Source organism: Mesoplodon mirus (genome assembly GCF_964341445.2).
Source record: "Mesoplodon mirus genome assembly, chromosome: 10".
In the NCBI taxonomy this organism is placed as follows: domain Eukaryota; kingdom Metazoa; phylum Chordata; class Mammalia; order Artiodactyla; family Ziphiidae; genus Mesoplodon; species Mesoplodon mirus.
In genome coordinates, this window is record NC_138986.1 from 16,316,266 (window position 1) to 16,460,444 (window position 144,179).

Consider the following 144,179-nt stretch of genomic DNA (forward strand, 5'->3'; position numbering starts at 1 on the left):
CCTAAGACTATAAAACTTCTAGTTTCATGTCTATAAAAACACATAGACATCTTTTTGACCTTTAAGACAAAGATTTCTTAGATACAAAAGCATGATCCATAAAAGAAAATATTGGTAAATTGGACTGCTCTTCGAAATATGCTATTAAGAGAATGAAAAGATAAGCCATAGACTGAGAGAAAACATTTGCAAAACATGTACCTGCTAAATAACTTGTGTCCAGACAATATAAAGAACTCTTGAAACTCAATAATAAAACAAACAGACCAATAAAAATACTGAATAAGACACTTCACCAAAGAAGATGTATAGATGGCTAATAAGCACATGAAAATATGCTCAACATAATTAGTCGTTAGGAAAATGCAAATTAAAACCACAATGGGATACCGCTACACACCTATTAGAATAACTAAAATCAAAAAGATAGACCATATCAAGTACTGGCAAGGAAGTGGAGGAACTGGAACTGCGTCACTGTTGGTGGAATGTACCATCAATAAAATGGTACAACCACTTTGGAAAACAGTTTGGAAGTTTTTTAAAAAGTTAAACACTCACCTGCCATGTGATCCAGCCGCTTCACTCCTAGGTATTTACCCCAGAGACATGAAAGTATATATCCATATGAAGACTTCCACATAAATTTTTTTTTTTTTTTTTTTTTTTTTTTTGCGGTACGCGGGCCTCTCACTGCTGTGGCCTCTCCCGTTGTGGAGTACAACCTCCGGACGCACAGCCTCAGCAGCCATGGCTCACAGGCCCAGCCGCTCCGCGGCATGTGGGATCTTCCCAGACCGGGGCACAAACCTGTGTCCCCTGTACTGGCAGGCGGACTCTCAACCACTGCACCACCAGGGAAGCCCCCACATAAATTTTTTTTTTTTTTTTTTTTGCGGTACACGAGCCTCTCACTGTTGTGGCCTCTCCCGTTGCGGAGCACAGGCTCCGGATGCGCAGGCCCAGCGGCCATGGCTCACGGGCCCAGCCGCTCCGCGGCATATGGGATCCTCCCAGACCGGGGCACGAACCCGTATCCCCTGCATCGGCAGGCGGACTCTCAACCACTGCGCCACCAGGGAGGACCCCCACATAAATTTTTATACCAGCTTTTATTTGTCATAGTCAAACACTGGAAACAACCTGAACGCCCAGTCACCAGGTGACTGAATAAACAATTTGTAGCATAACCATGTGATGGAATGCCACTAAGCAGGGGAAAGGAATGAACTCCTGGTATGTGCAACATGAAGGAATCTCAAATGAGCCTGTGACAGAAGCCCATCACACAAGAGTTCATAATGTATGATAGCATTTATGTAGAACTCTAGAAAATGTAATCTGATTTCTAGTGCCAGAAAGCAGATGCAACTTTACCTGGAGATAAGGGAGTGGGGAGGGGGAGAAGGGAGGGATTACCCAGGGGCACGAGGAGACTTGGGGGCCATGGATACATCATCATCTTGATTGCAGTGATGGTTTTGTGGGTGTATACCGATGTCAACATTCATCAATTGTACACTTTAAATATGCGCGGTTTGTAGTATGTTAATTATATTTTAGTAAAACTCTTTAGAAGAAAAACAAAAACTGCATAGAAACGTGTTCCCAAAAGAACTAATTCTGGAGGGTCTGATGTGGACCGGCTTTCACTGTGTCTTGTGAGTTGGTTCCCAGCCTCACCCCGTCGCCTCTCTGTCCCGCACGGAGTCCAGCAGGAGGGGCCCCTGCCCTGTGTGTCCCCACGGAATGAGGTGGGTCCATCTAAGGCTCAGGGGCACGTGGGGGGCGGTCTGTGGAGAGACCGCAGGGCTGCCGGGCCTTCCATGGAGCACAGGGCCCTGTCGTGGCTGTTCCCAGGGCCCACTCCTCCAGGTAGGTCCCCTTGTGGCTGGGCTGCTGGACCGCTCTCCTGACCCCCGTCCAGTCCCTGCTCCGCTGTCCAGGGCCTTTTTCTCTGGCCCTTCATGGACACCTTGGTGGGGGGCGGGGAAGTTCCTGAATGTGGCAGCCCTTCTCATTTCAGGCCCAGCACTGAAATGCCCTGGAGGAGATTTGGTGGAAAGACGAGGAACGTGGGGCACAGGCAGCTTCTTAAATAAGTGCTCCAGGAACAGCTGGAAAATGGGAGGAGCAGGGAAGGGAGACAGTGACAGCAGAAAAGGAGAAAGCACGAGAAAATACCAGCTTCCAGCTCTGGCCATTCGCCAGAGTACCAGTGCTAGTGTTCACTGGGCATTTCTCCTCACTTGATTTTACACCCACCCAGTTTTGTTTTAACATCCTTATTGGAGTGTAATTGCTTTACGATGCTGTGTTAGTTTCTGCTGTATAACAAAGTGAATCAGCTGTATGTATACATATATCCCCATATCCCCTCCCTCTTGCGTCTCCCTCCCACCCTCCCTATCCCGCCCCTCTAGGTGGACACAAAGCACCAAGCTGATCTCCCTGTACGATGCAGCTGCTTCCCACTAGCTATCTGTTTTACATTTGCCTACCCATTCTTTTAATCTCTTATTTTTTATTCTCATACTTTCTTTTTCATGGAAAGGCCTTTTATTTTAAATATAGCAGTGTGGATATGTCAATCCAGAACTCCCAATCTATACTATACCCTCTCCACCCCCAGCCGCTTCCCTCCTGGTAACTGCAAGTTCATTCTCTAAGTCTGAGTCTGTTTCTGTTTTGTAAATAAGGTCATTTGTATTGGATTTTTCTTTTTTCTTTTTTTTTTTCAGATTCTGCATATAAGAGATATCATATGATATTTGTCTTTCCCTGTCTGACTTACTTCGCTTAGTATGATAATCTCCAGGTCCATCCATGTTGCTGCAAGTGGCATTATTTCATTCTTTTTATGGCTGAGTAACATTCCATTGTATATATGTGCCACATCTTCTTTATCCATTTCTCTGTCAATGGACATTTATGTTGCTTCCATGTCTTGGCTATTGCAAATAGAGCTGCAATGAACATTGGGGTGCATGTATCCTTTTGAACAATGTTTTTCTCTGGATATATGCCAAGAGTGGAATTGCTGGATCATATGTTAGCTCTTTTCTTGGTTTTTTAAGGAACTTCCATACTGTTCTTCACAGTGGTTGTACCAATTTACATTCCCACCAACAGTGTAGGAGGGTTCCAGTTTCTCCACACCCTCTCTAGCATTTTCTGTTTGTGGATTTTTTTGATGGTGTCCATTCTGACTGGTGTGTGATGATATCTCATTGCAGCTTTGGTTTGCATTTCTCTAATAATTAGTGATGTTGAGCATCTTCTCATGTGCCTCTTGGCCATCTGTATGTCTTCTTTGGAGAAATGTTTGTTTAGGTCTTCTGCCCATTATTTGATTTTTTTTTTTGATACTGAGCTGCATGAGCTGTCTGTAAATTTTGGAGATTAATCCCTTGTCAGTCGCATCGTTTGCAAATATTTTCTCCCATTTTGTGGGTTGTCTTTTTGTTTTGCTTACAGTTTCCTTTGCTGTGCAAAAGCTTTTGAGTTTAATTAGGTCCCAGTGGTTTATTTTTGTTTGTTTGTTTATTTATTAATTTTTTTGCTGCATTGGGTCTTCATTGCTGCACAGGCTTTCTCTAGCTGTGGTGAGTGGGGGCTACTCTTTGTTGCGGTGCGTGGGCTTCTCATCGCGGTGGCTTCTCTTGTTGTGGAGCATGAACTCTAGGCGCCTGGACTTCAGTAGTTGTGGCACATGGGTTCAGTAGTTGTGGCTCGTGGGCTCTAGAGCACAGGCTCAGTAGTTGTGGCTCACGGGCTTAGTTGCTCCGCGGCATGTGGGATCTTCCTGGACCAGGGCTTGAACCCATGTCCCCTGCATTGGCAGGCGGACTCTTAACCACTGCGCCAACAGGGAAGCCCCATTATTTTTGTTTTTATTTTCATTACTCTGGGAGATGGATTGAAAAAGATCTTGCTGCGATTTATGTCAAAGAGTGTTCTGCCTATGTTTTCCTGTAAGAGTTTTATAGTATCCGGTCTTACATTTAGGTCTTTAATCCATTTGGAGTTTATTTTTGTGTCTGTACAGCTACCCATTTTTTTTTTTTGCGGTACGCGGGCCCCTCACTGTTGTGGCCTCTCCCGTTGCGGAGCACAGGCTCCGGACGCGCAGGCCCAGCGGCCATGGCTCACGGGCCCAGCTGCTCTGCAGCATGTGGGATCTTCCCGGACTGGGGCACGAACCCGTGTCCCCTGCATCGGCAGGCGGACTCTCAACCACTGCGCCACCAGGGAAGCCCCAGCTACCCATTTTTATCTAGCATTTTCCAAGCAGCAGTATCTGTGAGGTCCTGGGTTGATATGTTAGCTACACTTTTTCCAGTACACATGAAAGAGTTATGTAACTAAAGATATTTCTATAGAGATGGAAAGTAGATTAGTGGTTGCCTAGGGCTGGGGAACGGGGTACTGTTGGGAGAAGTAAGGGGATAATAACTAAAGGGTATGGGCTTTCTTTTTAGGATGATGAGAATGTTCTAAATTAGATCATGGTGTTGGTTGTACAACTCTGTGAATGTACTAAAAACCTTGAGTTGTATACTCTAAATGGGTGAATTGTATGGCCTGTGTGTTACACCTCATTAAAGCTGTTACAAAGTGAAAAGAAAAGGAAAAGAAAGAAAGCTGGTCTGAGTAACATCCCAAATCTTCCTGCATCTCTCAGTGGGGCAGGGACCACATGGAAGTATTTGGCTGTAAGAGATCCTGGGTCTCTTCTGCTTCTAACATCTCAGGGCTCCTGTTAAAGTTGCTTCTGCAAGGAACCGACTGCCCCATGCTTCCCAGATAAGCAAGTGGTGGCAGTGTGTCTGGGAGCTGAGACAGGCACAGCCTGGTCTCATCCAGGAGTGGGCACTTCGCTGGCAATGACCTGAGCCTGGCTGTGGACTGTGGGCAGGGCTTTGCCCCATCACAGTATCAAGGGCTGCACATCAAGCAGTGACTTGAAGCAGCCACCAAACATCCATCACTATTGCACCACCAAGAAAACATCTGGCGTCCAAAGTTGCAGCTGAGTCCCCTCTCAGAGTCGCTTGACCACGAGACCATTGGACACTTCTGTGGGTCCAGGGTTGACAAGGTATCTAAACCAAAGGAGACAAAGAACCTGGAACCACTTGAAACCCCTCAGGCAAGGCAGGGCTCCTAGGGTGATGTCATCCAGGTTGCCCAGGACTGCTTCAGTTTTAGCACTGAAAGCCCCACATCCCCAGGAAACACCTCAGTCCTGGGCAAACCAGACAGCTGGTCACCCCAGCTCCTCACAAATCCATGACCCCTGAGGCAAACTGCCAGGTCAAAAGACTCCAGACATGCTAGAAGAATTGGCTTTCACCTTCCTCTGCTCCGATAGCCACAACGACTGGAATGTGTCCTGGAGAAGGGAAAGAGGAGGGTTTTGGTACAAGCCTGGCAACCCGTTTTCCAGGAACAGAAAACAACAAGAAGCTGGACCGTAGGGAATCAGGCCCTCGGCCAAGGCACCTGTGGGGCAGTGGGCACTTGCCTCTCTCAGCTCCTACCCTCATCCTCCAGGGGATTAACTCTTACTGACTGTGATGGTTAATTTATGTATCAACTTGACTGGGCCACAGGGTGCCCAGCTGTTTGGTCAGTATTCCGGGTGTGTCTGTGAGGATGCTTCTGGATGAGAGTAACATTTGAATTGGAGACTGAGTAAAGCAGATTGCCCTCCCCAGTAAGGGTGGGCTTCATCTAATCAGGCAAAGGCCTAGAAAGAATGAAAAGGCTGACCCTCCCCGTAGTTCTTCCTGCTGGACAGCCTTCTGACTGAAACATTGGCTCTTCCTGGGTTTCAAGCTTACTGGCCTTTGGACAGGAACTACTCCCCTCAGGCCTTTGGACTCAGACAGGGACTAACTCATCAGCTCTTCTGTCTCCAGCTTGCCGACTCACCCTACAGATCTTGGGGCTTGTCCACCTCCGTAATCGTGGGAGCTGATTCTGTATAATAAACCTCTCTCTCTTTCTCTCCCTTTCTCTCTCTCCTACTGGTCCTATTTCTCTGGAGAACCTTTATTATACATGAATTTAGCTCTCTCCCTGCACTAATTACTTAACCTTCAAATGAAGATGTAATTTTGAAAGGCTCAGGCTGGTGATGATTTCAATGTCAAAGCAAATAAGCAGTCAGTTCTGTTTGTGGCCTGTTACTGTGCAGACTTGGAGGATTTATAAGTGGCTGTGGAAGGAGAAAGGCTGGCGCATCTGAGTGTATTGTCTGGGGGAACACACGTCACCGGTCCTCCGTGTAGCGCTAGAAATACTAGTGTCATTGAGTTACTTCTGTTCTTGGTCACATGTACATTCTCAGACATTTCAAGACATCCAGTGTCTGTGGGGAGTTGGTAACATGAGCGCCAAGGTCTTGTCTGGCCCTGACACCCCATGATTTTTGAAAGCTACTTCCTCCCCATTTATGTAGCATCACTAACCAGCTTGCTTTGAAATGGATAAAAGTACATGTCCCTACCCCATGCAGTCTTTCCTACGCAACTACAGAAACATTTCTTCCCCTCAAAGCTCACTTCGCATGTGGGTTTGAGACATTATTTTCAAAGGGCTCCAGACGCTGCCTTGGTGTTGTCGAGGATGCCGGAAGAAAGCTTCTTCAGGACTTAGGACTTGGCTCAGCTCCTGGAAGGAGAGGAAAAGCACCATTGAAATTCTCCGAATTAGTTTAGGTCTTCTGGGGTGTGTTCATCTGCTTCGACTGAGAAGGGAGCTGACCAACTGTAATCCACTCCACTACGGAATCCTTCGTTCTGTTTTACTTAGCTGCCGAAAGAACAGGCCTCCAAATACAGCTGGTAGCGTTGGCCTGTTGCTACCCAGTCCTTCAGACCCAAGAGCTCAGGTAAGTACCTTCTCTGACCATTAGGTGTCCCTGTTGCACACAACTTGTATTGACCTGGACTCCAGGCGCTTGACAGTGCTCCAGCTTTAACCATCTAGCAGTGCCCGGCCTGAGGCCAGTCAGTAACCAGTAAACAGTGGACAGTGTTTACAGAATATAGGTAAAACTCACTACACGTGTGCTCTGGCAGTTACAGCTCCTTGTTAGTGGAAGATGTAAGATCTGTGGGTACCACGAACATCAGGAAAGGCAAATAAAATATATTTTTACATTGTATTTTTAAATTCATCGTAAACTAGTTTGAATATACAGAAAATGGCAGAGACTACTATGAGAAACAGTTGAACTGTAACATCTACCATGTTTGTTTCAGTGTTTGTTTTAAAGAAATGAAACACTGCTGATACAGTGGAATCTCCATTGCTGGCTCTCCAGAGACAATACTATCTTGAATTTGGTGTTTTTCATTCCTGTGTATTTCTATGCCATCAACGTATTTCTATGTACTCATAAGGATTATATAGTATCCTTCTGCGTGTTTTCACTTTTTAGGTAAATGTTACCATCCGCACTATGTGTATTGTTTTGCACGTTGCTTTTACTACTTCAACCATCATTTTTCATTTTGGAGGTTTATTCATGTTGATATAAGTAGCTCTGGCTTATTTACTTGGACCACTTTATTGTATTCAAGTGAATCTCTACAGCAATCAATTTGTAAAATTATTGGCTGTTTTCAATGTTTTACTCATTGCAGATAAGGCTGCGATGACAATTTTAAAACAACTTTATTCGAGTATAACTTGCATACCATATAGTTTATCCACTTTAAGTATACAATTTAATGATTGTTAGTAAATTTACCAAGTTGTGCAACCATTTCCACAATCCAGGTTTCAAACATTTCACTATCATCCCAATAAGACCCCATGCCCATTTACCATTAATTTCCAGTCCCAGGCCAGCCAGGCAACTACTAACTACTTTCTGTGCAATGATTATTCTTACAGTCTCTTTGTGCTCATGTGCAAGACAGCTTCTCTCTCGAAGAGTGGAATTACAAAGGCCATGGGCATGTGTATTTCAATTCTCAACTGTGGCTTTATCGTGCCTTGTGTGGTTGAATCAATTTACACTCTTACTAGTGGTGTGTAGACTTTTTTTTTTAAATGAAACCATGTTTTTAAAAATAATTAATTAATTAATTTTTGGCTGCATTGGGTCTTCATTGCTGCACACAGGCTTTCTCTAGTTGCGGTGAGCAGGGGCTACTCTTCGTTGCAGTGCATGGGCTTCTCATTGCAGTGGCGTCTCTTGTTGCAGAGCACGGGCTCTAGGTGCACAGGCTTCAGTAGTTGCAGTGCGTGGGCTCAGTAGTTGTGGCTTGTGGGCTCTAGAGCGTAGGCTCAGCAGTTGTGGCGCATGGGCTCAGTTGCTCCGCGGCATGTGGGATCTTCCTGGACCAGGGCTTGAACATATGTCCCTTGAATTGGCAGGCAGAGTTTTAACCACTGCATCACCAGGGAAGCCCTAGACTTCTTCTTTGGCCATATTATTTTCTTTAATTTTGTTCCTTTCTTTGCCAATCTGATTTGTGTAGTTATTTTGTTGCTTTAATTTGCATTTTCCTAACGTCTATCTTTTGGTGTTTATTGGCTTTTTGCATTTCCTCTTCTGTACATTGCCTATTCATATTCTTTGCTCATCTTCTAAAGTACTGTCTTTTCCTATTGATGTGTAGCAGTCTCGTATATATACTGGATAATTATTCTTTTTCAGTTACATGCTTTGGAAATATCTTCTTCCAATCTGTGGCTTATTTCAACTCTAGGAACTTCTATCGGACAAAAGTTGTAAATTTTTATGTAGTCAAATTTATCAACATTTCCACATCTTATAAGAAATATTTCCCTACCCCGAGGTCACCAAAATATCTTTCTACATTTTCTTCTAAAATTAAAAAAAATTTACATTTCACTTTAGGTCTTTAATCCACCTATAATTGGTTTTTTGTATGTGGTGAGGAATTTTTTTCTCCATGTGGATGTCCTTTTCCTCTATTAAACCACATTCCACGTCAAGTTTCTGTTTCTGGGCTCTCTATTCTGTTTGTCTGCGCCTGTGTCTGTACACACCATCTCCATCAGTACAACTTTAGAACAAGCCTTGACATTTGGAATATTACTAAGCTCTACAAGGGCAGGGATCAGTGACCTTTTTGTTAACTGTCATATTCCCAGCATCTAAAGCTATAGCACATAGTAGGTGTTCAATAAGTATTTGTTGAATGAATAAATGGTAGGGCAAGTCTCTTTTCTCATTTGTCCTTTTTTCTTCAGGAGTGTCTTAGCTATCTCTGGTCCTTAATTGTTCTGGATAAATGTTAAGATCAGGTTGTCAAGTCCCACAAAAATCCTTACTGGAAATTTTATTAGGATTGCTTTGAATTTATAGATTTATAGATTAGTTCATGGAGAATTGACATCTTTATAATACTGAATCTTTCCATTTAGGAACATGGCATATATCTAGATTGTCTTTTATTTCCTTTAGTAATAATTTGCAATTTTCTCTGCAAAGGTGTGGGTGCATATGTTATTGAAATTATTCCTGGACACTTTGTAGTCTTTATTATTATTATAAATGAATTCTTTTTTCTTTCCACTTTCCCATAGTCTCTTCTTGGTGTATTTATTTTGTATGAATAAATCTTGAATTCCCCGAATACTTTGTTTGCATCTACTGAGATGATTCAATTTTCCCCTTTAATCTGTTAATGTGCATTTCTTTGATAATTTACTAATGTTGAACCACCTTTGCATATGGGAAAAGCCCGTTAGTTTTCTCCATTAGTGCAGACCAGTAGAAGTTTCTGCAGTGATGGGAATGTTCCGCTCTGAGAGAGTTCTTACTGCCCATGTGTGGCTACTGAGCATTTGAAATGTGGCTAGTGTGACTGAGGAAGTGAACTTTAAATTTGGCTTAATTTGCTTAATTTAATTGTAAATTTAAATAGCCACACGTGGCTCATGGCTGCTGTCCTACACAAAGTCCAGCTGCGTGCCTGGTGCTGACCAACCTGTGATGCTGCTCGGGGTTTATCTCGCGTGTTCTATTCCCTTGAATGTGCTCTTCGGGAAATGCGATAGACTATTGCTTTTCCTGGGGAAATATAAAAAGGCAGCTGAATCCAAACCACGATGCGGTGAAAAGTCACATGACAGCCGGAGCAGCCACCACCGCAGGTTCTTCTGTTTCGTGCTCCTTCTCATAAGCAGGGGGATTGTGCCCCACCTCACTTTACCAGACAATGCAGACATCCACACGTTGAGTGCAACTCCTTAACACCAACTCTTCTTGGGAAAATAATGTGTATGTGTATTCCACTGTTAAGGAGATACATATTCATTAGAGAAGACACAGGAGATACAGAAAAATGACGAGGAAAAAGAATCAAATCAACCACGTAACATTTTGGTGTATTTCCTTCTCATATGCTTTTAATATATAAGCTTTTGTTGCTGTTGTTTGTTTGCAGATGCACAGTTGAGATCATTCTCCAGATATAATTTAAAATCCTGTTTTTTTTCCTATAATATTATAACATGAACATTTCTTCCTCTTATTATAAAACTTTGTAAACACCATCTGTTAGAACTACATATTTTTTGCAGTGGAGGGACTATAATTTACTTCATTTATTGCATGTTATTTATTCCTCTCTTTTGCTATTACGAATATAAATATCTTTGGCATAAAGCTCTTTCACCTTTCCAGAATTTACACCAAGTAGAATTACTGGGCACAAGCAAAGTAACACATAGTTTAAGGTCTCTGATGCCTATTGCCCAACGGCTATCCAAAAAGGGGTGCATATCTACCCCCCCATCAGTAATGCAGGGGACCCTGCAGTTAATTACCTCCCCCTTCTCCTGCTCTACCTGACCGTGATGGGCAGGAGTACTGGTCAGACTGTCCTCTTCTCACTCGACATCCCTTCTGTTGGCAGTCTTACTCCGGGCTTGATCCTCACTGACAAGTAGCTGCCTTTCCAGCCTAGAACACACCTTGGGCTTCAACCGCCCCCTGACAGCTCTATTTGGATGACTCACTGGTGCCTGGGACTCAGCGCACTCACATCTGATGTCGTGACTCTCCCCTCAGATCCCCTTTATCTGTGTTCCCTGCTCAGCCAGCTGCTCCCCCTGCACACCCGCCTCTTTCCATGCTCTCCACTGTCTACCTGGCTGCCCCTGCCAGAAGCTGGGGGACATCCTTGACCAACTTCCTTCTCCACTTTATACTATCAAATAGCCAGTCCATTCTGCATCCTACCTGCCCTTTCTTCACCTCCACTGTGGTTGTTTCTGTGAATTCTCTCCTGGATGACTTGAATCATTCCCCCCTCCCCAACTTTCCTAATAAAGAACTTTCAACATATAAAATGTTATGTTGGGGGCTTCCCTGGTGACGCAGTGGTTGAGAGTCTGCCTGCCAATGCAGGGGACACGGGTTCGAGCCCTGGTCTGGGAGGATCCCACAGGCCGCAGAGCGGCTAGGCCTGTGAGCCACAACTGCTGAGCCTGCGCGTCTGGAGCCCGTGCTCCGCAACGAGAGGCCACAATAGTGAGAGGCCCGCGTACCGCGATGATGAAGAGTGGCCCCCGCTTGCCACAACTAGAGAAAGCCCTCGCACAGAAACGAAGACCCAACACAGCCAAAATAAATAATTAATTAATAAATTCCTACCCCCAACATCTTCAAAAAAAAAAAAAAAAGTTATGTTGGGACTTCCCTGGTGGCGCAGTGGTTGAGAATCCGCCTGCCAATGCAGGGGACATGGGCTCAAGACCTGGTCTGGCAAGATCCCACATGCTGTGGAGCTACTGAGCCCACACTCCACAACTGCTGAAGCATGGGCTTAGAGCCCATGTTCCACAACAAGAGAAGCCCACGCTGGCTGCAACTAGAGAAAGCTGGCGTGCAGCAACGAAGAGCCAACGCAGCCAAAAATAAATGAAAAAAAGAAAAGTTATGTTATACAACTATGCAACCTACTGCTCAGACTTAATAAATGCTAACATTAGCCATTAAATGCATCCCATTTTTAAAAGAATGAGAATACGAGATATAGTTGAAACTCTCTTTATGGCTCTAAATCCTGTCACCCATCTTCTCTCCCCAGGGGTAACCAGTGTTCTACAGCTGGTGGCCTCCCTTCTATTTTTATACTTCCAACATCCATATAAGTGTGCAAATACAGGGTATGATGCATTTAAAGTGTTATATAAGTGATACCAAATGCCACATAATCCTTCTGCCTGCAACTTGGTTTTTTCACTTAAATTTGTATTTTGAGATGTAGCTCTGTTAGCATGTGTGGCTCCAGTTCATTCTAATTGCTGTATAGATTCCATGGTATGAACTTACACATCTGTTCCCGTATTGGTGGACATTAAGTTACCGCCCCCTGCCCTTTTTGCATGACAAACCACGTTTTAATAAATGTTCTTACACTCACCTTCTCTCACATGCCGATGGTGTCCACAGGTGTCCCTACAAGTAGAACTGCTGACTGAACACATCTGCAACCTCATTAGATTCTGCTAAATTGTCCTCTTGCAGGGTTTGAGGGCTTGTTTTCCCACATTCTCACCAAAAAGGTACTGACAGCTTTTCCACTGCTGCCGACTTGATGGGTGTGAATCACATTTCACTGCGGTTTTGATGTGCACTTTCCTGTTTACAAGTGAGGCTTAGTGTCACTCCCCTTGTTCATTTCCTCTTCTGTGAGTTGCCTGCTCATGACCTTTACCCCCACAGTAGCCTCCTGCCCTCTCCAGTCTATTCCCTGCACTTGCTGCCAGAGCAAGCTTCTAGAAAAGGCAGCCCTGACCAGGCATCCACTCTGTTTAACAACCCCCTGCTTCTCAAAGCCCAAGACTCATAAGGTGGCCTCAGACCTGCACCACCCACTGCGGCCTCCGTTCCGGCCATGCCCCTTCATCTCTCTGGACACCAGCTGCCTGGACTTTTCTTAGTCCCTCAGATGTGCCAGGCTCTTTCCTGCCTCAGGGCGTCTGAGGCACAGTTTTCTCCACTCGTGGCCGACCTCCTCTCCCACCTCCTGAAACTCTCAAAGCCCAGAAGAGTGTAGGGCTTCAGGGTCCCTTTAGGGAAGCCCTGGGAGCCTGATCAACGTGCTCCCAGCAGCCTCTTGGCTCCCGGGTCCTTGCACATCTTCTTGGGTCCCGGGACGCCAGTGGTCTCATTGGTGTGAAGACAAGATGCTGGATGCACAGGTGCTAGATCTTTCCACTCTCCCTTCCCTCATTCAACTCCTGCCACGTCTGCCCCATCTCCTCAAGCCCCTGTTGGATAAAAACGGGTAAGACTTGGGAGGATAAGATACAGTTTCTATATATATCAAGGCTGCAAGCTATCATGAGATTTAAAAACGCATATAGGGAATTCCCTCGCGGTCCAGTAATTAGGACTCTGAACTTTTCACTGCTGAGGGCCCGGGTTTGATCCCTGGTTGGGGAACTAAGATCCCACAAGCCATGAGGCGGGGCCAAAAAAAAAAAGAAAAGAAAAGAAAAATGCATACAGTGACGAACGCTTGCACCAGAGCTGTCTGAGGCCCCCACTACCGTATGTGGTTAAACATCTCCGGACTCCCTTCCGTCTAACGAAGGCCTTTCTCAGAGTGTAATTAAATCTCATGGGCGCTTGAGCCTTCACAAGAGAAAAAACCCAAAGCGTGGTACTGCATTATTAATACTGGACCAAGAGAGCCTGAGAAAGTGTGGCTTTGCTGACCTGCTCAGGTCTCCCCGCCGACCAGGTTTACTGAGATATTATAACATTGTGTAAGTTTAAGGTGCACAAGGTGATGATTCGATCCGTGAGTGTATTGCGAAGTGTTGACCACAACAGGGTTAATTAACACCCCCATCATCTCACCTAGTTACTTTGTGTGTGTGTGTGTGTGTGTGTGTGTGTGTGTGTGTGTGTGTGTGTGTGTGGTGAGAACATTTAAGATCTTCTCTTCTGGCAACTTTCAGGTATATAACACAGTACTGTAAGCTTCAGTCACCATGCTGTGCATAGAGCCCCAGAACGCATTCGTCCTATTAGCTGGAAGTCTGTGCCCTTCGGCCGACATCTCCCCATTTCCCACCTGCGCGGCTGGGCAACCACATTCTACCGTTTCTGAGTTCGGCTTTTTCAGATTCCACCCGTAAGTGAGATTGTCTGGCCCTTGTCTTTCTCTGACGTCCCGCAGTCGGCCGGCTCCTTTGGGAATGGCCTTGCTCCCCGCTGGCCGGGAGGAGGTCCCGTCGGGGAGCCGTGGGACCTTCCCTGGGAGCTGTCATCCTCGGCGCTCACGGTGGGGGGAGGGGCGTTTGCTGTGACAGCCGCGGGGACGCAGCCCTCCGAGCTCTCTCTGCGGGCTGACGGCTGGGCTGCGGGACAGACCCAGCTTTTCTCTCTGGATCCCCCGCTGCGTCTGTGCTGAGGCCACTTTTCCCACGAGCTGCCCCAGCTAATGACACAGGGTGGGGCACAGGGCAGGAGCGCCCGCTCAGAGCCCTTCCTGAGGGATCTGAGCTCCTTGGTGGACAGATTCCTTCAAGCGCTCCCTTGGCCTGGTCCGGCTGCCTTAGAGTCACCTGCAGCCTGAGCCCCCCACATTCCGCACTCCACCCTCCTTCCTACTCTCTCTCTGTCTCTCTCTCTGTCTCACACACACACACACACACACACACACACACACACACAGGGTGAGGTCTGCGTCGCTCCTTTCTCCTTTACCCTGGTGTTTCCCCCAGCGCAGCTCACACATCTAACCCATCTTGGTATCCACTTCAGTGGGAAGCTGAAGCAACAGAAGTGGTGCCAGGAGGGGTGCCAGGAAACGAGCTGGGGTTGAGGACTGGCTGGCTCACCGCCCAGGGCGAGGAGGGCACCGTGCTGAGTGGTATGTGGGCCCCTGACACCCCGTGGCAGCCCCGTCACGAAAGATTTCATCAGTGGTGATCCAGGAAAAAGGTCCCGGTGGTGGAAATTATCCTTCCAAGGTGAAGATGGGAAAACAATGTCTACAGGAGTGGAGTTTTGGTAACTGCTAAGCTGCCTTAAGGCCCTGCAGAGGAATAATAAATACTTATTACTATTATTATGCCCTTAATGAGCAGTTAAAGGCTGGGTGTGAGGCCTCTTGGTAAAGAGGCTTTTATCTCCTGCAGTAGAAGAACTGACACAGCTGAAGAGTGGATTGAGGACCTGATAGGCTCAGAACTTCAGAGATGTTTAAATGCTCCGTCAAGGCAGGTCTGTCAGGCTGCTAAGGTCTTTGCCTTGGCTGGGAAAACATGACCCATGAGCACGTGATGGGGGCATCTGGATGGATGCCTCTGAGGATGTTGGCTCTGCAGACCTCCTCAGAGCTTGTGGAAGTGGCCCCTCCCCAGTAAGATGGCCCTTCCCTGTGCTGGAAAGACACTACGGAGGCCACAGTCCTGCAGGGCGGCAGGAGTCCCCTCAGGAGCTGCCCTCACCTCCTCTCCTGGCCGCCAGGCTGACAACTAGGGTTCAATTCCAGCATAATTTGGCCGTGCGTAGACTGTTCCTGATCAGGGAGGAAAATGATTATATTCCAAAGGTGTTGGGAGAATCAGCAAGCATGTGTGGGCAGGAGCCAGGGGAGTCCGTCTGGGATTGGATTTTGAGGGGCCTCATCAAAGAGGCTAGAACATAAGATTGGATAAGCAAGAATGCATCGATTTGGGGCACTTTATCAGACGTGGGGTTTAACACCCTGGCAAGGCCTCCAGAGGAGGGGCAGACTGCTGCTGAGGTGGCCGTTAGAAGCCGGAAGTGTGGCAGCCAACACCGAGTGAGGTGAAAAGGCCTGAGTTGCCCTAACAGATGGTGAAGGAAGGAACAGAGACGGAGGGGAATGGCCACACCGGAAACCTTATCCTATGTGAGGCCAAAGACCCACAGAGAGGTTCCAGACAGGGCCATCAGGAGCACATGGGGGAGAGGGACCCAGCATCACCAGGAAGTTCAGCAGTGGCTTTCTGCTGCAGCCCAGGGTTGATGGTAAAAGGGATGGCACAGAGCAGGGCTCGTTGATATCCATTTCCCACCCCCATGAAGTAGGAAAGACTGCGTGGCAATGCTTAGCTACCAGGAACTGGAGGCTACAATGATTTTACAGCAAGACGGGAGGGGGCTTGACCAGCAAGAATCATGGGGATGGTCATTAGAGCACGGTGACCCTTGAGGCCAAGTAGATGGGGAGCCAACAGGGGCACTGCTTAACACCTACAGCCAGAGAAAGGCAAGACTGGAGAGCGGAAAGCCAAGGGGACTTACCCAAATAAAATCATGATCCTCTCCTCAGTTCCTGGACCAGAGTCTATTTTCAGGACTGGAACCCATTAACTGCTGAGTGGCCACGTCCTTAGGAAGAAGGACTGTGTAACACCGTGGCAAGTGCGTACTGTGATGATCCCCCAGCCTCTCCCTGGAGGGACCTGTGGCCAGTTACTCAGGTGACTGCATACAGGAAGGACACTACCCAGGCATTTGGAGGCTATGGCAAATGCATTCTCTTCTATTCCAATTAGAAAAGAAGACGAGAAACAGTGCATTCACGTTGACTGGACAACAAATTCATTTACAGTTTTGCCTCAGGGCTATGTTAACTCTCCTGTCTTCTGTCATGATCTAGTCCAAAGAGAGCCAGACTGCCTGAACCACCCATGGAACGTCACACTGCCCCATCAGCCACACTGATGCTATGCTGATCAGATAGGAGAGCAAGAGGCGACAGGAAGCAGAGGCCTTGGTAAGACATACGCTCACTAGAGGTGGGAGATAAACCCTATGAAGATTTAGGGACCAACCACTTCAGGGACGTTTTCAGAGGTCCAGTGGTCAGGGGCGTGCCCAGATGTCTCCTTCAGAATAAGAGACAAATGACTGTATCTTGCATTGTCCATCACAGAGAAGAAAACTTAGTGTCTGATGGGCCTCTTTGGCTTCTGGTAGCAACACATTCCACACCTCCAGCCCATGTACCCAGTGACAAAGCTGAAAGTCTGTCAGCTTTGCATGGGTTTGGGGGCAGGGAACAGTTTTGTAGCCGGCCCAGGCTGCTTGGCCCATAATATCCATCAGACCCTATGGTGTTGAAGGTGTCAGTGGTGAAAGAAGATGCAGGGTAGAGCTTATGGAGACCCCTCGAGTGGGAGAATCACAGCACAGACCCTCGAAATTTGGAACAAGGCCATGCTATCCAGTTCTTTTGGGAAATAGTTCCTGGTATGTTACTGGGCCTTGATCATGGGGTGCCAAGTGACCATGCAGGGCTGTCCTTTATGGGTCCTATCATATGACTCAGCAAGTCATAAAGTTGAATGGACCCACTATCAGTCCATTGTAAGATGGAAATGGTCCATCCAGAATCAAGCCTAAGCAGGGCCAGATGGCACAGGTGGGCTACATGAGCAGGTAGCCGGAACCCACATCACCACCGGTGTCATTTCCCCAGCTCACACTTATGGCCTTAAGGGGGATCCTATATGAGCAGGAGGAAAAAAACCAACCTTGGTTAATGGATGGGTGCATCAGTATGTGGGTACAAGCTGCAAATGTATGGTGGCTGCATTACAGCTACACCCAGGGGTGCCTTGAAAGACAGTGGAGAGGGAAAATCTTCCCAAGAAGTGGAACTGTGAGCTGTGGCCTCCCACTTTAAGTGGAAGGAGAAACGGCCTAAGGTGAGACTATACATCACCCTGGGCAGTGGCCAATGCCTGGATGTCTGATCAGGGGCTTGAAATAAAAAGGATTGGAAGATGGGAGACAAGGAGGTCGGGGTTAGACCATGTGATGGACATACGGGGCAGGGCATGAAATGAGAAGTTATCATACATTATGTCCATCAGAAAGCATCACTACGGAAAAGGCACTGAACAACCAAGTAGACAAAATGACTTAGCCGGTTGACATCGGTCAAACTTTGTTACTGACCCCCTGGAACTGGCACGATGGGTGCACGAATGGAGCGGCCATGGTGACAATGAGGGAGGCTACGTATTAATACCTAACATGGACCCTAAGTCCACTCTCTCTGCTTCAGGCCCCTGAAGGCCAGTGCTGAGCCCCTGATATGGTAGTCTTCCTCAAAGGACAACCGCCAACCTCTTGGGAGCACGTCAGCTGCACTTGGCCCCTCCTGTTCTGTTCACTTCTTCCTCATCAGAGTAGATACCTATGCTTGGTGTGGGTTTGCCTTTCCTGCCCACAGAGCTTCAGCCAGCACCACTATCTGGGGGCCTCCTGAATGCCGTATCCATGGGCACAGAATCCCACACAGCACGCTGTAAGGCTGGGGGATGACCTTCACAGTGAACGAGGTGCAGGGGCGTGTCCTCGATCGTGAGACCTGTTGGTCACGTCGCATACTGCAGCAGCCAGGAACGCTGGCCTCGTGGAGCACTGAAGTGGCTAACAGCCCAGCTGCAGCCCCAGCTTAGCAGTAACGTTCGGAAAAGGAGAGGTGCCACCGTTCGGAGAGCAGCTCGGGCATGGAGTCAGAAATCTCTACTGTGGGACTGTGACCCCAGTAAGAGTCCATGGGGCTAGGAAACAAGTGGTGGAACAGAAGTGGTTCTGCTTACCATGACCGCCGGTGACCGCCTGGGGGGCTGTGTGCTTCTCCTTCCCAGCTTTGGGCCCTGCAGGGTTGCAGGTCCCAGCCCAGGGAGGGGGTGCATCCTCGCCAGAGTGCACGGCAAGTCCCACTGGGCTACAGGTACTGCTGTGGCACCTTCGCCCTTGTGTCCAGGGCCCAGCACGTGAGGGGTCACGAGCACAATCGTGGGGGCTGGGGGCAGTGGGGGGGCCGGGTGACCGCTGTGGTCACCTCCTGCTTCCTGCCTCAGCGTGGCTCTTCGTAGACCCTGGCAGCCCCTGGGCTGTGCAGCCTGTGGTTGCCGGGCCTCCGAGCCCTCAGGCCAGGAGGCTTGGGTTACACCAGAGACACCCCAAAGACCTGCTGAGGGCAAGGCTGAGGGTGAGAGGAACTGGGAACTGGTAGTGGACGAGGGAGGGGGTGAGTCTCCATTGTGGCCCCCAGATCCACTGCAGAGACAGGAGTGGGAGTGTGCCCACCAGCCTCCCTCCTTAGCAAGAGGCCCACGGAAACTGTGAAGAGGCCCACGTGAAGAGGTAAAGTAGGTCTGTGAGGCATGTGGCTGAACCGTGACAGTCGTGAATGTGAGCTGCCCGGACGTCCCGCTGCGACCGAGGCCCCAGCCGCTGTCCTAGCAGATCCGTCGCCGCTTCTGTGCTGAGGCATTTTCCAGCCACTGACGGAGCCCAGGGGGTACCAGGACCTGAAGGCATGGGCGCTTCTGGCAGGCCACCACTGCTCAGGGCTCCCCACCGCCCCGGCTGGAACTTCCTTAGATCTGTGCTGAGGCCCAAGTCTGTGTGCCCAGTCCTTCCTCCCCGTTCCCAGGGCTTCCCAGGGCTTCCCAGGGCTCAGGCCACGCTGCGCTCTGCCGTCCTCCCCACCCCCATCTCTTGCATCTCTAATCTCGCCTCGCCTCGGGTCGGCTTCTTGGAGGGTGTGAACTCACAGAGAGGCTCTTTAAAAAAACTTTTTTAGAAAATTAATTAATTAATTAATTAATTTTTGGCTGCGTTGGGTCTTCGTTGCTGCACGCGGGTTTTCTCTAGTTGTGGCGAGCGGGGGCTTCTCTGTTGCGGAGCACGGACTCTAGGTGCGCAGTCTCAGTAGTTGTGGCTCATGGGCTCCGTGGTTGTGGCTTGCGGGCTCTAGAGCGTAGGCTCAGTAGTTGCGGCACACGGGCTCAGTTGCTCCGTGGCATGTGGGATCTTCCTGGACCAGGGCCCGAACCCGTGTCTCCTTCACTGGCAGGCGGATTCGTAACCACTGCGCCGCCAGGGAAGTCCCATAGAGAGGCTTTTTGGATTTAAAAGCTCTACTGCTGGGACATTTCTCAAGGGGTTAAGGGTCTCCAAAGAAGTTTAAAAATGTTTAGAACAAAAGGCAGCCTTTAAAACAAAATCAGCTATGAAAATGCAGCATATTGTTCTCATTTTTTTTATTTGCTCCAGATTGCTGAAGGAATCAGTGTGGATTGGGAATAGCGTGAAGCCTGGCACTGAGGGGCCGCCGGAGTAAAAGTCCCTCTTGGGGTAGAAGTCCCTCTTGGGGGCTCTCCTGTCTCCCCCGGCTCTGTTGCTGTTTCTCTTGATGAGCCGTGAACTAAACTTGCGCCCTCTTTGTGGCAGCTGCTGTGTTTTTCCTATGAATGATTTGTGAAGAGGGGTAGGGATGGGACTTACTCCAGGATAAATGCCCTAACCCAGCCAACACAGGTGGTGGGTAAAGGCCCACTGTGGGAAGGACTTTGTTCTCGGGCAGTAGAGGTGACGGCTTCACGTGGCTTTTCAAACAGCCCCTTCTGAGATGGAGTTGGAGGTGACAGCATCGAGGTCCTGGCTGCTGGCTGCTCTGCTCGCGTCCAGACCCCTCCGTGGAGTCTTTGCTTCCTCTGCTTGGTATCCGTTTCCTAGGATCAGCCTCACAGGTGCTCTTGAAGGCTGCTACCACGTTTGTGCTGTCTTTTGGAATTAATCAAAACTTTAATCCTCTGCTCAAAAGGTTTCCTTTGAACTATGGAAATATCAACCCCATCAGAAAATATTTCTGAAGGGAAAACTGAAAACAGCTTAAACTCCTCTCTCTAAAGTTTTTTCCGAGTGAGCAATGTTTTAAACTTAAAAACGTTCCCGTGTAATGATGCCTCTGTGTGTATTCGTGTTTTTCTTCTGCTTGACTTCCATTCTGTTTACTCAGCAGTTAGGAGCCGTGCCACACAGGGCTCAGCTGATGGAAGACGTCCTCATGATGTGCTTGGAAAGCAAGAAAGGGGAGCCCGAGGGGAGAAGCCACACGTGTGCTGCGTCCTCCCCAGCACGGCGGTTAAGGGGGAAAGGCATCATCTTTCTGAGATACCCTCCACTCTCCCTCCCTTATTAAAGAAAACATTTAAAGACGTGAGAAACGAACGAAAAACGATGTGAGATTTAGGAATCCATCCAACTTAAAATCAGCTGCTGCTGCGCAGACCGCACATGAAGAGACAAACGAGCGTAGGGTCAGAGCGACACTTTCCAGCCTTTCGGGAGCAGTGACCCCAGAGCTGTTCACTTGCCCGTTTTCCTCTCCACCCGCCTCAACAATATGACAACCAAGACCCGCTCTGAAGAGACTAACAGCTAATTTTTGGAGCATTTTGCAACACGTCTTGACAAGTGAGGTTCTCCATTGTATCGCAGAAGCAGAAGCCAGGAAAGTATCACAGTTTATCGTTCTTCAGTACAAGAAATGGTTGCTCTCATTTAGAAATGTATTCTCGGGACTTCCCTGGTGTCCAGTGGTTAAGACTCCTTGCTTCCCCTGCAGGAGGCGTGGGTTCGATCCCTCCTTGGGGAACTAAGATCCCGCATGCCCTGAAGCTCAGCCAGAACAAAACAAAACAGAAAACCCCCCAAACCCCCCAAAACTACTAGAAATGTATTCTCTTGAATTTGAGCACATGCTACTAATGGGAGAACCTGAAACCAAAATATGACAAGACCACTCTCAAAGCAACTGGGCAACATACAGAGAAGGCATGTGAGAGGCAGTCCAGGGCTGTGAGAGATCCCGGGGGACAGGTGGGCACAGTGGTAACTGTAACGCCGAGTCTGCGTCCCCAGAACCCCCAGAAGAGTGCTTGGCACATAGGACTGCATTTTTTGAATGAATGAAAAAGAAATGACATTTCTAAATCAAGGTTTAACTCTGGAAAGCAGAAGCATCTGATAGTTGTTCGGGATTTGTCAGCATAAAATGTTACATGGTGAGTGTAACCAGAGATGTTAATTTTATATACAAGAGAATTACTAGAATTAAACAAATAGTTTAAGAAAAAGGCAGTCAGAACTGGGAAAGTTAAACACGGGTCGCTCCCTGAAGAACATCTGTTTGTACTGCAGAATTCAAGCTGCCAGAAGGCCAGAGGCTGTGTCCTTGGGATGCTGAGGCTGTGTTCCTTTATGGAACATCCAGTGGTGGCTGCATGGGAGTGAGGACCGCCAGGACAAGGCAGCTCTTCCCTCCCTCACAAAGAATGATCCTTTGGAAGGACCTGAGGACTCAAAGTCCTAGGACAGCACTGATCTTGGTGCACATGTGGCAGAGTTCACCCGGCCGCTTTCACAGCGTCCTCACGGTCACTGACCTCATGCTGAGCTCCCAGAACAGATGACAACATGAAGCTTCTCAGCACAGGTTGACCTCATCTTGCTTAGCATTAATTCAGGCAATAGTTTGAGAACAAAACTGACCAGGTATACTGATTACCTGATAGACAGTGGTGATAGCTTTCAGAGGAATTCATATATACCCTACTACTATGTACCTGTAAGTAAGATACAAGTTAGTGACAGTATAGATAATTGAAATTCTCACATAGGGTGATGTCTGTGAGTCTTTAACTTCAGATGTGACAAGGTTCCACCTTATAGCTGATAATTACTAAGAGGGCACCTAGCTGGCAACTTGTTTTGTGTTTCTGCTTTTCCCCTTATTTGTCTTTCTCATGGGTGTTTGTTCATCAGCTTTCCCCCCAAGGTATTAAAACCGATGTTTCCTCCCCTAAAGTTTCCTTTAAGATAAATGTATTAATTTATTTTAATATGTACTGTTTTAATACAATAAAGTACACTCACACAAATTGTGTAATTTTTATACAAAAATCCCCATTTTTAAATGAGTTTTGACAAATGGATACACCCATGTAACTTTGCCACAATCAAGATGTAAACACATCCATCACCCCAAAGGTTCCCTTGTGCCCTTTTCAGTGAATTCTATCCCACTGCTCTGTTTTCTGTCACTGTAGATTAGCTTTGCTGTTTCTGTAATTTCACAATAATGAAATCATACAGAATGTACTCCCCTGTCTGGCTTCTTTCACTTAGCATAATGCATGTGAGATTCGTCTATGTTGTTGTATCAGTATTTGTTCCTTTTTAATCCTGAGTAGTGCTCCAACGTATATATAGATCACATCTGTTTATCCCTTCACCTATTGATGGGCATGTGGGTTGTTTGCAGCTTTTGGCTATAATGAGTAAACTTGCTATGTGGACTTCTGTTTTCATTTCCTTGGGCAAGTTACCCCAAAACCTTCCATGGCTCATTATTGCCTATTAAATTAAGCACACTCTCAATCATCCTCCACAGAATGGCCCAAATTACCTTTCCTGTCTTTTCTTCCCAACCTGTACTCACCTTTCAGCCAAGCGAGGTTCCCTGCAGATCTCTGCACAGCCCCTGTAGCTTCTAGACTCCACTGGGGCTCACACTGTTTCCCGCACCTGGAATGTCTTCCCACCTCTGTCAGATTCCCGCCTACCATGAGTCCCATTTGAAATGCCTCCCTTTCATAAGTTGTCTCTGACTCAACCATTAGAAGTCATCTCTCCCATCACTGGACTTTGTACCCCTCTGTACAGCACTTGCCTTATAATTATAGTCGATTCTTGTTATTTATGGTAGTTGTGTTCTACGAAGTCTCCACAAGCACTGTATTAGTGAATACTAAACTCCTACTCCCAGGGGAATACAGGGTTATGTTCCCATGAGCCTCTGGTCACAACGTTTTCATCAACCAAGTAATACATGACCTTGTTTCTATGTGTGTTTCATAGGTGCTCTTGACTCATTGACTCTGACCTCCCTGGCAGCACCATGACTCATGCCTGAACGAGGCTTACCTGACACACCGTCTCTTCTGCTTAGGCACATCCTGGGCTTCCTGAACTCGGGAACACTAGACAGCACTTCAGCACTATGCTTGGGGGTCATCGTAAACAGCAAAATCACCAATAAAAAGCACAAAAATGCAAAAACTATGGCACTAAATAGACCATAAAAAAGGACAGGTGTTTATAGTAGGAGAGCTGAAACAAAAAGGCAGGGTCCTCACCTTGTCTGTCTGACCTGAGTCTGAGTGTCAGGAAACTCAAAATTTTCATCGGTCTGTGCATGTCCATGAATGACTATAGTGAGTAGACAAATTCACAAATTCTATGGAATTCCAAGAATAACGAGGATTGACTGTACTGATCCCCCTTTTGTAAGCTCTAGGGCAGTGACTGTATCTGCCATGTCATCTAACACAATGCTTGGCCTATGGGAGGAATGTGATATTGAGAAGCATTTGGGGGAAAATGATAGAAAAATAAAGTTACACTAGGTCACCAAATTTATCAGGTAACTTAAAATTTGTTATGCACCTCAATGTGCCAGGCCCACATGGGGAGCAGGTACACAGTGGTGAACAAGAGACCCTGTCCTCACTCGTGGGAGTAAGAACAGGAAGCCTAGCAGAAGGAGTAGCAAAACTTGAAATGTAAAATTTCTCCTCAGATGGAAAGAAGATTCCAGAGACTGAGAGCTGATCACTTACTATAGCTACCTTGGAATAAATAGCAATAAAAATCCATCTGCAAGCCCCTCAGGAGAGCCTGAAGGGAGCTCACTGTAGTGGTTAAAAGCATGACTGGAGTCAGACTGCTCGGTTTTTAATTTTGGTCCTATTAGCTGTGTGACCTTGGGAGAGTTATTTAACCTCTCTGCTTCACTTCTTCTTTTGTAAATGGGAACACCATACCCTCTACCTCTTTGGGTTGTTATGGGGATCGCATGAGTTAATATTTGTAAAGCATTTGGAACAGTGCCTCACGTAGTAAAAAGCAGGTGTTAATCATATTTTGAAAATTACACAGTGCCCAATTCATCTGCCGAAGAAGCAAACCTTGTCAGATCGACGTGATTACCTTTTAAAGAGAAACAGGGAAGTGGAATATGAGGTAGATAATCTCCTGGGCGTCTCATTGTCAAGCCGGGAAAGGTGGTCTTGGGCTCTCAGGTGAACTGTGTAGTCTGAGGACGTGCAGAGTAGAGACGTTCCAAGATGTTATCAGGACTGAGTCACGGTTGGTCCTGAAGCTAAGAATCGCCACCCCATTCTGCTCGTCTCCTGGTGAGTCACATACAAACCTACTGAGAAAATGCTCAGTACGTAGAAAAGGATTAACTTTGGATGGATGGTTAACACTGAAAGAGAAATTAAAGTTTAAATACTCTAAAACATTAGGAAAAAAAAGGTTCTATAAAAACAGCATAACGAATTCCCTGGCAGTCAAGTGGTTAGGACTCCATGCTTTCACTGCAGTGGCCTGGGTTCAATTCTTGGTTGGGGCACGTGGCACAGCCAAAAAAACAAAACAAAAAACCAAACAAAAAAACCGCAACAGCATAAAGTCAGTAGCCATGAAGTAAAAGCACTGATGGATTAAGAAAACAAAACGTAACAAAAGCAAAAACCGGAGTGAGTAACTGGGTAGCACAATTCTAAGGCCAACTGAGTCCATGAAATCACCCTGAAGAGCATAGGCAGAGAGCTGTGTGACAAACGCCACAGGAGCAAACCTCCCACATGCCCCAAATGTGTAGCCAAAAGCACAGGACATACAAGTGCCAGAAAACAAGCATTAAGCCCATTTTCTTTCTTATTTTAGTCAATTAATTATTAATTAATTAATTAATTAAGTTTTGGCTGTGTTGGGTCTTCGTTGCTGTGTGCGGGCTTCCTCTAGTTGTGGCAAGCAGGGATTGCTCTTCATTGTGGTGCACGGGCTTCTCATTGCAGTGGTTTTTCTTGTCACGGAGCACAGGCTCTAGGAGCGTGGGCTTCAGTAGTTGTGCCACGCGGGCTCAGTAGTTGTGGCTCATGGGCTGTAGGGCGCAGGCTTAGTAGTTGTGGTGCAAGCCTTAGTTGCTCCGTGGCATGTGGGATCTTCCCGGACCAAGACTCGAACCCGTGTCCCCTGTATTGGCAGGCGGATTCTTAACCACTGCACCACCAGGGAAGCCCTAAGCCCATTTTCTGAACGAATAAAGATGCCAAAGGTTCTATGTCCAATTATAATTCATAAAGTGTGGTAGAGGAAGCTGGGGCCTTAGGAAAGGAAAACAGAGTGTATGAGGAAAGACGGAAGGTCGTTATTCTGTCTAGAGGAGAAAGCTGAAGGGTTACTGAATTGTATTCTTTGAGAACGGAAGGGCATTTTTTCCCTCTGTATCCTTGTAGAAACCTGAGAAAATAGAACCCAATGACTCAATATAGTAACAAAATCCTTTTACTTGTGGACTCATGACTATGTAAAAATGCCATGAAAAACGAAAGCTTCATACAACTCAAGGTCTCAAGATTTCTGCACCGTAGCGAACATAGATGTCAGAGCACATGTGATCAGAGGAAAAAAATGCCAGTTGGCTGAAGGTTTTCAGCGAGTCCTGCTTATTCTTTACTTCATTTGTCTTGGAACGTGGAGGCCATTTGTTTCGTGTAATGTGAAGTCAGTGCCTTTAACTATGGTGCGTTAATGGTTGTGAATGGTAGAAAAGGATAAAATTGTGGTTGATAAAGAAATACAGTGACAAGTTTAAAAAACTTTGCTGTATGTTTTTACCATTCAATAGTAATGCAGTTATGCTCTGGGATACTGAACCTGGCGCTTCAGTGAAAGGGTTTGTGAAATAATTTATTAAAACCCCAAAAGATAGTCATTATGACTTCAAGCCAATTCGTGTAATAAAATGTTCCCTTGTTTCATGGTGCCCATCACACAGGCAGTGTCTTGGTTATACGTGCCTGAGTCACAAATATACACCTAGTCCCTTCTCTCTGCTATTGTTCCTTACGTCGGAAGCCCGTCTTTCTACCCGCTTCTTGGGAAAGGGGAGGAGTTATTTCACATTTCACTTTCTTCTTTCTTTTCTCTAGACCAGTTTCCTCAGGAAAAATATTCTCTCATGTCCTTCTCTGCTTCAACTGTGAATTTTTAAAAAACTGATCCTTGTTATGTTTAAGAACAAGCCACGCAAACATCTTTATTGAAGAAAAAGGCAAAATTCAAGCTCTAAAGTGAAATCAGATGTAACAGAATCAGGAGACTCAATTTCAAATGCCAAATTTCTGAATTTTCCAGAATATCCACAAAGGTCTCTAATTCTCCACCCTCTTCCAGAAATGCACATAAGAGATTTGAAACATTTTCACTTAATTTCGTTGTTAATTTACTTACCCCAATAGTACTGCACCCTATTTCAGTATTTCAAATGCAAAGCATTCCAGTTAATCAGCGATCTGGCCTGGGAACCTCTCACTTATGATATTGGTCCTATGAGAAATACATATCAAGTTCAAAATGGCTGTTCCCACTAATTAACTTGGAATTAAATGTTAGAAATTAACTTGGTCGTCAAGAATCATTACCACCATCAACAATTATTGACTTTTTGCTGTACATAAGGGTATTTACTGTGAGGACACAAAGGGGGTGTGTAACAATACCTGCCCTGTCAGGATGTAAATGGAGAGGTCAAAGTAGCAATGAATGACCAGTGGGCAGAAAATATAGCAAGTGCCACGAGAAGGTGCAGTTTGGAAAGTTCTCACAACCTTGACCCTTGACCTGATGCTTGAAAGGTTAAACTTAAGTAGAGACAGGGGAAATGGGATGGACAAAAGTACATTGGGGTGATGTGGGGCGGTGCAAGATCTCTTCAGGGAAGCGATTAGGCCAATTTAGCTGGAAGAGTATTCTGCTGGAAAGTAACAAACCATCCTGAAAAGACGACAGAATTGTACAAGTTAAGCCCAGTCAGCAATGGGGAAACAGTAGAGGTTTCTGAAGAGAGCACGGAGATGATGTTCTCTCTTTAACCTAGCTGCAGATGCAAGGTAAGAGGAAGAAGCCAGAAGCAGAACCAATTAGATCACAGTGCGAAAGGCACTGAGCCTACTAGGAACTAATGGGTGGTTTCACAGGTGGGAGGGAGCTTTTTTCTTTCTTCTTTTTTTTGCGGTACGCGGGCCTCTCACTGTCGTGGTCTCTCCCATTGCGGAGCACAGGCTCCGGACGCGCAGGCTCAGCGGCCACGGCTCACGGGCCCAGCCGCTCCGCGGCATGTGGGATCTTCCCGGACCGGGGTCGGAACCTGTGTCACCTGCATCGGCAGGCGGACTCTCAACCACTGCGCCACCAGGGAAGCCCTCTTTTTTTAAAAAAATTTATTTATTTACTTATTTTTGGCTGCTTTTGGGTCTTCGTTGCTGCACGCGGGCTTTTCTCTGGTTGCGACGAGCAGGGGCTACTCTTCGTTGTAGTGTGCAGGCTTCTCATTGTCGTGGCTTCTCTTGTTGTGGAGCACGGGCTCTAGGTGCGGAGGCTTCAGTAGCTGTGGCACGCGGGCTTCAGTAGTTGTGGCTCGCTGGCTCTAGAGCACAGGCTCAGTAGTTGTGGCACACGGGCTTAGTTGTTCCGTGGCATGTGGGATCTTCCCGGACCAGGGCTCGAACCCGTGTCTCCTGCATTGGCAGGCGGATTCTTAACCACTGCGCCACCAGGGAAGCCCAGCTTTTTTCTTTTTAAACTCTCTGGGAAGCATTGCCACGTTGAAGATACCACAGTATTTATTCACTATGCTCTGAGGATCAATAAGCATTTTTGGAATGTAGACTGGTAAGTTGTAATGGTTCTACTATGTAAGTCGTCCCTTGGTATTCACGGGGGATTGGTTCCAGGACCGCCCCCAAGATATTCAAAATCCAAGGATGTTCAAGTACCTTATATAAAAAGGTGTAGTATTTATTATGCTTTAAATGATCTCTAGACTACTTATAATACCTAATACAATGTAAATAGCTGGTGGTGCACAGCAAATTCATATTTTGCTTTTTGGAAGTTTTTGGAACTTTTTTCCCCAAGTATTTTTTTCCCAACATTTATTTATTTATTTGGCTGCGTTGGGTCTTAGTTGCAGCACACAGGATCTTCCTTGTGGCATGCGGGATCTTTCATTGCTGTGCGTGGGCTCATTGCGGTGCGTGGGTTTCTCTCTAGTTGTGGCACACGGGCTCCAGAGTGCGTGGGCTCAGTAGTTGCAGCGTGTGGGCCTAGTTGCCCTGCAGCATGTGGGATCTTAGTTCCCAGATCAGGGATCGAACTGTGGCTTTGGAAGGAGGATTCTTAACCACTGGACCACCAGGGAAGTCCCTTCCTGAGTACTTTTGATCTGCGGTTGCTTAAATCCGAAGATGTAGAACCTGCAGATATGGAGGGCTGAATGCAGTTGGGGTCAGAGGAAAGATGTATTTCTGCCCTCAGAAGCGGGGGCGGGGGGGAAAGAAAGAGGTAAAAGAAGTGTATCTGTAAAGAGAGGCTAGAATGAAGTGGACCTTGGGTCAATTTTAGGCTTAAAACAAATATGCAGATGTGCAAACACTGGACTAAGTCCTTTGAAGAAAGTGTTTATTTTCCTAGAGAAATAATTTGCTATTCTCCGTCATAAAACGTACATTCTTTAGAGAGCTGGACATGCAAGAGAAATATAAACACACTTGATCTCTAGGTCAGCTTTGTAACCTTTGCAAAGCAATCAACCTTTTGACTTTAAAAGAGGGAAAGAATTATTACAGTGACTGAAATACCAAATTCTGATCGACTGAGATGTCCCTAGACCAATTCAGAGTAATAAATAGTAAACTTACCATTCTGTTCATTAATACTGTTGAGAAAAATGCCTCAAAACCCATTCATACAGAAACATAACCCAGTTTTAGGATAATCTGGTTCCTAGAGAGAAAAGAGGCTGGCTCAGATAGTTTCACATTAAGCCCCTCAACACCTCTGTGAGGAGGTTTTAACATTAATATAATTATCTTCCTTTAACAAGGCAAGGAAAGAAAAGCAAAGGACTATCCCAGGGTTACAGAGTAAATCTAGGGAGATGCCCGAATTGGATCCCAACTGTCCTAAGATTTGAGGGGTTTATCTGGGGAATAAGGTGGCACAGTATTAAAAGTGCAACTGCTTTCATAACCTTCTTAAATAACTAGGTAAATTAATGAACTATTGTACTGTAACATGGCAATTCTATTTTTGAACTTGTAATACAGGAAGAAATTTATAGTTGCAAAGACAATGCATTACCAAGCATTTTTAATGACTAACTACACTCCCTTAAAAAACAACAAGAACAACATCAAGAAACACCAAACAGCCTACTACATATCGAGGGGGGGAAATCCAACTTAACAAATATAAAGCTACAAAATTGTACTTTCTTTAGAGGAAGTCTTTTCTCTCAGTTGCCTAATTATATTTTCAGATGGAAACAATAAAAATTAAAAGGCAGGAGTCATTTCATCTTCAAGTGAAATGGATACAATTATAGTTTCTAAAAACTAGAATCAAAAAAAAATATGTTCACTTGTCACGGAGAAATATAAGTATTTTGTAATATTATATAGGAAACTATGCTAATACCTGGCACACAGATATCAAATCTGGAATGGCGTTTGGTGCCATTTAATATTATTTTCTAAGGCAACACAGTCAACTTCAATTACTCAGACTGAGGATTATATCTTATACCATTTACTTAAACTTATCATTGTTCACTATAATTTCCCATCAACATTAAACCGGGATAGAGGAAACTGATGAAATGTCAGTTAACCTTGCTATTTACACATGCTTTGATTAAAATATAAGTTAAAAGTTAATAGCTAATATAGTTTTGAGCTATCATAGATATGAGTTTATGTACAATTTCAATTCTCCAATATAAAGTCAATTAATATGACACTGTAGTTTGGCCCTGCTTGTCATTTAAAAAAATGGAAACTTTAAAAGAAAAATAAATTTTTATATTTTTTCCACAAAAATTCTCAATACAACGTGCATCTTTGTATAACATACTAGTTATATAGTAGATACTGGCCAACATTTTGTTAAAAATAAAAGTTTCGGGGCTTCCCTGGTGGCACAGTGATTGTGAGTCCGCCTGCCGATGCAGGGGACATGGGTTCGTGCCCCAGTCTGGGAGGATCCCACATGCCGCAGAGCAGCTGGGCCCGTGAGCCATGGCCGCTGAGCCTGAGCGTCCGGAGCCTGTGCTCCGCAGCGGGAGAGGCCACAACAGTGAGAGGCCCGCGTACCACAGAAAACAAACAAAACAAAAGACATAGGAAAAAATAAAAAAAAATAAATAAAAGTTTTCCTGAGAAGTCCAGTTTCCATGAACCGCTAACTGCCCACCTCCCCTTTCAATATAAAGAATGTCAGCACCTGAGGATGATCAGCAATGAGAAACGAAGTCCATCTTTCCATCTGAGGCTCTTAGTACCTGTAATTCTATTTTAGTGCAATAATTCCTGAAGGTAAGTCTCCAGACCACCAACATATCCAGACCTCATATTCCCTAGCAAAGAATATTTATGTCCTCCTAGGTTTAAACCACCAGTCAAGGCAAGGCAGAGCTTTCTGTAAGTTATGTCGTAACAAGCTCAGCAAGGGCCACTCTGCTCTTGTCAAGCTCAGAAAAACGGAGTCATAATTTTTTGAAAACTCAATGTAAAGGTTCTCTTCAAGAGAAGCACCACCATCCTCAGTAATTACACATAATACGGGAGAGCAAATATTAACTCAATGACTCCTCAGGCTAAATGGCCCAAGAGATCACATTTTCAACAACGGGGTAAAGTTTAAAAACCCCCAAATAAAAGAAAAAGCTATAATAAACTCTGAGAAAAGCAATATTCATTTTTCTGCCTTAGCTTAAACATGATTGCTTTCTTTCATGAGTTAAAAAGAAGCCTGTGGAAATTGATACAAATAATCCAAGAAATGCAGTGGAATGCCATGATGTCATGAGAAGACTCTAGAGAATGAGTTTTCTCTGGTTTATATTAACTATCAAATGTTCTGCTGGGGCATAAATTATCTCCTGTCCCACAAACTTTAAAAACAAGTCACAAAATCCACATTAGAATATAAGTTTTTTAATTTTTATAAATAACTTATCTGTTACAAAGATAGTTTTTACCCAGCTAAATCACAAAACCATCAACTCAAGATATCCAAATTACGTTTTATTAATAAAACAAGTAAAAACTGATTTATCAATCTTCACATAGAACTGCAGATGAAGCTGAAAAACAAGGCCTATTTTTAAAACAAAACGCATCAAATGTAAGGGCTTTGAGTTTATTGTCTAATTAACTAGGATTGTCATAGTTCTTCCCATATACAAGATGCAAAGCCTGGAAGTTAAGGCTTTGACATTCATATAGAATCACCTGTAATAATCCTGTTTCTTTAAAAGTATTCATTGGCAAACATTGACAGTGGGTGACAGTCTACATTACCTCCTATCTTTTGCTACATTTCAGCACTTCCCTTAGCCCCATTCTAAGCACTGATATATAATTCCCTAATTGTTTTTTAAAAGGCACACTGTTCCTTCTTTTTCTTGATTTCATGTAGTTATATACATTCCTGATCATCTGAATATTTATTTTCCTTATAAAAATATATCATCAAAATAAAGAGATGCTTGAGGTTGCTTCAGTGTTCAAGTTTGCTTGTTTTTCTTTTTTCCAGCTCTTCTTCAGTTGTCCTCAATGCGACTAGCCTTGTTTTATAAATATACACGATACTGCCACCAAGTCAGGTTTAGAAGCGGAGGCCCCACAGCAAAGCCTTTAAACTTCTCTCCGGAGAAAGGGCTGGAGGTGCTGCTGCTGTTGCGGGGTTGAAACTGTACTTTCCCAATAGTAATCTCCTGTGAGAGTTCTGTGGGACACGAGGCGGATAAAGCAAGCTTAACCTCGTTGCTGTCAGTGGGTTCAAAATACCTTTTGTTTTAAGCTTCCCTGTGGAAGAGAAAACACTGTGTTGTGTTGTTACCCACCGCTGAAGTCAGTATAGAGTGTGACCTACAGACGTACGTCTCGTAATAGTTTCTGCAATTCGCTGTGCAGCATCTGTATGTCTTCACAGAACATCGGCACTCATGAGGGCAAAGTACAGAGTAAGTAGAGGAAAGTTATGTTGTGCATGGTTTCATTTCATTAATGCTTTTTTTATTTTAAGGCGTTGCTTCTCTCAGGTAAGGCTTAAAAAGGGACATGATCGTGCTTAATCACTAAAAGGAAAAAAGAAAATTAGTTAACAAAAGACTATTACGCTATACATATAGAAATACAAGAAAATAATAAGGAAGAAAAGAAATCACTTAAAGCAGACTCGAGAGATCTGTACAGTAGGAAAAGCTTTGGGATATTTCACTCCATGTTTGTACAGACAATGCATGCTGCTTTTCTTTTCATCTTTAGACCCTAGATGCTGGCTTCACAGAGTGGAGACGTTTTCAGGGAAGACAAAGACAAGGCCAAGAGTACCACAGATTTGTGAAGTTCTTCCCCTATCCATTGGCACTTTATGGCAGCAAACAGTTTTTAAATAGTTAAATCTTGTTCCTTTTCTTCATGTTTGTAGTGTTTCACCGAAAGCTTTAAAAAAAAAAAAAAGCCATTGTTCTATTCCTTCCTCCTGTCAAAATTCAGTAGTGACATGAGGGGAAAAGGTACTGGGAACACCTAGGTATTAATATATTGAGAATTATCCTTAACGGGCTACTGGTAACACTGTACATGGTTAGGCAGTGGGCAACCAAGTCTTTCAGCAGATTACCTTCATGTGATGAATTTCAACTGCCCATGACATTAGACTGAGGTATTATTAGCTCTGTGGGTTGACATTTAACATTAGCACAACACCATCTTGCCACACCTTCAATTTGACAAAATCCTATGTAGCAGTGAAACTTTTCCCCTGATGACAGACTAGTTTCTTGAACTTCAGATGTGGTTTTAGGGAAGATATAGTGCCTCTTGGCTCAGAAATGCCTTGGCATCTCACACTGTTCACAACGGATTAAGGCTGGATGGTTCAAAAAAGTACAGGCAGTACAATTCCACTGAGCCCCCTCATCATCTTCTGTGTCTTGAGTCTTTGGTGTTTTGATGGTGGACCTTTGATCTGTAAGGAAGCAAAAATCGCAAAGTCATAAATTATTGGCAACTTTAAACACTATTTGCACTGCACAGCATGAAACAGCTTGTTAAACAAGTGAAGCATCTAGCTGAAACCGACACACATGCTTGATCCTTACAACCTGTCTCTATCAGGCTGGCACTTCTCCGCTGGGGAACAGCAACATGTACATGACATAACCACCTCAATATCTCCTCAAAGGGGAAAAGAGCATCCTTTCCCCCAATTCATAGCAGGTGAAAAGGGAAATCAATTCATATGGTAACTAATAGCCAAGATTACCATAATGTCACCTAAGAGGGTGAAAAGGTGTCCAACTACAACGCAATACTGCTAATGCATTTATGTCTGATTAAAGCTTGAGTTTCATTTCTCACTGAAGTAGTATTTATATTTTTGTTTTCTACCAGGAATGGAAGTTTTTGTTAAATGTTCTCTACCTGAACAACGCAAATAAAATATACAGATGAACTAATTTCTAAAATCTTATTTATTTAACTAAATATCGACAATAGACCTTGGAGGAGTCAATCAGTATACAATTTTACCAGACTTTATTTCTCACTTTATTTAAAAATCATATTTATTATGGAACACTAGAAAGACTATTAGATTAAGAGTTGTGAGAATGGAGTTCTACTCCTGGCTCTGCTACTAACTCCGAATTTCTTTGCTCTGTGACCTTAGATAATAAATCATGTATCCTCTACATCTAATCTTTCTTACTTATACAATAAAGGCACTGCAGCTTTATGAAGCCACTGTTCTAGAATGTCTGCATTTACAGAGGTAACTGAAATATAAGGAATAATTATATTCCTCCATGGTTGTATCTACAATGAACTTACGTTTATGAAACGACTTTTTGGGGGGAGGGAGGTACCGTTATGATTTTAGACTAGTATCCCTACAAAGTACTGCGGGGACGTTTCCAGTAAAAGGAGCAGGCACTGCTGGATCCCTCCAGTCAAGGTTTGTAATTTGTAGTTTCCAAACTATGTTAAGACAAGGTATATTAATTTGAAAATTCTACCTGCTCCATGGAGTTGATAACTAAATGATACCTTTTCTGCTATTTTAAAAGACAAGCTATTGTATATAGTAGATGAAAATATCAAGTTTCTATAACAAATTTAAAATAATTAAGTAATGTTTGGTACTTTGTACCCCTTTAGCAGCACTTTACTGTTTGGCGTGAAACATTTATTGCAAAATTCCCCCTTTAAGCATTGGTCAGAATTTTTTAGGCATCACCACAGTTTCTGGCACATGCATGAGCAGCATGGAAGTACTATTTATACAGTAATTTTCTTTAAACCGGATAACTTTAAAACAAGTATCTATTTAAGGTTTACCTAAGTAAAAATATTTGAAAAATCAAGGGTCTGACAGTACTAATTAGTATCCCCTAAAACACATTAAAATAAATACAGTTAAAAAAAAGTTTGACTTTTACCATCTACAATTATTTCACACTCCATACTTGGGAAACATTTTATAGCATAACTGTTTTAATCTGGGGATAATCCAGTCTACTTACTAGAATTTTGGTCTCAGCGAGGCTAGAAAACATTCCTACCTGGCACATTTTCAGTAAAACCTTGTCTTTCCTTTTTGTTTCATGACAAAGGTTTTTTAGGGAGGCTGTTCAATCTATATTAACACTTCAATCTATTATGAAGTGCCAGAATCTTCTTCATTATTTATGTAATGTCTAAGGTATCAATAGAGGACCTAAATTTTTTTTAAAATGGAAAAGCCTCCAATGGTTTTCTGACATCTGCACAATCTCTTTTGGTACTTAGAATTATGACTCTTTTTTATGAGTGGTATTTGGAAACTAAGTAACCACCAGAATTGAAAAAAGAGGAAATTAGGTGGCACAGGATGACTTGTGATTGCCACACTTCATTTTAGCTGTTAAAAAACCCTGCATTGGGCTTCCCTGGTGGCACAGTGGTTGAGAGTCCACCTGCCGATGCAGGGGACACGGGTTCATGCCCCGGGCCGGGAAGATCCCACATGCCGCGGAGCGGCTGGGCCCGTGAGCCATGGCCGCTGAGCCTGCGCGTCCGGAGCCTGTGCTCCGCAACGGGAGAGGACACAACAGTGACAGGCCTGCGTGCCGCAAAACAAACAAACAAACAAACAAAAAAACCCCATAAAAAACCGTGCATTGTCTGTTGGTGGGAATGTAAACTGATACACCCACTATGGAGAACAGTATGGAGGTTCCTTAAAAAACTAAAAATAGAACTACCATACGACCCAGCAATCCCACTACTGGGCATATACCCTGAGAAAACCATAATTCAAAAAGAGTCATGGGATGGGGCTCTTTGGTGGTGCTAATGGCAGACTCTGGGAGGGCTCATGTCAAGGAGTACTTCCCAGAACTTCTGCTGCCAGTGTCCTTGTCCCCACAGTGAGCCACAGCCACCCCGAACTCTGCAGGAGACCCTCCAACACTAGCAGATAAAGAAACAGAGGCTAAAGATCTGTTAGCAGGAAAGCCAGCACTGGAACTCAGGACTTTTGACTGCAGAGACCACTCACACACTTCCATGTCTTCTGTCTCTCTCAAGGTCCAGCCCTGTCTTCCAGAGAGAGACCGGGTGCTGACAGGGTCTTGGTGCTCTGGCCGGATGTCAGGCCAGAGCCTCTGAGGTGGGAGAGCTGAGTTCAGGACACTGGACCACCAGAGGCCTCCCAGCCCCAGTGTAATATCAAACGGCGAAAGCTCTCCCAGAAATCACCATCTCAACACTAAGACCCAGCTCCACTCAGTGCTTCACCCAGCAAGCTACAGTGCTGGACACCCTATGCCAAACAACTAGCAAGACAGGAACACAACCCCACCCATTAGCAGAGAGACTGCCTAAAATCATAATAAGGTCACAGACACCCCAAAATACACCACCAGATGTGGTCCTGCCAAACAGAAAGACAAGATCCAGCCTCATCTGCCAGGAAGCCTACATAAACGACTGAACCAACCTGACCCACTGGGAGCGGACACCAAAAACAGTGGGAACTACGAACATGCAGCCTGTGAAACAGAGACCCCAAACACAGTAAGTTAAGCAAAATGAGAAGACAAAGAAATACACAGCAGATGAAGGAGCAAGGTAAAAACTCACCAGACCAAACAAATGAAGAGGAAATAGGCAGTCTCCCTGAAAAAGAATTCACAGTAATGATAGTAAAGATGATCCAAAATCTTGGAAATAGAATGGAGAAAATACAAGAAACGTTTAACGGGGACTTGGAAAAACTAAAGAGGAAACAAACAATGACGTATAACGCAATAAATGACATTTAAAATTCTCTAGAAGGAATCAATAGCAGAATAACTGAGACAGAAGAACGGATAAGTGACCTGGAAGATAAAATAGTGGAAATAACTACCGCAGAGCAGGATAAAGAAAAAAGAATGAAAAGAATTGAGGACAGTCTTAGAGACCTCTGAGACAACACTGGACACACCAACATTTGAATTATAGGGGTCCCAGAAGCAGAAGACAAAAAGAAGGGGAGTGAGAAAATATCTGAAGAGATTATAGTTGAAAACTTCCCTAATATGGGTAAGGAAATAGTCAATCAAGTCCAGGACGCACAGAGAATCCCATACAGGATAAATCCAAGGAAAAACACGCTAAGACACATATTAATCAAACTATCAAAAATTAAAAACAGGGCTTCCCTGGTGGCGCACTGGCTGAGGGTCCGCCTGCTGATTCAGGGGACATGGGTTCTTGCCCTGGTCCAGGAAGATCCCATGTGCTGCGGGGTGGCTGCGCCCGTGAGCCGTGGCTGCGCCCGTGAGCCATGGCTGCTGGGCCTGCGCGTCTGGAGCCTGTGCTCCGCAACGGGAGAGGCCACAACAGTGAGAGGCCTGCGTACCGCCAAAAAAAAAAAAAAAAAAGCAGCAGGGAAAAGTAACAATTAACACACAAGGGAATCCCCATAAGGTTAACAGCTGATCTTTCAGCAGAAACTCTGCAAGCCAGAAGGGAGTGGCAAGACATATTTAAACTGTTGAAAGGGGAAAACCTACAACCAAGATTACTCTACCCAGCAAGGATCTCACCCAGATTCCATGGAGAAATTAAAACCTTTAGAGAGATGCAAAAGCTAAGAGAATTCAGCACCACCAAACCAGCTCTACAACAAATGCTAAAGGAACTTCTCTAGGCAGGAAACACAAGAGAAGGAAAAGACTTACAATAACAAACCCAGAAGAATTAAGAAAATGGTAATAAGAACATACATATCGATAACTACCTTAAATGTAAATGGATTAAATGCTCCAACCAAAAGACACAGACTGGCTGAATGGATACAAAAACAAGACCTGTATATATGCTGTCTACAAGAGACCCACTTCAGACCTAAGGACACATACAGACTGAAAATTAGGGGATGGAAAAAGATATTCCATGCAAATGGAAATCAAAAGAAAGCTGGAGTAGCAATTCTCATATCAGACAAAATAGACTTTAAAATAAAGGCTATTACAAAAGACAAAGACGGAGACTACATAATGATCAAGGGATCAATCCAAGAAGAAGATATAACAATTGTAAATATTCATGCACCCAACATAAGAGCACCTTAATGCATAACGCAAATGCTAACAGCCACAAAAGGGGAAATCGACAGTAACACAATCATAGTCGGGGACTTTAACACCCCACTTTCACCAATGGACAGATCATCCAAAATGAAAATAAATAAGGAAACACAAGCTTTAAATGATACATTAAACAAGATGGACTTAATTGATATTTATAGGACATTCCATCCAAAACCAGAAGATTACACTTTCTTCTCAAGTGCTCATGGAACATTCTCCAGGATAGATCATATCTTGGGTCACAAATCAAGCCCTGGTGAACTTAAGAAAATTGAAATCGTATCAAGTATCTTTTCCGACCACAACACTATGAGACTAGATATCAATTACAGGAAAAAAATCTGTAAAAAATACAAACACATGGAGGCTAAACAATACACTACTAAATAACCGAGAGATCACTGAAGAAGTCAAAGAAGAAACCAAAAAATACCTAGGAACAAATGACAATGAAAACATGATGACCCAAAAACTATGGGATGCAGCAAAAGCAGTTCTAAGAGGGAAGTTTATCGCAATACAATGCTACTTCAGGAAACAAGAAACATCTCAAATAAACAACCTAACCTTACACCTAAAGCAATTAGAGAAAGAACAAAAAAACCCCCAAAGTTAGCAGAAGGAAAGAAATCATAAAGATCAGATCAGAAATAAATGAAAAAGAAATGAAGGAAACGATAGCAAAGATCAATAAAACTAAAAGCTGGTTCTTTGAGAAGATAAACAAAATTGATAAACCATTAGCCAGACTCATCAAGAAAAAAAGGGAGAGGACTCAAATCAACAGAATTAGAAATGAAAAAGGAGAAGTAACAGCTGACAATGCAGAAACACAAAGGATCATGAGAGATTACTACAAGCAACTCTATGCCAATAAAATGGACAACCTGGAAGAAATGGACAAATTCTTAGGAAAGCACAACCTTCCAAGACTGAACCAGGAAGAAACAGAAAATATAAACAGACCAATCACAGGCACTGAAATTGAGACTATGATTAAAAATCTTCCAACAAAAGCCCAGGACCAGATGGCTTCACAGGCGAATTCTATCAAACATTTAGAGAACACCTATCCTTCTCAAGCTCTTCCAAAATAGAGCAAAGGGAGGAACACTCCCAAACTCATTCCACAAGGCCACCATCACCTTGATACCAAAACCAGACAAGGATGTCACAAAGAAAGAAAACTACAGGCCAATATCACTGATGAACATAGATGCAAAAATCCTCAAAAAAAATACTGGCAAACAGAATCCAACAGCACATTAAAAGGATCATACACCATAATCAAGTGGGGTTTACCCCAGGAATGCAAGGATTCTTCAATATACACAAATCAATCAATGTGATAAACCATATTAACAAATTAAAGGAGAAAAACCATAGGATCATCTCAATAGATGCAGAAAATGCTTTCGACAAAATTCAACACCCATTTATGACAAAAACCCTCTAGAAAGTAGGCAGAGAGGGAACTTACCTCAACGTAATAAAGGCCATATATGACAAACCCACAGCTAACATCATTCTCAATGGTGAAAAACTGAAAACATTTCCACTAAGATCAGGAACAAGACAAGGTTTCCCACTCTCACCACTGTTATTCAACATAGTTTTGGAAGTTTTAGCCACAGCAATCAGCGACGAAAAAGAAATAAAAGGAATCCAAATCGGAAAAGAAGTAAAATTGTCATTGTTTGAAGATGACATGATACTATACCTAGAGAATCCTAAAGATGCTACCAGAAAAATACTAGCGCTAACCAATGAATTTGGTAAAGTAGCAGGATACAAAATTAATGCACAGAAATCTCTTGCATTTCTGTACACTAATGATGAAAAATCTGAAAGAGAAATTAAGGAAATACTCCCATTTACCACTGCAACGAAAAGAATAAAATACCTAGGAATAAACCTACCTAAGGAGACGAAAGACCTGTATGCAGAAATCTAAGACACTGAAGAAAGAAACTAAAGATGATACAAACAGATGGAGAGTTATACCTTGTTCTTGGACTGGAAGAATCAACACTGTGAAAATGACTATACTACCCAAAGCAGTCTACAGATTCAGTGCAATCCCTATCAAACTACATATGGCATTTTTCACAGAACTAGAACAAAAAATTTCAATCTGTATGAAAACAAAAAAGACCCCGAATAGCCAAAGCAATCTTGAGAAAGAAAAACGGAGCTGGAGGAATCAGGCTCCCAGACTTCAGACTATACTACAAAGCGACAGTAAACAAGAGAGTATGGTACTGGCACAAAAACAGAAATGTAGATCAATGGAACAGGATAGAAACCCCAGAGATAAACCCACACACCTATGGTCACCTTATCTTTGATAAAGGAGGCAAGGATATACAATGGATAAAAGACAGCCTCTTCAATAAGTGGTGCTGGGAAAACTGGACAGATACATGTAAAAGAATGAAATTAGAACACTCCCTAACACCATACATAAAAATAAACTCAAAATGGATTAAAGACCTAAATGTAAGGCCAGCCACTATCAAACTCTTAGAAGAAAACACAGGCAGAACAGTCCATGACATAAACCACAGCAAGATCCGTTTTGACCCACCTCCTAGAGAAATGGAAATAAAAACAAAAATAAACGAATGGGACCTAATGAAACTTAAAAGCATTTGCACAGCAAAGGAAAACATAAACAAGACGAAAAGACAACCCTCAGAATGGGAGAAAATATTTGCAAATGAAGCAACTGACAAGGATTAATCTCCAAAATACACAAGCAGTTCATGCAGCTCAATATCAAAAAAACAAACAACCCAATCCAAAAATGGGCAGAAGACCTAAATAGACATTTCTCCAAAGAAGATATACAGATCGCCAACAAACACATGAAAGGATGCTCAACATCACTAATCATTAGAGAAATGCAAATCAAAACTACAATGAGATATCATCTCACACCAGTCAGAATGGCCATCATCAAAAAATCTAGAAACAATAAATGCTGGAGAGGGTGTGGAAAAAAGGGAACACTCTTGCACTGCTGGTGGGAATGTGAATTGGTACAGCCGCTATGGAGAACGGTATGGAGCTTCCTCAAAAAACTAAAACTAGAACTACCATACAACCCAACCCAGCAATCCCACTACTGAGCATATACCCTGAGAAAACCGTAATTCAAAAAGAGTCATGTACCACAATGCTCACTGCAGCTCTATTTACAATAGCCAGGACATGGAAGCAACTTAAGGGTTCACTGACAGATGAATGGATAAAGAAGATGTGGCACATATATACAATGGAATGTTACTCAGCCATAAAAAGAAATGAAATTGAGTTATTTGTAGTGAGGTGGATGGACCTAGAGACTGTCATACAGAATGAAGTTAAGTCAGAAAGAGAAAAACAAATACCGTATGCTAACACATATATATGGAATCTAAAAAAAAAAAAGAAAAATGGTTATGAAGAACCTAGGGGCAGGACAGGAATAAAGACGTGCAGATGTAGAGAATGGACTTGAGGACACGGATAGGGGAAAGGGTAAGCTGGGGCAAAGTGAGAGAGTGGCATGGACACATATATACTACCAAATGTAAAATAGATAGCTAGTGGGAAGCAGTTGCACAGCACAGGGAGATCAGCTCGGTGCTTTGTGACCACCTAGAGGGGTGGGATAGGGAGGGTGGGAGGGAGACACAAGAGGGAGGAGATATGGGGATATATGTATATGTATAGCTGATTCACTTTGTTAAACAGCAGAAACTAACACACCATTGTAAAGCAATTATACTCCAATAAAGCTGTTAAAAAAAACAAAAAAACCCCCCTGCATTGCAAAGCAGAACTGATTTCAAGAACTAAGTAAACCTCTATAAGTGAAACTAGCAACTCCCTATTTTAGCTTTAAGGCAAAAATGACTAATTCTTTATTTCTCCAAAAGTAGCCAGTACACAGGCTTCTATCTTTTGTGCAAAGGTTTTTAAGTACTGGAGTTTTTCTTTTTCTTTTCTTACTTTTTCTCATGGGATAACGGTGAAATAAACCCTCAGGCACTTATCCTGCTTCTACAACTCTCAAGACGAATCTTATTTCATCTGTATTCCACCTCCCTCCTAACCTCAACACGTAAGTACTGGATTATGTTGAAACAAAACAGGATCTTTTTATATGAAAATTTTAGTGGTTTTTTTTGTGTGTGTGGTACGCGGGCCTCTCACTGTTGTGGCCTCTCCCGTTGTGGAGCACAGGCTCTGGACGTGCAGGCTCAGTGGCCATGGCTCACAGGCCCAGCCACTCCGCGGCATGTGGGATCTTCCCGGACCGGGGCATGAACCCGTGTCCCCTGCATCAGCAGGCGCACTCTCAACCACTGCGCCACCAGGGAAGCCCGAAAATTTTAGTTTTTGAAAGAGAGTAAAAAGATTGTATTAAGGCAACTCATTTAGAGTCTAAAATACCCACTTTGCTTATTTTAAGAAGCTAGGCTATACCACTGTTTTCTTTATTCCTTTATTCAATTAACATCCAAATAGCATCCAATGTTTGAACACTGGCTTCCCCATGTACTATGCCAAATAGCCTAATCTCACTTTTGCTCCTTTGTAATAAGAGTTCATTACGTTCCAGCTAACGATGTTTAAAAACATTTAAATTAAAAAATATGAAGATAAAGCTAGGCCTAATTAAATTATACTTGAACAAAAACGAGTGGACAGCACAGGATACTGAATGAGACTATGAACATTCTTGTAACAAACTAAAAAACTAGTAACATACTTGTTTCTTTCTTATTTCCATTTCTATATGTTTTTTAATGCCTGGAGTAAAAAAAAAACCACACAAATGTTCCAACATTTCTTAGTTTGGTGTCTATATAGTCTGTGAATATCAGTGATGTAAAAATGATAGTGGGTAATTATTTTAAAAAACCATTCGTCTGAAATTCAGAGTATTTTGATTACAGAGAACTATGCGTAAACTAAATAGGACAGAATACTCATGAAAAATAAACTTTCCTAAGGTGTCTTCCTTAACGTTTGTCTAAAATTTCAAATAATGCAAGTTTCCGCACCTGGTGATTTTTTTTTTTTTTATTGGCCAAGATTTGCTATTTTGGGAGTATATGATGAATCCTTAGGACATGCATATTACTTTTCAAGAGCTAAGTACATTAGATTTTTGCACCCTCCCCAATTCCCAGCATGTAAGTGAAAATAAATATCTTCTGAATGAATCCATCCAAGAATGCCAAAGTTTGAAGCACTTCTAGAGTGGAAGGTTTTCCAAAACCTTGCTTTTCAAAATGCAACAGTTCTCACACTTACTGGACACACTAACCTTTGGGTTTTGGTGGCACAGGACCTACAAATCCAATATTGTCATAAAAGTTATGAATAGCGCTGGGATTAAAATGTGGTCCTGAAATACATAAAAAGTAAGTATATCAATGCTTATAGCTCAAAAATATTAAAAAAATTGTTAAAAAAACAAATATTTTCTTTCTAAAAAATATCACATTATAAATAGAAGAAATACTTTTTGCACCTCTAATGTCAAATTACATGTCAGGATTTCAAAAACAGCTGAGATAGGTATAATATAGTACCCATAACAGAGGTCTAAGTGGTAAATTGGGGAAGAAGTCAAATTAATGCCAGTAAGACAGTAACAGAATTAGAACTAGACCCCTGTTCTATGTGACAAGATAACTTAAAATTTAACAATTTAAAATACAATTTTAACATGGTCTTAAGCAACTAAATAGCTTGGCTTCAAGTAAGTATAAAAACCTTGTACTAATGTAATACAGTGCTTCAGATTTTAAACAAAAGGAACAAGTTCAAGAATTATAGTTTCTAGACTGGCACTAACCTCCTTTTTCTCTCCAAAGTTAAATTATGGCATTTTCAATGAATGTTTCAAGATAAACAGCTTACTAAAATAAAACAAATCATCTTTCAGTTTAATGGATTTTGGCACATACTAAGAAGTATGATTAAGGGCTTCTTCCCTTTCCTGTCTTTTCCATTTTATATATTTCTATTATTTCTAAAGTTCAGAATTAGGTTTAAGTTATAAATATTCCTTTTAGTTGTCTATGGAACTGAACTGTAAACATTTTTTGTTCTACAATAAGCAGTTATTGCTTGTCAATAATAGCTCAAGTATAATAAACTATCATTGTCCTAAAAATATAAGCCGTATTTTTATTTTTGTCTCTATTTTAGCAATTAAGAAAGTACCATTAGGGTGGCGATGCCTTTTAAATTATGTTCTTAAAAGCATAATTCTTGAAAGGGAAAAAGGAAAAAGGTGTATGAGGTACGTACATTTTAATCTTAATAAATATTGTAACAGATTATACTAATGCATAACAGCAATACTTTTGACAATACAGCCAGACATACTAATCACTGTCTTCCCTTAACACATGACTAAAGGGGATTTGAAGGTTATACAATGGATCAAATTACTCCTCAACCAAATACATAACTTTGGGGGGGAGTGGAGAGTGAGCGAAAACAAAAATCCAAGTAGCACTATATGGCTCCAAGGTCAAATCTGAAACAGTAAGATTACAATTGATAAGTCTGGTTTTAGCCATGGGAAAAGAGTTGGTAAAAATGAATTTCAGCTGAGTATGCATTGAACTTTACCTCGGGCTTGAAAAAGATCAATTTCTTTGGTTAAGCAGTCAATGTCAATCTGGAGTTGTCTATTACAACTTCTCAATTGCTGCATTTCTTCGAGCTGAAAAATAATTCCATGTGAGAAGGATCTACATTGAACTCTTGTGTTATTAGCTAAGAAAGAGTGAAGTTTTGCAGGGGGAGGTAAGGACAGAGAAAGAAGTATGAATTAAGAGCATTTCTAGAAAACAAGATCAAGGTTTTATACTTATGACAGATTGCCTAGTCTCATGTTCAAGCATAGCAGCCACAACAGTTAGAGAAAGAAAGACTTACTGAAGGTATTTGGGATATGGAATTTGATCTTTTCAGACGCCTTCGAGTTAGATTATTTTCCATTTCATTGACCTCAGATTTTAGTTTATCCAGCTTTTTCTTTTGAATCTCAAGTTCTCTTTGAAGTCGTTCCATTCTGGCCTTCTGATGTACCAAAAGAGCTGCAATACATATTAGTAAATGTGAGGACCCACTCAGTTTAGTCAAGTAACCTTTAAACAGCCTTGGGGAAACAAAACAAATGACTACTTCTGTGACAAACAAGAGGCTGCCAAGAATCCCAAAGATAACAATAACACAAAATATTGTGAGTGAAACTAAAATTTCAAAAATTTTTACTTGAAAATTATTTTAATTATTTAAGCATACAAATGTCACTCATTTTTTTGGGGGGGAGGTTTTAGTATGGCCAATGACAGCATTTTTGCCTATAACCGCTCAAAAGGTCTAGTAGAGTCAATTAACCTACTTACTATTTAATTCAAATTTGACCCCTTGAAAGGATAAGCCCCTCTCCTCCAAAAAGTCTGACATGTTTGGACTATACATAAGGTATCCTAATATAGACATGTTATAGATATTTTAGACGGGAACATGAGTTAGGTTAAATCCACTTTGATGTATACAACAAATAAAACTGATTTCAATTCACATGAATGTTAACATTAAATTCCTCAAACTGAAAATTAAAAACAATACCATTCAGATGAATCAAACACATTTTCTTATATTGCAATTACATTTTGTGAGAATATTTTCCTAAGATTTCCTAAGGAAAGAAAATAAGCAATCAATCTTGTCACATGAATGAGGAATTGCTTGAGAAACCTTATTAAACCATAAAAATTGGTATATGTTCTTGCCATCTCTGGACAATGTGAGCTTCACTTCTTAGGACACTGGGCTGGTAGTGAAGATACCTGAATAGACTTCTATTAAAAGGCAGCTTGGGATGATTCTACCATGAGAAAACAGGCAGATGTGGGAAAATACAATAAATAACCTCTAAAAATGAAAAAGTCAAGTCGATTAAACAGATTAGATTAATGCTAAACAGTCATCATCAATCAAACTTAAATCTCCATGAATCTAAAAAATAAGGAAAAGGCTATAAACATTCAGGCCATTCAATCCGGCAGTGTATTCTAGAATCAGAATTAGGGTGTGAGGTGCGGGAGGCTACTTAGGCTCAAGTACTTTAAAATTAACTTTAAACAATACATAATTTTTACCAACAAAAATTTGACACTAATATAATCCACCGGTATTTCCTCTGTAATTCTTCTTTCTTACTTATTGGAAGAAAAGAATATTAGGGCATTATGTTTCAAGTTTTAAAAACCAAGGCTGATTCTTGCTACCCTGTCTCCCATTTTAATATATATTCTAAGAACACAGGGCAGTGTTTTTGGAGGTACACATGTTCCTGGTAGAAAACTCACTGTGTCTTTGTACATCCATACCTACCCCAAGCTTGTTTTGTCAGGCTTTTATTAATTTGGTTTATTTTATTTGAATTGCAGACTTGTATCCCTCTATTTCCAAAATATAAGAATTCTGCATTAGGGTTTATTTTATTCTCTTAAAAAAGATGAGGAGGGCCTCCCTGGTGGCGCAGTGGTTGAGAGTCCGCCTGCCGATGCAGGGGATACGGGTTCGTGCCCCGGTCTGGGAGGATCCCATATGCCGCGGAGCGGCTGGGCCCGTGAGCCATGGCCGCTGAGCCTGTGCGTCCGGAGCCTGTGCTCCGCAACGGGAGAGGCCACAACAGTGAGAGGCCCGCGTACAGCAAAAAAAAAAAAAAAAAAGATGAGGAGTGGGCTGTTAATTTTTGAGTGGGATAATAAGAGGAGAAAGACGGAGGCACGAGGTGGGAATGAAGGGCAAGGCAGAGGAGAACCAGGAGTACATAATACACTTGCCTTCATTTCTAAACCCTGACCACCTACCAACATGTCTCAAGTGGCATTAGACATTTGTTCAAATTAATGATTACTTAAAAGCAGTATTTCTTAAAAGTAATGGAGATTTTCTCCCTAAAAGTTTTTTCCTAAATATGTTAAAAAAAAAACTTAAAAAAAATACATTTATTTATCTATTTATTTATTTTTGGCTGCGCTGAGTCTTTGTTGCTGCACACAGGCTTTCTCTAGTTGCGGCGAGCGGGGGCTACTCTTCTAAAACACATTTACTTAGTGGTTCTAGTGATATGTGATAATTTATATTTGTGCTGAATTAGAAAATAAGATATACATTTGTCATATTATTTAATATTATATATGGAGAGGGGATAAGAACAGATTTTCTAAGAAACTGAAACCCAACCTATATCACACACTGAGTGGTCAAAATTCATACCACGAGGGCAGGGAGAGAACCTCAAAGTAAGGAGTTATAACAACTAAATACGAAGAATCAATTATATTAGAGAGGACTTCCATTTAAAGATGATTGAGCGTTGCATTTACATAATCTTCTGCCTCCTGAAACCCCATGAAAATGACAGAGGAATAAAACTAATAGACTCCAACAATGATAAAAAATAGGAAGAAGGCAATAAATGGACGAGAAATTTCAACAAGTTTCTGGAGAATGAAAGTAGATGAAGTGGCATAGGCTTATGAAGGAGAAAGCTACAGTCTCATAGACAAGTACTGTACTGCAAAGAGGCAGCTAACTTGCCTGCAGAAACCTAAAGAGGCTCCAAACTTTGGAGAATGAAGGTAACAACAGAAGGCAGAAGTGAGGAGTGGGCCAGAAAAGGGGGTTAATTGGATATCTCTTTATGGAACAGCTCATCTCTCCCCATCCTGTGGAAGGGCAGGTAGCTATATGCTTATTCTTAAGGCTCCTTCACACACACATTTCTCAAGCTGGTTCCCATACACAAAGAATGCTAGGTGGTGATAGTGGAGTGTTCTCTTGCAGCAGAAGGCTCTTCACTTATTCCTCACAAAGCGAAGTCTGCCAAGTGACAAGTCTCACTTTCTTACACAGGGCTTTTAGCCCTCATAGTCCTTTATTCTTAAATATGAAGCAATAGCCAAGGATCACCACACATTTGAGGAACATCTGACATGTGAAAGACCCAGATAAAGAGAAAGACTAAACCCACACTAAGTGAATATAATTGAGTAGGGAGATGAGAGAACTCAGCTTCTAATGAACATCATTAAGAGAGTTCAGACAATGAGCATCCATAAAACAGCAATCTGCTATGAAAAAGGAATCGGAGAACTAGCTCTTAGAAATTAAAAACATTACTGCTGAAATGAACATTTCATACATGGACTGAAAGAAAATTTAAGGAAATCTCAACTACAAAACAGAAGGACAAGGAGGTGGGATATACTGAGAATATGACAATGAGAAATAAATAGAAAATTGGTCCAGGACGTTAAATAGCTGATTTAAATAAGTTCTGGAAAGAGGCAATAAGAAACTGGAAATCAGGAGATTTCCTGGTCTGAAGGGAGACGCTAGCCTTCAAACTGAAGGGGTCCAATGAATGTAGAAAAATGGACGATTAAAAAAAAAAAAGACCTATACCTAGATACATTACTGTGGTCTATACAGAGTAGTTATACATAGAATATATGTGTGTGTGTGTATATATATATATACACACACAAGTATGTATACCTTGATAAAATTAAAATAATATCCAATTATATACAAGTAGTTAAACCATAATAAGGCACAGGTAAAGACTATGCTGCAGCTTCATTTGTAATATTTGCATTGTAATAATATTTTAATTATTCAGCCAAATCACATTAATTTTCCCTATTCTGGAACCCTAAATTATTTAAATAGTAATGGAACTGAAATTACTTTTTGTACTAGTTCAAAGGGCATTAAGTAAATTACTACCATGAGTGAAGTGTGAAGGAAGGAAACAAAGGGAATAAACTACGTCAAGAGCTTACATATTATTACTTTGTATTTATAAATCATTTCACACTAAAGGGGAATCTTTTTTTGTTAGATGAGTTCATTTCATTTTTCACTTGGAAAAATTCAGCATTTTAGATTTTTCATGATAAAGTACATTTCTCAATTAAATTGCAATCTCCTTGAGGGTAAACATTTTTGTATCATCTTGTATCTACTTTTAACCCTGAAAATTGTAGGCACTTGATAAATACCTATTAAATGTAAAATAACAACAATAATTTGACTTTAATGGATAGTAAAATGAAATAGAAATGTCCAGGAAATACTGTTAAAACAAAAATTGGACATTTATTTTAAAGTCTCCTTGAATGTGTACTTCTAATATGTTTTACTTAGCAAAATTTTAATAATTTTAAAATATGGCAAGACTTTTTTAGGTTGTTGACACTGCAGAAAGATGGCTCTTTTATATGCTAGTTCTACTAAGGAAATAAGGGTTATATTTAACATTTCAATCATACAGCGATTTCTTTAGTTTTCCAAACTTGACTATCTACCTTGTCCTTTTAAATAGACAGAAAAGGAGGAGGAATAACAGGTAGAGAAAAAATACTCAGTACGTTTTAAATCTTTCAGTCAAAATTAAATTTTAATGGATAAAGGTAACTTAGGCATGCAACGCCCCCTGGTGGTTGTTAAAATAACTGACAATTAGTTACTTAAAATACATACTAAGGCTCTTAAAACTGCTTCTATAGGCATACTAGATAGTTCACACAGTAATCTCCGAAAACGTAGTCTTTACCGAACTTTGGCCAGCTTTCAATAAACAATGGAGACAATTAGCTACTCAACTTTATTTGTAAATAGAAAAACTCACCTTAAGTTTCAGACAGTGTTAGCTTTACTAATTTTAGGCATTCTATAAGTGTAAATGACATCTAATTTCTCCAGAAGTTAAAAAAAAATAAGAGAATTGAATGGGCATATTAAAAAAAAGATGCCTTTGCCATTGGAAAACGTACCAGGCATTTATGGATACAAAGATTTTAGGCTTATTTAAAAAAAAAGAGAGAGAGTGAAGGAGATAAACTTTATCACTGGAAACATAAGACACTTATTTCTAGTGTCTTTAAAATTTTTGTCTGTCAGGGCAATTTTAAATGCCCAAGTGTGGTGCCATGTGGCCTAAGTCATTGTACCTAAAAAGGCACAATGTCACCTTCTACAATAAATCAAGATTTTTCTGGACTGTAACTGCTGACAGCAGGGATATTTAGATGTTTTATATACCACTATATAATTACAATCACTTATTTGGTGATTGAGTCACAAGATTCAGAGATGGCAATTACTCTTTAAAATAAAGCATGCTGATGTTTTAATCTATTTTGCCACTTTTAAGGACAGCTTGAAATCAGATCTTGCAACAGTGTTGCAACTGGGCCTGTAATCTGGGCAACACATATTATAACAAAACCATGAAAATAATGCTTAACCTCTGTAATTATTTTTAAGAAATTTAAATTATTTATATATTAGTATTAATAATAGATGAGTATGGGACCCCTGCTAGACAACTTTGTTGTCATTTATTTGCATATAATTAAGATGCTGCATGTACTCTTACAGCATTATGATACAGATACTGTCTAAAAGCTTTGTTTTCGAGAAAAAGAAAACTGGGGCCTACAGACACCTAAAGAGCCTCAAAGAAATACAACTGGATGAACCATAATAGGAACTGGGAATGTTTATAGCTTAGAAAGGTTTATACTTTAAAAGGGGATATGGTAGTTATTTCCAAGTTTTTGAAGGGATGCCACATGAAAGAGAAATAAGGCCAGTTCAACATGATTTCAAGGAGTATCACTGTAACTAAAGAGAAGATACACATGAGATTTCTGTTCTTTTCTCTCAAAATCTTGGAGTGGAGAAGGGCTTTCTAAACATAAACAGAAGCCAGAGGAAAAAAAGATTAAAAAGTTTGAATGTATAAAAATAAAAAAATTTATAAAACAACAAAAAAATTTATTGACCAAGTTAAAAGTAACAACATATTAGAAAAAACAGACTAGGCACAAAACAAGCAAGTTCACAAAATAAGAAATACAAATGGTTTAAAAATTAATACATGAAAAGATGCTCAACCTCACTCATATTCAAAGATGCAAATTTAAAAACACCAAAACAATGTATTTTTACCTATCAGACAGACAAAGATGTATTTTTTTCAATCACCTACATAGTGATGGGTGGGAGAAAGAAAGAGGAAAAGGACATTCTTATAAATATTACTAAAAATGGTCCCCATTTATAAATATGGGCGTATAAACTGGTAGAATCTCTTTAGAGAGAGTCTCAAAATTAAAATTGGCAACATGTACTGAGGCAGTCATCAGTGTCCTTCACCAAATATTTCTGCCTCTCTGCTTTCCAGGTATGTGGTAGAACTGTGCCTCTCCATTCTCTCTGAATTAGGGGTGGCTATGTGGACTTGTTTTTTCTAAAGAGTAACAAGTGTCGGAGCAGAAGCTTAAGGAATCAGAGCCGATTTGCTGTGTGTCCTTTGTCTTGCCTGAACAATCACGGAAGCACGGAGATGGAGCTTCCCTTAACCTGGGTACCTAAGTGAGGATGATGTAGAAGAGCCCACCAGCTAATCTATTTGGCAAGTGAACTAGAACTAAACCTTTGTTGTTTAAAGACACAGTTTCTTACAGCAGCATAACCAAGCCTAAATGATACATCTATCAAGATTAAAAATACACATATCCTTTGACACAGCAGTTTTCCACTCCTGGGAATCTCTTCTGCCAACATACTTGGGTGTGGGCAAAATTTGTATGCACAAAATTTTTACTGCAGCAGTTTGTAAAAACAAGACCCTAAGATCTGTCAAAAAAGGACTGATTAGAGATCATGGTACAAAATACTATGCAGTCATTCTTAAAAGAAGCAGATCTGCAATGCCTGACATGGAATACTCTCAAAGAGATAAAAACAAAAACACTGATAAAGACAGAGAGTAAAATACTATGTTTCATTTGTATAAAAAAAGGTATAAATATATATATGCTTCATATACAATTTCAATTTCTAGAAGAACACAAGATGAACTGTTTGTGACCAGCTACTGGTTGTCTCCGGGGAGGGGAACTTTCCATCATAAACCCTTTTTGGTCTGTTTGCATTTTTTAAAAAAATCAAGTATATTTAGAAAAATATTTTGGTGTAATCCCTATAGAATCCTAGCTGACTTCTTTGCCGAAGGTGACAAGCTGATTCTAAATTATATATGGAATAGCAGGAGACCTCAAAGAGCCAACCTAAAAAAAGAACAAAGTAGAACTTACCTGCCCCAATTTCAAAACTTACTACAAAGTAGCAATAATCAGTGTAGTAATGGCATAAGGATAGACATACAGATAATAAAAAAAACCCTGAAAGTCCAGAAATAAACCCATGTGTTTACGGTCAACTCATTTTCTACAAAGGTCCCAAGACCATTCAATGGGAAAAGAAGAGTCTTTTCAACAAATGGTGCTGGACTGCTATGTTTAAAAGAGAGAACCAACAAGGACCTACTGTACAGCACAGGGAACTCTGTTCAATATTCTGTAACAACCTAAACGGGAAAAGAATTTGAAAAAGAGTAGATACAAGTATACCTATAGCTGAGTCACTTCGCTGTGCACCTGAAACTAACACAACATTGTTAATCAATTCTACTCCAGTATAAAAAGAAAAAGAAAAGGCCACCTATGGTACAGGAGAGCACTTTGCAGCAACAACACAACAGCCTAAACGGTGATGGGACATCTGGACTGCCACATGCACAAGAATGAAACTGGACCCTTATCTCATACCATTACACAGAAATGAACTCAAAATAGATGAAAGACCAAAATTTAAGCTCTAAAACAATAAAACTCTCAGGAGAAAACACAGGGGTAAATCCTGATGACCCTGGATTCGGCAAATGATTCTTAGATATGACAGCAAAAATATAAATAATGAAAGGAAAAAGATAACTTGGACTTCAGCAAAATTAAAAACTTGTGCTTCAAGGACACTATCAAAGTGACAGGATAACTCACAGAATGGGAGAAAATAGTTGCAAATCATATAAGGGACTTATATCTAGAATATACAGAGAACTCATACAACTCAGTAATGAAAACAAATAACCCAATTAAAGAATAGGCAAAGGAAATAAACAGGCATTTCTCCAAAGAAAATATACAAATGGCCAGTAAGTACATGAAATGATCCTCGACATCATGAGCCATCAGAGAAATGTAAATCAAAACCACAATGAGACACCACTTTACAGCCACTAGGACGGCAAGAATCAAAGAAAAAAGCAACTGTGGTGAAGGACGTGGAGAAATCAAAACCCTCGCACATTGTTGGTGGGAATGCAAAATGGTGCAGCCACTGTGGAAAACAGTTCATTCCTCAAATGGCTAAACACAGAGCTACCACAGGACCCAACAATTCTACTCTTATGTGTATACCTACACATATGTGTATACATATGTCCACACAAAAACTTGTACACAGATGTTCACAGCAGCATTATTCACAATAGGCAAAAACTGGAAACAACCTAAATGTCCATTAACTGATGAATGAATAAACCAAATGTAGTATATCTATACAATGGCATAATGGGCCATAAAAAGGAATGAAGTCCTAACACATGTTACAAGGTGGATGAGCTTTTAAAACATTATGCTAAGTGAAAAAAAGCTAGTCACAAAAGACTGAATATTATGTAGTTCCTCTTAGATGAAGTGTCCAGAATATGTAAGTCTACAGCGACAGAAGGTAGATTAGTGACTACTGAGGGCTGAGGGTGGAGGTGATGGGATAGGAGGTGACAGATAAAGGGTATGGAGCTTCTTTCTGAAGTGATGAAAATGTTCTAATATTGGTTGTGGTGATGGTTACACACATGTGACTATACTAAAAATCACTGACCTGTACACTGTAAATGACTGATGAACTTTATCTCAATAAATGTTAAAATAATGACTAAGACTTTTTTAAAGTAAATTAAAAGAATGAAATATTCGTACATGCTAAAATAAAATGATCTTAAGATATGTTAAGCAAAAAATGTATATAATATATCCCCAAAGAGTATGTTTATGTTATATATACTGTAGAGTATGTATATATTATATAATGACACATATATGTATTTATGTATACCCATATACATATATTGCATTCCCATTTTAAAAAAGTGTGTGAGACAGAGAGAGAGAGAGAGAGAGAGAGAAATTATAAAGGGAAGGAGGATCAAGAACTGCTAATGGAGATTACCTCTGATAATTAAACGGTGGGATGGCTGGGGGAAGGGACAGGTCAGGGGTCAAAAGGAGACATTTTTATTGTATCTTCCCTTTTTTGGGTTAAATTTCGTTTACCATATGGATATGTTATTTTCATTAATACTTGTAAAAAATTCAGTTTAACATAGGAAATAACTTGCTAGTAGGCAGAACTTTTCAGAAATGGAATGTGCTGCCTTAGGAGGCAATTTGTCCCTCAGAAAGCACGCAGTACACAATGGGTTTATGCTTGACAGGGGTCCTGCAGGACCAACTGCTGGATGGTTAAGTGGACTGGATAACGTTTGTTGCAGAGTTCTAGATGAAACAAGTCTCTTCCAGCCTTGAGATTTATTCCAAATTAAAAAGGTAGGTAGTCTTAAGACCAGGAAGAACCTATGAGAAGTAGGCCAGATTCAAAAGGAAAAAAATTCTTTAAGTGGTTTGAAGTCAAGCTTAATTACTGAGTTAATTTAATGTGGTGACCTCAATGTCAACATAGTGAGTCAACGTTCGAAAAAAGGCATTTCCAATCAGCAGGTGAATCAAAGTGCAAATTTTAAAATTTAAATTAATTTCTAGTTCCTTTTGAAAAGAATATCTAGCCCCCTCAATTTTTGTCATGATTAGCATTTTTATTAAATCTCATTAAATAGAAAGGTGTTGTGATTTGGAGGGAAGTACTGCTGATAAAAATGACAAGGAATGAGAAAGTCCAAGAAGCTAATTTTGTCTCATACATTTTCTTATTTGTATTTCTATTTTAGGTTTAAAGTCATAGCTGCAGTTTGACAATGTAATGGGACCATAAATGTAACTGGAAAAAAAAGTATTAAAGTATCACTAAAAATGCTTATTACTTTAGCTAGATTAATGCCATAGGTGCTTTCTGTAGCGATAACGGAGAAGAAGAAATCATTTTTGGCAGCAATGTTAGTTTGGTAAGAGCCTCTGGCAACTGTAACAAAATACAGACCACAGGCCACTGCCCCCAACCCCCAACCATGAAAACTGGTTTGAATGAGTGGAGCATTTGTTCTCCACACCTACAGAAGTTTCCAGTGTTACAAAAAGCATACTTTTATGAACGGGGGGAGGACACCAGAAAGTCCCAGAAGACAGTGAATGATTAAGGACTAAAGTATAATTTACTTCCTTTATAGGGGGTGATGGTGATAGACTTGGTGCTGAGATGAGCAGGGTCACGAAAGAAGTTCCATTAACTGTCCTCTTTTTCCATTCTATAGCAGAGGGCATGTGAAACAACAGATCTTTAAAAAACAAATTCTCATTTTTGAAATTTTTATTGTAGTATATTTATATTTCAAATGTTAAATGATAAATAAATGAAAAATAATGTGTTTTGTTTACATTTATTTAGGCATGTTCTCGCCGCAATTTGAGAAAAATATTTTCCAATGATTCTAGTACTTGGCTTAACTTGCTTTTCTACTCTGAAACAGTATGATTCAGGAGCTTTAGAAAGATCAATTTCACTGCAGGAGGCAGGGATATTTCTTTTCTCTTTATTACCCACACCACACAAATTAGAGTTCAGAAAAGATCCTTACTTAAAGATCAGTACTATTCGGGTCACCTCATTTACTGCTGTGTAAACTGTGAAGCATTACACATGTATAAGTTAACATCGCGAGAGATGCATTTTGCTGGAAAGAACAGTCCTTTGATTTGACTAGAACCAAGTCAATGAAACACTAGATCAATCTTGGTCAACACCAGTTCCACACTAAACAGAAGGAAATGAGATAAGAGGTTGCAGAAGAGCACCCACCCCAGTACAGTGTGCACATGCAGATAACACAAGGGTACACAGCCATACGAATGTCAGAAAATTCCTTACGTATGTAGGTATGCTTAAAGAAAGTGATCACGGTTGTTAGAGCTGTCTGGAGGTTGTTCAGTGAAGAGAAATCATTTGAGTGGCCCATTCTGGGGAAACCTGGTTTTTTTGGGTAGGCTTTGAGCTCTCAAAACAGAGCCCTTATTCATTAGCAAAGTTTTTTCTACCTTCAGGTGTCTTTATAAGGTCTTCTGGGACTTCCCTGGCGGTCCAGTGGTTAAGAGCCTGCTTCCATGGCAGGGGGCGCGGGTTCGATCCCTGGTCGGGAAACTAAGATCCCGCATGCCACGCAGCGCGGCCAAAAATAAAAGAAAAAAATAAAAAGGTGCTTCCGACATCTACCAAGGGTATTACTTTATTGTTTCAAGTTCTTTCAAATTGTATCTATATATTATCTATATTGTGATTTCTTTTGTGATAGCTGCCTGTTTTTATTTATTTTTATTGAGTGATCTTCTAGCTCCATGCTTCTCAAACTGAGGCGAACACAGCCCCTACGGTGGTGCACCAGGGGTTATATGAAGGTACAAGATAAACCTGAAGCATCTTTCCAGAGGGTTTGTTTTGAAAATCTGGACAGACAGTGCCGTGGGCTCTGTTAACTGCCTACGCAAGAGTCCTGACGCCACTGCTTGTCCCTTGGCTGGTATTTAACCTATCCGTCCCTAAGTATTTTAAGCTGAAAACAGGACTACTCCTAGTGCCTATTTTATAGTTGGTTGTGAGAAATAAATGGGCTTTCAGAACAATGCCTAGCACATTATAAGCTTTCAGCAGGTATTAGCTGTTATATACCTTAATATTAGATTATTCATTTCCCTGTTGAGCAAATATAAGCAATGATGGAGAGACAGGAAATGCTGGGGGGTGGATTCAGATAGGGAGATCAGGGAGAGTCTCATTGAAAAGGTAGACTTCTGAGTAAAGACTTGAAGGGAGTGAGGGAGTTAACTGTGGAGTCAGGGAGAAGAGAACTTCAGACAGAGGGGATGGCAAGGACAGAGGCCGTAAGGTATGCCTTCTATGTTCAAAGAATAGTAGCATGAAGGCCAGCAGGGCTGGAACAGAGTGAGGGAGGCGGTAAGTAAAAGGAAAAGAGACGGGGGAGAGGCAGTGGATCGCTGAATGAACTAGGTAGTGATCATGTGCAGAGGAGTCATATGATCTGACTTTGGTTTTTAAAACTGTATCCCAGTGGATGCTGAGTTAAAAGAAGACCATAAGTAGGCAGGGGTGAAAGCAGGTAGGCTACGGGCTACGGCAATCGTTCTTCTAAGAGACGGCAGTAGCTCAGGCCAGAGTGGTGACAATGAACGGGGGTGGTAAGAAAAACGAGTTCTTGATATACTTTGAAGGTTAGAGTTGACACGATTTATCGTCAGATTCGATGTGAAACGTGAAAGAAGGACAGAGTCAGTGGTATTTCTGAAGTTTCTGGCCTGATTAAGCCGCCATTGATGGAGATAGGAAGAGTAAGTTCGGGGCAACGTCAGGAGTTGTTTCAGACATAGTAGACTTGGGATGCCTAGTGAACATTCAAATGGACATGTTAAGTAGGCAGTCAATCAAACTGCTTGAAATTCAGGAAATAAGTCCAGGTTAGAGCTACAAATTTGGGAGCTGTTAGCATAGAATAATATTGAAAGTTATGAGGCTGACTGAGATCATCTAGGGAATGGTAAGGACAGAAAAAGGATTGAACCTTGAGGCTTTGATCTCACTTCTTTGAACAAAGAAGTGGAAGAACCAAGAGGTGAAAGGTCAGAGAGATGAGGGAGAACCACCAAAGAATAAAGGGAGGGGTGGAATCCTAGTGTACTATCCTATAGTAAGCCAAATGAACAAAATGTTTCACAGAGAAGAAGGTGCTTGACGGCGGCAAACGCTACTGATACAGATCAAGGAAGACAAGGGCTGAAAGACCACTGGGTTTAGTAATGATGCCGTCACTGATGACCTTGACAGGAGCAGTTGTGGCTGACTGCAGTGGGAAAAATCCTGACTAGAGAAGACTCAAGAGAGAGTGGGAGAGAAGTCGAAGTTAGCACATTTAAGCAACACTTTAGTTTCACACTCCAGTTAGTGTACGAATATCTCACATCTACTTTAAGCAAAAATTCCCCTTATCAAGTTATCTTCATAACATAAATTACTCTCTGGGGGTGGTGGTGGGAGGAGGAGAGACACAGATGAGGGAGATTAAGAGGTATAAACTTTCAGTTATGAAATTTTGAGTCACAAGCATAAAATGTACAGCATGGGGAATATAGTCAATAATTACATAATATTTTTGTATGGTGACAGATGACAACAAATCATCGTGATCACTTTGAAATGTATAGAAATACTGAGTCACTATGATGTGTACCAGGAACTAATACAGTGTTGTAGGTCAATTATACTTCAAAAACAAATAAAGAGACATCAGATTTGTGGCTATCAGAGGTGGGGGGGGCGGAATTAGATGAAAGCAGTCAAAGGTACAAATTTCTAGTTATAAGATAAATAAATACTAGGGATGTAATGCACAACACAGTAAAGATAATTAACACTGTTGTACGTTGTAAATGAAAGCTGTTAGGCATAAATCCTAAGAGGGACTTCCCTGGTGTTCCAGTGGTTAAGAATCCGCCTTACAATGCAGGGGATGCGGGTTCGATCTCTGGTCGGGGAACTAGGATCCCACATGCCACGGGGCCACTAAGCCCACATGCAGCAACTACAGAGTCCACGCGCTCTGGAGCCTGCACACCACAACTACTGAGCCCACCCGCTATAACTGCTGAGCCTGTGCGGTCTGGAGCCCGCCCGCCACAATTACAGAGAAGCCTGCATGCCGCAACAAAGAGCCCATGTGCCACAAAGAAAGATCTTGCATGCCGCAACTAAGACACGATGCAGCCAAAAAAATAAATATTAAAAAAAAAGAATAAATCCTAAGAGTTCTCAGTCAGAAGGAAAAAATATTTTTAAAATCTATTTCTTTAATATTGTATCTATATGAGATGATGGATGTTCAGTAAACCTACTGTGGTAATCATTTCATGATGTACATATGTAAATCAAATCATTATGTTGTACACCTTAAGCTTATACAATGCTATATGTCAATTGTATATCAATAAAACTGGAAGAAAAAAATTACTCTCCATTTAAGAATCAGTAACTATCCAAACATAGGAAATCTATTATTTTGATGGAAGGAGAGTAGAAGAAAGGACTTTGAGGGAAGAACAGGAATTAAGTATCAGTGGAAAAAAATACTGTTATATTAAAAATAATTTACTGCCAAAACTAAACAAAAATGGTTCCAGTTTAGTCACAGATTTATGGAAAATAAAGTCTCAGCACAATTTCTAGTGAAATCAGAATCACCCATGGAGCTTTAAAACACACACGAGCACCCATGCACATGTGCACCCAGGCTTCACCGTTAAGAAGCTCTAATTGAGCAAGTGTGGACTGAATCTGGGCGTTTTTATGTTTTGAAAGCTTCGTAGGTGATTAAAGAATTTGAAAGCACCACAGCCTAGCTTGGGTTGTGAATCACTAGAATATAATTGTTCCAAACATAAAATAAACCCAAACAATCAGGCTCCTCTAAGAAACTCAGCAGTAAAATCACTACTTTTAGAATTTCTAAAAAGGACAAATGGTACTAGTAGTAGGAGGAGGCTACATGCTGCATGGGGTGATGATGTAGTATTTTCCAATCTATAATACTTAGAACAATTCATTGGCGATATAAGGATGATTGAGATACATCCTTACTCTAAAGGACTCCAGCTAATTTACAAAACCTGCGTCAATAGTCAAGACAAACATCCTCTCCTTTTTTATCTGAATGAATTTAACAGTTTCCTACGGAAGATTAAATAACTTAAGGGGTCAGATAAAATGTGATATGACAGAAATGATCTCTAATTGAATTAATATAGATATAATTTAGTATTATGCCAATATTAACTAGTCTATTCCAGAAAAGGACAATCAAGTGAGATAGATTTAAAACTAATGTCCTCATTCACAATTCCAAACAAAAAGAAAGGTTGCACTAACTGATGTTTAAGGGAGACTGAAAGAAATAAGTATCGGGAATAGGACTCAAATTTCTCTTTGAGTTATTCAAGAATTCACAGCAATTTAAACTTTGTTATAAAATAAGACAAATAATGTTGTATTAGAAAAATGAAGAACAGAGAATTCTTCTGGTCAAAGAAGGCAGATTTACTATATTAGTTCACTAATCTCTTATTAAAATGTGTTTTTATGAATTTTTATTTGAAGAAAATTTAAAGGGAAAATCTGCATCACTACAGGTGACAGTTACTGAAAAGACAGTTTTATAAACGTTAAAACAAACAAATCAAGGGTTGATTACTCTGAAGATCTGATAAGGCTATCATTCAAGCTTCAAGTTATAAGATAAAGCTGATATTTAAAATTTATATGAATACTCTCAAAGGTTCTTAAGGTAGTATTACTTCAGGCAACATTTAAAAGATAAAATGATAGTGATATCCACTTCTGCAGTGAAATCAACTGTACACCAATTAAGTCCAGAATGGACAACGATCCCATTGCCAGTATTATTATTACCTTGTGTGTAGGCAGCATCATCAGATCCCATACTCAACTTCCGTGCTTCACTTATTCTATCCACATGTGCTAAAGCAGGGTCCGTGAGGTGCTGAATATTCTCTGTTTCTACATAATGATCAGGATGGTTCAGAAGATTTGTAAGTTCAAAGGTAGGGGACACCACCCCTGGTGAAACTGCAGGGGGTTTATTGGGAGAAACTGTAATTTTGAAAGTATATTTTGTATTGGGTTGAGTGACCACCACTCGAGGAGAAGTTGCAGAGTTATTGCCTATTGCTCGGCTTTTGGGAGGGTGGTGATGAATAAAGGCAGGCCCCATGCTCACTTGCCCGGACATATTCCTGGAGGCAGCAGATGCTCCAGAGTTTGTGGATATGAAGAGAGTGGGCTGATTCCGCATGACCTGCTCATCTCCTGTGGTGGCATTAGCTGAAATATAGACCTTAGGTTGACTACGGGACATCACCTCATCGGTATTTGGGGGACTGGCAGCTATGTAAACAGTGGGCTGATTTCTGTTTAAGGTCTGGCTGTTGACCGAAGAGGAACTGCTGGAGGTTCGAGGTCCAGAAGAACGCAGTTTTGAAGAACTGCTTCTTTGCGGGGGTTCAAGTTTGATTTCAATCTGGTTTTTCCGAGGTCCTGTTGAAATATTCTGAATGTTATATTGGCTATGGGCAGAAGACTGTGAGCTACCAGACGAATGAATTGTTGGTGGTTGTGGAGTAGTAGGTGAACTGATGGGCATGTAGACATGAGAGGTCTGGTGGCCTTGCTGATTTGGCTGCTGGGCTGAGGTATGTGGCAGAGGATTAGATGCAGGATATGTAGTCCAGGGACCAGGTTGTGAAGGTTGATAAACTTGTTGAGGGTTCATGGGATTAAACTGAGATACCCAGCCAGAATGCTGTTGTGTCTGTCGAGTTGTACCACTAGGAGTTGTAATGTAGGGCCTAATATAGATAGAATTTCCCTGTGGACTGTTAAGTACAGGTGGAGGTACACCATGTATGTGCAAAGATGTAGGAGTATTACGACCAGTCTGGATATTTGGGGCTAAAGTTACCATAATGGGATTAAATCTTGGAGTTTGTTGAGAAAGGTTAGATGTTCCTTTGCTGCCTAAGTGAAATCCAAGATGTGGTGCTGAATTTGAAGCACCAGATGTACTGGACATTCCAAAAACATTAAAGCCTTGAGGAACTTGAGCTGGTGCTGTCTGTGGCTCCTGCTGAAATAGTTCATTATTGGACTGACCACCTTGAAGCTGTCCATCACTAATGCTGTGCGTTAGAGTCCTACTTCCATTCATTCTATTTCCTTCTCTTCCATGGTGGTAAACATTCTGTGACTGCAAGTCCAAGTTGAGAGAAGTCATGTGATTGCGTAGACCAGAAATTCCAGAATCATCCGAAAAATTCAAGTCTCCTTCACCGTAAAGATACCTTGTACTCTCCTGAGAGAGAACTGCACAGCAGGCATCCAGGTTATTATTATTCTATAACACAAAATAAAAACAGCTTGTGTTGACAACCAGAAGCCAATGCATATACTCTCATCACTACTAAAATATCACACGATTAACAAGAGATTAGTTAATACAATTATAACAGATACACTTGAGCTCTTTTACCTGAGAAGAACTAGTATTTATGCAAATAGTTGAAATTAAAAATCCTCACTACTAATGTAAGGGAAAAGTTCTCTAACTAGCAATAGCTAAAAGTGAACCAAGTCATTATTCTGTTTTAGGAGTTATTTTATAGTAAAATGGATTCATACAAATATAGTAAAATTACAACTTAATTAAAAATGCAGTTTGAATTTTGAACAAAATATAAGCATTCAACTTAAGCATATAATACTGTATAATATTTTGCATATTCATGTGCTATGTAATTCTTTTAAACCAATGACCTTTTAAAAACTATTATTTGTGGTATTTAAATTAAAAAGTTCTAAAATTCATAACAAAGGCATTATAATTCCTTATGTGCTTCCTCTTGTGTTAAAAACAAACAAACCACATACATATACATATGTAATGTGAGATCAAGGTAGCCTCCAGAGTAACTGAGTTCATATATTTGCCTTTAGATAGCATCATATAATTCTACTCCAGAGAAATGAAAAACAAAACAAAAAAAATTAGACTGTTTCTAAAGAATTCTCAAAAGAAACTAACCACTACTTATAAATAATCCATAAAAATATTTACTGAACACCTACGATACGTACATCATTCTGTTTGAGACTGTGGAAGACTCAAATGATGTACAAAACCAGACTTTTCCCTAGAAGAGCTTGCAACTCAATTAGGGAGACAAACCATGGATTTACGAAAAGGTAACATTATTAAAACATGAATATATGTCAAATAATAAGTGGTATTGAAGTTCAACAGAGAGTTAATACCATAGGCTACTGTAGAAAGGACTGTGTTAATGAGGGAGGTATAATCTCATGGGTTTCACAGTATATGTAGGACTTGGATAGGAAAAAAGGCATTCCTGGTGAAGGGAATGGCATGCCTAAAGACAGACATAAATGTGATAGTAAGGAAAAGTATGTTCTAAACAAGGTGACTGGAGCAGATCTGGCTGGAGTTAAAGGTTTGTATTGGAAATTTTGTGGAACAAATTGTTAGAAAAGCAGATTGCGGTTAAATAATTGGGGCTTGTTAAAAATGAGTTATACTAGAGTTTGGGCTTTAATACAGGCAATGGGGAGAGCCACTGAACATTCATTAACAAGAAGTGAAGACACAAAGGGTGTTTGGGGAAGATAAAGAACTCCACTGATACTTAAGATGAAGAGGAAAGGAAAACTTTTTGACAAGAAGATCGGTTAGAAGATATGAAATAATGACTGATGGTGGAAACAAATTATGAAAGACTACAAATAAACAGTCAACACAATTTGGCTATAAGGGAGAAAGAGAATTCAAAGACAACCGGAAGACAAGAGCCTGACAGAAAGGGGACAGTTTTAGACGTAAAGAGGATGAATATAGCCAAGTTAAAATGTCTACAGGTGGTTTGACATGAGATAAAAACTTATTAGAGAAAATGGAACTAAAAGGCATCTCGAAGTCTTGTTAAGAAATGGCAGTCCAGAGTTTGACCAGATAATACGAAAGAAAAGATTAGTGAGCAACATTTGACTTTTTTTCTTCCCCAAATGAACACTTCAAATCTCTCATGCTATAAAAATCCTTTTATCCTACACATAACTCTGAATTGATATATACTAGTTTTTCAAAGAAAATTTAAAAATTCATCACAATCTTTATCAATTGATTACTCCTTACCATAGTGAGACCTTATCTTTTGCCAAACCTAATTGGTGCTTTTTGCTTCAAGCTAAGTTTATTGATATTCTTAGTAAATTCTTCTCCCTCCTAAGCCAAAGCTCACAAAGACCTCTTCTTCTCATCTCCTTTCCGACATTCCCAAATTAAAATGTATATTCCCTACTAAATCCAATCCCACACTTCCTTTTTAAAAGCTGACACTCCTATTTAAAAAGTCTTCTTCTCTAATTCTCTTGAGCTCTCAAAAATCCTTTCAATTCTTTATAATCTCTCATTATTTAATATGTCCTAGTCCCAGCTGTGCCATAACTCACGTGCCCTTAGGTTTTTTACTCTCTACAGACATTAGTTTCTTATCAGCAAAACATAAAAGAACTTACAGGGATTTTACAAGGCTACAATAGGATAAAAGGAAACGTACTTTTAATTAAACATTTCATTTTAGAAAATTTTAAACATGTATGAAAATAGAGAGTAAATATGACAAACTCTCCTATATTCATCATCCATCTTTAAAAATATCAATATATGGCAAATCTTTCTTCATCCAATGTGTATGCCCCAGCTGCTCCCTTCATCAAGCTAGATCAAGCCTGACATTATTTCATTTCCATCTCTAAATACTTCAATATGTATCTTAAAACATAACCACAATGCCATTATCATACCCTAAAATAATCAACACTTAAGATCGCATAATATCCAAATAGTGTTAAAGTCCCTTGATCGTCTCATAAGTATCTTCTTAGTTAGTTTAAATCAGGATCTAAGCAAGGTCCACATATTTCATTTGGTTGATATGCCTCTTAGATTTCTTATAATAATAATTAATCCTCCCCTCTTTCTCAAATTTTCTAAGCCATTTGTTTTTTGAAAAATGATCATTTGTCCAGCAGATTTCCCATCTGGATCAGCTGAATGCACCCTGTGGTATCAATATTTTCTGTATTTCACTGTGAACTAGAAGGTACAACTAGAGGTGTGCGCAGGTTCATATACAAATTGTTAGCAAGACCCTGTATGGGCTTTATTTCATAGTGTATCACACAGGAGGCACAATAATATATCTGCCTGTCTTTTTGTGATCTTAAGGCTGATTGGTAGGTTCTGATGTTGTCACAGCTTGATCCAGCTAATGATTTTTTTTTTTTTTTTGCGGTACGCGGGCCTCTCACTGTTGTGGCCTCTCCCGTTGTGGAGCACAGGCTCTAGACGCACAGGCTCAGCGGCCATGGCTCACGGGCCCAGCTGCTCCATGGCATGTGGGATCTTCCCGGACCGGGGCACGAACCCATGTCCCCTGTGTCGGCAGGCGGACTCTCAACCACTGCGCCACCAGGGAAGCTCCAGCTAATGATTTTTATCAGCCAATGATAATCACCATTTAGAAACTTTATCTCATTAGGGGTTGCAAAATGGCGCTATTGGTGATATTCCAAATATAAGATTCCTTTATCATGTATTAGCTGCAATTCTTCCTCATAGAACTTGATCTCTTTAACTATTTACTTACTCTTTGCACAGAAGAGGCAGGATAAATAAGTTCTCTTTACTGGTTTTTAGAATAATGAATTGGTGCCCTAGCAACTTCCAAAGGTGACACTTATTTTCAGTATTATTATAAACTCCTGTATCTTTAACATTTTGATATGTGTCAACTGACTGTGGTCATTATATCCTATCTTCAGCCTAGTGGGAATGACTCCAAATTGGCTCCTGTGTACATATGACATGAGCTCATTAGTCTTTCATAGCTTCCTTGCTTTCTAATATGACAAGATGTCTAAGATCATCTTGTTCACTTCTTATCCCAGACCTGGGACCAGCTGTTTCCCAAAGAAGCACTGGCTACTTTTAGTGGGAAACTGTATAGAACTCCCTTGAAGTGTATCAAAAGAGATGGGATGAGTTTTTAAAAGGTTGAAAAATCACTGCTTTTTTGTATATATACAAATCTGCATTCTTTTCAAAACCACAAAAGAGTCTGAATCATTATTTTCAGTTCATCTTTCATTTTTCCCCAAGCTTCTTGCACAGAGACATTACAGACAATATCAAAGTATATAATCATCCTTCTCAAACTCTGATTCATTCACTCTTTCAACCAGTATCTACTGAGCATCCCAGTAGGATGTAGAAAGGAATATAATCGCTGCTCTTAAGGATCTCACAGTCCAGTGGAGGAGATTAATGTGTACGCAAATAAATATAATGTACAATGGTAGGTGTTTTAATAAAAATATGAATAAGGATTATGGGTGGAGGGTACCTGAGAAGGCTTCAATTAAGGATATGGTAAGTAACACATTACTTTGAAAAGAAATAGCAATTTTAAACTTACAGATTTAATCGTCATATTAAAAGAATTAAAAACTAGTGAAAATTTCAGTTAAAAAAATTAGTGTCAACTATGCAATATTTTTACACTATTCTAAGTTATGATTTAATTACCAAATTTTAAAGATATGAATTACATCCACTGATAACATAGCTATCTTAGAGAATCCACAGCACAAAGAAATGATGTGAGTAGTTCCAAAAAGAGGGGGCTGAACAGTAAACAAAGTCAGGAAGAGAACAGAGGATAGATATTTCTGTTCTCCTCCTAAGAACATGTATACAAAGTGGTAGTGTGACGTGATCCTTTAGCTACTAATTTTCAATATTCTATATACTTTTTTTTTCATCTAGAAAAGTTCTGAACCAGTATATTATAGGGAGGATCTCTCCAGAGAAAAGACAGCCTACCCAACTGAGAAAGGGAGAGCAGCTCCCAAAAGAAAGGCTGTCACCAAATAAGAGGTGTTTATACTACATTTAGAGGTAGCTTATTTGCTGTTACAGTTTAAAAGTAACTCTAAATTTGGGAAAACTTACACCTTAGTTGTATCCCCAGAGGAGTCCTCCCCATTCCTTGCTTGTCACATTTTTGTTATATCAGCTAAAAGGGACATTATTCAAATGATTAGCAACTCACTTTAAAGAGAGTTGGGTGTTGGGAAGCATGTCATATGGAGGTTTGTTTTTGTAAAACCAGATTAACACAGTGAAGGTTGATACAACTGGGTGCCCAAAAGAAATTCTAAATCATCTATTTTCTATTTTTTGGTAAAGTCGAAAACATGTTTACTTATTTTATTTTTTAAAAAACTAGGTAATTCATTTTAAAAAACTAGGTAATTCATTTACAAAGATCAAAACAATATTAAAAGATACACGCTGAGAAGTCTCACTCCCATATGGCCTGTTCCTCCTTATCCACCATGGGTAACCATCTTTTATTAACTTTGTTTTTAATCCTTCTAGTATTTCCTTATGCAAACAGGGGCAAACATACATACATGTGAATATTTATTTATAGATGTATTTACATACATCTATATATACTGCTCTATATTTTTTTTTAACTTAATATATCCTGAAGATCATACTGTAAGAGTTTGTCTCTCCTCCCTCTCTCCCCTCCCCCTCCATGTTCTGGACAGTTCTTTCGGTAGCAAATCTTATACAATCTTACTGAAGAACCTATAGTATTTTTGTATTTTTCAATGACTCACTGAACATTCTCAGTATAGTCTTATCAGAAAATGCTATTTGAAAAATTAGGAAGAGGTACCTGAGTTCTAGGGGAAGATACCTTCCCCTCACTATCTCTGCTTCTTCCCATACTCTCTTTAGCTTCTGACTCCATTTTTATTACCCTTTTTTCCTCTTTCATTTCACTGCACATCCGATATCAATACAGACTACTGATTCATTCACCAAATATTCATTATGGGCCTTCCACTATTATTACTGTTATTCGTATTGGTTGCTAACATTTATTGAGCACTCATTATGAATCAGGTATCCTACTAGTTGCTTTCCTGCATTATCACATTTAACCCTCTGTGAACTTTCTTTATTCCCATTGTACCCCTGAGGAAAATGAGGGTCGGAGAGGTTAATTCAATTGCTGCTAATAACTGTCAAATCTTGAACTCAAGTCTCTTTATCAGCAAAATATATACTATTTGTTATTATTTAAATTTATTTCCCCCTACCTTTAAACTGAGGTATGATTGATAAATAAAAACTGTATATATTGTGGTTGTACATGATGTTTTTTAAAGGTATACAATGTGATGATTTAATATACATATACATTGTACAATGGTTACTACAATTAACACATCCACCACTTCACATAGTCAACTCTTCTTTCCTTCCTTCCTCCATCCCTCCCCCCACCCTGGCTTCTTTCTTTCTTTCTTTCTTTTTTGGTGGTAAGCATACTTAAGATCTGTTCTTCTAGCAAATTTCAAATATACAATACAGTATTATTAACTCAAAACATACGCTCTTAAACAGTATACCACAGAAAGAGCCAGACATGTTTGGAGAATTCCAATCAGTTGAGGATGATTATAGCATAGGGTGTGGGGAGGAAGGACTGGGTAAGAGATCATGCCGCAGAAGAAGGCAGGATTTTAGATCACAGACCTAGTATGTCCTAGTCAAGATATATAAACTTTACTCTGAAGGGTATAGGGAACAACCATGAGGTTTTTAAACAGGTAGATATATGATAAAATCTGCATTTAAAAAGACATTTTTAGCAGAAGTGAGGAGGATAGATAGGAGAGACCAAAGCTGGGTTAGACTAAAGGTGGGTAGACCAATTAAATGTACAGATAAAAAGATGATAGGGTGTGAACAAAATGTAGTCACTTGCTATCAAGTACAGATATTAAGCCTTTAAAGTTTCATATAATTTCAAACTTTAAAAATCATTCATCAAGAATAAATATGTCTGAAACCAAATCACTTTTTTATATCTCCATTTTTACAAGCTGAAAAATAGTTCTTGATAGAAAGATTTCCAGTTTAATCAAATGAGAAGGTACACTATCACTAAATATTTAGAATTACGGATTTTTAAAATTGTACATACTAAGAAAAATGTAAAAATTTATTAGATAGTGGTATTAATTGGAAAACTTACAGATTAAATTAAAAGATATAAAAAGAAACATTTTTCTTCTTTAGAATTGGGACTTCAGGCATTGTCTAGTCAAATTTCCTCATTTTACAGATAAGAAAACTAAAGTACAAAAGAAGGCATATTACTTGTCAAATATGTTTAGGGTGCCCATTTAGGATTAGATCCCAAGTTTCCTGATTCCTCCTTATTGAATGATTTTCTCAGTTTCATGTGAAGACCTGGAATTTTTAAAAGTTCTGGCAAAATGGGGAAAGGGGGGAGTGAAGCAAGCTCATAGTAAGTGTGGACCATGTATCAGTGCTTTATATTGAGATCTCATTTAATCCTCACATCTACTTTACAAGGTAGGTATTATCCATATGACAGATGGGGTACAGAGAGCCTAATAACTTGCTAAAGGCCACATGACTATCAGACACCAAAGCTCATCTCTCCATCATAGTACACTAATGCCAAAGAAGATAAAAGAGTTTTCTTTCAGTGTTTAAAAAAATACCAAGTTTGTATTAATAAATTCAGAAATCATTGAACACTGACCTGTAACATGCACCTGGATACAACAACTTCAGGTACTTCAGGGAATTTTTGTCGCAGGTCATGTAAAACCTGAAAATCAATTTGGTGGCTTCCTTGGGCCATTCGTATATTGCCTGATCAGGACTATTTGTACAGTAGGCAATTCTAGGCCTTAGTGGAAACAGTACTCATCTCTTCTGTCCAAGCATTTTCTGTGAAAGAAAGAAAAAAAACTTTAATGAGAACTGTTATAGAATGAATATTGTTGTGGATTCAAAATTTCAATACAAAAGGGTATGTGCTTTAGTACCTAACATTTAATATAAACTATAAAAATATTATTTAGTCCTATAATGCTTCCCATATAGTTATACTGTGTTTTCATTTTATAACTACTGGTGGCAAACTTTAAAATGTTCTAATTCCTATGTATTTGTATGCTTTATAATGGCTGTGCCAAAAGGCATTCAAATAAGAAACTGTCACGGTTGTTTTAAAAGGGAAAACTGAGTAACTTTACTGATTTTTTTCTTAATGATCAGAGGACAGCCTAAGGTAAGTAATCTTGTTTATTCTACTTAAAATTTTTAAGGTTTGGATCCTGAAAAAGTTTGGTCCTACAAATAGCTTTGCCTGCTTTGTCTAAAGCTGATCTGTAAATCAAAACATTTGATATTTTGCCTTAATTTTCAGATATACTTAATCTTTAAATGTGTAATCAATTCATTCTCAGGGGCTTAGCAGCATTTGATTCCCTCTGTTTCTATAAAATCAATATTTTAAAAATGCTAATGCTTGGGCCCCAACCCCAGAGGTTCTGACTTAATTGGCTGGGAGCAGCATGAGCGTGTGGATATTTAAAAGCTCCCCAAGTGATTCTAACGTATGGCCCAAGTTGAGAATTACCTAACTTACTTATATTCCTAATGTAAACCGTGTTTAATCTTGAAAGCCTCTTTGGGATATAAATAGTATAAAGTATATTAAACCTAAATAACATATTAAAATATTTAAAATCATTCCATTTGCATAATAATTAAAATACATTTCATTTTAGTATAAATTTGACAATAAGACAATCTCTTTAAAACAAATTTCTTATCTGTAGTATTTCTCTTTTCCATAAGCTTAAATACAAGTCTGTAAACTCTATGAATATAGGAATTAGGTCTCTTTTGTCCATTATTACACCTAGAGCTCTGTAGACAGTTTTCAGCATAACAGTAGATAGTAAAACACTCTTGAGTAAAGTTAGTTATGATAGGACTCCCGAATCCTCAACACAATAAGAGCTCATTGAGATATCATGTTTGGTAAAGACTCTCAAGTTTTTATTATCATTTGGTTAATTTTTCCTTAATTCTGAAGCTGTGTGACTTCAGCTTAGTTACATCTCACAGGTAAAAGCACTGCCAAACCAAGTTATCTGCATTACACATTTCTCAAATGTATTTCTAAAACACACACACACACACACACACACACAATTTTTAGCACTCAATGTAGTGTTTCTAGAAATGGGTTGCAGGAGAAAAGAAAAGTACTGGAAATTAGTAAAGATATTTTAACATAACAATAAGGGGCGATAAACAGGCTGCAGTACTGCTCATCTTGAGAAAGTCTCCTGGACTTCACTCCAGCTATCAGCTCATTTATCTGCCCATTCCCTCTTTTGGGCTAAACTCCTTGAAAGGGTGGTTTATACTTTGTCTTCATTTCCTTCCTCTTATCACTTTTAAATCTACCCCAGTCAGGTTTTCATAGTTTTTCTCCACTGAAACTACACTTATCAAAGCTGTCCTGGATCTTCAGGTTGTCAAACTTTACAGTCACTCCTCAGGCCTCATCTCACCAGACCTCTCTGTAGCTTATGAACTAGCCAACCACTCCCTCATTCTTTAAATAATTTCTTCACTTGGCTTCTGAGATCTATACTCTTCTGGATTTCCTCCTACCCACTAGCAGCTCCTTCTCAGTTTTCTTTGTCAGATCCTCTTCCCTTTCGGAACATCTAAATGTTGGTGAGTTATGGAGTTCAGATCTAGGGTTTCTTTTCAGTTACACCTACATTCCTCTTCAAGGTAATCTCATCCAAACACACTACTTTAAAGAGAGGCTTTGCAAATCTGTACATCCAACTCCAAGGGAGCTCTCTCTCCCTTGAGTTCCAGACTAATATAACCAGCTGCCTGCCTCACATATCCTTTTGGATATCTAAAATTCACTTCAAACTTACTATGTCCAAAATTGAACTCTCAATTTTCCCCCATCCAAACCAAACCTTTCCCAGTCTCTTTCATCTCCGTATATGGTACCACCAGTCATTCAGTTGGTCCTTTTCACATGCCATATCTAATCCATTATAAAGTTTTGCTGGCTGTTATCTGCAAAAGAATATTCTGAATCTGACCACTTCTCCCCACCTCTATTACTGCTCTTGTCCAAGCCGCCATCATAGTTCCCCTAGACTACTACTGTGAAGGTCTCTTAACTGGTCTCCTCCCTGCCTTAACCCTTTGCTCTACCCCCACCTCCCACTCTATTGAACAGAGTGATCTTTGTGAAAGTAAATCAGGACAATCATTTCCCCAGCTGCAAAATCCTAAACAAGGCCCCTGGCTAACTATCACCCCTGGGGCTTTGTCTCCTACCACCATCTTTATTCCCTCAGTTCCGAACTCAGTTCCCTCACACCGGTTAGCTTCCAAAGAGAAGCCAATCTCATTCCTCCCTTAGGGCTTTTAGACTCCTTGCTCCTTCTGCCTGGAACACTTTTCACTCAGATACTTGCATGGCTCTCTCTCTTACTTCATTAACATCTCTGATCAAATGTCACTTCCTCAGAGACTGCTTCCTTGACCAATCTCTCTATCTAAAATAATGCCACACTTGTTTCCCTTCCCTCCCTATCACATCCTCATACCTTGCTTTTACTTCATAGCATTTATCAATATCTGACATACCTACCTACCCACCTGCCTATCCCTAAAGCGTTAGCTCCACAGGACTAAGAACTTTGAAGTTCACTGCTGTATCCCCAGGATCTAAGTCAAAGATGTAACATTTTTTTGATGAAATAAAGGTTTTACTGTATGGTTTCTTCATACTTTTTGCTTCTAAAATGCATTTCAAATAATCTAGGTTGAAAAGTGGAAAGTACATGCTGGGGTACGTGCAGGCTCTGAAAATAAGACAAGGCAAAGTGAAACCTGTCATCCTCACCAACAACTGCTCAGGTTGAGGAAATCTGAAACAGAGTATTATGCCATGTTGGCCAAAACTGGTATCCATCTACAGTGGCAATAATGTTGAATTGGGCACAGCGTGTGGGAAATACCAAAGAATATGCACAACGGCTATCAATGAGCCAGGTGACTCTGATATCATTAAAAGCATGCCAAAAGAGATTGGTGAAAGTAAATCATGCAAAATTTTTCTATAATAAGACTGGCCAGAGCCTGTTTTAAAAACAACAAACAAACAAAAAGATCTTGATCAAGAAGATCAGTAAACCCTCAACAGGAAAAGCCAAAGAAAACCACACAGAGGCCTAACAGTTGAAGTGCTGAAAACCAAAGAAAACGAAAATCTTGAAAGGAGCCGAAGAAACGAAATATAGGGAAACAACAATTCAAATGAATGCTGACTTCTCATCAAAAACAGTGGAGTCCAGAAGACACTGAAATGACAAAATTTAAGTGCTGAAAGGGAAAATAAACAATGAATCCACATTCTGCATCCAGCAAAAGTAAACTTTAAGGACAAGGCAAGACAACTATTTTTAAATATAGCCTCTGTGGGTGAGTGAATAAGTTTTACAACTAAACACATTACTGAAACTAACAGGTATTTATTTAATTATGGAAGGAAAACCAAGAAATACTTTATAACTTAATCTGGAAAATTATTTCTAATAATAAACAGAAATATATTTTCTATGGTTAAGATGCAAAATGACTGCTCTTCTGAGAAAATAAAGAAGTCATACTTTATAGGTATGCTTCTAACAGTAGGTGCAAAATTTTGGCACCTAACCTGCCACCAGCTCAAATGATCCAGGAGGAATAATTTCTTAAGGATTCTAAACAGTAGCAGAGTATACACAGTACTACAAAACCCAACCGTAAATATACTGGAAAGATTTACAAAATGTGCCATGTTCTTTCCTTTCTTAGAGTATGTAAGCAATTTATTTCTGACCTCTCAATATTATGACAATGCAGAGTACTAAGTGTCAGTTAATGGCTCACTCAGACTTCATGTTATGATAATTATCAAGTCTTCATTTTCACTATTGTTTACCATGGTGAATTCTTCCAGTACTGTAAGAGTATAACACAAATAACAGTTTAACTGTGCTCACAAGAAGAGACCACAGTCTTCAGATTAAAAAACGATAAAGAAAAGCAACAGGACTTATAGGTCTGATCAAAATTTGAGCATTTATGAGGTAACTGGATATTTAAAATTAGACTATCATCACCATCCACAACCCATGAATTTAAGGAGTGCCTAGTATGCAGCAGATACCATGTTGGAGATACAAGTATTAGAGTCTACACCCTTGCTCTCCAGGTCGCAGACATTCCTGGATTAAAGGCACATCAAAACAAGCTCATAATTTAGGTAACTATTTTAACTTGTCCACTATTTTATCTTCTGTCTGTCTCCTGCTACCAGATCTGCTGCCTGCTATCTCAGTCCACCTTGTTGCTAACACAGTAATCTTTTTCATTCCTTTCACATCATTCAAAAACAGACTGGAAGGGCGTATATGAGGAAAAACTATAAAGAGCAGCAGCAAGAAAAAGGTAGGGGTCACATTGTGAAGTGCCTTTTGAGCCATTAGAATTTGGAGGTTTTAGCTTCAGGGTAATGGGAAGCCACTGAAAGATTTAAGCTCAGAGGCAGGAAAGGTGACATGATGAAGAAGACCTGTATGTATGAAGAATGGCTATAGTACAGAGAAAAGGGGCAAAAGAATATATGAGAAGACCAGTTAGAAAAATGCTGTAGTCTAGCCATGAAATAGTTAATAGCTTGTAACCGCAGAGATAGCAATGGACAGTGAGTAGAAGGAAGATCTTCAGGGATATTTAGGACGTAAAATTTAATAGAACTTTGAGATGGATTAGACATTGGGGTAAAGAAGGAGGTATAAAGGTTGCTTTCTTATTTGCTCAGATGGTGGTCCCATCTATAAACTAGGGAACAACAGAAAAGGTCCAAGAAAACAAAGGGGTAGATTCTAAGTTTAGTTTTGAACATACTGAGTCTAGGGTACCTTTAAAACCTCAAAACAGTGATATCACAGAGGGAGTTGGGATATATGGACCTGGAGCTCAGAGGAGAGGTCTAGGCTGCAGATAAACATTTGAGAGGCATCTATGGTGCTGGCATTAATTAAAATCTGAGCACAGATGAGACAATCCTACCATATAACTTAAGAACACTCAAAGAAATATATTCTTGGTTATATTATGTATAAAACATTATACAGTCATTATTAATTTTTTCCCTAAAGGCCAACATTCCTTCCAGCCCAAACACTAAACATTATATACAAAAATTGATTTTAAAATATCTTAATTTTTTGTTCCGGAACTATTTTAAGGATATACCCTATAATGAAAAATTAAATAAAAATTTAAATAAGAAAACACGTACACAGTTTTTTAAAAGCCAAACAGTACTACAAAGTTTATCGAGAAACCAGCAATTTCCCTGTCTCATGCCTCTCCACTTTTAACCTATTCCATATTCCACTGTCAACACTGAGCTGTTTCTCCACATTCCTACAAAGATGATTATAGGGCTATTTCTTGATTTTTCAATTTTATGCATTTTCTATGGATTTCCTACCGTGGAAAATGAAGAGTTAGCTTTATAACTTAGTTCCCATCCCATAATATAACCATGCTCTTCACTCCTATGTCCATCTGCCCAATACTTATTTCACAATTTTTTGCTTAAATCCATATTCAGTATTTATATTACTTTTTCCTGTAAATACTGTTAGTCTAGCCACTTAATCTATTATGAGGAGTGGATTATATCGCCAAGGTCCTTCCCCTACTAGCATTTTGGGAAGAAAAGTGTGTGTGTTGTTAATGAAAAGACTGTAGAATATTAACCATATGTGACCAAAAGCTGGCTTTCCATCAAGTCCAAGAAAACAGCAAAGCTCTCGCAATTCTAACCCCAGGAGAAATGGGGAGAAATGAGAGGGGAGGGGATAGGGGTAAACACTACTATTCTACTATTGAAATTATAGATTTAGATGAGATGTATTACTCTTAAACAAACTTTGATAAGAGATTAAAAACAAACAAAACCCCCAAAGTATGACTATACAGATATGTAAAAGATTAAAGTTGACTGCTCCTGACCAGGAGGTACCATACAAAATAAATGATGGAGGAAAGCAAAATTCCCAGAGATCTAACTTTTAAGAAAAAAGGAGTGGACTTCCCTGGTGGTGCAGTGGTTAAGAATCCATCTGACAGGGCTTCCTTGGTGGCGCAGTGGTTGAGAGTCTGTCTACCAATGCAGGGGACACAGGTTCGTGACCTGGTCCAGGAAGATCCCACATGCCGCGGAGCGGCTAGGCCCGTGAACCATGGCTGCTGAGCCTGTACGTCCGGAGCCTGTGCTCCGCAATGGGAGAGGCCACAGCAGTGAGAGGCCCGCGTACTGCAAAAAAAAAAAAAAAGAAAAAAAAAAAAAGAATCCATCTGACAATGCAGGGGATATGGGTTTGATTCCTGGTCCAGGAAGATCCCATGTGCCACGGAGCAACTAAGCCTGTGTGCCACAATTACTGAGCCTGTGCTCTAGAGCCTGCGAGCCACAACTACTGAGCCCGCATGCCACAACTACTGAAACCTGCACACCTAGAGCCTGTGCTCTGCAACAAGAGAAGCCACCACAATGAGAAGCCCGCGCACCGCAACAAAGAGTAGCCCCTGCTCACCACAACTAGAGAAAGCCCGCGCGCAGCAACGAAGACCCAATGCAGCCATAAATAAATAAGTAAATAAATTAATTAATTTATAAAAAAATAAATAAAAAAGGAGTAACTGGTAATGTATCATATAAACTACTTAGATTTACGTAATTTAAACTTGACAAAGTGTTGGCCTTTATTATTAAAGTCTTATTAAAAAAAAGAAATCAAAGAATAAATTAAATGTAACTCTCAGATAAGCTTAAAACTTTCCTAAGCAGTAGAATTTCAAGAAACAATACTCTAACCATCTGTTTCTAAAATTTTCTGGCAAAAGAACATGTTAATAGTTAAAAACAGAAATAACACTGCTAAATATTTCACCCTCAATTTCTACATTAGTGGGCATTGTTTCATTTAATAAGATGAGACAATTAAATGGCTGGTTAAGTATAAATTCTAGGATTCTATAATTTGTGCTCATTTATTTATGAAATTTAATCTGTCACTTACTTGCAGTGTCTTCTTGGGCAAATCATTAAACTCCTCTGTGTCTCAGTTCCTTCACCTACAAAATGGTGATGACAGAGTAGCTACCTCACATGATTTTTAGAATTAAATGAGTAATACACATAAGATAATAAAAAGGAACACAGAGCAAGCAAACAAGTAAATAAAATAGCTTATGTAAATGGTAGCCATTAACACTATCATTTCTTCCTTGTAAAATGAAGGAAACTCCAAGAATTTACAGGAGTAGTGATAACACAGTGAAAATTAATGGTATTACACTTGCCTGGCCTGTAGCAAAAACTACAAACACTAGTAGTAATAATTATTTATTCTAAATATCATGAATTTCCACAAAGTACAAAGGAACAAAACCTTAGCAAACACAGCTACAGGCCACTCTGGCTGAAGAATATTGAAGGAGTTGACTGAGCCTTTGACGCCTTCTTTTCCCATGTATATGGGACAAATAATTTGTTTTATTTGGGTAACTCAGACAAAGCTACCTGAAAACCAAATATTAGGTTGCATATAAGTGCCAGGTAAGTGATATAAACTGTGTTATAGGTGTTTAGAGGGCTCTCTGGGCTGAGGGAGGGTGTGGGAGGGTCTTGAATCATGGGTACGTAAATAAGAAGGTTAAAGTATGAAGCAAGGCAACCAAATACTGGGCAGGTTCTGGAGACAATGAGTCAGTCACCTGTCTGGCTAAAAGAAGGAGGGACAGGAGGAAAGGGAATTATGAAGAAGGAGTTTGGGGTGGTGAGTATCTAAAGAGAAGACGAGAAAGGCCAATGAAGGCTGCAAGTGTACAGTGGCCTTTATTATAGAAGATCTTGAGTTAACACTGACGGTTTAGTATTATTATGTAAACTGGTATACATATTTTTTTTTTTTTTTTTTTTTTTTTTTTTTTTTTTTTTTGCTGTACGCGGGCCTCTCACTGTTGTGGCCTCTCCCGTTGCGGAGCACAGGCTCCGGACGCGCAGGCTCAGCGGCCATGGCTCACGGGCCCAGCCGCTCCGCGGCATATGGGATCCTCCCAGACCGGGGCACGAACCCGTATCCCCTGCATCAGCAGGTGGACTCTCAACCACTGCGCCACCAGGGAGGCCCTGGTATACATATTTTATCCTTGCCCAGTTTGTACATGGTTGAGTTTTGCTGGAACAAATTTAATTATTATCACAAAAAATATAGTTCATGTTGAAATATCACAGAGAAATAGGATGAAATATATAAAACTAAAATTCACTTCTCAACTGCATTAGGATTCTCCTTTAGCTTATGGACAAGAAGGAGGTCTTTCCACTTTAACCATATATACCATCCTAAAATTTAACTCTGATTCCCATAGTGACTTCCATAGACAATAATTTTTTCTATAACAATGGAATCTTGAGTTGGATAGAACCCTAGGAAATTGTCTTGTAAAAGTATATATATTTAAGAGGTTAGAGAAAGGCTTGCTGCCCAGTAGACTCTTTTAACCAGACTTCCTCTTCCATTCATCTATCCAATTTTACCTCTTGAAACTAACCCTTGACAACAAACAGAAATTTTTACACAAGTAATGTTAGTTTCAAAGTGGAGAGAATACCTTGTTCACTGCTGCTGTACCCTAAATACTTAGAAAGTGTAAGGCAAGTAGTAGATGTTCAAAAAATACTGTTGCAGTAAATCTCTAAATACAGATCAGAATACATCTAGATTAAAGACTACTATAAAAAATGGTAGCTATCCCTCCAAACTAAAGTGTTTGCCTTACCCTCGGCTATGTCAGTGCTGCTGTAATACTTGTTTTGAAACTGTAAATTTGTTTCAATGCAATTGATATGTTAGGGAACAATTTGAACACTAAATGAATTTTGCTGTGATTTCATCTGCCAGAAACGCTAGGTGAATGCAGAAAACCATACTCAGCTGAAACAAGCTGCATGTGAATACACAAAATTTAAATGTGAACACACCTCAAACATCTGCCAGCTACCTCAGCTCACTGCATCTTCGTGGAATCAGTCACACCCATCCACAACTTGTGTTCAACTTTCCTTGTGATTTCAGAAAACCCTTCTTCAACCACTTCACAATAACAAGCTTCCACAACTATGTGGAAACTTCTTTTACAAGGCAAACTTCAGGAGGGTTTAAAAGCAAAGTACAATATTTATTCGTACAAGTATTTACATATTACATATTTCTTAGCCACTTAACATGTGTAAAACTATACTATCATGTTTTTTAAGGTTCCTATCTTTCTAAATGTTCACTGATGACATTTTGAGTGTTGTACCCCAATTCCATGTTTCCCGTAAGTCTTGTAGGGTTTTGTTTTTTTATTTTTTGACTGCATTATTTTCCACAGTATGGTGTTTTTTAGGAACACATATGTCAAATTTTAACAGAATCGTTTGTACTGCAAAGCCCCTGACCTCAACAACGGTTACTCAATTCCCCCGGATGTCTAACTGGAAGGTAGAATGTTTCAACTTACATATTTGGTTGTCAATATGATGTTAACAGTTTCTTATTACTAATTTTAACTTGTGTCTCTCTGTGGACTGGCTGACAGGATCAGACTGTGCAGTGAGTTAACTATAACTTTTTTAAAGTTAAAGCAAGTTTTGAAACTTTTTGGCCTCAATGAACATTTCAGAATTAAACTTTAAAAAAAAAGTATTACCTTCTTAATTATATACACTATTTAAAATACCTTTTCATTATTGGTGTAGTATAAGTATCTCATCAAATGCCAAGTAGGTAATAGTTGATGCACTTCACATCTGATTAACTTTAAAAGAATTTATAAATGTCATTAATTGAATATGAAAAATCTCAAAATTAACAGCAAATTTTTAGAACTGTATTTCTTGGAGCATGATATTACATCTTTATTAAGGCAAAGCAAACTCACTGCCCCCCAAATTCTTTAATATCATATTATTTTCCTAAGATTTAAAATGTAAGAATTATAGCTATGGCAATTAAAAATCTAAAATTCAAATACTATCATCATTTACAATTAAAAACAGGATAAGTATAATTCACCTGTAGCATAAACTTTAGCATAAAATAGCTGTAATACTGAATCATTTTACATAGATATTTGCAAAAATAAAATAACAGAAACACACCAAGTTAGTCACCTAAATGCTACTTACTTTAAGTTACCTATCATGTTCAGATTTAGTGTTAGTTAAAAGCTTAAAGGGAACAAAGGATTATGTTACCAGAAAATGTATCTCTCAACTTTATAAGCCTACAGTAATTTATTTTCTAAAGAAAGACAGTAAATATTAATAACTGAAGTAACATATGATCCACATTACCTCCTCTTAAAAAAAAACTTCCCAATTTTCTCATTTAATACACTGCCTCAAGTTCATTGAATGCTGACCATTTCTTATAGTTAAAAGGCTTACCAGTTATAAGTTCCTCTAAAAGGAATGTGCAAGTCAGCCACACTTGGCAATTTATGTATTGTGGTTTTGTGGTGAGTGCTACCATTTTCTAAGGATCAAGAAAAGTGCAATAAATCTAAGGCAGAATGGTTATAATCCATCAAAACATATTATATAACTAACTACCTTGTGTGTATTTTCCAATTCATACCCCATTATTATCTTTCAATACATTAGGGCTTTAAGATGGAAACAAAGTTACTTCTGAGTGAGCCCCTTTTAATGTTCATGCCCTGGTCTGGGAAGATCCCACATGCCACGGAGTGGCTAGGCCCGTGAGCCATGGTTGCTGAGCCTGTGCGTCTGGAGCCTGTGTTCCGCAACGGGAGAAGCCATAACAGTGAGAGGCCCGCGTACGGCAAAAAAAAAAAAAAAAAAAAAAAAAAACTCTCCAGAAAGTGGGCATAGAGGGAACCTACCTCAACATAGTAAAGGCCATACATAACAAACCCACCGCAAACATCATTCTCAATGGTGAAAAACTGAAAGCATTTCCTCTAAGATCAGAAACAAGACAAGGATGTCCACTCTTGCCACTATTATTCAACATGGTTTTGGAAGTCCTAGTCACAGCAATCAGAGAAGGAAAAGAAAAAAAGGAATACAAATTGGAAAAGAAGAAGTAAATCTGTCGCTGTTTGCAGATGATATGATACTATACATAGAGAATCCTAAATGTGCCACCAGAAAACTACTAGAGCTAAACAATGAATTTGGTAAAGTTGCAGGATACAAAATTAATGCACAGAAGTCTCTTGCATTCCTATACACAAATGATGAAAAATCTGAAAGAGAAATTAAGGAAACACTCCCATTTACCATTGCAACAAAAAGAATAAAATACCTAGGAATAAATCTACCTAAGGAGACAAAAGACCTGTATGCAGAAAACTATAAGACACTGCTGAAAGAAATTAAAGATGATAAAAACAGATGGAGAGATATACCATGTTCATGCATTGGAAGAATCAACATTGTGAAAATGACTATACTACCCAAAGCAATCTACAGACTCAATGCAATCCCTATCAAATTACCAATGGCATTTTTTACGGAACTAGAACAAAAAATCTTAAAATTTGTATGGAGACACAAAAGACCCTGAATAGCCAAGGCAGTCCTGAGGGAAAAAAATGGAGCTGGAGCTATCTGACTCCCAGACTTCAGACTATACTACAAAGCTACAGTAATCAAGACAATATGGTAGTGGCACAAAAACAGAAATACAGATCAATGGAACAGGATAGAAAGCCCAGAGATAAACCCACACACCTATGGTCAACTAATCTATGACAAAGGAGGCAAGGATATACAATGGAGAAAAGACAGTCTCTTCAATAAGTGGTGCTGGGAAAACTGGACAGCTACATGTAAAAGAACAAAATTAGAACACTCCCTAACACCATACACAAAAATAAATTCAAAATGGATTAGAGACCTAAATGTAAGACCGGACACTATAAAACTCTTAGAGGAAAACATAGGAAGAACACTCTTTGTCATAAATCACAGCAAGATCTTTTTTGATCCACCTCATAGAGTAATGGAAATAAAAACGAAAATAAACAAATGGGACCTATTGATACTTAAAAACTTTTGCACAGCCAAGGAAACCATGAACAAGATGAATTGACAACCCTCAGAATGTGAGAAAATATTTGCAAATGAATCAACGGACAAAGGATTAATCTCCAAAATATATAAACAGCTCATGCAGCTCAATATTAAAAAAACAAACAACCCAATCAAAAAATGGGCAGAAGACCTAAATAGACATTTCTCCAAAGAAGACATACAGATGGCCAAGAAGCACATGAAAAGGTGCTCAACATCACTAATTATTAGAGAAATGCAAATCAAAACTACAATAAGGGGGCTTCCCTGGTGGCGCAGTGGTTGAGAGTCTGCCTGCCGATGCAGGGGATACGGGTTCGTGCCCCAGTCCGGGAAGATCCCACATGCCGTGGAGCGGCTGGGCCCGTGAGCCATGGCCACTGAACCTGCGCATCCGGAGCCTGTGCTCCGCAACGAGAGAGGTCACAACAGTGAGAGGCCCGTGTACCGCAAAAAAAAACCCCAAAAAACCAAACTACAATGAGGTATCACCTCATACCAGTTAGAATGGGCATCATCAGAAAATCTAGAAACAACAAATGCTGGAGAGGGTGTGGAGAAAAAGGAAGTCTCTTGCACTGTTGTTGGGAATGTAAATTGATACAGCCACTATGGAGAACACTATGGAGGTTCCTTAAAAAAACTAAAAATAGAATTACCATATGACCCAGCAATCCCACTACTGGGCATATATCCAGAGAAAACCATAATTCATAAAGATACTTACACCCTTATGTTCACTGCAGCACTATTTACAATAGCCAGGACATGGAAGCAACCTAAATGCCCATTGACAGACGACTGGACAAAGAAGATGTGGTGCATATATACAATGGAGTATTACTCAGCCATAAAAAGGAATGAAACTGTGTCATTTGTAGAGACGTGGATGGACCTAGAGACTGTCATACAGAGTGAAGTAAGTCAGAAAGAGAAAAATACATATCCCATACTAATGCATATATGTGGAACCTAGAAATATGGTACAGATGAACTGGTTTGCAGGGGAGAAATAGAGACACAGATGTAGAGAACACATGTATGGACACCAAGGGGGGAAAGTGGTGGGGAGGGTGGTGGTGGTGAGATGAACTGGGAGATTGGGATTGACATATATACACTTATATGTATAAAATGGATAACTAATAAGAACCTGCTGTATAAAAAAATAAATAAAATTCAAAAAAAAGAACAATGACATGAAAAATGAAATGATCACAAGATTATAATTAAAAAAAATAAAATAAAGAAGGCAACACCTAAGCTGGGTCTTGGAAGATAAAAATGTGTTCGCTAGATGGTCAGGCAAGAGGGAAAGAATATTTCAAACATAAGTGGTTGTCTGGGAAAAGACTTTAAATACATGGCAAGTTTGGGAAACCACAAGTAGCTGGTTAATGGTGAAGTGCAGGGAGTGAGACTAACAGGGAGAAAGTGTGATAAAGGATGAGGCTGAAGAAGTAGGGTAGGCACAGGCATATCATGGATGATCTTAATTGCTTTCCTCTGCACCGTTATGTGTTGAATCCCACAAGTCAGCAAGAACATGCCTCTCACTTTCCAGATTCAGATAATTTATCTCTGAAGTTCCAAGCCCTGCCTGGTTCTGTGACATTCCACCAAGTCCCAGAGGTGGGCATGCATTCATTCAGCAACATTCGCTCTGTGCCATTTAGCGGTGTATAAGCTGCAGTGGAGATCAGGAGGAAGTGCCTAAAACTTAGGAATTAAGGAGAGGCAGGAGGAACTTCACAAAGAATGTAGTGCTTGAACTTAGCCATTACAGATGAATCATAAAAGTCTTGCAGGATATCACTGACTACTGTTTGTGTTGCGGGAAAGACCATGAAAGAATAAATTTGAAGAATTATAGCTGTAGTGTAGAAGGGAAGTGAGACAAGGCTAAAAAGGTGGAAAGTTTTCAGTGAAAAATGTACAGATTCTAGATAATGTAAAAGATCTAGGAAAATTCTACTGGCCTGGAACTTTCTCATAAATATGATCTACTTTTTGGTTCACCTTGATATCTGGGATCCATTCCACAAACACTGCCCACTATAGGCCTGGTAATGTGCTCTAAACATGCAAAGGTGAATAAAATATAGTCCCTGCTTCTGAGATTATACATTAGTAGAATTCAGATTTATATTGGACTTCTTACAGCATATATTTGTTATCTTACTTCATCCTCCCCACATGTGAAGCAGAGAAGACAACTGGTAAACCATATTTTTTTCTTTTTAACTGAAGAGAATCATGGAAAGACTTATTAAGAGATATATCTATAGTTCCAACTAAGTCAGTAGCAGAGCAGTATTCTAGGCCAGCAGCTCTCAACTGTGGTGTCACTACCCAGTGCTAGTGCCATCAGTTGTAAATGAAATTTGTTACTGATCGTTAAGTACCAGAGCTCTATCTATAACAATATAAAGTACCTAACCTATGGACAAACACATGTTTTAAAGAGGAGCATATAAGGATGTCATTTCAGTGTATATTACTAAAAGAACAACCTGAATGACCATCGAGGAATGAATAAATAAATTACTCTATAGCAATACTAAAGAACATCATACAATTTTTTTTTAAGTTGAGTAAGAAATCCAAGTAATTATATGCAAAGACCTATAAGACATTACTGAATGAAAAAAGATGCAAAACCCATGTATAATGATACCCTTTGTGTTAAAAAAAAAGGATACAAAAAAATTTTTAAACAGATTATTTTTATATGAACGCACAGGAAATGCTCTGAAAGGATACGCACTGATGAGAGCCGGCTGGGTAAAGGGACACATGGATGGAAGATGGACCAAGGAGATTTAGTCATCTCTGTTATGTTTTAACTTTTTATAAGGATATATATTCATGTATTACTTGTATAATTAAGCATAAACAATTGAGCTTAAAGCAGAATATTTTCCCTATAAAGTTATTTCCTACATATTTCCCCATAACACTACTTGTATTCTGATATGTGGGTAGGAGAGTTAAGAGCAGAATAGAAAGAAGTATTTGCAAGTACCTGAACTGAGCCAACTCAACGTACTTTCAAATAACTCAAAGCCTATGTTATCAATGCTGAAACTGTTACCGATACAGTTAGCAACTGCAACAACGCCCAGTCATCAGGAGTCTTGACAGATGAGATTTAAACGTCCATACATAAAGGTGGACAAGAGCACCCTCCTCTGAACCTATAGCATCATCACTCTGGTTTAGCACACACTACAGGTTGGGCTCTGTGATGAACGCTGTTAACCTGTATTATTTCAATTCCTTCTTACAACATTCCTGTACGGATTAAATGAGAAACTGCAGGTAAAACTCTTCACACATAATGCCCAACCACGTAACAGTAAGTGTTGTCCTTTATAGGTGTTCCAACTGCCTCATCTCTAACCTTATCAAGTTTCAGCCCTCACTGTACGGCAGTCAGCTTTTCAAAAGCCTCACTGACTTAAGTGTGCCAATGCTAAGAAATCTGCAATGGATTCTCATTACCTACTGAACTAAATCCAAACTCCTTCATCAGACATTTGAAAGCATGGGTGACACAGCTCCATCACCCATCATATTCCTTCTGTACCCTACTATTCTGTAGGCACATTGGAGCGCTCACGATTTTTAGAATATATTATATACTTTGACCTCCGTACCTTAGGAATACTCTTGTCACTCTCGCTAAACAGTTCTATCTACTTTTCAAAGTTCTGTAGAAATATTACCTTCTCTACAAAGTTGATTCTCTCTGGCACTCTCAATTACATTGTCTGTACCTCTATTATGATACTTTTTTTGTATTACTTGTTTGTAAACTGACTGAAAGCAAGTTTTTTTTATTTTCACATCTCTACTGTGCCTAGCACAGTGTTTTATACACAATTTGCATTTAATAATGTAGAAAACTTTCACCATTACTCATAGCCCCAGTGATAACCAGTACAACTTGAAATTCAGAAGCAATTCTAATTTCCCCTTCAATTCACCTACCAGTGGTAATGACCCTATAGTAACTCTGGTAGTAACTCCTTCCAGTCCTAATTCAACACTCAGTGAGATATAATTATTTCCATACCAAACAAATGAAGTGGCACATAATCAGTGACCTAATGCTGACAAGATTGGCTGACATTAAATTCATTATGCATTAACACTGGAGGAAGGAATACAAAGCATATGCTAGAATATTAGAATCATCTTTTAAGATCACAATTGGGATATAAAATTCCTCTGTTCAATTCTGGGTAATCTCTAACCTAACTGAATTGAACTTTAAAATCAAAGGATGTGTAAGGTCATCTACCCATTTAGTAAATAAAGTCACCTTTTATGGATTAATTATTTCTAAATCTATACAAATTGGTAAAAGCAGTAAATGTGCTTAAAAGCTAACTGACCTCAGCCCTCTAACCATTCGTAAGTGGTTTTTTCTCGGTTAAAATCTAAGGTAGCAAGAAACCTTAGTTTTTAGTTTTGTCGTTAAATTTCACGACATTCCAACTACTAATGATTTTGGTTTCTTTTGAGCAATCAAGTAAAAACATAGCAAATACTAGTTATATACTTATATTTAAAATACAATTAAATTCTTCAGGCAAAAGTATTACATAATACGTTACTTGATTCTATCCAGGAATCTTACTTCTTCCAATTTTTGAAAGCCATATTAACTCTTTACGTGAAGGCATTCGTAGTGTAGAATAGTTGAGGATCTCAGGACAGAGAACGAGTTTCATTTAATTCTCTAAACTACTTGTACCATATGTGAACCTCTTAAAGGAAGACAGTTTTATTGTTACTGTTTACTTTTCAGTGAAGACCAGAATACTTTTTGGAGATTTATAGGGCTTAGCTCAATAGCATGTCAAATTTATTTTTCTTAAATGGTTTTTGCATTAGTTTGCTACTACTAGCAAACAAGTTAAATTAGAAATATTCAGGCAAAGGTACATTAAAGTCAATACTAGCTGCATGTTATCTAGGTGTTAGGGATGTTACCAAACTTCAAAGCAAGATGACCACAAGTTTTGAAAGTAAAGTTTTGGTTATTATAGATTTCATAGTAAGGCAGTTACATGGCTAAGCTTGGCTGGTACCATGGACTTTAGCATACCTGGAAATAGAAAAATTCAAATGGTAGCTGTTCTTGATTGGCCCATTGCCATTTTTGCAGCTTACAAATTTTTAATTAAGTAACTGCAGTGAGCTCATCTCTACTGGATACTTCTTTTCCAGGGCAGGTCCAGGAACTGGGTCTGGAGCCTTGAAAGCAGAAGAGAAACTAGAGTAAACTAGAGGTAGGCAGAACAAGAAACGTGACCAGATAACATTGAGATCTAATAGCAGTGAGGTAGTCCCCAAAGTCTCTCACATGAAATATTCTTAAGTGGAAAAGAATCTCTTAAATTACAAGTTACCAGAAGATGCCATTTGCATTAGTTCAGTCATTGTCTTAATCTACACAACTCCACTCTGAACTCCCAATTCTAGAAACTAAAACAGTAGCCTTTATGAAATCTCTATTGGCTTTTAGCAATAGACTGTCCAATATGGGACCACAGAGTATAAAAGAACGAGAAAAACAACAATAAATTCATTTTCATTGGTAAAATTGGAATTGTAAAGTCCTCATTTTCAGGTCACTTTTCTCTTTTGCTATCTTATTTCCAATCATCTTCTAATTATTCCCCTAAATTCCTACAATCAATTGTCAGAGGTTTCTTAAGAAATGCTTTAGATATATCCAAGCAATGAACTGAATTTCAAGTTCCAATTTTTAAAAATACTTCGTAATTCTTAAAGAGGGAGGCAAAGAACAGCTCATAAGATGTGGTTCTTAACCACACTGGAAATTCTTTTTTCCATTACCAAAACAGATTCAATGATTTTTTTTTTTTTTTTTTTTTTTTGGTTAGGTCCACATTATTTAAAAAAACACACACACGCAAAACTTGCAACTACAAAGGTTACAGAAATGGTAGGCTATTAAAAATGTTAGACTGTTGTACTAATCAGATTACTAGGGCCTGGAAATGATGTCCTTATGTTTGGTGAGCTGATACCCTTAGGAGTCTCTCTCTAAGAAACGAATCAATCCCACAGCAGTCAAAATAAACTGAACCCTCTGCTGCTGTCAAATGACGGCAGACTGTGAGAATTGTAACAGGACAAAAAAGTAGTGAAGACAAGGATTCAAAGAACTTAACTCCCTGCATTTCTAGTAACTAAAAACACAACAAAGCAAAATAAAATGAAAGTAGTTTTTAAGAAAAATGTCAACTTTCCACCTTTTGTGATGGCATGTTGCAGGTGAAAATATTCAGGTAGAGAAAGATCTAGGTTCAAATCTGGTTCCAGTATAAACTAAAACTCTGCAGAAGTTTCCGGTCAATTAAATAGGATACCATCCCCCACCTCACTGGATTGTCATGAGAATTAGCACCTAATGACCTGGCACACAGTAGGTATTCAATACATTTTTCTGCATAATGGAATGTTATTTTTTTGTTCTAAACATATGAGTATACTTAAGCTTTCATTTTCATAAATGCTAAAGCAACAGCTGTGTAACAAGCTTTAGGTTTAAATAACTCAACTATGTCACATCCTAAGAGATATAACTGATTTATCAACACTTATTTCAGAACAAAGCAAATGTAAGAACGCTCAGTTCTGAGAATTGATGATAAATAAAAATAGAACAATTTACATTTAGGATATAAAGAGAATTAGTGGTAAACAAGTAAGTAGACATGTAATTCTTCCTCCTCCAAGTAAAGGAGAAAATACTTTTGTCAACAGGTTAAAAGGTTATAGATCTGGGATATGGTGCCTTTTAAAAAACAAAAGGAATCAATATATGATCTAACTAGGTCTTTAAGTCAGGAAATGCTTTAAGGGCAAAGAAAAGTCTTACATTTGAGCAACAATTTTCCTCTTACTGATAGAACAGTGGGTTCCACACAAAATTATTATTTACCAAATATGGTTCAAAGATCAGATTACACCTTCCCTGGCATTACCAAGTAATAGAGCATTATCGCAGGCCACAAGGAATTTTAAAAAGAAAAAGAAAAAAAAATTTCCTTAAAGTTACTCGAAATGTATTCACTGCTACAACTTTATTTCAAATAGTTTTTAAAAGTTAACATGGAAAGAAAGAGTCTTAATCAAAAGAGATTGCAATTTACTTAGAGATAATAAGATTAAACTAAATTTTGCCAGAAGGCAAAAAAAAGAAAAAAAAGTGTTTAAAAATGAAGATTCCTATTCATTAACCCATATGGATAGACTTTCAGTTTAAAGACATCAAGAAAAACACTTTTATAGACAAACCATTAATTTTTGTTTTTATTTTATAACTACTATCACATTGAAATCTCATTACTCAAATAAGGTTTCAGTTGATTCTTTTGGATTTTCCAGATATAAAATGTCATCTACAAATAAATGTGCCTCCTCCCTTTGAATAATTACACCTCCTATTTTGTTTTTTGGTCTAATTATATTGGCCAGCATTCCCAAGACAATGTTATGTAACAGTAATGCTGGCCAGACCTTTTTTGATTCATGACTTTGAAAAAGGAATTTAGTATTTCACTAAATACTGAAATAGGAATTCTAGTATTTTACCATTTCTAGTAACAAAATACTGGCTTCCGGTCTGAGATATATAAAATCTTGGCTATGTTCATTCGTTCTTGTTTCACTAAGCATTCTTATTAGAAATAAATGTTGATTTCCCTTTTTTTGGATATCCCTCAAGATAGTCATAGCCCCTGTGACCTACTAATATGACTTAATTTGATTTATCATTACATTCCTAGAGTGAATATTACTCAGTTATAGTATTATTCTGTTAATGTAATGCTAGATTCCGTTTGACAGTTTTATTAAGCATTTTTTGCACCAACTTTTGTGAGACTGATGTGCAATCTTTTATATTCATATTTTATGTTACGCGGCTTTGTAAAAAGAACCAGGAAGCTTACCTTTTCTTCTCTATATTCTGAAATACACAGCTAATTATCTGGTGCTTTTTGCAGGAAAGAGTCTCATATCAGCTAAGACCAGCATTTTCATTTGTGGCTCCAGATCCTATCCTTCTCTTTCACATTTCCACAACACCCTTTCTTTTCAATCTCTCACTTTAACCGATGAACCTGTTTAAGTCTTAACCATCTTAAACATACATCCATGAACACATTTGTACCACAAAAACTTTCCTTACCAGTTAAGTCTTGTTCAGCAAGTATTTATTCACAAAGCTATTTATTAAAACTGCTACTCGATTCAAGGAACTGAGGATGAACTGCAGTTCCTGCCCTCTATTCCTAATCTAGTAAGGAACACAACCGTGCATACAAAACACTGCAATAGCCATGCAAAGAACAAACAAGCTAGGCTAGGACATCTCTCTCTTACCATCTGTGCCTTTTGCCAAACTTCTCTACTGAGTAGTTATGCTATGGTCTCAAATTTGTTTCAATCTGCCTTCAAGGTTCGTCCCTTGGTAAGTTTTATTCAAATCACCAAATCCAATAACCTCTTCAGGAGCCTTACCCACCGTTTTGCAAAAACTTTGCGGCTTGATTCATATTTTTTTAATAAATCCAATTAGATCTTCAAATGTACTGTTAAATTTTGTTTTTTAAAAGGAAGTTCATAGAATATTTTGTTCTTTAAAAATTTATTTACTTATGGCTGCATTGGGTCTTCACTGCTGCACACCGGCTTTCTCTAGCCGCGGTGAGCTGGGGCTACTCTTTGTTGCGGTGCGTGGGCTTCCCATTGCGGTGGTTTCTCTTGTTGTGGAGCATGGGCTTCAGTAGCTGTGGCACATGGGCTCAGTAGTTGTGGCTCGCGGGCTCTAGAGCGCAGGCTCAGTAGTTGTGGTGCACGGGCTTAGCTGCTCCGTGGCATGTGGGATCTTCCCGGACCAGGGATTGAACCCATGTCCTGTGCACTGGCAGACGGATTCTTAACCACTGCACCACCATGGAAGTTACCATAGAATATTTTAAGTTTTACTAGGCACTTTTAATTCACCATATCATTTGATGCTCATGAAAAACCACCCAGTACGGCTAGGGAATTATTACTCTCATTTGCAAGGTTCAGAAAAATACACCAATTTACTGATTATCAAAACTCCAATAAGCAGCAGAGTTAGGGCCAGAGATGTATTTGTGGCTTTCTAACTCCAGGTCCAGGGTTCCCTCCTCTATATTTTATTACCTTGATTGATTAATTACTAACTTGAATACTTACTGATCATTCTCTTCTTTAAAACTTTTCTGGTCAACACTGCATATTCTTCTAGCATCCTAGGTTCCTTATTTTGGTACTTCTTAATGTTTGTCAAAAGGATGTATAAGTAAAAACTATGACATTTATTCTCTCACTTCTTGCTCTGGCATCTCATCTACAGTTACAGCATCATCTAGGGAGAAGCTCCTTTAAATTGTAGTTTAAGCTTCCTGTTCTACTTGATGAAACGTAAGCATTCAGAATCATCGAATTTGATGTTGAAAGGACCTTAGAGATTATTTAGTCCAACATCTTTATTTAACAGAAGAAAAATATAAAGTTAAACTCACACAAGTCAGTAGCAGAATTTGAATAAAAGTTTAAGCAAAATTTGCCTTTTTAAACTTATGAATCATAAAACAAATATATACATACACAGTAAATAGAAAGCAACTAAAATTTCAAGAGTAATTACTGGCCCCTGTTTCATTTTTGTTAAAGATACTTGTCCATATTTCTAATATGACAATACTAATGTATGAGTCCACTTATCAAAGTAATTTTTTAAAAAAAAACATGGAATGGCAATAAAGTTAAAACCTACTCAATTTTATATATTTGTGCATTAATTATCTATCTTCCAGATTTTTAGAGTGAATTGGGAATCAAAATCACACCACTACCTAGCCTAATGCTTCCTACCTAGGTTGATAATCATGACCTAGTCTACAAGGCAGGAACAGATACCACTAGACTGTTTGCTGAACAGTGCTTAGAACAGTGCCTGGTACATGTATTAAGCACTGAAAATGTGTCAGCTACTGCTGCTTCTCCACCAAAAATTACTACTTCTGAATATATTCATATGATTATAAATATGGCCGTATTAATGATTCAGCCATACAGACAAGCATCCTGTTAGAGGACCAGTATCTCACTCTTCTCCTTTTGGTCTATTGTCCAAGTTTTATTCTAGTGAGCAGGGCCACAACCCTTAGTTATCTAGGAATACCTTTCCAACAACTCCCAAGCTAGAAGTACTTTAATATCTCAACATCAGAGTCTATAGGCTCTGAAAATTAACAGCTCATTTTAAAAGGAAATTTTCTACTCCAACACTTCTAAACTTTTAAGCTCATTTACCCATGATACAGAATGCATGAGAAATAAAAGGGAATCTTATGTGAAGCAGGAAGATTTTTTTTCCTCTTAATTGTGCTTAAGTTTAAACTTAAACTCTTCCCCAAACTAGCTTCCCCTCTTCAACTTCCCATTTTTATAAGAAATAGCAATTTTCTTGTTAGCCTGAAAACTGAAATTACCTTAACTTTTCTCTTGCCTTCCTTTACCTTTCGCAACTTCAAATTTCATCCATTTAATAACTAACATTCCTCAAAACACAACTCCTGAGACTCTCCTCACTGGATATTAGTCAGTACAGTTCACAGTCACTTCCACAGTTCTGAAATCTAAAAAGTTCTGAAAAGATTTTTTATGAAGCTTCATGTCAAAACTCATCTGGTAGTGGCAAAAATCTGCTTTGAACTGACGTGAAGCTACTTATAGGCTTTATTTAGCCACTTACTGTAAACATTTCCATTTTTCACTGCAGAGATACTAGTGTTTAACTACTGGGTGATGCCTCAAACCTTGCTGGGCGTGTTACATAGTATACAATATATACACGTTACCTTTCTAAAATTCAAAAATTTATGAATTCCAAAACATAGCTGGCCCCAGGGTTTCAGAAAAGGTATCATGGACCTGTACAATATTGTTCCAAGAATCCTAATTTAGGCACCCTATTCTTAACTTTCGTTTTGATACTTTCCCTTACACCACTCCATGCATTTCAGCCCCCATATTTACCACCAAGTCCTATAGGTTCTGCTTTCCAAATACCACAATTGCCAATTCTACTCCACTCCTACGGCTACCACACTATCCCAATCATCCAATTTCTAAATGACCAGACCCATAGTTTACCTCCCTGCCATTAAGTTCTTCCCATCTGACCCATCAAGCAGATTAAGGCTCCTATATAACCACTTAAAATATTTCATTTCTTTGCACAGGAACTTAATAAACTGGAACAGATACATAATAAGAGGGTAAAGATGGTGATTGTGGGATTATAGATGAATTTTTGTTACCTTTTAAACCTTATCTATAACTGTAAGCTAAGAAGAGGTTCTCTTTTTTTTCAAACTTAATGAAGTTTGAAAAATTTCTAAATTGACATATTAATTCTGTAATTAAAACAACACAAACAAATGAAAAATATACTAGGCCGCTCCCCTATTTATCGCTTCAACTAAAATTCCTCAGTGTGGTTTTCAAGGCCTTCTCCAGTTTGGTTCCACTAGGACTGGTATCATGGACAGCCCCCTGGCCAACCCCGGCCTTTCGGTAAAAGCCAGTTTTACCGAAATATAGCTAATTATTTTTTAAAAAGAATGATTTTTAATGAGTAAAATAAATGATCACAAGGAAAATCAATTATACTGAAAAGCACAGTAATCAAGTGTTCTTTAGAACCCATATTTATGATATATTTATATATTTGCTTCTTTATTAACACTCAACACAATAAAATCCAGCAGGGGTCTAATAACAACTATAATGTTGAAGTAGTAATCTACATAAACTATACTCAGAGACAGCCACAACAGTAAAGTAATATGAAAATATCTGTGCTTTTTTTCTATTAGTAATAAAGTCACAGGTACTGCTAATACTACTGTGCTTTATTGTTTAAAATCATAATGGAAGGAAATATTAAATTTCAGTTACAGGTTATTTGTTGGTAAAAATATACAGATTTTTTTTTTTTTTCAGGGACTCCTTTAAATTTTCTCCTCAGATGCTCTTCAGGGTTACAGAATCTAGAGTTAAACTCTATTAAATCCACCTACTTTTATTTCCCACTAGTCCCCACAGTCAGAGAACTTCAGTCAGGCTTTGTCTGAACATGTTCAACCCTGCTTTCATTCCTGACTATGTTACTGCTCTAGCTTACGGTATCATTTCTCCACCTGGATGCTTATCAAAATCTTAACTATCTCTTGAAAAGCAATTCATGTTCCATCTCCTTTTCGAGTTCTTTTGCTACTTCTTCAGCCCACATGGATCTCTCTATTCCTAGAACTCCTAATGTACCTGTGGGTCAATGCTTAATGACCCAACATGTAATTATTTTCTTATAGTTCCACTTCCGTGTCTCTTCATCCAAGGTGTAAGATCCCCGGGGACATGGGTGACATGCTTGTATACAGGACACTGCCCACATATAATATAGGCACATCGAATGTATTCAATAAAGAAACTATTCTCAATAAACCAAGTATCAGAAGACAATTTCTTTCGGAAGTTTAAGTACCAGAAAATACATCAAGAGGACTGAAAATTCCACTAAGCAGCAAAAACAGACTCATAAATTAAGCTTAATATTAATAATTCACCTCAATCAGAACCTAGATAGTCATATTATATTAAAAACTCAGAGACTTATTTACTAGGCAGTAATGAATTCCAAGTAATAAATCAGGAATGGAGTGCTAAAGTAGGCATAAAACAATGATTCATTCAAAAAATATTTGCTAAGCATCTACTACATGCCAGGCACAATTCCAGATTCCACTGATTCAATGGTAAAAAAACAAAAAACAAAAAACCCAAAAACAATGAAAAACAAAAACAACTCACACAAGAATTTACTGTTAGGCCTTGGACTAGAACCTGGGGCTCCTGATTCTCATTATGAAGCTCTGGAACAAAAAGCTGTTTCTGTCTTTCAGAATAAGTAAAGTTGGGGTGGGGAAATGTTCTCAGAAGGCAGTAAATCATATAAAACATTTTAAAGAAAAAGATTTGGAGCTATTAAAAATATATACATAATCTACATAGTATATAAATATAACATTAAAATCTCTATACATAAAATCTATAAAGAAATAGATTTGGGGATAAGTTTCAATTGTCTGTAGGATATTTATTGCCTAATGATACTAGATGAATGAGGTATTACTCTACTCACTGATTAATATTTTAATCACAAACACTTCATGAAGTTTTATTCTTCTTCAAAGAGCTCTGCCAAGTTGCCTCATTTACTTTATATAAAAATATAAAAACTGGGCTTCCCTGGTGGCACAGTGGTTGAGAGTCCGCCTGCCGATGCAGGGGACATGGGTTCGTGCCCCGGTCTGGGAGGATCCCACGTGCCGCGGAGCGGCTGGGCCCGTGAGCCATGGCTGCTGAGCCTGCGTGTCCGGAGCCTGGGCTCCGCAACGGGAGAGGCCACAGCGGTGAGAGGCCCGCGTACCGCCAAAAAAAAAAAAAAAAAAAAAAAAAAAAAATATATATATATATATATATATATATGTATATATAAACTTAAATACCAATATCACAGAAGTGGGGTGGGTGATAGCAGTCGTGGTGGTAAATATTATTCTAAGTAATCTTTTTAATTGGAGAGAAGAGCCCAAAGAGGAGGATGATGCAAATGCGGGTAGGAAACAAGGAACTGCTCTCCACACATTTCAATCTCTAGTGCTGTTTATGACCAAATAGAAATTATTTTTCTTAAAGGGAAGTTCTTAGACTAATAGCAATGGAATTCAGAGACTGAGTGAGTGAGGGGGAAGGATAAGTGGGTGGGACTGGAACAAATAAACTAACAGTCTGACAATGCCATGCTAGTAACCTTAAGTCATCTTGTCCAAAACTCAACCCACTGCCTCCCACACAATAATATAGCTATATGTTAATTACTAACAATAGAGCACTGATTCTGAAGTTAGAAATCTCAGGGTCTTCAATTCTTTTCCTCACTATATACAATCACTGGCAAAGTTCTACTGATTACTCCCACAAATGTTTCTTGCATTAATCCCCTTTTCTAGTCCCACAACCTCCTTCTGCAGGTATCTTTTACCTGGATAATCAAAGTAACACAATAATCTCTTATCTGATGGCTTATTCCACTCTTAGGCCTTTCTAAGCTATATTTCACAGTGGTAACAAGCTTTCTAGCTCCTAAACATAGCTGGATCATGTCACTTTCTTCCCCAAGAGAGGTAAAAGATTTTGTAGAATTAGATTGTACTGAGTTTTGGTAGAAGGTGATGACATTGACCTAGGGAATAATGGAAAAGAGGTTGGGCAGGAAGAGAGGAGACTTAAAGACCAAGAACTTACAACAAAGGAGTCAGAAACGTTAGATAAAATACAGGAAAGAATGGGATCAAGAAAGCCAAATGAAAAAAGGAATAACAATAAAGTTTTAAGTTTATTATTTTTATAATAATTTTGTAACAATGAATAGCTAACATTTATTAAGCATTTATGTATGTGCTAAGCACTGGGCCAAATGATTTATAATGCATTCACTCATTTAATGCTCTCAATAATCATGAGAGGTAGGTACCTCTGTATCAGACTCAGCTGACTACACATTGTTCTCTCCCAGAGAAAAGAAGGATTATTTTACATAGCGCCCCGGCCCCCTCTGGCCCCGGCCTTATTCCCCACAATGCCTAAAACAGAGCATCAAACAATTTACATTCTTACTATGTTGGTGTCAACAATACCAGAGGAAAGCCATTTTTCCTATGAATTTCATTAATATGTTATTGACTAGCACAATATATACATGTATATACAGCTATATACATACATACACGTACATAAACATACACATACAAACACACTAGGGATCTGGAAATAAAATACTATGGTTTTCAAAAATAACTCTTCTCTTGGGGCTTAAATCTGAATTGGAACAGTAAAGGCTCAGGGTATTTTTGTCTTGTAAAGCTCAAAGGAGGAAAGGTAAATGAAAATGTTTTTAACTGAAGAGGAAAGAGGCTTATACCCCTACCATCTACCTGGAAATAGGGAGGACCTAGTCCTCCTAAAGGCAGATGAAAGTTACTTTCTTTTAAAATGTGTATAGGAAATTTCCTATGAGATACTACTATGGTCTAAACTCTAAGCCCAGTCTACTATTTGCCATGTGTGCTCCATTCCGTACAAGAAGTTTGGGCCAACTTTAGATGATTTTGCATAAATCCACTACCACTAGGAAAAAAGAACAAATAACAAATGGCAAAAATGCGTGCTTCACTGACCTTGGGTTAGTAATGTTGCTATGTTTGGGTGCATTCTTCAGGAGTGTAATATTTGTTTGAAAGCATCAGGGTACAACTCAGAAAAGACATTTGACCATAACCTATACTCTGGAATCTCAAAAACTCACTTTTTTTTTTTTTTTTGCGGTCAGCGGGACTCTCACTGTTGTGGCCTCTCCCGTTGTGGAGCACAGGCTCCAGACGCGCAGGCTCAGCGGCCATGGCTCATGGGCCCAGCCGCTCCGTGGCATGTGGGATCCTCCCAGACCAGGGCACGAACCCGTGTCCCCTGCATCGGCAGGCGGACTCTCAACCACTGCGCCACCAGGGAAGCCCAAAAAACTCACTTACTTTTAAAAGCAAGCAAATCTTCTAGCTTTAAACTTTAGTAGTATGTGTGTTCACTCATTCATTCACAAATATTTACATAGGGCTTAAATGTCAAGGCATTGTACTAATGCTGTAAAAACTTATTTAGTGGGAGAAACTGAAAAATAAACAGAATATTATAATAAAATATGGTCAATCCTGTGATGGGGAAAAAAGTGCTGAGATATTTAAATTATAAATAAGAAAAAGCATTAATCAGTTATAACAGAAAATATCATGCCACTTAAAAAAGTATTTTCCTGAATACCTTAATATGAAGAAAACATACCTGGGCCAAAAATCTTGGAGTCATCCTTGACTTCACTTTTATGCCTCAGATCCAATTCATCAGCAATTTCTGCCCACCCAGGGTTTGTAATATATCCAAAATCTGACCTCTTCGCACTCTTTCCTGTTGTTACTTTGGTCTAAGCAACCATCAGCTCTCCTTTGGATAACTGCAATAATTTCCAATATGGCTTCCCTGTTGACATCTTTGCCCTGCTCTTATAGTTTATTCCACAAAGAGCTGCCAGAGTGAATCTTTAACAAGGAAAGTTACCTTCAGTAACTTCAGAAGAAAAACCATATGGTCATATCAAGTGATTCTTAAACTAGGAAGAGACAGGCACCTACAAACCTACAGCTAACATGTACTTGCTGGTGACAGACTTCATGCTTTCCCTTAAGATCAGGAATAAGTCTAGCTTGTCTGATGTCACCACGCCTACTAAACACAGTATTGGAAGTACTAACCAGAGCAGTAAGGCAAGAAGAGGAAATAAAAGGCATCCAGATTGGAAAGGAAGAAATAAAACTGTCTCTATTCATAGACACATTAGAAAACCCACAGTCTCCACAAAAAAACGACTAGAATTTATTAGTTTAGCAAGGTCTCAGGATAAAGGGTGAACTCACAGAAATCAACCATATTGCTATAAACTAGCAATAAACAACTGGAAACCAAAATTTAAAACACAGTATCATTTACAACTGCTCCAAAAAAAATGTATCTAGTTATAATCTAGCAAAACATGTATAGAATTTGTGTGTTGGAAGCTACAAAATGCAGATGAAAGAAATCAAGCAACCTAACTATAAGGAGAGATAAACTGTGTTTATGGCTTGAAAGACTTAACAAAATAAAAATGTCAATTTTCCCCAAATTGATCTAAGGGTTTAATGCAATTCCTACCAAAATCCCAGCATGATTTTTTTTTATAGATTTTAAATTTTCCATGGAAAGGAAATGCAATAGTTAAAACAATTCTGAAAAAGAAGAATTAAGTTAGGGAAATTTTACTACCTGGTTTTAAGACTTATCATACAGCTACAGTTATCAAGACAGTGTGGTAGTAGAACAGGGATAAACACAAAGATCAGTGGATCAGAACAGAGAACCTAGAAACAGACGCTCACAAGCACAGCCATCTGACTTTCGACAAAGGTGCAAAAGCAATTCATGGAGGAAGGATAATTTTTTTTAACAAGTGGTGTTGGAACAGCCGAACAATCCACAGACAAAAAGTGAACTTCAATCTAAACTTCACACCTTTATGTGAAGATTATGTAAAACTGGATCATAGATCTACATATGCAAGATATAAAGCTTTTTAGAAACCTTTTAGAAGAAAACAGGAGAATATCTTTGGAACCTAAGGTTAAGCAAAGAGCTCTTATTAGACTTGACAACAAAAGGCACAATTCATAAAAGAAAAAAGATAAATTAGACTTCATAAAATTTTTTTTCTTTGCAAAAGCCCCCACTAAGAGGATGAAAAGATAAGCCACAGATCAGGAGAAGATATTTGCAAATCACATACTTGACAAAGGGCTTGTGTCCAGAATATATAAAGAATTCACTAAACTCAACAATAAGAAAACAAACAATGCCATCAGAACATAAGCAAAAGACTTGAACAGACACTTCACCACAGAGGATATACAGACAGCAAACAAGCACATGAAAATACATTCAACATCATTAGCCATTAGGGAAATGCAAACTAAAGCTACAAAGAGATGTCACTACATATCTATTAGAATGGCTGAAATAAAAAATATACTGACAATACCAAATGCTGACAAGGATGCAGAGAAATTAGATCTCTCATATACTGCTGATGGGAATGTAAAATGGTTCAGCCACTCTGGAAAAGTGGCAGTTTCTTATAGAGTTAAACATACATTTATCATACAACCCAGCCACTGTATTCCTGGGGATTTATTCTAGAGAGATGAAAAAGTATTTTCACATAAAAACCCATGGAAAACTGTTCACAGCAGCTTTAGTTTTAGTGCCCCAAACTGGAAACACAAAAGTCCTTCCATCAATGGCTGAACAAATTGTGGTACATCCATACAATGGTATACTTCTTAGCATTAAAATGCAATGAACTACGGATACACGAAACAACTTGGATGGATCTCAAGGGCATAACACTGAGTGAAAAAAGGCCAATCTCAAAATATATAACACAACACATGATTCCATTTTTATAACAATTCTTGAAGTGACAAAATTATAGTGATGGAGAACAGATGAGTGGTTGCCAAAGGGTTAAGGCTGGGTAGCACAAAGGAGTTTCTTTGTGTGATGGAACAGATCTAGTTCTATATCCTAATTGTGATGGTTACACGAATCTACATACATGAAAATAATATAAAATTGTACACACACAACCACTAACAATTAAATCATATTCTAAGAAGTGAGGGGGGGGAAGGCAAATAGCTCATGTCTTAAAATCCTTCAGTGGCTTCTCATCTCATCCTGAATACTAAAATCCTTTCTACAATCTGAAGAGCTACATGGAAAGCACATCAGTAGATGAGACGATCTCATCTCCTCTTCTCCCGCTCTCTTAACTCCAACTACACTGGTCTTCTTGCTGTTGGAACACGGCAAGCATGCTCCTGCCTCTCTAGTTAGAAAGCTCTTTCCCTTTATTACTTCACTCAGGCACCTGCTCAAATGTCATCTAATCAGAGAAGACTTCCGTGTTGCCTCCCAAATAAAATGATGTCTTCTTCCTCTCTCTCTCTCTCTAGGAACCTTAAAACCAACAAACAGAACTCAAATATCTTCCTCACCTGTTACTGCCCCTGGTATGCTCTTGTATTGATGAATGGCAGGCATTATACTATGCACTCAGGTACTCAAGCCAGGGCATGTGTGATTACTTACTTACTTCACACTCAGTATTCTCTTCTCAAATCCATCACCTACTCTTCTCCTTAATTACAGCCTTAACTCACCTCTTTATCAATTCTCAAATAAATGGTTATAAGGCTACCTCCAGCCCCCCCCACCATCCCCCCCCCCGCTCTTTTCTAAATATTCTCTACACTGCAGCCAGAGAAATCTTTCTAGAATGTTAATTTAAACATTCCATCATTTATGGGATGAAGTCAAATCTACTTTACAGAGCACACAAGTATTTTCATGCTCTTTCTTCTCCTTTTCCACCTCACTTCCAGTTAACCCACCACTGGTGCCTAATGCACTGGGGAACTATTCACAGTACTGAAGAGGTGTGGACTTTCCTGCCTCCCTCCTTTATGCATGTTGTTCTCTCTGACTGCAATGGCCTCTCTTCACCCAACTTGTCCTCCTCTTCCCTGCCTATCTGACACAAACAGATTGTGTCAGCCTTCCTATGAAGAATTCCTTCTTATAGCCCTCCTTCCCTCACTGGGTCAGACACTCCCTCCTGTAGATTCCTGAAGTGTTTCATGCCTAACCTTGTCACTGCATTTGCTAGTGTTAGCACACTACTGATAGCCTGTAAACCTGTCCCTTGAGGGCAAGAACAATATGTTAGTCATCTTCCCAATCCCATCACCTGGCAAAATACCTGGCACACAGCAGGACTCAAAACTAATTCAAAACACTGGATAGGTGAATTAGGTTGACCAATAAAGAAGGCAGAGATGAGGCACAGTGAAAGAATGAGTCAGGCCAGATTTTTGGGTTAGCTATTTCGCACAGGTATATCATAGAAGCCATATGAAACAAACTCTATGGAGCTTCTTTCTATTCTTTTGGTCATGTGATACCCTATAGAAATTGAAGTACTGATTCCGTAGCTTGGTTTGGCTAAGATCACCAGTTCACTTTTCCCATGAACCAGTTACCTTCCTCAAAAGAGTACTTCTTGTTCCATTCACAGAGCTACAGCAACGGCTCGGAACAGTCATCCTGTAAATTCATGCCATTGTTCATGAAGGGAAAATCTCATGAAGAGAATGAGGATGTCTCACTCAGGCCAAGCACCACCTCAGCTAGAAAAATCTCAAAAAAGAAAAAGAAAAATCAAGCCCAACCAAAACATGTCAATACATTTTCATATGTAAAAAAGCAGAATTGGCTTTGTGGGAATGGAAATTTTTTATTTTTTGAAACCCCACTTCCACATGTTTATTTCCTTAGAAAATCATCATAAAGTAGCAAACAGTACTTAGTCAAGTACAGTTCAGGTATATACTAGTCACAAGGTAAACAGCAAGTTACTCTCAATGCAAACACACAGTACATGTATTTTCACCAACTTTTGTTTGTCAATGATCCCTTAGATATCTTGAGTACTTTTTCTCTTCAATTCTAGTAACTACTTAACTGTGATGCCTACATGCATCTGCTTGAGTTCCAAAGAGTAGACGCCCATGTTTGTCAGGTCACTAACAGTCTTTTAAAAATTAACCAAGCAATTATACCACAATCTGTGCTCAATGAATTAAAATGGAACAAACACTGTTCTGAAGCCCTTTTAAAAAGCAAATTTTCTTGCCTATATTGCTATCTTCTCTGTTACTATTTTCTAGTGATAACTTAGCACCAATAAAAGCTGATGAACAGAAAATGTTTGTATAAGCATCACTGTATAATACAAACTGTATTATTAGTAGGTTAAAATATTACTTATACAAATAGCAATTAATACTAATTAGTACAGCAAAATATTCTACAACAATCACCAGTTCACTCAATGAATTAAGATAAAAAAACTTTTAGGAAAACTCAAAGCAAAAAATCACAGTTAACCCAGTAATGAACATCAGGAAATTCAGCACTGTATCTTTTTTGAATGTGAAATATGGACACAGAAAAGAATACTATTAAAATAATTGAAAAAAATATTAACTAGCAATTTAAAACAAAAAAGTTATAAAGGTCACCTTAAACAGATAAAGTGGTATATGTTTTATAGTATTATATTTAAGCTCATATATTTTCAGTGTTTTCAAAATCTGATCCATGCCAATTTTCTAATGTTTTTCATAAAAAAACCTAAATTATGGGTTGTGAACTAATTTCAAATAAAAAATGTGGGCTTTTTCACAGGAACAGATAAGAAAAATACAAAGAATTAATAATTTGCATGTTTATTTTGTAATTAAAACAATAATGGTGATGTTTTGTTTATTTCACCCTTGGTCTGAAGAGGTACAGTAAATTAAACAGCATAGAAGTTATTACCCTTTTATTCTACTTGTTGGGGAAAATGAATTGAACAGGTAGGTATTCTGAAAGAAAAACCTAACAAAGCTAAATTCCAAATGTAAGATTACCTCCCATTATTTGAGCTACATGTCTACTAGAAAAAATAATTCACCTTGTTCTGTTTGAAAGATTAATACTTTTTGAAACTGGGCTTCGCCAAATAGAAGCTAATATTGATATAAGAAAGTTACAGGGAAAAAAATCTGCCTCAAAAAGCATAGGATATATCAGACATTTTGACTACTACTTATTGACGTCTAAGTTCAGGTAAGTACTGTGCTAGGTAACATAAATGAAGAGCTAGCTAACATAAGAAATACAGATAATGTAGTTAAAACTACCATGCAAGGTAGGTATTATTATACCTATGTATTTTTCTAAAGACAAGTCCTAGACTCAAAGAGTTTGAGTGATTAGCCTAAGACCACAAAGCTATAGTTAGTAATAGAACTCACATTTGAACTTGGGCTCATCTGACTTTCAAGACCAGGTCTTTTCTTATCATACGTCACAGATTCCCAACACAATAAAATTAAGATGTTTAGTTAAAAGGGTGGAGGTTGACAAGTTGACAAGTTAACAGAGACCAACTCAAACTCAAAAGTAGTATTTTCTTCAGCAGCTGAGAGAATTAAAACTAGGTGAACTCCCTTCTACTCCTATTTTCCCAGTTCATATCAGAATGATTGTTTTTGTTGATTTCTCTGACTAAACAAAACTTGCCTGGTGTGAGAACTGTGTTCAGCAAGGTCAAATTGCAGATTTCAAGTTTTCATTTGTATTGGCAAGTACTTCCTCCCATTGATAGGGAATGGAAAATCATTCCGCTGAACTGCCATTGGCTCTATACTAATGAAACAAGCAGTATCTGGCCTGCCTGACTGGCAAACCGACAGAAAGCAAACTTGTGATGTGCTCCATTTTTCTAACACTAAAAAGGTTAACGTTAAGATATTATGGGCCAAAATAAGTTTTCCTTAATATAAATGTTAGAGGAAAACTTTAAACATTAAAACTCAAAAGAAGAGTATTATTTAATAATTCAGATGAAAGTATAGTTAATAAACCAAAGAATAAAAAGAATTTACTAACTGAAAATTTACTTTTTGTGCACTTTTTTTCCCTCAATAATTCACTGTCATCTGTTATTCTCCCAGAACCTGTCTTCTGCACTAGCCAAACAGACAAGTTAAATGGTCAGAATCAACCCCCAGAAACTCTGAAGTTTTTGATGGTAGCACTAATCTCTATACTATACCTCGGAATGTGGCATTGCTTTTGACTTACTATTTTGGCAAGCTTGGGCAGGGGCTGGTTGCAGAGACCACAAATTTTCTTTAACAGAGTAATTCTTTTGAATCATTTTATTAAAAACAATCAGCATTCATATATTTCCACCAAAATCTTTTAAATTCTACACTTCTTTACTCTTGCTTCTCTTCTCTGTCTCTCTCTGCAGGACCATTCCAACCTCTACTTTATTATTTGGCTTCTGAGGCTTGTACCAGGATTGTTTTTTGTTTTTCTTCTTAGGTGAAACAAGAATGCTATTTTCTTTAACAAGGCAATTAAAATACTACAAATTCTTAAAATGCCCTGGTCTATGTTGTACCTATTTGTGGATAAATCAGACTGACTTTCTTTCTGAAGCCACTCAAACTGACACCCTGTAGTAGTATCCCTTTCCAGTGGTAGGCTGTTACAGTTCAAAACAAACAAACAAACAAACAAAAACCCACAAGAGTATAAAAATATCCAATTGTAGATATTTTTATCTCATTTCTAAAACAGTATTGTGTCATACCAAGTTTAAAAATTAAGCAATTTGTTTCTATACATCTTCAAGGGGAATTTTTTTAAAAGCCAAGAAATATTTTGCATAAATGACTAAAGATCTTAGAACTTAAGGGAAGTCTTCAGTTTTAGGAAAGCTAAAATTATTATTCATTAGGCAGAGAATAACAGAACAGGAAAAAGCTTACTGGTGCTAAGATTCAAACATCTGAAAAATGGTTACTGTTAAAGTAGGGTAGGGTGGGGTGGGATGTTTTCCCTTTCCTGTGAAAACACCAATATTCCCCATATCACAGGAATGTAAGAAAGTGACTGAGCCATTTAATCCATAATGTCAGCATAAATGTACAGTTTCACTGAAATTGCCTTAAAGAGGTAAGACAAACTTGTCTTTTAAAGGCTGGTTAAGAGCACATAATTATATATGAATTATTTTTTCTACTCTGTTTTTAAAAATTTCTATTCACTTTTTCACTTTAATGTCAACAACTTCATAGGAATAGGTTAATGAATACTAATTTAGCTACAAATAATTTCTTTCTTTTCTTCCTTTTAATTTCTAGGATGTTTTTTCAAACTTTTGGCTAGATTCAAAAAAATAGCATTCAGAAGACTGTGTGATATCTGAGTCTGTGCTTAAAACTAGAGATTCAAAGACTTAAGTCCAGTGCAAACACTTTTCAAAATCAGAAGGTGCTTACTACCAAAAAGAGTTGTGATACACAGGAAAACTATCACTAAGAGCCATCCAGCACTGAATGCGCAGTATTTCTTGAGCTCCTTAAGTACAGGCCAGGCACTGAAGATATGGTGAAGTCAAGACTGAAAGGAAAATAAGACACGGTCTGTCCTTGAGACAGTTTAGTAATTTCCCAGGCTAAAAATGAAAACAAATATTGCAATTTGACTGACTATTCCACTCTTTCTTCAAAAAACTTATCCACAATCTGCATTACTTTCTCTTCATAAAAGTTTTCCTTAATACTTTGTGAATTCTCTGAATTACCCCTTTTCACACAATAAAGGTATAATAACTAATGACAAAGCGAACATTTATTGAATACATAAACTGTACTAAATGTTTCACAAGTACTTCCATGAACTGGGATCTTATACGATATTTTTATCTACTTGTCAAAATGCTGAAATCCAGCTCATCAAGATATGTCACAACGTTTCCTCATCATAAAGACTAGGTTTACTCCTGACAGCATATTGACTAGATAACATGTGCAAACGCTCCAGAAAGTATTAGTGACCATAAATTACAGTTGAGTTTTAATTAATCTTATTCTATCAGAGAAGAGTGCTTTAGTTGTTCAAATAAACTGTGTATTAAACAATGTCCCCCACAGTGCTATGAAAGCTTCTTGGAAAGGTTACCAACATCAACTATTTTGTTTTACAACAGAACTCCGGATAAGCAACAGACAAAAAAGTTGCAGTTTATTGAGCCCCTTCTATGTATCAGATAATTTACACAAAATGTATAATTTGGCATCACAACAACACTATAGGTATTCTATTCATTTTACAGAGAAGAAAACAAGCTCAGAGAGGCTGAGAAATTGTAGTTGGCCCCAAATCACAAAGCTAGTATGTGGCAAACCAGGATTCAAACCAGGATAGCAGACTCCACATTTTCTATTGAGCCACAAAGCAGCTTTCTGAAGCACTAACAATAGGAAATCGCTATTAACTAAAACTCTGAAGCACAAACATAATGTTGTTCCCAAGTTATGAAGTACATTTCTAAAAAAAGTTTCTTATTGGAGTATAGTTGATTTACAACGTTGTGTTAGTTTTGAAGTATATTCTTAAAGAAAAAAATTTACGTATGGAAGTTTTTGTTTTTGAAATCAAAGATAATATCCACTATGCAGTTTTTAAAAGAGCAAATATGCAATGTCTGTTCCCCAACCTCCTGTTCTGTTTTACTTTTCTCCACAGTACTTTTTTCTCCCAGACATGCTTGATTTTACTCATTTATTATATCTTCCACTACTAAAATGTAAATTATATGAGGACAGAAATTTTGTCTGTGTTATCCACTGCTGCTATTTCCAATATCGCAAAGAACCCTGTGCTCAACAAATATTTGTGAAACGATAGAAACCTTGGCACTTAGTAGGTATTCAATAAATATTAGTTTCTCTTTTACTATGCAGGAAACACTAAAAAGGTTAATGTTAAGATATTAAAGGTCTAAAGAAATTTACCACTCCCTTGATACCAAATTTTGAACTGAAACAGATTATCAGAAATCCAATAGAATTTCTTGCTCAAGTTTTACATTAAAAATGTTGAGGCAAATCAAAAAGATACATTTGGCAAAGCCTCATTTATAAAGCACTGTCAGGAGATACGGGGGTCTACATGAATTATATTTTGAACAAAGCACTTTTAAGTGGCAAAACTTTAATCAATTTTCACAGAGATCTTTCACTGATATTAATATTCACAATTTTGTTTTGTGGCAATTCTGACTTGGATCTCCTTCTAAAACATCAAGTTCTCAGCTGATGCATCTTACTGTGCCTTTAACAGTAGCCCATTCCTTCTGAGGATTAAGAAATTAGAAACTAAGCATACTTTGTAAAATGAGTCAATAAAGATTAAAGTGAAAAGTCTAAGTGAAATGCATAACTTTAACGCTAGAAGGCTAGTAGTAAGTACTACTTAGTACCAAACATTGTGTTTTGAGGCATGGAATACTTAGAAAATGAAGAAAAAGACAGCCATTCTTAATCTCTGACTCTTATCAAGATCACAGGCGAGTTTAGCAGTTAACTAAAGGGAATGTAAAAAGTACGGTACTGGGCTTCCCTGGTGGCGCAGTAGTTGAGAGTCCGTCTGCCGATGCAGGGGACACAGGTTCGTGCCCCGGTCCGGGAAGATCCCACATGCCGCGGAGCCGGGAAGACCCCACATGACGCGGAGCAGCTGGGCCCGTTGAGCCATGGCCGCTGAGCCTGCGCGTCCGGAGCCTGTGCTCCGCTACGGGAGAGGCCACAACAATGAGAGGCCTGCGTCCCGGGGGGGGGGGGGGGGTACCGTACTGGCCACCCTTGAGTACTTACTCAGGGATTTTAGCTTTCTGATTAAGTAAGTGTCCTCCTTTGTTTTTAGGGTCGGAATCATAAAAAAATGACATGTTAAAATATTATAAGTATTTTGGAAATATGAGCCAGAGGCAAATAAATATGAACATGCATACGTTTAGATTTCATACAATTTCCAAGTCTCCAAATCCTTACCATCTTCATACAGAGGACTAAAATAAAATGACATATAGACTGTGAGAGTCTACCTAAAGATTCAGCCCAAACCTCCTTAGAGTCGTTCAGCATGATCATCTTCCTGTGCTTGGCACCCACCACTACCCACATCTCCATTTTCCTAGTTGCCTAAAACTGTGCATCTAATCCTCTACTAGCATCTTATCCCCTAGCTTCTCCTCCTTATTACTGTTTTGCCCCATTTTCACATTTGCCTCTATTGTTTCCTCATAATCCTTCTATCTTATAGAGTCCCAATCTTAGATGGACCAAATGAAGATGACATAAGGGAAACAATGGAGAAGTGCTACTACTGTTCTCTCTTGGGTCATAGGAGCGTGGCCAGGTAGAGATATAATGAAACTGAAGCTTTTCTGAATTACAGTTTAACTTACAAACTTTGTATGTTGTAAAGATTATCAGGAACTTTTTTTCAAAACATCTATAACAAGGTAAACATTGCCTTTTAATGGTTGATAACCATTAAAAAATACACTTTTAGTCTTGATGAATTTATACAACTAAAATAAATGCTGTTTCAGAAAATTCACACATTCCTCATGGGACTGTTTTGGCACGAAACTCACAAAGTTTCATGTAAGTGGTGCCCATCACACCCATTTTGCAAAATGCCATATGTTCATAGATACATATGTAGATTTCATCCTCAACAGTATTTTGAGAAAAGAATTTTCCTTACAGAGAAAACTACAGAAGTAGAATAAATTTTTATTTCTGTCAAGACACAAGACTAATCATGTTAAGATACTTAACCCAAGTATAACGTGTTACTAATACTAAACAAGCAATTCTCAATAATAACGTAACTGGGAAACTGAGTAGTGTGCCCACTTAACTCTGCAGAGTTTAAAAACCTCCTCATTTCATTAGATGCAATAACTGTATGCAAGTTTTAAACAATATCACTGGCTGAAGGCAAGCGCTTCTTTCCAGTAAAGAGAGGACCAAATATAGGTGTTATTTCAATCAAATCAGATTAAGTTAAAACTTATTTTTCAGGAAATTTGTATCAGATGAGACCGATCATTTACCCACTTCTTAACAGGTTACAAAAGCACAGGTTCTACTATGCGACAGTTCACTAAAGAGGGTTGAACCACTTGCATTTCATCAGTGTCCCCTGAGAATACTTCTGAACTCAAGAAAAGGTATTCCACGTGCCCAAGAGAAAAATGAAATAACGGAGTATATTCAGTGGACGACTTACTCATCTAATTAATGCATTCAACTTTCAGTTGATCCTTTAAAGATTTAAATCTTAAGCACCCTCTATTAGAAACTCATTAGGTTTAAGGGGAAAAAAACCCCAACAGAAGTTCTGAATCACTGGAATTTTTGTTCTATTTCCTGTTAACACACTGATAGTGGCATCATTCAATATATTCCTTCCAGACACGTTTTTTCAAAGCTATTGAATCCCTTTTAAACTTGGCCCTATTTTAATTTGTAACTCATTTATCTGACAATTCTTCCCATTGTTTCTAATTTACGTGCTCAGCCAAAGCTTACAGTAAGATGAAGAGCGTTGTCTGTCTTTATTAGAAAATGCAGTGGTTTCAAAATCTAAAGTTTCAAACTGTCAGGGTTTAAAACCAATCACGACTTCACTGTTCCAAGGAATTCAAAGATACTTTTAAAAAGGTGTCAATACTCTGCTGCTGTACGAAGAGGGTGGTAAGCAGCAGTAGTGTAAAAACTGAAAGCAAAATTGTATTCCATGCCCACCAAAATTCCCGGCCAAACCTGAAACTGCATAATGAGCAACGTACTCTTTAAGGGTGAGCTAAAGCACAAACGAATTCCTTTTATACAATGCGAATCAACCTGACCCTAAAGTTCGACACTTTACAAACTTACCTAAAACAGACAAAATGGATGCAAAAGTATACTGCCTCACTGTTGCCTCAAATACGACCTTAGTGTTCAAGAACCTTCCAATGAAGAGAGGCACTCAAAACAGCCTTGCACTGGGGACCCCAAAACGCATGAACTCCTGCGAGACCCCCGTGAAGCTGCAAATTCCCTCCACTCTCCTGGAAACCCAGCTTATCAGAAACATTTGAAGAATTCCTCCACGACAATTAAGCTGACTTGAAGAATGGAAACCGAACATCGCAAATATACTATATATGGAATGAAACATGGCCAAACGCATAGATACGAAGCCACACGGGCTCCGCCACTCTGCTATACTACCCAGCCCGAGCAGCCTTACAGCATCAGCAACGGGAAGATACACCTGTCACCTGTTCAGCGATACCCAGACCCTTTCAGCCTCCCGGCCCCAACCCCAATCTTAGGGTTTGAGGTTGACAGGACAGAAAGCTAGAACCATCCTCTGAAATCTAAGGGCCACACACTCACAGCGGGGCTGGCTCCCCACTTCCAGAAGGCTGCAGAAAACCCACATCGGAAAAGGAACGACGCTCTCCCCTCCACCTCCACGTAACTCCCTCGATCTCTGCCTGCAATACCCTCGCCCCTAAGTCATCCCTCTTCGGGCCACGGCTCCCCCAGAGGAGATCTCCGTCCCCCCCGCCCAGCCCCCCCATATCTCACACATGCCAAAGGGGCGGGCCGGGGGCACCCGTGCAGGCAGGGGCCCTCCCCGCCCCCGGCACCCTCCCCCACCCGGGGCTCTCCCCGGCGCCCGACTCCAATGAATCTCCCCCTCCCCCTACACACTTCTTCCCGGGAGCCCAGGCCGGGCCCGATGCTCCCCACCCCCGCCCGGTCTGGAGGACTTGGGGGGCCTCCCTCTCTGCCTCGCCACTGGGGAAGGAAGGAGGCGGAGGGAGGAAGAGCGAGAGGAAGAAGCGGACGCCCCGCAAGGGCCTCGCGAGTCGTCAGAGTCCCTTCCAGATGAAGGGGGGGTGCGGGGAGCTGAGGGGAGAGCCGGGATTGGGGATCCCGCCGAGGCCCCGCAGCGCTGTCCGCTTACCCTTCGCCGCCGCCGCTTCCCCCTCCTCCTCCTCGGCCGCCGCCGCCGCCGCCTCTCCCACTACGGCAGCCGTCTCCACCGTCGCCGTCGCCGCCGCCGCCTCCACCACCACAGCCGCCGCCAGCGCCGCCGCCGCCTCCGATTCCACCCGGCAGGGGGGACACCTCAGCTCTCCCTCCCTCCCCGCTCAGCCCCTCCGATCGGCCGCCGCCGCCAACTCCCTCCGGCTGCCGCCGCCGCCGCCGCCGCCGCTCGTGGCTGAGGGGGAGGGGAGGGGGTCGGGCTGGGTCGCCCCGCCGGCGGCTGCTGCAGATCAAAAACGATGGCTGGGTGGCGTCGCCGCTCCCCGCTCCTCGGCTCCAGCTCGTTCGGCCTCCCTACCTCCTTCGGCCCCCACCCCCCTCGCGCTTGCTTGCCCTCCCCCCACCCCCCCAGCTCTCGCTCGCTCTCGCCGCGGCTCCGCCAGTCCAGTGCAAATCAAAATACTGTCACACAATATGGCGGCGCGGCCGCCGGCAAACACCGCGAGATCTGTGGGCGCTGCTGAGGCGGCGGCTGTGACTAGGCCTCCCCCAGTCGGGCGGCGGGGGAGCGGCCATCGGCGGCGGCGGCGGCGGTGGCGCGGAGATGCTCTTTCTCCGCCCTGCACCCCTCCCCCGACTCTCGCAGACTACACACCCGTCTTGCGAAGGCTGCAGGGAGAACGCTGCCCGGCCGCGCGGAGTGGCGCGGGCCGCCGCCAGGGCCGTGCTAGAGGGGGCGCCGAGGCAAACGGCCCGAGGAGGGCCCAGGATCCTACTTTTTAAGTTTTATCCCGGCCGCCGTTACTTGGAGGGGGTGTGTGTGTGGAAAGAGCAGGTTTACCCCCCAACGGGGGCCGATAGCAGTTTGGGTTGAAAGGAGAAAAGAACTCAGCTCCCCGCGTCTTGGCCTGTCTGGAAGCGGGCGGCGGGACCAGTGGGGCTGCTGGCCTCGCCGCGCGGGTTGGGGGCTTCGAGCTCCGGGCGGGGGGCGGACCTGATGCCGGGGCACTGCAGCAACCCCGCGCCTTCCCCAGGCCCGGGCCGCCGAGGGCGGCAGGTGGGCCTGCGGCGGAGCCGGTTGTGCGGCCGCTGCGGGGCGGGGACACACCCCTTTGGAGGCGGGCGGCGCCGAGAGCCGCTGGCTGATGGGGGTGACCAGAGCAGGAGACCAGAGTGGTCCCGAGAGTGTGCGGGACACATCCTAGAAGGCTCAGAACTCGCAGCTTCGAGTTTGGAAAAAAATGTTGGGCTCTGAGTCTTCTTGAGCGCTGGAAAGAAAAAACCAGTCTAAATGCTGTAAGGGTTTTGTTGTTTCGATTTTATTTAAATTGCACGTTCCTAGAAGTCCTAGAAGCAGAGCCAAAGACACTTTAACTTGTGTGTGTGTGGGGGGGGGGTCAGGCGAAGCAAACACTTCTGTCTCTATCTTCTTAAAGAAATATTTGTTTAATTTCCTCCTAAAATGAAACGTGTTTAACACTCACACGTTTCTCACCATGTAAGATATTTATTTAAACATTCTAGCGCTTTAATGGTGTCCAAAACACTACAATTTTTTTTGTCCATTTCTCTGCCAGTTTCTTCCTTGAAACAATTCTTACTCCCCAGAAAAATCCTGAAGGACCATTTTTATTTTGCTATTTCCAGTATGAGCGCTGTAGTGACAGCGAGAGCCTTTAAACACACACACACACACACACACACACACACCCACCCAAAACAAAACAAAAATCTCTTAAGAAGTACAGGCTTCTCTACTGTTAAGGTACTTTTGCCAGTTCTTTCCCCTTCACTCATCATTTAAAAATACCTGAAATATTGGGATAGGGCACCAGTTCAAAACCTTTACCACGTCAGAAGCCGGAAGTACTTATTATTACTTACTGTATCAGAATTTAAGTATTTTTCTCTCCATTGTCGATATTAAGAGGAGTAAATTAGGATTTTAAAAATGGGAAGACTATAGTTTTAATGTATGCAATGCTTGGTAATAAAAAAAAAAATCACTGAACCTTAATACTTCACAGTAGTCCTTTCTGAGGAACTGTTTCCGAACTAAATGTTGAAGTAATTGATGAAATGAGTTTAGAGAAATTGAATCCATTATTAAGTAAATTTCACTTCTCTTTGAAACCACTATAAAATATAGAGCCAACAATTGCTTTTGAAATGGTAGAATTACATATTTTATACAAAATATTGTTAGAAATTTAATGAAATGTATATATACATATTTTAATGGAAATATAATGCATTGTAAACTTAGGAACACGATAGGTGTGAATAGCTCAAGTCTAAGAACCAGTGGGTGGCAGAGAAGGTATGTATAACAATACATCCTTGCACCAACACTGAAGAGCTTTAACCCGGATCTAATCATGAGAAGCATCAAACAAACCCAAATAGAGGAAAATTCTACAAAATAGCTGGCCCGTATTCTTAAAACACGCTCAATGTCATGAAAACAAAACAAAACTGCAGATTAAAGGAAACTAAAGACAACAACTAAATGCAATATGTGACCCTGAACTAGATCTTTACTGGAGGAGGAAAATGCTATACTTTAGGATGTTATTGGGATAATCAATGCAGTTGGAATATGAACTAGATTCCGGACATTAAAGTACGTTAGTTTAATCTATGTTCCGTAGATTAAAGTACGTTATCCATGTTAAGTTTCCTGAATATATTATATATTATATTATATATTATATATATTGTGTATGAGAATATTCTTGTTCATCAGAAAACACACTGAAATATTCCCTGCGACCACCAGGGAAGTCCCCTTGGTTATTTTTAAATTTTAAAATAGTTTAAATATTTTTAAAAACTTGGTGAATATGGGAATTTCTCTACTATTCTTGCAATTTTTCACTGTATGAAATTATTGCAAAATAAGTTTTAAAAAACAAAGAGCTTTAGACTGCAGAGTTCCCTACTTAACCAAGAGAAGGAATGTTGTGAGATGGACAGGTAGAGATAGAGAAATAGATATCCTTTCATAATGGAACTAGCCATCTGTTTCTCCGTAACAGATGGGAGTTTTGGTCATTCAACTTTTCCTTCTTCTCACCTATTTAATCTACTTGAATTTGGAACAGAAATAGTTAGGAACGCTTACTATATATTTGGTAAATGTGATATCCATATTTAGTGATCCAATAAATATTCAGTGTCTATTATCCACAAGGCTCTGTGGAGAAGACATGAGGGAGGAAAGCAGACTGTGCCTTTCAGATGCTCTCTGTAACGATTAGAGAGATAAAACAAGATATAATCCCTATACTACATTCAAGAGTCTTTTAGTCTAGTGCTGTGTGGCCACCAGCTACCTGTAGCTGTTTACGTTTAAATTAATTAAGCAAAATGAAATGTTCAGGCCCCCAGTTGCATTAGCCACATTTCAAGTGCTCATTAACCGTCTTCACAGAAAGTTCTATTATTGAACAGCACTGGTGGTAGAAGAGAACACACTGTAAATAACACCAGTACAAAGTAGATGGGAATAAACACCACAGAAGCTTAGAAGAAGGACAGTTTACTTTGCAGGGGGTGGCAGTAGAGGAAATGTCAGGGACAGTTTCAAGAAGATTGTGTACAGGCAAGTGGAGATGGAGCAAGAGTATTCCAGGCAAAGACAACATGAACAAAGCGGGAAGGGGAGAGGCATATTCAAGGGATAGCACTTCGTTCTACGTATCCATAGTGCAAGGTACGTAACAGAGTGTAGCGCTGTACAACACCACAAATGCTGAACTGCTGAGCTTGGACTAATTCTCTAAGCAACGGGAAGTTACTAAAGAAGTTGTCTTTTGGGGCTTCCCTGGCGGCGCAGTGGTTGAGAGTGTGCCTGCCGATGCAGGGGACGTGGGTTCATGCCCCGGTCCGGGAAGATCCCACATGCCGCGGAGCGGCTAGTCCCGTGAGCCATGACCGCTGAGCCTGCGCGTCCGGAGCCTGTGCTCCGCAACGGGAGAGACCACAACAGTGAGAGGCCCGCGTACCGCAAAAAAAAAAAAAAAGAAGTTGTCTTTTGGACAAGACAAAAAATATGATCAAACAGTTCTTTAGGAAGGATAATCTAGCAGCACATGTATGAAATGGATTAGAGTTGAGGGCATAAAGACTACATAGCATTGCAATAGCCCAAATGAGACATAATGAATTGATATAAAGCGGTCTATCAGTAAGGATGTAACAAATTCCCATTTAAAATGGCTTAGGCCACAAGGAAATTTGTATCTCACAAATTTGGTAATTACAAAGTAAACTCTGGGTTCGAAAGATTCAGAAGCTTGATAATGTTGTCAAAGACCAGGCTCTTGCCACCTCTGCTCTGCTATCTTGGGTGTTGGCATCATTCTCCAGCTAATAACAGCAAGATGGTAATGGCAGCTCCAGGTATCATTTCCTGAGGTCATAATGTCTGGAGGGAGAAAAGAGTTTCTTCTTATGAGAGGGAAAATGTTTCCCAGAACCACTCCCCCATCCCCCCTCTGACTTACCTCCCATCTCCTAGGCCATAGTTGAATCACATGCCTATTCATGAAGCAGTCCTGGGTTTACATGATGGAACAAGTGTGAAGGAGTCAAAGACGGAGAGATGAGAGTCAAAGATGACTACAGTTTAAGCCTAAATGACTACGGTCCATAGGAAGAAGAGAAATTATTCAGGGAAAGATGATGATTTTTGTGAGAGTCCTACTTTGAGGTATCTAGGTGGAAATGATCAGCATGTGAAAACGGGATTGACGTACAGAGTGAAGATCAAAGTTGGGGATATGCATTGGATGTCCTCTGCAGAGAGAAAATCAACAAAGCCATGAGATTGCCAAAGGAAAGGAGGGGTAGAGAGAGTCTACAGCACAATTTCAGAAAATAAAGTGGATGCAGGGAAAGTATGGTCAGAGAAGTAGGCCGTATATTATACATAAATCAAGGGGAATGGATGGAGTTTCAAGAAAGCCAACAGTGTTAAGTGCTATGGAGAGATTCAGGATGATGAAGATTTAAAAACTTTGGGTTGCCAACTAGGTAACCGTGATCTTTAAGAGAGATGTTTCATAGTAAGGTAGAAGCAGATATATTTCAGGAGTTAAGTGATAAGCAGATAGATAGGAAGAAGCATGAAATATTGACTATTCTTTCAAAAAGTTTAGTAGTCACAAAAGGAAAAGCTATATGAATGAAGGTGTTTATAGCAATATTTATTTATAAGACTAAAAATTGGAAGCAACTGAAATTTATGAATGTATTATTATTTTAAAAATTAGGATTTGTGTACTCAGCTGTATGTGATGCAGTCATTTAAATAATTAAGATTATGGAACAATATGGAAAAATATTTATTAAGCAAAGGAAGAAGACAGGAAACTTAAAAAAAACACCAAAGACATGGATTGTAACAGCAAAAAGTATATATACGTGTGCATATGTAGGATACTATAAAATATATAAAATAATTATAATTGTTTTGCGGTTGTTGAGCAATGGGATATATATTTTCCAAACTTTGTATGTTATAGAAATTTTATAATTAAAACACATATGCCTATATTTAAAAATATTAAATGGCAAAGACAGGGACTGGGAACTTGAGGTAACTGTAAGGTTGAAAAACATTTGCTTTTTTTGGCTTGTTTTGCTTTGGCAAGAAATAAAAGACATTTGGCTGTGTTTATAGGCTGGGGGTAAAAATTCAAAGTAGAGGGAAAGACTGAAGGTGCAAGAATGAGGTTATGACTCGAGCATCTAAGAGAAACTCATAGGAATAATATTGAAGGCACAAGGAGAGAGTTTAGCTTTTTAGGACAAGGGACATTTTCTGAGACAAAAATAATTAAGAAAGGAAGACTATCCTAAAATATCTGTGTGTGTTTGTGCATGTGTGTGTGCAAATTGAAAGGTGATTCTAAAATTTATGTAGAAATAGAAGGGTCTGTAGTAACCAAGACAATTTTGAAGAAGAACAAACTTAAGACTTAACACTACCAAGTTTAAAGACTCATTAAAAGTCTCAGTAATTAAGACAGTGTGGTATTGGCACAGAGACAGATGAATACACAAAAGGAACATAATAGAGAATCCAGAAATAGAACTTGATTTATGACAAACGCACTGCTGCAATTCAGTGAGAAAAGGATATATTTTCAACAAATGGTGCTGGAACAATTGGCCATTCATATGGAAAAAATGGATACTTGACTCCTACCTCACACCATATACAAAAATTAATTCAAGATGGATCATAGACCTAAATGGGAAGTTTAAAAAAGCTTCTATTAATCAAAAGACACTATCAGGAAAGTGAATAAGAAAGAGAGAACATATTTCAATACATATATCTGACAATGGGCTCACATTCAAAATATATGAGAAAATTTCCATAAATCAAAAAGAAAAACCAAACAACCCAATTTTTAAAAGAAGGAAAAACTCTTGAAGAAGTACCCTATAAGATGATTTCCAAATGGCCAATAAGTTCACAGAAAAGTGTTCAACATAATTTCTTATCAGGAAAATGCAAATTACAAACACAATCACATATCAGTACCTACCTAACGGAAGGGCTAACGTTAAAAAGTCTAACAGTGCCAAGTGTTAGCAAAGAAAAGTGTAGAGCAACCTGAACTCTCATATACTGCAGATGGGATTGTAAATTGGTTCAACCACATTGGAAAACTCTTTGACAGTGTCTACTAAAGCTAAACATATGCCTACTTTATGACCTAACTATGTTGTTTTATTCTATGTGTCAACTTGGCTGGGCCATGGTGCCCAAACAGCTGGCTGAACATTATTCTGGGTGTTTTTGTGAGGGTGTTTTTGTATGAGATTAACATTTAAATTGGTGGACGTCGAATACAGCAGATTGCCCTCCACAATGTAGATGGGCTTCATCCAATCATTGAAGGCTTGAATAGAACAAAAGAAAAACTTTTCCCCAAATAGGAGGAATTTCCCCAACTAGACGGCTTCCTGACTTGAACTGGAACATAGGCTCTTCCTGGTTCTCCAGCCTGATGGCTTTTGAACAGAAACTGCAACATTGGCTCCCCCTGGCTATCCAGGCTGCCAGCTCATCCTGTAGATTTTGGACTTGCCAGCCTACATAATCATGTGAGCCAATTTCCTATAATCTCTCCATCATTCTTTCTCTCTGTATCCTATTGGTTCTGTTTCTCTGGAGAATTCTTATACACCAACAACTTCATTCCTGGGTATACACTCAGGAGAAATAAATGCACATGTCCATCAAAAAACTGATAAATGGAATATTATTCAGCAATAAAAAACAATGAAGCGGGGCTTCCCTGGTGGCGCAGTGGTTGGGAATCTGCCTGCCAATGCAGGGGACACGGGTTCGAGCCCTGGTCTGGGAAGATCCCACATGCCGCGGAGCAACTAGGCCCGTGAGCCACAACTACTGAGCCTGTGCATCTGGAGCCTGTGCTCCGCAACAAGAGAGGCCGCGATAGTGAGAGGCCTGCGCACCGCGATGAGGAGTGGCCCCCACTTGCCACAACTAGAGAAAGCCCTCACACAGAAACGAAGAGCCAACACAGCCATAAATAAATGAATAAATAAATAAATAAATAAAATTAAAAAACAAAACAAAACAAAACAAACAATGAAGCACTGATACATGCTACAACAGCGATGGACTTTGAACACCTTCTGCTAAATGAAAGAAACTAGTCACAAAGGACCACATATTGTATGTTTCCATTTATATGAACTGTCCAGAATAGGTGAATTCATAGAGATAGAAAGTATATTAGTGGTTGCCAGGGGCTGGAGGAAAGGGTAGAATATGGAGTGGCTTTTAATTGGTACACAGTTTCCTTTGGGGATGATGAAAATGTTCTACAGTTATGGTGATGGTTTCATAACTCTGAGTTTACTAAAACTCACTGAATTTTGCACTTTGCAAAGGTAATTTTATGGTATGTGAATTATATTTTAATAAAACAGTTACATATTTTAAAAAGAATTAATTACTGATACACTTAACAAAATCAGTGAATCTCATGCACATTCTGAGAGGAGAAGAAAAAAACAGACAGAGGGCTTCCCTGGTGGCGCAGTGGTTGAGAGTCTGCCTGTTGATGCAGGGGACGTGGGTTCATGTCCCGGTCCGGGAAGATCCCACATGCCGCGGAGCGGCTGGGCCCGTGAGCCATGGCCGCTGAGCCTGCGCGTCCGGAGCCTGTGCTCCGCAACGGGAGAGGCCACAACAGTGAGAGGCCCACGTACCGCAAAAAAAAAAAGACAGAAAAGAATACACATTGTATAATTCTGTATATGTGAAGTTCAAGAACAGGCAAAAGTAATTGATGGTAATACAATTCAGAATAGTGGTTACCTCTGAAGGGTACAGGACGAGGAGTTTTGATTAGGAGGACTCATGTGGGAGCCTCCTGGGGCACTAAAATATTCTTCATCTTGATCTGGGTGGTGATTGTTTGGATTTAAACACATGCAAAAATCCATCGAGTTATATATACACTAAAGTTAAGCGTGACTTAGGCACTTTAGTGAAAATATTTTGTACTTCAATAAAAACATTTTCTAAAAGGAGAACAATGGGTGACAATGTAGAGAAATTTAATCTTAGAAAGAGGGACAGTAGAGAGGTTGTGGTGGCCTCCAAGCTTTCAAATATGCAGAAAGCAAGGTCCTTTGCTCAGAGTAAGAGTGTTGGGCAGGGGATTAAAAATGTATGGAAAGGAGATAGTGATAAGAAGGAAGGGGGTCACTCATTAATTGTTGTCTTATTTCTCTCTAGGATAAACAATGTGATTTATGTCACATGCTCTCATGTGTACAAAATATGGTATGTGTGTGCTGTGTGATGCCACTGTGGGTAGAAGCACCAGAAGTTTTTATGAATAATTTAAAAGCTTATTCCAGGAGAATAATAATAACAGACAGATCCATGAGAAATCAACAGTCTTTTTCATGGACTCAGCTACCCTTTGCCTCAGGACTAGACTTGAAAACAGAGAGAATTAGAATGGCTAATATTCTCATCTTTGTCTCTCCCTTTCACCTTAGATCATAAACTCTTGAATAAAAATCTGTTTCATTCAGAATAGTTTATGCCAGCATAATTAGCTAGTGTTTAAGTTCCATAATCTAGCTTTAGGCTGGACTTGGGTGCTCAGTACTTTTAAGGCTCTTTTTCACCTTTGGATAACCATTAGTTAAAAAGTCTGTTATCTTCCCAACCAACCAGTCATGCTGATTTCCATTTTTGAGACTAGATCATGATGCAAGACCTTATCAGAAAATGTTGCAACTGTCTGATGTAGAATATGGCACGTTGATACACTGGCGTGATGCACAAATGTGATAGGAACCCAGAGCATATAAAATTTACCAGTTATAAACCACTATTTATTATAGAGTGCTTTACAATTTACAAGGTTTTCTCACATATATTATCATCTCTGTTTGTCACAGTTTCTTTTATTTTATACATTATTACTACCACCACCAATTCACAACTAAAGATTTTAAGGTTCAACAGGTTAAATGACTTACTTTAGATTGGGTAATCTAAAACAATTATTAAGTGAACAGTGGGACTTTGAACAGATCCTCTGACCACATAGCCCAGGTCCTTTTCACCATACCATCCTGCAAGACATCTTCTCTTTGCTTAAAAAATTTACAGTGATGATAATAATAGGGTGGGCAGTTTAAGAGAAACAAAGTTACTCTGGAAATTCAGAAGAGGAGGGGATCACAGGAAAGGTTTCTTGGGGATTATATTCCAGCTGGGCCTTGAAGAGGTGACGGGCTTGCAAAAGACCAAAAAAAACCCAGAACCAAACCAAACAAACAAAAACAAGGGAAGGCATTGCAGGTGCATGTAATAGTAGGTGCAAAGCCATAGAGTCAGAAAAGCATAGACCATATTTTGGGAATATTCAGTAGTTTGGTTTTGTTGAACTGTAGGAAGAATGTAGGATAGTGGTAGGAGAGAAGACAGAAAAAGGTAGCACTACGAATTAAGTTTGGTAGGCAGTAGTGTACCATTGAAGTCTTACGAGCAATGGAATATAGTTGCATCTGTACTTCATCTGTCCTCTATTCAGTGGAGAAAGAAGAGGCTGGAGGTGGGAAGACCACAAAGCCAATCATTTCTAGGCAAAGGTATGGACAACCTGAACAAACCTGTGGCAATAAAAAAAAAAAAAAGTCAGGAGCAAGAGAAATTTCGATGGTAGATTTTTTTAAACATCATTATTGGAGTATAATTGTTTTACAATGCTGTGTTAGTTTCTGCTTTATAACAAAGTGAATCAGCTGTATGTATACATATATCCCCATAACTCCTCCCTTTTGCGTCTCTCTCCAACTCTCCCGACCCCACCCCTCTAGGTGGTCACAAAGCACCGAGCTGATCTCCCTGTACGATGCAGCTGCTTCCCACTAGCTATCTGTTTTACATTTGGTAGTGTATATATGTCCATGCCACTCCCGCACTTCGTCCCAGTTTACCCTTCCCCCTCCCCGTGTCCTCAAGTCCATTCTCTACATCAGTGTCTTTATTCCTGTCTTGCCCCTGGTTCTTCAGGACCATTTTTTTTTTTTAAGATTCCATATATATGTGTTAGTATACAGTATTTGTTTTTCTCTTTCTGACTTACTTCACTCTGTATGACAGACTCTAGGTCCATCCACCTCACTACAAATAACTCAATTTCGTTTCTTTCTATGGCTGAGTAATATTCCATTGTATATATGTGCCACATCTTTATCCACTCATCTGTCGTTGGACACTTAGGTTGCTTCCATGTCCTGGTTATTGTAAATAGACCTGCAATGAACATTGTGGTGCATGACTCTTTTTGCATTATGGTTTTCTCAGGGTATATGTGCAGTAGTGGGATTGCTGGGTCGTATGGCAGTCCTATTTTTAGTTTTTTAAGGAATCTCCATAATGTTCTCCATAGTGGCTTATCAATTTGCATTCCCACCAACAGTGCAAGAGGGTTCCCTTTTCTCCACACCCTCTCCAGCATTTATTGTTTGTAGATTGTTTGATGATGGCCATTCTGACTGGTGTGAGATGATACCTCACTGTCCTGTTTTTCTCTAATGATTAGTGATGTTGAGCATCCTTTCATGTGTTTCTTGGCCATCTGTATATCTTCTTTGGAGAAATGTCTATTTAGGTCTTCTGCCCATTTTTGGATTGGGTTGTTTGTTTTTTTGATATGGAGCTGCATGAGCTGCTTGTAAATTTTGGAGATTAATCCTTTTGTCAGTTGCTTCATTTGCAAATATTTTCTCCCATTCTGAGGGTTGTCTTTTCATCTTGTTTATGGTTTCCTTTGCTGTGCAAAAGCTTTGAAGTTTCATTAGGTCCCAATTGTTTGTTTTTGTTTTTATTTCCATTTATCTAGGAGGTGTGGTTTATGTCATAGAGTGTTCTGCCTATGTTTTCCTCTAAGAGTTTTATAGTGTCTGGCCTTACATTTAGGTCTTTAATCCATTTTGAGTTTATTTTTTGTGTATGGTGTTAGGGAGTGTTCTAATTTCATTCTTTTACATGTAGCTGTCCAGTTTTCCTGGCACCACTTATTGAAGAGGCTCTCTTTTCTCCATTGTATATTCCTGCCTCCTTTATCAAAGATAAGGTGACCATAGGTGCGTGGGTTTATCTCTGAGCTTTCTATCCTGTTCCATTGATCTATATATCTGTTTTTGTGCCAGTACCATACTCTCTTGATTAATGTGGCTTTGTAGTATAGTCTGAAGTCCGGGAGCCTGATTCCTCCAGCTCTGTTTTTCTTTCTCAAGATTACTTTGGCTATTTGGGGTCTTTTGTGTTTCCACACAAATTGTGAATTTTTTTGTTCTACTTCTGTGAAAAATGCCATTGAGAGGTTGAAAGTGATTGCACCGAATCTGTAAATTGCTTTGGGTAGTATAGTCATTATCACAATGTTGATTCTTCCAATGCATGAACATGGTATATCTCTCCATCTGTTTGTATCATCTTTAATTTCTTTCATTAGTGTCTTATAGTTTTCTGCATATGGGTCTTTTGTCTCCTTAGGTAGGTTTATTCCTAGATATTTTATTCTTTTTGTTGCAATGGTACATGGGAGTGTTTCCTTAATTTCTCTTTCAGATTTTTCATCATTAGTGTATAGGAATGCAAGAGATTTCTGTGAATTAATTTTATGTCCTGCTACTTTACCAGATTCATTGATTAGCTCTAGTAGTTTTCTGGTAGCATCTTTAGGATTCTCTATGTATAGTATCATGTCATCTGCAAACAGTGACAGTTTTACTTCTTCTTTTCCAATTTGGATTCCTTTTATTTCTTTTTCATCTCTGATTGCTGTGGCTAAAACTTCCAAAACTATGTTGAATAATAGTGGTGAGAGTGGACAACCTTGTCTTCTTCCTGATCTTAGAGGAAATTGTTTCAATTTTTCACCATTGAGAATGATGTTAGCTGTGGGTTTGTCATATATGGCCTTTATTATGTTGAGGTAAGTTCCCTCTCTGCCTACTTTCTAGAGGGTTTTTGTCATCAATGGGTGTTGAATTTTGTCAAAAGCTTTTTCTGCATCTACTTAGATGATCATATGGTTTTTCTCCTTCTATTTGTTAATATGGTTTACCACATTGATTGATTTGCATATATTGAAGATTCCTTGCATTCCCGGGATGAACCTCACTTGATCATGGTGTATGATCCTTTTAATGTGCTGTTGGATTCTGTTTGCTAGTATTTTGTTGGGCATTTTTGCATCTATGTTCATCAGTGATATTGGCCTGTAGTTTTCTTTTCTTGTGACATCTTTGTCTGGTTTTGGTATCAGGGTGATGGTGGCCTCGTAGAATGAGTTTGGGAGTGTTCCTCCCTCTGTCATATTTTGGAAGAGTTTGAGAAGGATAGGTGTTAGCTCTTCTCTAAATGTTTGGTAGAATTCGCCTGTGAAGACATCTGGTCCTGGGCTTTTGTTTGTTGGAAGATTTTTAATCACAATCTCAATTTCAGTACTTGTGATTGGTCTGTTTATATTTTCTATTTCTTCCTGGTTCAGTCTTGGAAGGTTGTGCTTTCCTAAGAATTTGTCCATTTCTTCCAGGTTGTCCATTTTATTGGCATAGAGTTGCTTGTAGTAATCTCTCATGATCCTTTGTATTCCTGCAGTGTCAGTTGTTACTTATCCTTTTTCATTTCTAATTCTATTGATTTGAGTCTTCTCCCTTTTTTTCTTGATGAGTTTGGCTAATGGTTTATCAACTTTGTTCATCTTCTCAAAGAACCAGCTTTTAGTTTCACTGATCTTTGTTATTGTTTGCTTCATTTCTTTTTCATTTATTTCTGATCTGATCTTTATGATTTCTTTCCTTCTGTTAACTTTGGGATGTTTTTGTTCTTCTTTCTCTAATTGCTTTTGGTGTAAAGTTGGGTTGTCTATTTGAGATGTTTCTTGTTTCTTGAGGTGGGATTGTATTGCTATAATCTTCCCTCTTACAACTGCTTTTGTTGCATCCCATAGGTTTTGCATTGTCGTGTTTTCATTGTCATTTGTTTCTGGTATTTTTTGATTTCCTATTTCATTTCTTCAGTGATGTCTTGGTTATTTAGTACTGTATTGTTTAGTCTCCATGTGTTTTTATTTCTTACAGATTTTTTTCCTGTAATTGATATCTAGTCTCATAGTGTTATGGTCAGAAAAGATCCTTGATATGATTTCAATTTTCTTAAATTACCAAGGCTTCATTTGTGACCCAAGATATGATCTATCCTGGAGAATCTTCCATGAGTGCTTGAGAAGAAAGTGTATTCTGTTTTTTTGGGATGGAATGTCCTATAAATATCAATTAAGTCCATCTTGTTTAATGTATTATTTAAAGCTGGTGTTTCCTTATTTATTTTCATTTTGGAGGATCTGTCCATTGGTGAAAGTTGGGTCTTAAAGTCCCCAACTATGACTGTGTTATGTTGATTTCCCCTTTTATGGCTGTCAACATTTGCCTTATGTATTGAGGTGTCCCTATATTGGGTGCATAAATATTTACAATTGTTATATCTTCTTCTTGGATTGATCCCTTGATCGTTATGTAGTGTCCTTCTTTGTCTCTTGTAATAGTCTTTATTTTAAGTCTATTTTTTCTGATATGAGAATTGCTACCCTAGCTTTCTTTTGATTTGCATTTGCATGGAATATCTTTTTCCATCCTCTCACTTTCAGTCTGTATGTGTCCCTCGGTCTGAAGTGGGTCTCTTGTAGACAGCATATATACGGGTCTTCTTTCTATATCCATTCAGCCAGTCTCTGTCTTTTGGTTGGAGCATTTAATCCATTTACATTTAAGGTAGTTAGCAATATGTATGTTCCTACTACCATTTTCTTAATTGATTTGTGTTTGTTATTGTCGGTCTTTTCCTTCTCTTGTGTTTCCTGCCTAGAGAAGTTCCTTTAGCATTTGTTGTAAAGCTGGTTTGGTGACGTTGAATTCTCTTAGCTTTTGCTTGTCTGTAAAGGTTTTAATTTCTCCCTCGAATCTGAATGAGGTTCTTGCTGGGTAGAGTAATCTTGGTTGTAGGTTTTTCCCTTTCATCAGTTTAAATATGTCTTGCCACTCCATTCTGGCTTGTAGAGTTTCTGCTGAAAGATCAGTTGTTAACATTATGGGGATTCCCTTGTATGTTATTTGTTGTTTTTCCCTTGCTGCTTTTAATATGTTTTCTTTGTATTTAATTTTGATAGTTTGATTAATATGTGGCCTGGCATGTTTCTCCTTGGATTTATCCTGTATGGGACTCTCTGTGCTTCCTGGACTTGACTGACTGTTTCCTTTCCCATATTAGGGAAGTTTTCAAGTATTATCTCTTCAAATATTTTCTCAGTCCCTTTCTTTTTCTCTTCATCTTCTGGGACCCCTATAATTCGAATATTGTTGTGTTTAATGTTGTCTGAGAGGTCTCTAAGACTGTCCTCAGTTCTTTTCATTCTTTTTTCTTTATTCTGCTCTGCGGTAGTCATTTCTACTATTTCATCTTCCAGGTCACTTATCCGTTCTTCTGCCTCAGTTATTCTGCTATTGATTCCTTCTAGAGAATTTTTAATTTCATTTATTGTGTTGTTCATCATTGTTTCTTTGCTTTTTAGTTCTTCTAAGTCCTTGTTAAAAGTTTCTTGTATTTTCTCCATTCTATTTCCAAGATTTGGGGTCATCTTTACTATCATTATTGTGAATTCTTTTTCAGGTAGACTGCCTATTTCCTCCTCATTTGTTTGGTCTGGTGTGTTTTTACCTTGTTCCTTCATCTGCTGTGTGTTTCTCTGTCTTATCTCGCTTAATTTACTGTGTTTGGAGTCTCCTTTTCACAGGCTGCAGGTTTGTAGTTCCCGTGTTTTTGGTGTCTGACCCCAGTGGCTAAGGTTGGTTCAGTGGGTTGTGTAGGCTCCCTGGTGGAGCGGACTGGTGCCTGTATTCTCGTGGATGAGGCTGGATTTTGCCTTTCTGATGGGCAGGACCACATCCAGTTGTGTGTTTTGGGGTGTCTGTGACCTTATTATGATTTTAGGCAGCCTCCCTGCTAATTGGTGGGGTTGTGTTCCTGTCTTGCTAGTTTTTTGGCATAGAGTGTCCAGCACTGTAGCTTTCTGGTCATTGATTGGAGCTGGGTCTTAGCGTTGAGATGGAGATCTCTGGGAGAGCTTTCACTGTTTGATGTTGCATGGAGCCAATATCCTGAACTCGGCTCTCCCACCTCAGGGGCACAGGCCTGACACCCAGCCGGAGCACCAAGACCCTGTCAGCCACACGGCCAGGTACGTGGGGAGTTTCTTGCCTCTTGGGAAGTCTGAGGTCTTCTACCAGCGTTCAGTAGGTATTCTGTAGGAATTGTTCCACATATAGATGTATTTCTGATGTATTTGTGGGAGGAAGGTGATCTCCACGTCATACTCCTCTGCCATCTTGAAGGTTTCCCAGATGGTAGATTTTTATAAAATCATTTTAGGCAAATGAAAGGGGTGAGGAAGAAAAAACTTATCAAAGAAAGACTGATTTTGAGCCTAAAAAATGGTGAATTGTTATCACATTAACAGAAACAGAGAAGTGCTTTAGGTGGAAATAATGAGTTAGGTTTTCAATGTGTTGAACAATGGTTTTAGTTGCCCTCTGCAGCTTTCCAAACCTCTGTCATTCAGATGTTTAAAGATGAGAGGATGAATTGACAAAGAATACGAATGGCCAATAAATGTATGAAAATGTGTTACCTCATTAAAAATACAAAGGAGGTATTTTTTTCTTCCAGTGTATCAGATGGAGAAAGATTGAAAAGACCAACTATTCAGAAACAAACTTAAGAAATATTTAGGATTTATAAGAAAATGAAAAGCTCTGCTGAAGAAAACAAGAAAAACTAGAAGAAAAATAGAAATAATATACCTTGAGTTGGAAGATAATATTTTAAGGACAAAATTGTCCCCAATGTTATAAATTTAACTCAAGCACAATCAAAGGTTGACAAAGTAATTTTAAAGAGCATCTGGATATTTTATTAAATACAAGTTGCAGAACAGTGTGTATAGCATGCTACAGTTTTTGTAAAGAAAAGGGGAAATACACACACACACACACACACACACACACACACACTGGGGAGGAAAATGGGGGCAGCTGAGATGAGGGGGCGAGAGTGAGACATCTCATTTTTTAAAAATTAATTTTATTGGAGTATAGTTGATTTACAACTTTGTGTTAGTTTCTGCTGTACAGCAAAGTGAATCAGTTACACATATACATATATCCACTCTTTTTTAGATTCTTTTCCCATATAGGTCATTACAGAGTATTGAGTAGAGTTCCCTGTGCTATACAGTAGGTCCTTACTAGTTGTCTATTTTATATATAGTAGTGTGTACATGTCAGTCCCAATCTCCCAATTTATCCCTACCCCCACCTTCCCCCTTGGTAACCATAAGTTTGTTTTCTACATCTCTGACTCTATTTCTGTTTTGTAAATAAGGTCATTTGTACCCTTTTTTTAGATTCCACATATAAGCGATATCATATGATATTTGTGAGACATCTCATTTTATTCCCTTTCCTCCTGATTTAGAAAATGTGAAAGCATTACACATCAAAATTAATGAAATCAATTGAGAGGAAGAACTAGAATGTTTTTTTTAAGGAGAAATAATTAGGGTGGGGGTAGGATGGGATTCAATGACTAGACAAAAGGCTTGTTACAAGGATTAAATGAAGGAACATAGGTAAAGTTGTTACAACAGTTCTTGGAACATGTGGTGTACACACAAATACTTGTTGATATTATTTTTTTATAATCTTTAGATGGGAACTACATGACTCAAATATGTAAAGAAATATATTGATAATTTTTTTTTTTTTTTTTTTTTTTTTTTTGCGGTATGTGGGTCTCTCACTGCTGTGGCCTCTCCCGTTGCGGAGTACAGGCTCCGGACGCGCAGTCTCAGCAGTCAAAGCTCACAGGCCCAGCCACTCCACGGCATTGGGATCTCCCCGGACCGGGGCACAAACCCGTGTCCCCTGCATCGGCAGGCGGACTCTCAACCACTGCACCACCAGGGAAGCCCAACTGATAGATTTTTTACGACATGAAGCTTAAAAACTTGTGGATTGGGAAAAAAGATTGAGAAAAACATAAACTGGAAAAATGTACTTACAACATATATGAGGGATAAGGTCAGTCATTCTGCAGATATTTTTTGGGTGTCTGCCTTGGGTGAGGCATTACACTTGAGGCTGGCTACGTGGTGATGAAGAAGATGGTGTTGGCCCTCATGGAGTTTATAGTCTATATAGAATAGTATTAATATCCCTAATATATAAAGGGTTATTAAAAGTCATAAGGTGGGAAACCTACAGGCCAACAGGAGATGGACAAAGGACATAAAGGGGTTGTTTTTAAAAGTATTGCTGATGGTCAATAAACATAGAGAAATAAATTCATTCTCACTAGTCAATTTCACTCAAAAACAATGAAATTTAATTTTTTGTTTATTAATGGTGAAAATTTAAGAAGTGTGGAAACCCAATGTTGGCACGGTGGAGACAGAGGCATTCTTATATCCTGGGATTGGGAGTAGAATAGTATAAGCTTCCCACAAAGCTGTTTAATAACATGTATTGGAATTTTAAATATGCAAACTGTTTGACTTAACAATTCCACTCCTAGGAAGAAAAAATTAGACATATATTTGAAGGTATAAGTTCAAGGATGTTTACTTCAACCTTCCTTATGTTAGCAAAAAAATAGAAAACAACCAGAATATATCTTAATGAGTAATGGGCTAAATTCTGGTGCATTGATAAAGAATATGATGCAAAGATTAAAAGGGTGATGTACTACACACATTGACATGAAAAGATGCCACAATATTATATTAAGTGTGGAAGGCAGATTGCGTGACAGATTATTTTTTAAAAACTTCATTATTTATTATTTTAAAAAATTTCAGGGCTTCCCTGGTGGCGCAGTGGTTGAGAGTCCGCCTGCCGATGCAGGGGACACGGGTTTGTGCCCCGGTCTGGGAAGATCCCACATGCCGCAGAGCGGCTGGGCCCGTGAGCCATGGCCACTCAGCCTGCGCGTCCGGAGCTGTGCTCCGCAATGGGAGAGGCCACAACAGTGAGAGGCCTGCACACCGCAAAAAAAAAAAAAAAAAAAAAAAAAAATTTCATTATTTAATTCATTATTTTAAAAAACTTCATTATTCAAAAAAACTGACAGATTATTTAAAAAAACTTCACACTGAGAACAGTGGATGTATATGTATAGAAAAAATTCTTGCAAGATAGGCTCCAAAACATAACACTGGGTGATGACAAGAGGGGTCACCTTTATTTTATGTTTTATACTTTTCTGGGGGTGGTATTTTCTGAATTTTTAGCAATGAATATGTTACTTACACATCCACACACAAAATGAAACTCCAATAAAAATAAACAAAATAAAGCTATGTCTCTTAAATATTTTCCTTCAAAAGTTCTTTAGGGATAATCTTTGTTTAACTAAAGCCACGACGATTGAAATTTTTATGATTAGGACTCTCAGGTTTTGCACATTCATAATTTTTCCTGTCCTAAGTCAGTAGGGAAATCTTTTGTAAATAATAAAATATTTCAAGAATTTGGAATGAAATGACAATCACAGAGTACTGACCTCATTTCCACGATGGTTAAAAGAATCGAAGGAAAAGAAACCTTGACAGGGCAGCAGACAAGAAGTCTGAGCAGCACCGGCTGCCTGAGGTTTACAGCAGGTTCTCTGGCAGGGGCGGAGGGTGGTGGAATGGAGGCGAGACAGGCAGTTTGCCTCTTTTTTTGGTTTGCCCTCCATACTTACTCCTCCCCAAACTGTAAATTTCCACATGTGTAAGTCTTTAGGATACAAGAGAACTCCTCTCCTTGTCCCTGTCACTCTTCTACCCTTGTTGAACCAGGTCTCACGTGCACTGTTATCTGGACATTAAGTCCTCTTGGCTCTGCAGACATTATTATGCAAAAATGACCGAAAATCCTTAATTCAACCCACTTTGCTCTGGGATTCAGAGGCCTAATGCTTATCATGTTTGCAACAGAGTCGTTCCATGACTCACAATGCTACCCATCTTTGGACAGAGAAGAACTGTGTCTCAGCCTCAGATCTTGGAGTCGGAGAAAGGGGCCCAACTCCGCAGACCATGGGGTCATTGTAAGGGGTCAGTGATTTCGTATAGGTCCCAAGCCTAGTCTGAAAACTAAATTGACCAAAGTACAACTGCTGCTGTATGGAGAGGGCCACATTATTAAGATACTTAGATTAAAAAGGAGTTCTTATTGTCAAAAAGTTTACCAGCTACAAACTTAAGATGATAAACTTTGTATGGTCTTTCATGCCTTTATATGTCTCTGTATATGAAGGCTCTCTCCCACCCCACCCTACCTTCCTGCCCTGGTGAATCCAGCAGGAGCATGACGCCAAGCACACGGTAAATTTTCAGTAAGACTGTTTAGTCCAAATTCTATAGATCTGTAGAACAGAACCCCCGCTTCTTACTTTTCCTCTTATTTCTCTTAGAGCAAAATTCCTATATAAATACAAGAACAAAAAATAAAAAATGAAAACCAAGTTTGATTGTTCAGAGGCGGGGTGAGGAGAGGCACTGAATAATTGTCATGCTCCTAGACCTAGTTATTGGTTTACTTACTAGAAAAAGTCACAAATTTTTCTAAACAATTTTTTTCCAAAATAAATGCTGAAATGCTCACTATTATAAAATGGAAACCTTATGAATTCTGAAGAATTTTAAAATAATAAGTCTATGTATCTGAATTGGAGGAAAAAATGACATGTGAAGGAAACACTTTAGACTCTAGTTTCAGCTACTATAGCGTTTCTTTAAAAAAAGTTCAAAAGAATGTTACCTCAGATTTATGAATAACTGCTTTGTCTATGTTACACTCAAAGTCAGCATTTCACTGAAAAATTTTGTGTTCTATTGTTTTTTTCTTTGAACTACTTTTCTTTCCACATGATAATGTCAGGATTTTTCATTTCTAACAGCTCATCTATTAACAGCAGAGAACAGGCAGGACATTTGAGATAAGAGAATGACTTGGAGGTGCTTTTATAAGTTTAATGGTTCCTGAGTCTGAACAGTCTTGTGAACTTTGGATAGTGTCCTTAGAAAAAGGAAATGAGTTCAAAGAGACAAGCTATTGCAGTATTTGAATTTCAAGCTTGTGGTGAGCCAAGTAACATGATGGGCTCATGTAGCAGAATTTAATAATAGATTATCTTAATGATGCACACTCCCACTCCAATTCTACCCTACTTATATTAATACTCGACATTTCAGTAAGATATTTGAACAGGAAGAAAGATGTTCTAATCATGACAAAATAATTTTCAACAGTTTTCAAGTGATACTCCCAAATTTGGAAAGACTGCAGTACTGAGCCACTTTTAAACAAATGAGTCTAGTCCTTTAGGTGAAATGATGGGAGATCCTGTGAGATCCTAGTCGTGGTTCACCTGTGCCATTTTCCACAGATAAACCAGGGTACATGTTATTAATTAATTAAAATCAGCTCCTTTGTGAACATTGGTAGAGCATTGGGATCTAACCTTTTGCTGTTGCACCTGTCATTTTTTCCATCTTTACCCATCAAGGTGTGACCTGTTCTATAACGTGTCTGTCTTTGGTGAGGGACATGCCCAACTTCTGAAGCTCCAAAAAGAGGGTTTATCTGACTAAAACAGACACTTGAAGACTGAATTCCCAGACTCCTGTTACTGAAAGAATAGGAGGCACCAGCAGGAATCTGAGCTGTCTGGCAAAACCCACTGTGCCCATCAGTACAAATGAAGATGAGATCACTGTAAAAACCAAGACCATCTTTCAAATTAATGTGAACTCCTTTAAGCTGAGAGAAGACTTTGAGGAAACTATACTAGGTGGCCAGAAAACCAAGAATACAGTGACCTTAGATAATGACTCCTTGATTCAGGTGCAGGACTGGGCTGGCAGGGAGACCCCCAGAAGAAGAAAGTTGGTGGATGGGAAAATGGCGATGGATAGTGCAAAGTGCCACGAACAATGTTACCTGCACTGGGACACATGAGAGAGTATAAACAAGCTGTCTCAAACTCTGAGGCACTCCCGAACTGTGATCCAAACTCCTGAGGTGGTTTCAATAAAATTCCAAAATTAAAAAAAATTACCTGTTCCTTCAGGGTCTAGCTGAAACGGAGACCCTGGTCTTCCTAACAGGGGTCCTCTTTCCATCTTTTGGATCTTCACAGCACTTGCTTTGTGCCTCTCTCAGGGCACTTCCCACAGTCCACTCATCTCCATTCAGATTCCTCCTTCCTTGACTTCACTGATTCACCTTTACCTTTGCATCTGCCATGGTTCCTAGTACAGGGCTTGCACATAACAGGAGTAACAGATGTTTCTGTGAAGAAATGAATGAATGGATGTATCTTGAACCAATCTGGTAAAACGTAAAATTAGGCATAAATGTATCTGTCACAGATCGAACTAAATTAGTAACATGCAAAAGTTTACGTCTCATTTATTACACAGTAACACATACTTAACTTAGAAATTTAAGAAAATATAGATAAGCCCAAAATTACCTATACTCTTTCTATCCAGAGAGAGAAACTCTTCCATGCTTTTCTCTATTTGTAAACGTATATGTGTATATACATAATGCAAATATACATACGTCCACACACATACACACCCACAGGTATATTTTTCTCCTTAACCAAAGTATAATAATATGCTATATTGCTTTGTAGCCTGTGTTATTTCAGGTTCTCTGAAAAGCAGACACCAAGATAGGACTAAAGGTACCTGAATTTCATTAGGAAAACACCTGTGAGAGAAAATGGGGAGGGAGCTAGGAGAGGCTGGAGAGGCATCAGACTGTGATCTAGGTCTGATCCCAAGTGAAGGAGAGAAAGACAGGAGGTTGAGTGGTGTCATCTAGGGAAAGTTCAGCAAGTCTCTGAGGGAATCCTGGACTAAGAATCGGCCATCAGAGGAGTCCCAGGTCCCCGGGGAAGACGCCCGCCTTACTAACGCTGTCCGACTGTCATTGGTTGCGAGCAGACGGTAGGGGTGTGGCCTTGGCGCAAACGCTGTGGACAGATTTCCCAGCACAGCCGCCTGAGGCCCTTGGTCGGTTATACTCCCGGAAGTTGGAAGTCTGACGCCAAATACCCACTTTTTATTATGAACATCTTTCCAAACCATAAACTATTCGTCTATAGTGTTCTAATAAATATTTCTATTTCACAAGTAATACATGGCTGTTTTAGAAAAACTGGACAATAACTGAAAGAACATAAAACTTACTAATAATTCTAAGCCTAGAATTACCTACTGTTAACATTTTGATATATGACTTTTATGATAAAAAAGTGCAAATATGCATATATAAATAAAACAGAGGCTTATATATTTGTGTGTATAATGTATACATATACACAAACAAAATATGCATACACATATATTATCATAATTTTCTAGCATTTGTGAGAATGATGGGATCTGCTCCTGAGCCTTTCTTGGGCATATTTTTGAATGACTATGTGAAACAGAACAGGCTGTAAGTTCATAGAAGCTGATTGAGAGGTTTCAACAGGCAGAACTTTAAGACTTTGTATATGTCAATGATTTCCTTCTTGGATATGAAAATAGATTTAATTTTATACTTCTTTGTCAAAACTGCTTTTCAAATGGCATACATAGTTTTGTATTAAATAATATAAGAATGTAATGAGTAGATATGTCTTAATACTTCAAAGTTTCCTTCTGTTCTCCAAAATGGTGGCTCAGTGACTACTGAGTCGATAGTTTTATAAAGTGATTTATTTTGCAATCACAAAAATAAGATTTGAAAGGATGTTGACCTGTTCAATATAGTGTTTTCTGACAAGTATTCTTTGAATACCTAGCACTCTTCTTAGTGAAGACAAAATATTATATGGAAACAATAGATGAAGACACTACAGGTTTTTGACACAAAATAACTTTCACATGGATGAAACAAATAAATAAAAATAAATTTTAAAATGTGGACTGGCATTCATAGAGTTAGGATTTATAAACATAGGTTCTTTTTTTTTTTTTTTTTCTTTTTGAGGTATGCGGGCCTCTCACCGTTGTGGCCTCTCCCGTTGTGGAGCACAGGCTCCGGACGCGCAGGCTCAGCGGCCATGGCTCACGGGCCCAGCCGCTCCGCGGCATGTGGGATCTTTCCGGACCGCGGCACGAACCTGTGTCCCCTGCATCGGCAGGCGGACTCTCAACCACTGCGCCACCAGGGAAGCCCCTAAACATGGGTTCTTATTACTCCTAACCATATTTTTTTTGATGAATGTTTAAGTGTAAAATGCAGAAATGACCATTTCATCCCCTTATTAACTCCCTGCTGGACTTCATTTTAAGAAATTTTAATAGTTGAAAACATAATCTTTATACTGCAGGCTTCAACAACCTCAGTGTATAATAAGATTACAATTACCTTAATACTCTACATTATAATGTCCCCAAGAATCTATGATTTGATTAGTAGGCTTTCCAGCTTTTTCCCAGGGTTATTGTAACTCCCCTGTTAATATCCATTAGAGGAGAGAGAACTCAAATGTTCCTTGGGGCTAAACTCTGTAGCTGTTGGCTCCTTGCCATGCCTTCTGGTTTTGGCCACCTCAAGTGCTAGAGATTTGCCCTTGGTGTCACTGGTGATGTTATATGGTTGCTGACCACCATGTCAAGAGCCTGCACTGTCCCACAGAGATGTGTCTCTGGCCAACCGCAGTGTGGACCTCTGCCAGTTATCCCAGTTCACGATGATTCCAAGGATGAGAGGGAAGGCAGTCTCTTGTCATCACTCAGTCTCTATCCCGGTTATCTGATAGCAAAACTCCCCAAGCCCTGAATGGTACAGCGTTCAATTTACACATGGGTTCATTTTTGCCAAGGTGCATCCAATGCACTTGGGTAACTGAGTCAGGATCCCCCCTTTCCATGCAGCAAAAGATGCGGAGTCCAGAATATTTCATGCCAGTGACTTAGGCCTTGAAGCTAAGGATCATTGGTATTGACAACCCCTCTCTCAGCTTTCAGCCCACCTCTCCCTGTCTTTGCCTCCTTAATTTCCTGCTGGAACCCCTGGTCCTTTCCTCAGTCTGACATTGGGCCTGTCTTTTAACCGCAGTGGAGTGTGTTTGTGTGTGTGTGGGGGGAGGGGATGGGGTGAGGTGGGGGGGCATGGTAATGGGGAGAGAGATGATTTTAGACACATGACTGACAAAAAGTTCTGTTGCATAACACTAAACTGTTCTCTAAGAATAACATTCAATCAGGAAAAGGTTGAAGGAAAGAGAATGATCCTAAAGCGTCACTTTCAGTCCTAAATTGAATTTTAAAATAACCCACAGAACTACAGAATTTTACAGCTGGAAGTGATTTTAAAGACCATTTCATGCACTTCACTTGACCTGTGCAGAAACTAAACGATTTGCTCAAAATCAGAGTTATTGGCAGAATCAGTTCTAGAATCAAGATTATCTGACTCCAGTCAATCTTATACCCATGATTCAGCTAACATGTCTTATTGATCAAAGCCATTCTGTCTGATTTTTCCTTTTATATGAGAGAAATAGGATATTTGAGGTCTCTTGAGCCAAACATACAAATAAGGGCTTAAATTTAATCGAGTAATTTAACCATATATAGACTTTTTAGGATGAATCCCTTTACCTGGATTCACTCACAAATGATCAGGGTCACAGAGTCTATCCTCAGTTTCTAGTCCTATGTAAGTCCTATGTAAGTTATTGTTCCTATATTGTTAATACTTCGAGACCAACATTCTTCAATAACAATAAAAAGAAAAAAACTATTCTGTCTTCATCCAGAAGACATTTATCTAGCAAAAATGCTATCTAGTTTATCTAGCTTCATTTTTATCTAGCAAAAACCTGGGCATAGGAAAAATAGATTTCCCTTAATTTGCACTGCACTATTAACTTTCTTTCTGTTGCAGCTTATAATGGCAGCTGATGTTAGATACACTAATGTAATTACTATAGACTCTTGACCAGAATTAAATATTTCAAACCAATGCTGTATTCACAGATGAACATTTCCACTAAAATTAGACAGATTCTTAACATAGCATTTCTATTCCACTGTAACACTTCTCATTTTCTGTTGTATTTGAAATATGTAAAAACATTCAGAGTTAGCTGTCCAGTCAAGGAAAAAAATTAAATCTCTGTATTTTTTTGGCATGAAAAAGATTCTTTAAGTAAATCCACAATGAAAAGCTATGATTAATAGTAACAATGGAGCTAGGCAAGTATTTTTAATTCAAAAACAACATTAAGGGGAAGGAATGTACTTAGCCAGTTACAGAGTTAATCCTTTTAGCTGAGATTATCTTCAAAATTCTCAAAAAGGTTCTGTCAAGTGGGCGAATATAATATCATTTTATGGGATTTGCCCCTGAAACAAGGAAAAATAATGTTTCTCTCTGTGTCTGTGTGTGTACTAGACTTTGTAAAATGTCCTCCATATCTTAACTCTCCCTTAGAATACCTTGAAGAGTAAATACTATAATCTCCAATTTATAAAGGACAAAACTGAAGTTCAAAGAGCTTAAATGACTGGTTCAGGGTTACACATGTAGTAAGTAGTACAGTCTTGATTTAAAATGATGTCTTCTGACTTTAAAACTACATACCTTTCTCCAACAAAAATGCATTTCCTAGGAATATCATGTGTATTTTCAGAGATACTGAGCTCTACTCAAATCCGCTAATCAGCTTGACCTCCTTCAGATCTTTGGGAATGTCAAACCTTGAATTTGGTGTAAGGTGGTCTTGGGTTGGTAGCATGCCAGTCTTGACAGAAATAAGCACAAATCCTCTTTGGAGGAAAGTGCTTTCACTGTAAGCCTCAAATTATTCCTATAAATTATTCCTTTTACAAATGCAGTATGTAGTGCATGGTTAAAGATAACCAGGCACAAACATAACTGAGAAGAGCAATCGTGGTGGATTTGAAGCTGTCAGCTATGAAAACCAGAAGTAGATGAACACATATGTGAAAAAATTTAATTTAATTTTTTAAACTAAAAATTTAGTCTAAATTTAGTTTAAATGGTGGTAACCATTTAAATGGATGGTTTTAACCATAGGTCAGAGGCAGCTAAAAATAGAATTCGTGAACTGTATAATAGGTCAGAAGAAATTATCCTGAGAAGAGAGAAGCAAGAAGAGAGTTCGAAACACAGAGATACTGAGAGACTATCTAACATGTTTAATTGGAGTTCCAGAAGGAGAGGAGAGAGACAATAGGAAAGAGTAATGTTTGAAGACATAATGCTTCAGAATTTTCCAGAACTGCTGAAAGATATCCACACATTATAAATTCTCAAGCCAGGTAAGTTAAAAAAAAAAACCAAAACACCTCACTTAAACTCACTGTAACGAAACAGCAGAAAACCAGAGACAAAAACAAAGTCTTTAAAGCAAGCAGAGAAGAAAAAAAGATAGATTATCTTCAAAGGAAAGACAGTTGGGCTAAGTAAAGGCTTAGATGGCTTCACTGGTGGCTCTACTAAACATTTATGAAAGAAATAAATCAGAGCTTCCACAAATTCATCCAGAGAATTTTGAGAGTCCACTATATCTTAAGAGTCCACTATAAGATCCAATCATGATGAAAACTATTCAACACTGTACTGGAGGTTTTGATGGTACAGTAAGGTGAGAAGGAAAAATAAAAGTGTAATGACTGGAAAGGAAGAAACAAAACTGTAATTTAGATGGCATGACTATGTACTTTTCTATACCTGCGTTATATTTCACTCTACAAAAGTGTTTTAAATGCCTTATAATTGCAGAGCGCTGTATGTTTTTCAATGCTCTCTTATACTAATGGTTGTATTTGATCATCACAAGTCTGTGAGAAAACTCAAGTTCAGAGAGGTTGGGTCACAAAGCTGGTCTATGGTAGAAGCTGCACTAGAACCCAGGCTTACTGTCTACTGACTCTTCAAGAGCCTTTCCAGTTCATAGGTATGTTTACTATGGCATTCATTTTAATAACAATAGTCCATAAAGCAATCTATTTATTTGGGAACATAATTTATATTATGTGCAGTGCTATTTGTTATAGAGTAATACCAAACGACACATGACCTTGCAATTAGATAAGAGAAAGAAGCTATAACCTAACCAAAGCAGCTGCTTTATCTGAGTGTCTTGGCTTATCAAAACAGCAGGTGGTAAAATTATGTTAGAAACCATTGATAAAGCTAATGTTGTAATTTGAATTGTGCCCCCTAGCCCCTCACCTGCCAATTTATATGTTGAAGTCTTAACCCTTACTACTCTAGAACGTGACTGTATTTGGAGATAGGATCTCTAAAGAGGTAAAGTTAAAATGAGGTCATTAGGGTGGGCCCTAATCCAATATGACTGATAAGAAGAGGAAATTTGGGCACATATGGGTACAGAGGGAGGACTCTGTGAAGACACAAGGAGAAGATGGCCGTCTATAAGCCAAGGAGAGAGATGTGGAATACATCCTTCTTTTATGGCCCTTAGAAAGAATCAGTCTTACAGACAGCCTCCAGAACTGTGTGAAAATAAATTTCTCGTTTAAGCCACCCCAGTCTGTTGTACTCTGTTACAGCAGCCCTAGCAAACCAATACAGCTAGTGACATACATACATACATACATACATAAATGCCATTACTCTTGAGCAAAACAGATGCTGGATTTGTACAATGACACTTAGGATTTATAGCTGTTCACTTATATATAGCTTTAAAAGCTTTCTATTTGTTAAGATTTTTTTCAGGGAAAATAACTTTGTTATTGAGTGTTTAACACTCTCTAGATCTCTGCCTTTTTACCATTGAAACAATCGCTTTTATAACACTGTATTGAATTATTGACGTTTTTCAGTAATTAAATTATCACAGCAGAATAAACATTTTTATGATGATTCGTCTCATATTATCAGATGATGTAAATGAAGTCATATTGTCTGTGAAGTGATCTTACAGCATTTTGAAAGATATCGTAAATTTCTCCTTAAAAGATCATGTGAAGCTTATATTTAGAGGATGGTAATTTTGAAGAGTTGAAGTGAATTGTAATTTATTAATGTTTTTAAAAGGCACAGCGTTACTGTCACATATGCCCTTCTCAACCCAGGCTGATGTACCTGGAACATCTGGTCTTTCATTCATTAAATTCAACATTCCACTGGAAAATGCTACTGGAATGTGCAAAGATTCAAACAACAAGCCAGGACACCTGCATCTGAGACCAGTTTTGTTTTGAAACCAGAAAACCCATGCAAATAAACAACAGCAACACACATAGGAGTGAATTAATGACAGCTTGCTGGAGATAACTCAAAAAGAAAAAAATTTCAATAGTAGTTTCCAGACTTCTCTCTAGAATCAAAAGAGTTGGGTTAATAATTATCCCAAATGAGATGGTAGATTTATGTTAAATGAATTTATTCTACATTAAATATAAGAAAATATTTCAGAACATTTTATACTCAATGATCTTTCAAAATAAAATAATTCCATTTACACTTCACTACAAATTTCTCCTCTCTCCATCCCCCCATCCCCTGTCCCCAATTCTAAATGAAGAAGAAGAGAGACAATTCAAAAGTTTTCTAATGTCCTATTGTAATTAGTAAGCCCCATAACCAGAGGCCTGTGGTCATGAAGTCTGGCCCAAGAAAGCAATTTCTGGAGTTCACAGGGTTGCTTTCATTGGGAAGCAAAACTCAGCTGGAAACTCCCAACTTGTCAGCTTTGCAATCAGGGGAACTAATAAAGATATGTGCCTGGAAAAATTAATTTATTCATCTAGTCAAAAAATTTTAATTCAATCCTCATATATTGAGTAACAATGAAAACTTTCATAATTAGCTTGAGTTATATGATATTTTTATTAAAGAAAAACAAGGGAATTTAATTAAGATTAAGGATGTCAAGGAAATAGGTCATATGATTAGCTATGAAATAACTTTAACTTTTGAATAAACTCATTGTTGCTTAATTAAGGTATATTGATTTGTAGAAACTTCAGGGATGCTTTTGTTACAAGTTAGAAATACGCTGGATTTCTTAATACTGATATGTAAATTTTATGCTTCTTAATTTACCTATTGGAACACTGTCAATAACACAGTTCAGTTCTTTCAAAAAGAAATTTAATGATTAGCTCTTCCTCTATTTAAACAAATCTATTTAGTTAATTTTATGCTCTTTCTTAAACAAAAATTCTAGAAGTGCTACCGGGCATAGTCTCATTGTTTGAACTTGTAGCTCTATATTTATAGCTAGGTCCTTACTTACTAATAACTTTAATTGCATCAATCATTCAGTCTAAAATTGTGCTTTTTATTTTGACTTGTTCAGTGCTCATGGACTCCTGATTAAGAAACAGTTTTCTGATGCCAGCACGGATGGAGTTCAATCTGTGGTCCAAAGCACTGGGAAATGAAATTAATCAGTCTGTGTTGTCAAAAATTTACCGAAACACTTACTCTTTCCAGTGTTGTGCTAACCAAAGCACCATACTTCTGTCTAGTGACTCAATCTGCTTGCCGTTCCTACTCTTAAATTCTGCAAAATCCAGTTGCCAATCACTTCCTTCTAGAAGGCTGCTAAGATTACCCATTTATGTTCCTCATTTATATTCTTAATTTGTGTCATTTTAATGAACATTCATTGGTATGTTGCCTTATAACTTGTTTTCTAATGATTTAGTTCCTATGATGTGTCTTCATAGTTAGATTGTAAACCCTTGAGGACAGGCACTGTCTTCTATTGCTCATACGATCAGCAACATCCCCGAGATTAGCACGTATTCACCTAGAAAGCTCAAATAATACTCCTAATGATGACATCTAGTCACAGTAAAATTTTGAAGTGGTTTCTGAATAATCAAAGGAAGGTTAAACTGAGTTTCATGATGGACTCTAATCTTTTGAAATGGGACAATCCCTGAATGGTCTATGTGTGAGGTCACTTTTGGTTCACAAAGCATGCATTCCCCAATCATTCTGAAGAAACAGGAGCTTACTGTGTGGTGTTCTGCATACAGCAGGAGCTCAGGGATTGTGTTTGATTTTAACAAAATGGCACAACCCTCCCCCACCCCAACTCAGGAAGAAACTGTCTTTAATCTGGATCCTTTTATTTTAAATTTTGTGATAAATTGTCAAACAAGGTTCAGGCTGAAGCATATCTTTGCTTTTGCTGTGAAAGTGGGGTTTATCTAGTAAATTATGTAGAAGGTGAGGGAATTTTAAATCATTCCCTCATTCAACAGCTATTTATTTAGCACCTACTAAGTATCATATACTCTTCTAGGCTCCTGGGATGTATAAGAAAGCAAAACAGACAAGTATTCCTGCCTGATGGAGCTTACATTCTAGTGGAGAGGAGTAGGGCAGGAAATACAATTAAAAATTAGTGAATACATGGGGTCGTGACAATTGCTATAGAGGCAAATAAAGCAAGGAGGGAGGATAGAGATGAAGAGAAGAAGGGAGAGGGCACAGAGGTTGCTTAGGTAAGTACCCTTTGTTTGAACAAAGACGTGCTGGCGGGATAGCTGAACCAGGGGTAAATCTGCAAATGCAAAAGCAGTGAAGTGCGTACCTGCCAGGCACAGGCACCAGCAAGCAGCCCAGTGGCCTGGAGTGGGAGAGTGGTGGCAAATGAGGTCAGATCGTGCAGAACTGGTTCACCACACTGCCTGCACACACAAATCACCTGTGGAGCTGGAAGGACTCAGGCTCAGGCCCCAGACCAGAGACTATGGGTTTCAAAGGCTCCTCAGTTGATCCACTGAAGGCCCTGATGAGAACTTGGGCTTGTGTTTCTATTAAAAAAATTTTTTTCCCCAGTTTTATTGAGGTATAATTCATAGATAGCACTGTATTAGCTTAAGGTGAATAGCATAATGGTTCGATATAAGTATATAATGGGAAATGATCACCATGGTAAGTCTAGTTAACAGCCATCACCTTACACAGTTATGAATTTGTTTTTCTTATGATGAGAATTTTTAAGATCTACTCTCTTAGCAACTTTCAAATAGACAATAGACAATACAGTATTGTTAACTATAGTCACCGTTACATCCCCAGGACTTATTTATCTTGTAACTGGAAGTTTCTACTTTTTGACCACTTTCACCCATTCCCCTTGAACCCCTGCCTCTGGTAACCACCAGTCTGTTCTGTTTCTATGAGTTCAGTTTTTTTCAGATCCTATGAGTGAGATCATACAGTATTTGTCTTTCTCTGTCTGACTTATTTTACTTAACATAATGGTCTCAAGGTCCATCCATGTTGTTGTAAATGGCAAGATTTCTTTTTTTATGGTTGAATTATGTGTGTGTGTGTGTGTGTGTGTGTGTGTGTGTGTGTGTGTATATATATATACATTTTCTTTATCCATTCATCCATCGATGGAGACTTCAGTTTCCCTCTCTGGCTTTTATTTTGGGTGAGGTGAGGGTCGTTGGATGGTTTTGAGCAGAGGAAAGACGTGATCTATCTTTTAAAAAGCATTCCCTTGATTCCTGTGTCGGGATGCAAGTGCAGAAGTAGGGAAACCATTGACTTAAGAAGAGTTACTTGTGTATTTTACAAAGAACTGCCGTGAGTTC

At 39.3% G+C, this 144,179-nt stretch overlaps 1 protein-coding gene across 3 annotated transcripts; it reads right to left on the reverse strand.

The window, feature by feature from the left end:
- Window positions 1-31,992: 31,992 nt before the first annotated feature.
- TAB2 (TGF-beta activated kinase 1 (MAP3K7) binding protein 2) lies at window positions 31,993-111,982 on the reverse strand. 3 transcript variants are annotated; one of them, XM_082633845.1, is made up of 7 exons: window positions 111,896-111,982; window positions 70,094-70,284; window positions 61,257-62,757; window positions 45,558-45,718; window positions 45,249-45,342; window positions 43,930-44,010; window positions 31,993-33,958 (listed from the first exon to the last, which is right to left on the reverse strand). In XM_082633845.1, exons 2-7 carry the CDS (start codon window positions 70,193-70,195, stop codon window positions 33,816-33,818), a joined length of 2,082 nt encoding a protein of 693 aa, XP_082489971.1. In that variant the 5' UTR covers window positions 70,196-70,284; window positions 111,896-111,982; the 3' UTR covers window positions 31,993-33,815. The 3 variants fall into 3 exon arrangements, with proteins under 3 accessions (XP_082489971.1, XP_082489970.1, XP_082489972.1); XM_082633844.1 differs by lacking the exon at window positions 111,896-111,982 and adding an exon at window positions 87,720-87,817; XM_082633846.1 differs by lacking the exon at window positions 111,896-111,982 and adding an exon at window positions 77,532-77,552.
- Between the last annotated feature and the right edge of the window lie 32,197 nt (window positions 111,983-144,179).

Excerpts from the sequence above, each read along its gene's own strand:
- TAB2 (XM_082633845.1), bottom strand. The coding sequence starts at position 70,195 with ATGGCCCAAGGAAGCCACCAAATTGATTTTCAGGTTTTACATGACCTG. Across the intron at positions 44,011-45,248 it reads TGATCTTTTTCAAGCCCGAG|GACCACATTTTAATCCCAGC; the intron begins GTAAAGTTCAAT and ends TATGTATTTCAG. Across the intron at positions 33,959-43,929 it reads TGTGCCACCAAAACCCAAAG|ATCAAAGGTCCACCATCAAA; the intron begins GTTAGTGTGTCC and ends GCTTCCTTACAG.